This window comes from Uranotaenia lowii, chromosome 2, assembly GCF_029784155.1.
Source record: "Uranotaenia lowii strain MFRU-FL chromosome 2, ASM2978415v1, whole genome shotgun sequence".
Lineage (NCBI taxonomy): Eukaryota > Metazoa > Arthropoda > Insecta > Diptera > Culicidae > Uranotaenia > Uranotaenia lowii.
Window position 1 is genome coordinate 16,804,126 of NC_073692.1, and position 141,012 is coordinate 16,945,137.

Genomic DNA, 141,012 nt, shown 5'->3' on the forward strand with positions numbered 1-141,012 from the left:
TTATGCCCACACAGTTTTATTGAATTCCGAGATGGTCATGCCATTTTCGTGTCGATTTGACGTGAAATCCGTCAATGGCAAATTGTCAACGTAGCTTTTATCTTTGGATTTTGCTTTTTGCCAAGGGTTAGGGCTCCTTGAATAAAAGATCAAGTCTTTTTCAGTAAAGGATCAAGTCTCTTTTAACTTAAAAAAATCACAATTTTTTTCCTCTCACGCAAATGCTTCTAATAGTTCATCTATGGGTTCATCTATTGTTCTAACTTTTGAAGCATATAAACGTGAAATATGCTATTTGAAAATGCAAAAGACGATGAGTTACTAAATTTTCCCAAAAAGATATGATGAAAATAAGAAAAGGGAATCAAGTATCCCCATCCTCCTACATATATAGATTTAAAAACAGCTACAAAAACCATCTAAGACTATTTTGATATTTCATTATTTTCTTTGAAATTTTTTAGAAGGATTTTATAAGAGCCGTGAAATTACAACAATTTTAAAACCTAAAATATATAATAGGATGTGAAAATACCGTAAACTGGGGGAACTTTGATCACCGGGTTAACTTACATCAACATAAAATTTTTGCAGATAATCATCATTAACTAAGCAAAAAGTTAAAATATCTGAAAACTGTTAACTACGATTGAAAGCTTATAAATTGAGTTACAAATAAAAAATGAAAATGGTTTTTATTCGAAGATTTTTGGTATTACTAAAAATGTAATTTTGAAATCTTAAAATATCTGGTTTTTCGAAGGCTCACAAACAAACATCTCTCCTGGTCAAATTTAAGCATATAGGAGCAAACGGGTTGTTTTATGTGAAAGTTCAACTTTTTTCTTTGTTTAAGTGTTATTTTTATGGTCATTTGATGAAAATTTTTGGATATTGAAAAAAAGGTGATTTTCCATGAGAAAGCCCGTATAGTAAAAATGGCTAAAACGCTATCAAATGTCTTTTCAAATGGTCTTTTCTGTATCCGTACCAAATCAAGAGGAGAGCATTTCCAAATTGAAACTTTCTTGGACTAACCCGAATTAAGTTTAGCTTTCCCTACCACAGACATCTATGTTTAGGGACTTTCAGTGAAGGAATTTGAGTTGTTCTTTTAATCTGACAAGAATCTGAATCTGAGTACTGAATTGGAAGTCTTAGTCCGGAAGATTAAAAAACACGAATAGGCACTTGATCAAATCCTCAATATTCCTGTTAGGTGAATAGAGAGCAAATTTTTCCACTGCTCACAACTCTTAGGAGAAAAATTTTAGGCTCGTCATAAATATTCCACGTCCCGGATGTACAGGACCGGGAAGGCCTTATTCGATTTTTAAACGCGTATGTTAGGCGCATCAGGCCTCCCACACCATACATAGTTCTGCTTGGCTCCGATTCCCGGTAGAAACCGTATTTGGAGAGCGAAACCATCGGATCCACAACACACTAGGTTGGTATACATATATAAAACTGCAAAAAACCTGTCTGTCCTCCGCACAATTGTTGCCTGCCCGTGCTCAGTCTCGCTCACTTTTTCTCTGTTGCTGCCTGATGCACGCAGGAAAAATGAACCGTCCCTGGCCCCTATTCCGGAACCCGGATGATACCGATGCACCACCACGGACTGTTTTGAAAACTCACAAAGTCCGGAGGCTTTTTGAAAAACGTAAAATAATTGATTTTTCTTCCCCACCCCCTTCAAACTCCCACGTGCTCAGTGCTGGTTCTTCCAAGAATTGCATTTGCAGCTATCAGAGGATGGCACCACCATCAAAGCCAGGATTTTTCCGAAACCCAACCGACAGAAACGTAGAGATAGCCTTTTTTCCCCGGAAATCCCAAACAGGGACGGGTGCGTGTGGTGAGCAAACGAGAGAGCCCACGAAAAAAGCGTTGCCAGTCAGCCATCGCCGCCGTCGTCGTCGTCGTCGTCATCTACTAATAGCAGTAGCAGCAAGTGCGTGAGTGCCGTAGGGAGGCTTGTAGAGCATTCGGGGACCCCTCGGCGCGCCTCGATCACGCACATCCACGCACCAGAACGCTGTGGCAGATCAGACAGGGAAAAATTCGGTACCCATGCATCGGCCTCGTCGCCATCAGCCACACACTTTTTAAAACGGGGAGGAGCAGCTCCAGTGAAAAAGCGGGAGTTTTTCTCATTTTCTCGAAGCGATACGTCAGTAGTGTATAGAGGGAACGTACCTACATATTCGACTTTGGTGGCTGCTTGGTCACGATTTTATGTAATTTTTGTTTTTCGCCGTCGTTGTTGCGTTTTTCCAATGAAAAATCATCGTCATCGCCATCATTTGATGCTGATGATGCCATCATTGGCAGCCATCGTTTGTTGTTTGGAGTGAGCATTTTAGGAACAAGGACCCTCCATATCGGGCTGCCTGAGGGAGGTGGACACACTCCAGTGCACACAAATAAACGCATTCGGGAGAAAAGTATACGCACTTTTCAGAGTTTTCCCGGACGCGTATTGACAGGCCCCTGGTTCCCTTTTTTCGGGTTCTATCAAATCGTTCTATTGCAGATGCAGTCGTATGTCCTGATTGGGACGAAGAGAGCACCCACGTCGTCCTACGCACTTTTGGCCGGAAACTCACGCAATAAATCTACCCTCTATCCCGTTGTTGTGTTTTTCGTTTTATATGCAGTTTGTAGCATGTCAGAACAAGACTTTTCCTTTTTGAAACGGAACAGCTTTGGCGCATCAAACCAAACGGTGCGTATACGCACTTTATAGGAAAAAATACTTTTAAAAAACTATCAGAAAATAACAAAGCAATTGGAAACTTTGCAACAATACATTGACAGGTGCGTTTGCCGATGCAACCATTTTTTATTGATGAAATTTAATGTTGGTTCCAAATTACAGTTTCCGGTAGATATAAAGACAGTAGTAATAAGTAAGTATAGTATACTATACAAATTCAAATTTTCCCTCCCACCTAAAAAACATTTTGATTGACAACTGTTTTGAAAGCTAAACCCTCGAGACTATCAAAAATGTATGAAAACAAAACTGATGAATCTTGCGTGTGTCAGAAACAAATTGTTCTTTTACTTAAACAAAAACTCATACCCATATATGATCACGGAAAGGGTTGAACAAAAAAAAAACTTGAAGTTTTATGACCTTTTTGAACATATTGTTTAGGAGGAAGCGAAAATCCGCAAGTCGTATTTATTTGAATATCTGTGTGAAAATTCCGCTGCCAATTTTTTTTTTCTTTAAAACTCCAGAATAAATTAATTAGAAAAATATCTATCTATATAGGGGAACAAGCTCTATTGTGCCCCACTTAAGCAAATTGCTGATTTGCTATGTATTCCTCGTGAATTTTGAGTTAAAACCGAGTGTACTTGTTGAAGAAAAGTGTTTTCTACAAATGCTTATAATTTTTTATTACTCAAATTCATTTATTTGCTTAAAAAACTTGATTTTTAAAAACCATATTCAAAACCACAGAACAAAACAGTGTTGCAAATACGCGCCGCTGTATATTCAATACGCGCCTAGCAGCCGAACACACATTCAAAATCAGCCGAAGATCGTAAACATACTAATACTTACAGACACTTTGACTGAAAATAAAACCAAAATGGACTAATCAAAATATTGAAAAAAAGTAGATTTTTTGAACACTAATGTTTAAAACGTGGTTTTTATCTTTTCATTCACTGTTAATGGAAATAGACCGTTTTGAAAAACTCATGCTATTTTCAGCATATTACGAATGGCGCGTTATAACGAGCGTATGGGTCCTTCTTCTAATAATGAGATAAATAGAGGGAAAGGAGGCTCCCTGACGATTTTTCCCATAGCTCAAGTATTAATCAAGCAAGTGGAACCAAATTTGTCATGGGAGGGTATTTGGGTACGAGAAATGCTTCTATAAATATGTGATACTAGACTGAGTCGATTTGGGGTCATTTTTGAATTTCTCAAGCCCTGGGGTCTAAAACACTTTGTTCTGGTCCAAAACTCATCCATGATTTTTCGCAGAATTTTTAAGTAACGTTTACATGAGAAAATTTGAACTTTTATATTTGTATGGGAAAATTGAATATGTTGTACTGAAAAATCAACATCATTTTTGTTTCTTCTGTGGAATCGAGGCAGCTGATGGTTTTTGTGCCAATTTATAAAATTCCTAAAAGAATTTTTTCGCTCAACAACTTTGTCGAAGACCGTAACTTCGTGTCTTATTGAACGAAAAAGTTATCAGCTATTTAACAGGGGTATGTCTTTTCGCATTGATAAACAATAAACGCAATTGACATCACTCAGTCATTTTTGTCATTTTTGCCATTTTTATTATTTTTTGTCATTTTTGTAATTTTTTTAATTTTTTTATTTTTGTATTTTTTGTCATTTCTGTCATTTTTGTCATTTTTGTCATTTTTGTCATTTTTGTCATTTTTGTCATTTTTGTCATTTTTACCATTTTTGTCATTTTTGTCATTTTTGTCATTTTTACCATTTTTGTCATTTTTGTCATTTTTGTCATTTTTGTCATTTTTGTCATTTTTGTCATTTTTGTCATTTTTGTCATTTTTGTCATTTTTGTCATTTTTGTCATTTTTGTCATTTTTGTCATTTTTGTCATTTTTGTCATTTTTGTCATTTTTGTCATTTTTGTCATTTTGACATACAGTTTTGTCATTTTTGTTAGTTGTGTCATTTTGATATTTTTTGGTTTTGCATATGTTTGTCGTTTCTATTGTTGAAATTTTTAATTTTTTTTTTTGTTAAAAATATTTTGCATCCTTGTTACATTTTTTGTCATTTTTGTCATGTTTGTCATTTTTGTCATTTTTGTCATTTTTGTCATTTTTGTCATTTTTGTCATTTTTGTCATTTTTGTCATTTTTGTCATTTTTGTCGTTTTTGTCATTTTTGTCATTTTTGTCATTTTTGTCATTTTTGTCATTTTTGTCATTTTTGTCATTTTTGTCATTTTTGTCATTTTTGTCATATTTGTTATTTTTGTCATTTTTGTCAGTTTTGTCATTTTTGTCATTTTTGTCATTTTTGTCATTTTTGTCATTTTTGTCATTTTTGTCATTTTTGTCATTTTTGTCATTTTTGTCATTTTTGTCATTTTTGTCATTTTTGTCATTTTTGTCATTTTTGTCATTTTTGTCATTTTTGTCATTTTTGTCATTTTTGTCATTTTTGTCATTTTTGTCATTTTTGTCATTTTTGTCATTTTTGTCATTTTTGTCATTTTTGTCATTTTTGTCATTTTTGTCATTTTTGTCATTTTTGTCATTTTTGTCATTTTTAAATACAGTTTTGTCATTTTTGTTAGTTTTGTCATTTTGATATTTTTTGGTTTTGCATATGTTTGTCGTTTCTATTGTTGAAATTTTTAATTTTTTTTTTTTTTTGTTAAAAATATTTTGCATCCTTGTTACATTTTTTGTCATTTTTGTCATTTTTGTCATTTTTGTCATTTTTGTCATTTTTGTCATTTTTGTCATTTTTGTCATTTTTGTCATTTTTGTCATTTTTGTCATTTTTGTCATTTTTGTCATTTTTGTCATTTTTGTCATTTTTGTCATTTTTGACATTTTTGTCATTTTTGTCATTTTTGTCATTTTTGTCATTTTTGTCATTTTTGTCATTTTTGTCATTTTTGTCATTTTTGTCATTTTTGTCATTTTTGTCATTTTTGTCATTTTTGTCATTTTTGTCATTTTTGTCATTTTTGTCATTTTTGTCATTTTTGTCATTTTTGTCATTTTTGTCATTTTTGTCATTTTTGTCATTTTTGTCATTTTTGTCATTTTTGTCATTTTTGTCATTTTTGTCATTTTTGTCATTTTTTTCATTTTTGTCATTTTTGTCATTTTTGTCATTTTTGTCATTTTTGTCATTTTTGTCATTTTTGTCATTTTTGTCATTTTTGTCATTTTTGTCATTTTTGTCATTTTTGTCATTTTTGTCATTTTTGTCATTTTTGTCATTTTTGTCATTTTTGTCATTTTTGTCATTTTTGTCATTTTTGTCATTTTTGTCATTTTTGTCATTTTTGTCGATATAGTCATTTTTGTCATTTTTGTCTTTTTTGTCTCTTTTGACTTTTTTGTCTTTTTTGTCTTTTTTGTCATTTTTGTCTTTTTGTCTCTTTTGACTTTTTTGTCATTTTTGTCATTTTTGTCATTTTTGTCATTTTTGTCATTTTTGTCATTTTTGTCATTTTTGTCATTTTTGTCATTTTTGTCATTTTTGTCATTTTTGTCATTTTTGTCATTTTTGTCATTTTTGTCATTTTTGTCATTTTTGTCATTTTTGTCATTTTTGTCATTTTTGTCATTTTTGTCATTTTTGTCATTTTTGTCATTTTTGTCATTTTTGTCATTTTTGTCACTTTTGTCATTTTTGTCATTTTTGCACTTTTTGTCATTTTTGTCATTTTTGTCATTTTTGTCATTTTTGTCATTTTTGTCATTTTTGTCATTTTTGTCTTTTTGTCTCTTTTGACTTTTTTGTCATTTTTGTCATTTTTGTCATTTTTGTCATTTTTGTCATTTTTGTCATTTTTGTCATTTTTGTCATTTTTGTCATTTTTGTCATTTTTGTCATTTTTGTCATTTTTGTCATTTTTGTCATTTTTGTCATTTTTGTCATTTTTGTCATTTTTGTCATTTATGTCATTTTTGTCATTTTTGTCATTTTTGTCATTTTTGTCATTATTGTCATTTTTGTCATTTTTGTCATTTTTGTCATTTTTTTCATTTTTGTCATTTTTGTCATTTTTGTAATTTTTGTCATTTTTGTCATTTTTGTCATTTTTGTCATTTTTGTCATTTTTGTCATTTTTGTCATTTTTGTCATTTTTGTCATTTTTGTCATTTTTGTCATTTTTGTCATTTTTGTCATTTTGACATACAGTTTTGTCATTTTTGTTAGTTTTGTCATTTTGATATTTTTTGGTTTTGCATATGTTTGTCGTTTCTATTGTTGAAATTTTTAATTTTTTTTTTTTTTTGTTAAAAATATTTTGCATCCTTGTTACATTTTTTGTCATTTTTGTCATTTTTGTCATTTTTGTCATTTTTGTCATTTTTGTCATTTTTGTCATTTTTGTCATTTTTGTCATTTTTGTCATTTTTGTCATTTTTGTCATTTTTGTCATTTTTGTCATTTTTGTCATTTTTGTCATTTTTGTCATTTTTGTCATTTTGACATACAGTTTTGTCATTTTTGTTAGTTTTGTCATTTTGATATTTTTTGGTTTTGCATATGTTTGTCGTTTCTATTGTTGAAATTTTTAATTTTTTTTTTTTTGTTAAAAATATTTTGCATCCTTGTTACATTTTTTGTCATTTTTGTCATTTTTGTCATTTTTGTCATTTTTGTCATTTTTGTCATTTTTGTCATTTTTGTCATTTTTGTCATTTTTGTCATTTTTGTCATTTTTGTCATTTTTGTCATTTTTGTCATTTTTGTCATTTTTGTCATTTTTGTCGTTTTTGTCATTTTTGTCATTTTTGTCATTTTTGTCATTTTTGTCATTTTTGTCATTTTTGTCATTTTTGTCATTTTTGTCATTTTTGTCATTTTTGTCATTTTTGTCATTTTTGTCATTTTTGTCATTTTTGTCATTTTTGTCATTTTTGTCATTTTTGTCATATTTGTTATTTTTGTCATTTTTGTCAGTTTTGTCATTTTTGTCATTTTTGTCATTTTTGTCATTTTTGTCATTTTTGTCATTTTTGTCATTTTTGTCATTTTTGTCATTTTTGTCATTTTTGTCATTTTTGTCATTTTTGTCATTTTTGTCATTTTTGTCATTTTTGTCATTTTTGTCATTTTTGTCATTTTTGTCATTTTTGTCATTTTTGTCATTTTTGTCATTTTTGTCATTTTTGTCATTTTTGTCATTTTTGTCATTTTTGTCATTTTTGTCATTTTTGTCATTTTGACATACAGTTTTGTCATTTTTGTTAGTTTTGTCATTTTGATATTTTTTGGTTTTGCATATGTTTGTCGTTTCTATTGTTGAAATTTTTAATTTTTTTTTTTTTTTGTTAAAAATATTTTGCATCCTTGTTACATTTTTTGTCATTTTTGTCATTTTTGTCATTTTTGTCATTTTTGTCATTTTTGTCATTTTTGTCATTTTTGTCATTTTTGTCATTTTTGTCATTTTTGTCATTTTTGTCATTTTTGTCATTTTTGTCATTTTTGTCATTTTTGTCATTTTTGTCATTTTTGTCATTTTTGACATTTTTGTCATTTTTGTCATTTTTGTCATTTTTGTCATTTTTGTCATTTTTGTCATTTTTGTCATTTTTGTCATTTTTGTCATTTTTGTCATTTTTGTCATTTTTGTCATTTTTGTCATTTTTGTCATTTTTGTCATTTTTGTCATTTTTGTCATTTTTGTCATTTTTGTCATTTTTGTCATTTTTGTCATTTTTGTCATTTTTGTCATTTTTGTCATTTTTGTCATTTTTGTCATTTTTGTCATTTTTTTCATTTTTGTCATTTTTGTCATTTTTGTCATTTTTGTCATTTTTGTCATTTTTGTCATTTTTGTCATTTTTGTCATTTTTGTCATTTTTGTCATTTTTGTCATTTTTGTCATTTTTGTCATTTTTGTCATTTTTGTCATTTTTGTCATTTTTGTCATTTTTGTCATTTTTGTCATTTTTGTCATTTTTGTCATTTTTGTCATTTTTGTCATTTTTGTCATTTTTGTCATTTTTGTCATTTTTGTCATTTTTGTCATTTTTGTCGATATAGTCATTTTTGTCATTTTTGTCTTTTTTGTCTCTTTTGACTTTTTTGTCTTTTTTGTCTTTTTTGTCATTTTTGTCTTTTTGTCTCTTTTGACTTTTTTGTCATTTTTGTCATTTTTGTCATTTTTGTCATTTTTGTCATTTTTGTCATTTTTGTCATTTTTGTCATTTTTGTCATTTTTGTCATTTTTGTCATTTTTGTCATTTTTGTCATTTTTGTCATTTTTGTCATTTTTGTCATTTTTGTCATTTTTGTCATTTTTGTCACTTTTGTCATTTTTGTCATTTTTGCACTTTTTGTCATTTTTGTCATTTTTGTCATTTTTGTCATTTTTGTCATTTTTGTCATTTTTGTCATTTTTGTCATTTTTGTCTTTTTGTCTCTTTTGACTTTTTTGTCATTTTTGTCATTTTTGTCATTTTTGTCATTTTTGTCATTTTTGTCATTTTTGTCATTTTTGTCATTTTTGTCATTTTTGTCATTTTTGTCATTTTTGTCATTTTTGTCATTTTTGTCATTTTTGTCATTTTTGTCATTTTTGTCATTTTTGTCATTTATGTCATTTTTGTCATTTTTGTCATTTTTGTCATTTTTGTCATTTTTGTCATTTTTGTCATTTTTGTCATTTTTGTCATTTTTTTCATTTTTGTCATTTTTGTCATTTTTGTAATTTTTGTCATTTTTGTCATTTTTGTCATTTTTGTCATTTTTGTCATTTTTGTCATTTTTGTCATTTTTGTCATTTTTGTCATTTTTGTCATTTTTGTCATTTTTGTCATTTTTGTCATTTTTGTCATTTTTTTCATTTTTGTCATTTTTGTCACTTTTGTCATTTTTGTCATTTTTGTCTTTTTTGTCATTTTTGTCATTTTTGTCATTTTTGTCATTTTTCTCATTTTTCTCATTTTTGTCATTTTTGTCATTTTTGTCATTTTGACATACAGTTTTGTCATTTTTGTTAGTTTTGTCATTTTGATATTTTTTGGTTTTGCATATGTTTGTCGTTTCTATTGTTGAAATTTTAAATTATTTTTTTTTTTTAAATATTTTGCATCCATGTTACATTTTTTGCATGTTAATTAAATCTTTTACGGGTCAGTCTTTTGAAGTCCCACCAATCATTCGAAAAAATATTATCCTTATCTTTCACCATACGTTGGAATCAAAATAAAAATATTTCCCCAGAAGCTTATTAAAAACCCATTAACATGATTCATTCCAATCTCATGTCATATCATAACTCGCGGGTGGTTGTCATGACGCGACAAGAAATTTCAAAAAAAAAATCTGTACCATCCGGCCTATATCACACCTCGAAATCATACAACGGAAACGTACACATTTCATGCTCCATATTATTTTTATTTTCGGTTCTAGCCATGAAGTCATATCACAGTTTCATTTTTTTATCGCCAATTCCCCCGGTCCAGCCCAACCGAATGATGGCACCGGTTGTTCCCCAAATCCCACCGAAAGGCGCTCTTCAGCTCAAACAGTAGCTGTTGATTCTCACACGTTTTTTTCCTTCATTTTTTTTCGGAGGCCCATTCCCTTCCACAGTTGTTTTCCCCCAAAAAATCATCTCCAGTGCTCGCTGGTTCGGGGCCGTGCCGTACTTGTTTGTTAAACAAACTGTTTTCACTTTTTTGCGCAACATTCCCTTTCATTTGAAAAAGCACGACGATTGAGCGTCCAGAAGAAATGTTGTTGTTGAAATAAAAAAAAAAAACTAGAAAAAACGATTGTCCAACTTCGCGGACAGATTGAAGCAAATTAAATTAAAAATGTGTTTATCACGTTGGTTTATTTTTTGTTCTCTTGTATTTTCTCTTTGCAGAAGTCCATGGACGATGGCCACCGGTATGATCCGGCTACGATTTCGGTGAAGACCACGACGACGACGACGACAGTGAGTGGCAGCGATTATGTAAAACAGACGGATATGTCCCATCAGGTGGTGGTCGCACTCGGTTCGGAACCACCCAAAGCCATCATCCCCCAGATCGGGCAACAGCAACAGCAGCAGTCTCAGCAATCCTGCCAGTGTGAATTTTGCGAATACCTGCAGGCTAATCGGAACAGCTTAAGTGGTTCTGGAAGTGGATTTGGGGGATCAAACTCGACGACGGTGGGATCGAATGTGGGGGTCGGGGGTGACCACGTGTTTCAGTGCGAGTTTTGTGGGGAGGGATTTGCCAACCAAGGAAGCTACAATCGGCACCGATGCGGGAGTACCGACATTCAGGTGTACCGATGTCAATCCTGTCGGCAGGAGTACGGGACATCCCGGACGGAATCTAGCCTTAATGGGTTGGACGGAAGGGGAAAATGTGATATCTGTAACAAAAACTATGTGCAATCAACGACAAATACTCCAGCATTAGTAAACGTTAGCGTAGCAGAAGAAGAGGGAGGAATGGTGGTAGATGGAACGACCGTGTACGGACAAGTCGGACCACCTGCCTTGGCCGAGGCCAATAGTTATAGTAATAGTAAGATATCCACCGTGGACAGTCCAATGGAACACGACCTCAGCCACATCGAGCCGTTCAGCTCGGATAGTGAATGTTTAAGTGAGCTCCTTACGAGGGTTCCTCCGGTAATGCCGGAACCCATTCAACAAACCAATCTCCCCGGGAAGACCTATTTCATCCTGGGGAACGTCGAAATGCAGCAGATGCCATCCGGGGGAATCGCTGGATCCTACATCCAGAATGCCAAAATCACCAGCGAGTCCAACGTTACCAGCTTGCATCAGTACGACCAATACGAAGACGAAGACTACTCGTCCATGTCTGAAGATGAAGCTATTGTTCCAATAGTAAATATAACAATGCCCCATAAGAACTCCGTACTAATTCGTGACTTTCTATTACAGGAACCCTATGCAAAATCACCGAACCAGGAGCAAGCCAAAACCGAATTGCCAATTCAAGAAACCGTCATCGACACCAGCAGCAACGTAGCATCTTCACCCTCCCTAAGCACTCCATCGATCAGTAGCAGTACCAGCACAGGATCACAACACCGCACAGAAGAGGAAGGCAAGTGTGATTCGTCGTCGACCCACCCGAACAAAGCGGATCGACCCTTCAAGTGTCACATCTGTGATCGAGCCTATCGAAATCATAAAAACCTGAAGGCTCACATCAAGGGTGCTCACGAGGGTATTCGGGCGAATCAGTGCGAGATTTGTGGGAAGAACTTCTCCGGCAGCAGCTATCTGGTGATTCATCGGCGAAGGCACACCGGAGAAAGGCCGTTCAAGTGCACTACTTGTGGGAAAGCGTTCGTCGATAGCCGGGCGCTATCGGTGCATGCCCGGCTGCACACGCCGGGTAACCGACTCAAATGTGAGTAGATTTAACGTCTTTCAGTGGTTTTTATTTGCGGATTTTTGGGCTGAATTCGTCATCCCAATAAAACTATGTTACAAAATTTTGTAAGAGGGGGTTTCAAGTACGATGGTATGATATCCAGAGAAACTGGCGTTGTCGGAGTGTCCTCGTGGATACGTATAAATTGACACGCTGAGTATGTAAGAGAGTCACACGATAAGTCAGGGTGTCAAAAATAAAAGTTTGCTGAAGTTCGGTACGACGTTTTGCAAGCGTGGCCAAATTAACCATGGTACATCTTTGTTCGTAAGAAGGAAGTCTTACCGCAGTCTGTGGCGTAGAGGATAACCTTCAAGTGTTTCTAAACCAACGGTCATGAGATCAAATCCCGGCCATGACATACATAGTACACTTTCTGTAGGTTGGTGGTTTTAGCATTTGTAGGATGCCAGCTATCATATCTTCGGAAGATGTACGCTTAGAGTTAAGCAAAAGAAATGGAAAATAAGTCAAAAAAGACAATTTTATCATGTTTTTTTAATTTTTTTTTTTTTTACAAGGAAAGCAACAACACAGAGCTTAATAGTGATCTTCAAAGTTAATAATGATCTTCAAAGTTGATGTGAAAAATATAATTAACAACCTTGTAGAACAAACCATGCCTGTATCTTGCTTCTGTAAAATGTTAGATTGCCACCTTGCTGAGTAGAAGAGAACTGACCAAAATTCATCAATAGTTAGAGCATATATTGTCGAGTAACTTCGTCGAAGACACCGATGAGCTACTGCCAACTCAGTCAATTTTGAGTAATTATGACCACAAAATTGTGATTTCTGATGCACTGTGCGTCGTAGAGCATACCTCCGTTGAAGTCCTTCTAGGTGGTAACACTGTGTGCCCTAAAAATGGGCCCATACCTGAGGTAATGTTTCGTACTGATGAGCTATAAACAGCTTTCAACGAATTGATGTCGTCTAAATCCTGAGTGTTTCGACGCAGCAGAAATCCTGATGCAGAAATACCCTTTGATTGCAATGTGTTCAGCAAATGTGAGCCTGTTATCAGTCGCCACTCCTAGATCCAAAATGAACTCCACATTTTCCACATACAGTTCAGATAGACGATAGTCGAAATTGACAATATTTCGTACCATGGTAAAATTTACTCCCTTGCATTTTTTTTTTTGTATTAGCCTTCATCCGGTTCAAGCGACACCAGCTTTCAAGCCTAACGATATCAGCTTACAGTGCAAGATAGTCTATGCTAATGTGAATCCTCCTAAAAAGCATCAGATCGTAAGCATAAAAGAGCTCGTCTAAGTGGAGTATTTCACGAAGATAGTTCACGAATGTAATGAAAAGTTGCGATCCGAGGTGGCTTCCTTGGAGCCTCGTCGTTTTGGAGGTTGCATTTTTGGAGAAAAAACCTCACACACCCACTGCGATTCTACATCATCAACCAAATCTACGTTACCTGCGAACAATCCCTAAAACCTCGATGGGAGCGTTATCTGGCGCTTAGAATTTCAAAATTAAATTAAATCACAAATCTCTGCTTCTTGGCAGTCAGAGAAAATTTTAAAAAGTACAGCAAGTGTGGGCAATCAATAACTTACTGACTAACTTGACTACTAACGTTTGTCAAGATGACGTACATGAAAATCCGTTGGAAGTACGTCCTCCTTCGGCTCAAAGACGTCAGTGACAGAAGACCACATCTCTCGGAATAAGGCGGTAAAGGTACAAAATTTCGCCAGGGAAATCTTCGCAATGCATAGCCGAGAATTTTTTTTCTGGACTCTCTCTATCCTTTCGATGTGAACGGATTGGTAAGCTGCCCAAACCTACCTACCAACCTAAGGGTCCGGCGCCGATTGACCGACGCAGAGGGCTGAGATAAAAGATCTACACTGCTGGCGATGCGGAGCCAGCGTCTTCACTTGCTGCCAGCCAAGGCTCTCGTCAACTGTGTGGATTTCAGCGGCTAGACTACGCCGTCACGAGCTTCTGATGTCACCGGCGATGAAGTTCCACGTTTGAGATCCAATTGCCAGGCCACCAAGCGCAGATGATGTTCCGCAGCAGCGATTCACAAAAACTTGCAGTTTTCGCGTCGTCACCGCATATGTGCACCAAGTTTCACACCCGTACAACAATAGGGATTTGACGTTTGAGTTGAAGATTCGGATCTTAGTTCGTAGAGAGATCTGACGTGAGCGCCAGATGTTTCGGAGACTCGCAAAAGCAAATCGGGCCTTTCTGATCCGGGTTAAGATGTCCTTCTTGGTACCACCATCAGGCGTTATCTGGCTACCAAGATACTGGAAGCACTCCACTTTCTCAACCTGTTGTCCAGCTACCACGAAGTTGGAACGATTTTCTGTGTTGATTTCCATCGACTTGGTCTTTCCGACATTGATTTTGAGACCTGCTGCCTTGCAGCCCAAACAGGTGCAACGTTTTCCAGTACACTTCGTACTAACGAGCAGAATACTGCTTTAAAGGCGTAGGGGTCTTCGAAGCTCAGTGTGTATTTCGACGAAGAAATCCGAATGAGGCAAACGCTTTTGCTGTGATTGTCAAGATATGCTGTTCGAACGAGTGCTTTTGATCGAAAGTCAATCCGGATCTTTTACCGTTAATGATCTAGTCCTGAAAAAACTTAGGTATACATTTACACTTTCCAACGTTCACTTTTATCCCATGCGTATCACACCATAACAATAGTTTGTTCATGTCCTCCTGAAGCTACATGCAGTCCACTATCGAGTCAGTGACTCTGTAAATTTTTAGGGTCATCGGCGTACAGTAGTTTAGTCGTGTTGAGGTAGGTAGCTACATATGTCGTTTATAGAAAGCATAAAGATAAGCGGCCCTAAGTGACTACCTTGTGGAACAGCAGATGGCATGTCGAATACTGCAGAATGTGTTCCTTGGATGTTTATGTAGCCTTGGCGCTTTACGAGGTAGAAACCCCGTACTGTTCAAGCTTTGTTATTGCTATGCTGTGGTTTACTTTGTCGAAAGCTTTGGCAAAATCGATATATATTGAACCCACTTGCATTTCTTTATTTTTTGCGGTGTGCAATGCAATTACCCAGCACATCAGGTTTATCAGCGTCAATATTTGCTTTTCAAATCCGTGCTGATATTCATATATAAGAGACCCTAGCACTTTGGAAAAGCACAGGATTGATATGTGCCGGTAGTTCTCTACACGGTAAGAGTAAGAGATTTAGAGATTGGATATCCTGAAGCAGTTTTTCAGCATCTGGGAAAAGCACATTCAGAAATAGATCTGTTGAAAGTTATACGTAGCGGTACGGCAAGAGATACTGCGATTTTTGATACCAAGGACGATGTAATCCCATCAAAACAGGTCAGGTCAGGTCCTTTCGACGGATCGAGCTTACTCAAAGCAATAAAAATCTCCTCAATAGTGAAATCAGGATGTGACAGCCTAATGTTGTAGGTAAGATTCGAAGTAGGCGTCGTCACAGTTTAAGATTTGTGAACTCTACACGCTGCTGAAAAATTCGGCAAATAAATCAACTGACTTTCTAGTAGTACCCGATGTGTGTTTTCGGTAGTAGCGTTTGCAAGCTTTTCGGATCAAATTGAGGTTTATTCGAAGTTCAGAGTTCAACTTAGGAAGTTTATAAGGCTCGGTGGGTGGATCGTCCAGTGAGCGTGTGCTCGCCTAGTACGCTCCAAAGCTGACCGTAGAAAGTAGATACCGCATCATCGACATTCAGATCTTCCAAAGCTGATTGCCAGTTTGTCTCATAATTAATAATAATAATTGATGATAATTCAGTAACCTGTTCGAAGCGTTCACTGCAAAAATCCATTAGCGTCCTCGTCGTAGCTCCAATTTAAATTCGGTGGATTATAATCCCAAGCTACATCAACGTAGTCTTGGCAGGTTGCAGTATTCAGGATATAGTCAAGAGCGGACATGTGCGTGCAATGCATGAAAGTATATACGGAACGAGGTTGAAGGTTTATACGCACAATAATTTGTTCTAGACTGTCGCAATCAGGTGCTGTTACTGACACTGCATCGATGCCGTGTCGGACCGCAATCAATACACCACCACCACGTCCAAGATGACTATTACTAAAATTTCTATCACAGCGGTAAATGTTATTGGCCGCACTACAAAATCTAACCTCGATCTCGTACAGGCTTTGGTGGTGTACGGATTGTCCACTTCCCCGGCAAAAGGGCCGTGCTATTCCAAAAAGAGAAAGTCCGTTGGAAATCAAGTTATTGATGTAGACTCTAAAGTTCAGACCTGCATCCAGAGTGATGCTCAAGTCCTGATGAATGTTGGTTACTGTTGCAATATCCTCCCCTTCGAGGAAATACCAGAGCTGTATCGACGTATAACTGCTTGTGAACAATATTGTTGAGCGTTTAGAACTGTTCAGTTTCAGTTTGTCTCTGGACACAATAACAGAAAAAGCATCCACATTTCTTTGCAGTTTCTTACAATATTCGATCCTTCTAAGAGAAGAAAGCGAAGAGGTCTCAAATGGCTGCATTGACTCACTCCTGAGAACTCTATAAAGAATTTACACGAAGGTACTGCAGTCTTTCCACTAGATGTAACTTGATCCAAACGAGGATATTACCTCCTATACCAATTTTCAAAACCAGCAAACATAATCTCGCAAAAGAAATAATAACTCGAGTAGTTAACAACGTTACTTCGAATCGTAATTCTTACCAAATAAATTCTAAAGATCCTAAAAATGGTTATTTAAATTCGGTTTAAATCGGATATAATAAAAAGTTCGCAATGTTTTCTGAGATTCTTAAGACGATTTTGCTCAATTATTTCTCCCGCGCGTGCTTCAAGTGAGAAAACAGCCTTGTTGTTCTCTCTGCGACCTGCAGTTCAACCAGATTGCTGAAAATCAGATGGTGTATTTGAAAGAATTGGCCAATGAGGGAAGCAGCAATAATTGTCACTGGCAGGGTTGCCAACATTTTTTTTTAAATCATCAGATCATCAATCAGAGACTAGTGCAATAAAAATCAGGATCCCTATTTTTCATCGAATTCGCATTATGTTCAAAAATTAGGGAAATCCAATGGCTTATATCAGATTGTCAGGATAAGCCTCGAAAAATCAGACAAATCCTGAAAAATCAGGCACATTGGCATCTCTGGTCACTGGCAACAGTTTGCTCGCGTTGTGAGCGAAAACTTGCGCTCTCTTGCATTCTTTCAGTATGTACAAATAAGGTTTCGAATATCGTCCAAACCGTGTAGTTTTTATCGTTTCAACCAGAAGTTAAAAATATGTATATCCTCCATTTTGGAAGGTAAATGCTGTTTTTGTGAGTTTTATACGATCCTTCCATAATGTATATAAAACGTATAACAAAGTTGTTGAGAAATATACCTACAAAAATGTTTGCTGGGAGATTTCTTCAATATCTTCAACGTCAAATGCTTTCCGTCAACCAATCCTTAATACGGCCAGTAACCTCAAAAGAAACTCAATTATCTAACGTACATCAATCAAGAAAAATGTCTAAAAGAATGTTTTTCATCTTCCGATAAACAGGTATGAAATGCGAGAAAACCTTCTCTAGCGCATCAGCCCTCACCGTTCACAATCGGCTACATACCGGAGTCCACCCCTATAAGTGTGAAGTTTGTAAGTAAAAACCGATCATTTCAGTTGGAGCTCTCTCTAAACTTTTCGTTTTCTACAGGTGACAAAACATTCCCGCAGTACAACAACCTGAAGCACCACATGAAGAAACACGAAATGCCAACCGATCCGCAGCAATCATCGACAACTTCCCCATTGCTCCTAATGATGGACCCTTCGTCGGATGGTTCCAGTCCGAGCAGTATCAGCACCTCCTGTAGCAGCAGTAGTAGTAGCAGTAGTAGTAGCGGAATCGGAAGTTCCGGTTCCACGGCGTTGGAGTACAAGTGTAACGTGTGCAGCAAACCGTTCCCAACTTCTGAAGAACTGCAGTCCCATCTGAACCAACACTGCAAGGATCGACCGAATCAGTGCGAGTTCTGCTCCAAGGTTTTCCCGCGATCGTCACATTTGATCATCCACCGACGAAGGCATACGGGTAGGTTGCTTAGAATGGTATTTTTTTAAGAGATTTCACTGATGGTTTTTATTGTTGTTTTTGTTTTTAGGAGAACGTCCTTTCAAGTGTAAATATTGTGAGAAAGCGTTTGTAGATTCTAGAGCCTTGTCGGTGCACACACGACTTCATACCGGTGAAAGGGTAAGATTAAAGTCTTCGATAATAGTGGTCGCTTCGTGTTTTACGAATGTTTTGTATTACAGGTAACCTGTGACATCTGTCTGAAGACGTTCGCTAGCAGTTCGGGGTTGATCGTTCACCGGAGAATCCACCTGGGGATACATCCCTACAAATGTGACTACTGTCCGAAGTCTTTCGCACAATCGACGGCACTGAAGTATCATCTGAAGAAGCACGATACAGCTAACCTTCCTACCACGACATCCATATCGGACGACAATTCCAATCAACAACAGGAGACAGGCCACCTATCGGAGACGTTTTCGTCTGGTCAATCGAGTCCATCAACTGGTAGTCCGGAACCATCTTCTCAATCTGCCGGTGCAGTTCAAGTCCAGTGTCCAGAGTGTAACAAATCTTTCCGATCAGTCGAATACCTCGCCCGACACCGGAGAACCCACTCTGGTGAGAGGCCCTTCCAGGTGAGCGCTTCGACGGCTTCTCTGTGACCACTGATCTCCCCTCCCTGAAAATCCCCACCCACCAAGAAATCAGTAATATAGAGCAATTGTGAACCCCTTTTTTAGTGTGAGATCTGCGGCAAAAATTTCAGCACCATGAGCTACCTGGTCATCCACAGGAGACGGCACACTTCCGAGCGACCCTACAAATGTCCCCACGAGGAATGTCCCAAGGCCTTTGTAGACAGCCGAGCGCTGCAGGAGCACAGCCGTTCAGTACACTCCAAAATTCGGGTACCCTGCGAAACCTGCTCCAAAACGTACTCCAGCGTTAGCAACCTGATTGTCCATCGGAGAATCCACAGCGGAGTTCATCCGTTCGAATGCGATACCTGCGGAAGATCCTTTGCTCAGAAAAATGCCCTCAAGTATCACGTGAAGCAACACTCCAACAACAAGCAGAACGATCTCGCCATTCCCAATCCAATAATTGTACAGTGAGCGTCCATATTGTAACCACGCAAAGTTCGAAGTTTTACATGATTACATTCCTATGCACAGAGACAAGGAGAAACGAAAACTCCAAAAACCTACCAGAGCAGTATTGATTTAATTAGTAATGTAACCAAGATTCCTATAAAAAAAAACACAAAATATCCATCGGTGTAGAGACCAGAAAACTGAAAACGACTTAGGCTTATCGATTAAGTAATACCAAAAGAAAATTGTATGAATGTGAGCGACAGTGATAGGTTCTGTAACTAAAACAAATTTTAGACATCAAATCGAATGTTTTGAAGTGACCAGCAAGTGAGAGGAATCTTATTTAAAGAGATTTATATGAATTAATTTAACAAAAACCAAAACCAAACGACAACCAACCAGAAAGCCACTTACTAAAGAATCGTTCCTTATTTGAAGACTTTTAAATTAATTTTAGAGAATTAAGTGATGTAAAAACAAACTAAGGTGAACGAAACCAAAGTTCGAGTGTAGTAAAAATAACAATGAATAAAACTTTAATTTATTATGATAAAGAGTAAAAAAAGAAAACCAATCGAACTCAGGCGATCAAACCGCCTCGCCGATGATTTGTTTGTTGCCGAAAACGCCCTCTTTCAACTGTGGGGTTTGGGGATGAATCCAGGATAAACGGGATGGTGATAAATGTCGGATTACAATCGCAATCGCCTCAAGCCATCGTTTGTCTAATATGCGAACAAGTACTTTTGGGAGAAAAAACTTAAGCTGCATCTGCCACCTGCTCAGTTGCTTTTTTTCTTTTCCAATCCACCCGATTTCGAGTACTCACTTCTAAAAGGTGGGTAAGTACGTTTTACTTGCAGTTGAATTATTTTCCATATTTTTTTCTTTACATCCACCTTCGTTGATCTGATCCTGATGCAGTTGCGTAGGCCTACATATTCATATTCGTGGCAATTTTCGGCAAGGCTCTTCTGCTTCCCATATATCAATCAATTATCACGTCCACCTTTTGGCGTTTTTTTCCTTCATCATTCGTTTGTTCAGTTAAACTGTTGAAAATGTTGATTGTGATCGGTGTGTGCTGTTTGTAGGTAAGAACAAATATATTTATTATGGCAGGCACTGGAAAGGTGCTTCCGGGCGGCTTGTAAGTTAAACATATTTGTTGCAATGCTTTTTTCACTGGATTTTGCTGGACCATTGAAAATTGTTTAAGTTAAGAGGCTAAGAAAGATATTCACTTTATTCTTTTCGAAATCTTAATCCTGTAGCCAAGTTCTAATTCTAAATGCTGAATGGTTATTAGGCCAAAGCAAATAACAAATTCTTTTTTTTTTACAGCCGCACACCCTTCCCCCTCCTCCCATCGCATTTTCCAAAATTCCCGAAAGGGAAAATAAATGAAGTTTAAGGTATTTTATTGTAAAAAAAAATCTTCGAATTTCCAAACATGAAAGAGCAAAAGTCAAACTGTAGAAGTTGGGAATTGTATATCTTTTTGAATTCTATATTTATTCAAAATTTCGATCTAAAATACTCGATTTTTCAATTTAGCACTTTTGTACAATGTAGATTGAACGCAAGTTTGTTGTGGGCAAGCTTTTGCCAATTCGTTCAAATTTATTGAAAAGTTTGGTTTTTTTATATTATCCCCCCTCTCGTTTAATATTTGAAATTTGTTCCAGTCTTAACATAGTCATATTTTGAAGAAAAAAACATAGTCATTTGAATGTTTGGAAGATAAATGCAAAGCTAGCACAGAGATAGCGTTCAGCAGCTGACTTAAAAAGGCAGAAATTCTGTCTGTAGGTAGGTACGCGTATTGATGCTTCATGGTCCCTTGAATAAAGCTACGAATGAAAAATATATAATCGTATTTAGAAGTAATTTTTCAACAATATATGTTGTCTCAAAAACCACATATTCTGTAACTTTTTAACTAACTATTTTTTAAACCCCAACTTTACAGTGTGTTTAGTTTTCGGGTAAAAAATTCAGTTGTTCGCCAAAAATTACTGAACATTCCGTAAACATTTACCGAAAATTCAGTGATGAAAACGCCAAATTGATGAACTTTTTAAAGTTTGTTCGGTAAGCATTGCGTATTTCGTTAGTCCAAAATTCAGCCTTTACTCCAATCATGAGTTCTTTATATTTCAACGTAATTGTCATAAGATGTGAACGTCAGCTGCGATGATTCGATTTAAACCGCCGGAATGAACCTTCCAGCGCAACCGCATTCCTTATGAATGAAGGAAAGTTGTTTAAAGGGTGATACGGTCAAAATTTGGTCAAGGGAAAACGCGTGTAAATCGGTGAAATCGTATATTTAAAAAATCAAATTAAATTTTTTTTTTCAAGTTGAATTATTATAAATTTCAGGAAAAATATTTAGTTAGGATTCCGCTTTTCCAAATCCGAATTGCCGGGCCTTACGCTTAACCCCTGCCATCAGATTTTGTACAGCCACCTTGTCCACCTTCTTCGCCGCAGAAAGCCAGTTTGCCTTGAACTGTGCTCGTCCTTAGCAGTTTTTTGGTCTTCTTTAGGTTCCGCTTGACAATAGCCCAGTATTTCTCAATTGGGCGGAGCTCTGGCGTGTTGGGAGGGTTCTTGTCCTTGGGAACCACCTACACGTTGTTGGCGGCGTACCACTCCATGGCCTTTTTACCGAAATGGCAAGATGCCAAATCCGGCCAAAACAGTACGGAACAACCGTGTTTCTTGATGAAAGGCAGCAGACGTTTATTCAAACACTTTTTCACGTAAATTTCTTGGTTGACAGTCCCGGAAGCTATGAAAATGCTGCTTTTCAAGCCACAGGTACAGATGGCTTGCCAAACCAGATATTTCTTCGCGAACTTAACAGTTTCATGTGCTTGAAAATATCTGCTACCTTTCCCCTTCCTTTTGTCGTATAAAACTCCTGTCCCGGAAGCTGCTTGTAGTCGGCTTTGACGTAGGTTTCGTCGTCCATTACCACGCAGTCAAACTTCGTCAGCATCGTCGTGTACAGCCTCCGGGATCGCGCTTTGGCCGTCGTATTTTGTTTATCATCGCGATTTGGAGTCACTACCTCCTTGTAAGTCGATAGTCCGGCACGTTTTTTGGCTCAATGCACGGTTGTAGACGATACACCCAGCTTATTTGCGGCATCTCGGAGAGAGAGGTTAGGGTTTCGCTTGAAACTACCGGCAACTCTTTTTGTTGTCTCAGCGGCTTCCGGTTTTCGATTTCCCCCCGATCCAGACTTCCTGGCTGTCGACAAACGTTCCCCAAACACTTTAATAACGTTTGTAACGGTAGATTTGGCAACTTTTAGCAATTTTGCCAGCTTTGCGTGCGAGTAGCTCGGATTTTCGCGATGCGCGAGCAAAATTTTGATACGCTGCTCTTCTTCCTTGGACGGCATTTTGACAACTGAAGAGTGAATTCCAAAATCAAAATAGGAGCAACATTCTACTTACACACACCTTTAAAATGAGGGGTGTTCAGGTTTTTTAATGCAAAATTGAAATAAATACGTCAAGTTGATATTGACCAAATTTTGACCGTAACATTATTTTTTGTAAAAGTTACAAGCCAAAGAAAAATGGCACATGCTCACACCTTAGAGGGGGTGACTATGGGCCACCTTTGTAGTAGTTGCCCGATTTAATTTAATGAAATATGTTACCATTAATTAAAAAAAAAATGAATCTATATGTTTTAGTGAGAATGATCCTGAAGAGTGTAAAAATTTCATCTGCCATGGATTTTGGCTTACAGTTATATTTCATGATGATAAAAAATATTAATCAGCAACACGGTCATTGATGCGGTCACAGTTATGGGACTTGTAAGTCGTTGATAATAGCCGGATGGTCCAGTGCGACGATTGTGATGGATGGAACCACTTTAGTTGTTTGGGTGTGAACCAAAGTGTGGAGAACAAAAAGTGGAATTGTTCACAGTGCCAGGCGAAGAAAAAGAAGAAGACGAGTGCTACGAAGGTTACCAGGAACACCGCTGCAGCGAAGAAGGTAGAAAAGTCGAAACCGGAGAAAACCAGAGACGGGAAGAAGAACAAGACTTCATCTGCGAGATGGAGATTCTCTGCCGAGGAAACCCGTGAGAAACCACGAAACCACCAAAGATAGTATCTGTAAAGTCAGCGGGATCGAGAAGGTAAGCGAAACCGCATCTAGAACTGCAATTGCAGAAACTTGAAGCAGAACAGAAGCTGGAGGACGAAAAAGAGGAAATTGTGGAAAATGGATTCTAGCGATGATTCCGAGGAGGAAACGGTGACAGACAGCAGCGATGACTCAGTGAGGACGAAAAAGGAGGAACTAACGATTCCAGCTTCAATCCCAAGGGTCGTTCAAAAGCAAAAGCAAGCAAAAAGACGCAACCAGTAACCCGTTAACCTGTAACCTGAGTGTTGTCCCTAAGGACTTGCCTTTGTTCTCAGGGAATCCCGAGGAATGGCCGAAGAATTTCACCACTTTTGAAAGCACAACCCGGATGTGCAGCTACACAGACGACGAAAACATGATACGACAGAGGAACTGCCTGAAGGGAGACGCGTTTGCAGCCTTTCGTGAACAGGGCGATGGATGCGCTCAAGTTGAAGTTTGGACAGCCGAGGTTTATCATCGAATCCTTGAAAGACAAGGTTCTTGCCATTCCACCGGTCGACCCTGAGTCTTAGAACGCGATGGTCGATTTCGCGCTGGACGTCCAAAACCTGACGGTGGCGATCGACGTCTGTGGTCGGAAGAAGCTCAAGCAGAATGCTTCGTTGCTGAACTTACTGGTTTCCAAGCTTCCGGGACCAATGCAACTATTTACAGTAGGCGAAACACTTCAGAAATATTCGGAAGGTCAACCTGAAGACTTTTGGCAAGTGGATCTACGAGATATGCGAAGACGCCTGTCTGGTTTCGAAGTCCGTCAAACCAAAGTATCGTCACACAAACAGGAGCCACGCAGGAGAGCTAAATCATACGTGAATGCCCACGTTAAGCACCAGGGGGAGTACCGCGCTCATTTGCCATGAGGTAATGCATCATCAGCCGGAGCCAGAAGAGCCTACCCCACAGCGTCTGCAGGGGATCTTATACATCTCTCGCAAACTGCCAAGAGAATCGAAGTTGTCATACGATGCACGGTGGACAATCACACGCGAAGCCTAAATGTGCCGGAAATGCCTGAAGCGCCACAGAGGAGGATGTGTGTCCAGGTACTGCGGATTCAACTGATGCACATGCAAACAACACCCATTGCTGCACAAGCAGCTAAATCCTGATTCCGCGCCCATACAGCCAAACGCAGCGTCAACTCCCAGGTATTCAGGTAAACTTCACCTTGCTGAGGTAACTTTAACCTTTTTTGCTATAGCTTGATTAGTTTCATCTGATTTAGCCTATTGGTAAGGTGTCGAAGAGATAATCAGAAGATTAGAATTCGATTACTGGTCGAGGTGATTTTTTTCATATATTATACATGCAGATATAAACCAAAATATGAGCGCTAATAATCATAGCAGCTTTGCTTACTAGCGACACGGCGCATACGTCGCGACGTTGAAAATCATAACGACGTATAGTGAGTTTCCAAGGAGACTTGGAGTATGCGATTGATGGCCTAAGGAAAATCAACAGTAAATAAAATAAACAAAGTTTATGCACTACATGAAAATCGCCTACTGGACTGAAAAAAAGAATAACAAGCCTTCGAGTGACAGGAATCTCGCTAGTAAAAAGTGTCGCTAGTAAAACTGTCGCTATTCGGTTTGGTGCTATACACATAATACCATTCATGATCGATTTTTTTGATTGTTGCCTTATACGACTTGTAGCACCATCCAGAAACATAATGTATGAGTGTATGTGAATTGTTTCTATTCTACAAACAGGCATACATTATTTTATTATTGCTTGCTTTGATGGACTTACCGTTTAGTGCAAAATGCATCGATCATAAATGGTAAAGAAAACAAAATTTCACCCCGACCAGGAATCGAACTCGTGTCTACTGATTACCTCTCCGACACCTTACCAATAGGCCAAATCGTCAGATGAAACAAGTCAAGCTGTAGCTTTAAAATTCAGTTGTTTCATTGAGTTGAATTCGCTGCTAGATTCTACGGCAGAAAACGCTCATCGTGCCCCGCTTAAACTTTTGCTTAAAACTGCCCCAGGGGGGGTTCTCATTATGTAACTGATATTCATATTTCAGCCAAAAAAAAATTAAAATGCATTTTAAAACGTTTTTATCTGCTTTTTCATGAGTGTATGTGAATTGTTTCTATTCTACAAACAGACATACATTATTTTATTATTGCTTGCTTTGATGGACTTACCGTTTAGTGCAAAATGCATCGATCATAAATGGTAAAGAAAACAAAATTTCACCCCGACCAGGAATCGAACTCGTGTCTACTGATTACCTCTCCGACACCTTACCAATAGGCCAAATCGTCAGATGAAACAAGTCAAGCTGTAGCTTTAAAATTCAGTTGTTTCATTGAGTTGAATTCGCTGCTAGATTCTACGGCAGAAAACGCTCATCGTGCCCCGCTTAAACTTTTGCTTAAAACTGCCCCAGGGGGGGTTCTCATTATGTAACTGATATTCATATTTCAGCCAAAAAAAAATTAAAATGCATTTTAAAACGTTTTTATCTGCTTTTTCAAATTTCAGCCAGTTAGGAAATAGACTTTTTTAGTGTCTGAACATCAAACAATGATGCAACTCACAAATTAAAGCTGTAAAAAATATTTAAATCACGCAACAATCGTCACAATATTAATCAGCTGATTTTCACACCTGTTCATCATTCTTTCTTAATCCGTTTTGAACAAGGCTCTTTCAATATTTCTTTTTTCTTCTTCCGAGATTTAAGCTTACGCAATATGGTTTTCTTTCTCTTTGTTCGGAAAATCTTCGGCCCGCAACCAAAACAGAAAACCAAAATCCATTGAGTTAAGATCAAAACAAAACACCACAGTAAAACCCCACCGCGTCGTCGTGGAGGAAGTAAACTCGTCGAATGAATGAACAAAGGGGATGCCCCCGCGCACAAAACAAAACAGATACCTAGCCTTCAATGCATGAATGAGATGAAAAAAAACATCTCGCGGCAGAAAAAAGGGCAGTGTACCGGTTAAGTGTGGAGCAAAAAGTCAAAATAAAAAAGCGCGAAAATCATTAACATACATACCACCACCATATGATTAGTGCTGGCGCTTTAATTAACCATTATGTTCGTCGGGAGTTTTTTTTAAACTTCTCGAATTGAAATTGGCGTTTAGGTGACCGCATAAAATGCGTTTTGTGAGCACGACAGCATAACCAAATTTTTATGAGCCGCAATTGTGAATAATTGAAGATAAACATTTTGCATTGAATTTTGAGTGGTTGGTGAAATTCGGGCTTTCGAAATTTAAAGATCCCCTTGTTTATTTTTGCTTCGAATTTAAAGCCCAGCTGGAGGAATAATAATGAGTCGTCTGTTTTTTTTTTCTTAGAATAACTTTCCCATGGTTAGGTTTAACAACAGTCGAATTGATCGATATCTCGCAAGATATCGGTTACATGGCTGAATAAGTCCGATGATGATCAAACAATATCCAGGTGATGACCAACTGTCCACTGCGTTGTTTCATTACGTTTTGTTTTCCGGAGGAACCTTTTTTTTGGTAGCATAAAACTATCCCAAACATTACCCATTTACCCTTCACGACTGTCGGCCGTTTGCATTTGTTTGATTACCTGATTGCGTCACCGAAAGAACGACAGCCAGCCAGAAAGGGTAAAGGTAGAAGAAATTGTCCTTAGCGTATGACCCCTTGTGTCTTGCTTTTACCGCGCGTCGTCAACCCCTTTCTTATGATTTAATTCTCCGGTTGTTTTTTTTTTTTTTTTGGAAGGATTTTGCCCTTTTCAAGACGACAGTTTCACCCTTTCACCGGAACCAGCGAAAATAAAACACCGCATTTGAATAAACAATTTTAATGATTTAAATTTACCTCCGGGCAATGGTCAGCTGGTCAATGGTCTAGTTGTGTTGTTTTTTGCCGGTGCTCCTATCCAGGAAACATTAGGAAGAAGGACCTTGACCGTTGTCCAATTTCTTTGTAGCCTTCATCAGAACAGTTACGAGGTTGAAAAAATGTTCATTATGGTCGTGGGAAAATTTGGAATCTTAGGAACTGGTTTGGTCAGTTTTTTTTCCATCCCGTGGTCCTATTTCTAGGGCCAAGGAAACGAGAAAAAAAAGTCCAAACAACTATTCTTGACCACTCAACGGTCCTTGGAAAGCTCGTTCTTGGAATAATAAAATCTTAATCATTCCATTTCGGGATTGTTTGCTCATATCGCTAATTTGCATTTTCTTAGGTCGAAATTCCGTCGATCTGCTGGACAACGGTCAGTTTTCTAGTCTCCGGAGATGGGAAAAACCGTTAGAAGCAGCCGTGAGAAAAGGGTTATGATTGTACAAAAAATCTTTTCAGGTACCTGATTAAAAGTTTAATTATTCAACGGGTTTATTTACCATCATTCAGCACATTTTCACAAATTTCGACCTTAAGGTGCATTTTTCAATGGTCCTGCAGTCTCAATTTTTTACTAGAAATGAAGCGTTTTTAAGCAAAGTTTTCAAATAAAAAAAATGTTTTCCTGATTTTATTTTATTAAATTGCTTTATCCAAACTGGCTGCTTTTTGTTTAAGCACCAATTTCTAGGAAAATGATATTCTCAAACTTTGCGATGCAAGTCACTTTAAAGCATTTCGATCAAGTGCTTGAAATACCTATGTTTCATCTTCAAATATCATGAAACTCCACGAGATTTTTTTTTTACAATTTCTCTATTTGAAACGGCTCGATACCTTTAGGCTTCAAGGAGCCAAAATCGATTTTGTTTGTTTACAATTGTTTGCTTAACTTAACACATTGTGAGAGAATAAAGGAAGATTGGACATGAGACGGGAAAATATACGAATAAAATCCCGACTCAGGTCCAACCTATTTAACCAGGGTTTAAAGCTTACCTTTGGGATAATCGAGTGGAGCCACCGACCCATCTCATCATCGTCCTATTTGCGCTGCCAGTTGACAAGAGCGTTCCCTCGTACCAAGAAGTAGAATTCGTTGAAGACGATTTCACGTGGATACGTGTCGCCTTCCGTCGCCCCCACCTTTGCCAGAGAGTCTGCCTTCTCATTACCCACTATCGAGCAATGCGATGGAAAAGCGACGTCTTGTTAAAGCACTCAAAATATCCCGTATCTTCTCTAGGAAGAACGGCGAATGCTTTCCCGGTCTTATTGAACGGATTGCTTCAACAGAGCTTAGACTATCCGTTACAATATAGTAGTGCCCAACAGGCTGTGAGACGATGCTATCCAAGGCCCAGTAAATAGCAGCTAATTCTGCCATAGATATATACCGAGCATGGTGACTGGAGATTATAAGAGGCGCTGTTTCGTTGAAAACTCCAAATCCCGTTTTATCCTCAATAAGAGACCCATCGGTAAAGTACATTTTATCAGCATCGACGTGTCTATATTTAGCTTCGAAAATTCTTGGGAACAGAAGTGGGCGATGTGGATCCGGGATTCCACGAATTTCCTGCTGCATAGACAAATCAAACTGGACAGATGAATTATCGTTATTTGGGCTGAAAACACGAGTTGGAGAGTACGAAGAAGGATTTACATGCATTGACATGAGGACATGGTATATAGACATAAATCTGGTTTGACGATTTTGCTCTAGTAACCTTTCAAAATTAACGATCACCAATGGGTTCATGACCTCACACCTGATGATGATGATGATGGCCCACCTCCACTCCCCCGTACATGGGATTTGGGCTAGTTATCTTATTAGATATTTTACAGTCTTTAGCCATATGTCAGTTCATTTTCCATCACTTTATTCACTTTTAACTACCCATGTACGTCCATCTTGATTTTTTTTACTGTTCGTGCTACTACTGTCTTTGTTTCAACTTTTGAACAGGGACCATCTGGGATAAGGGTTATTTTGGGAAAAGTCCCGCCCACACACATATGAGTCCAAGAAAGGGTTTTACCGCGCCCCAAATCGCGTTGCTTTTGTAAAGGTGTCATATGCGGCCCAGAGACGTATGTTCAGTTGATCATCATCACCAGGTAACTGAATTACACACATTTAGAACACGTACTTATAAACTTATTCTAGTTTTCACAAACGTCAAACACTTATTCTTAAATCTAGTTAGGACTTGTTCATTTTTAATTTCACTCGGTAAACTATTGAACATTTTCACACCACGGTAGAACAGAGAGTTTTGTGACGAAGCCAGGAGGAATGAGGCCGATCTTATTTCATTCGAAAAACGGGTTTCATAGCGATGCAGATCCGTACCTCTTATTATCCATTGTTGGAGATATTCGGGAGCGATGCCTTTGGTTATTTTGAATATAAGGAGCATTGTGAGGAATGTGACACGTTGTCGAACAGATAGCCATTGTAATGTATCTAACATGATGCGGACAGGAGTTCTTTTATTACAGCGCAGAATCAATCTCATCACTTTATTTTGCAGTTTTTGCAGTCTGATCATTTGTTTTTCATTGGCGAAACATATAATTGATGGACAAAACTCAAAATGAGGTGATATCAAGGCTTTGTACAAGTATATCAAGCTCCATTGCGACAAGTCTTTTCGCAGGCGGCAGAGGATTCCATATTTTTGAGCGATTTTTTTAACGGTATAGTCGATGTGTTTATCAAAATTGATTTTGTTGTCTACTATAACACCCAGGTACTTTATTTCAGCAACCATTTCTAGGCGAGTGCCATCAATTTGGACATTGAACGAATCACAGTTGACATTTCTGTTGGACACAACCATACATTTAGTCTTTGACACATTTAACTTAAGTCTTTTGAAGGATGAGGAACCGAAGTGATAGTAGGGTGATTTGCCAATCGTTGTCCCCTAACCCATTGTTGCACAGCATGACTTTAATTGTCCATATTTTAGCTGTTTTTCAACTTTTCCTCAAAAATAATACAGAATCATGTAATTCGGAATGTTTTCTGATGAAATGAGGCTTTTGTGATATTTTCTGCTGGTAAGTATGCATCTTACGACAGTTTTAATTTTTCTTGTTTTTTCGCGCGATTTTTGTGCTAATTGTTAACAAAAACCTTAACATTCCTTCTACGGCAAATAAGGTTTTACGTCAGAACAAAACATTTTTCGTATCAGTTTTCTATACGACACGATTGTTGGACAATTTTAGCACCATGATTTTGAAAAATAATTATGATCCATACTTAACCAGAAAAAATGTTGGATCGTGCAACAATTGGTCCGCTCAATCTCCTCCTGCCCCATTGTTGTACATAATTCCGCTGCAAAATTTGATTGGAAATTTCAAATTTATAAATTCGTATGCCTCCAATAACTTTGTTTGGTTGTTTTTAGAACAAAAAATAGCAATAAAGGTTTTGAAAGCGATTGATTAAGTCCTGAATTATAACGTGTTTTGAATTAGTATGGAGGCTTGTACGGAAAAATCCAAATATTCATTCAAAAACCATCAGAGATGTACTGAAAGTTCAAAAACATAATTTTGTATTTTTAAAATATTTCTTGGTTCTTGCAAAACATTGCATGTGAACAAAAACTAAACCTAACTTGTACTTCAGAAATGATAGTCGATGTCATACAAAAAATTCAAAAAAGGTAAATATTTTTTAATTTTAGTGTATTGACAGCTAATTTGAAAGCTGGTTAACCAGATGAAAATAAGAATCGCATTATACTGCTTTGCATAGCCAATAAGTGTGATGATTCAAAACTTTCGCAAAAAATCATTCGTCATGAAATTATTGAAAGCTTCAGAAAGCAAAACCTGCAATTTTACTATACTTTTCAATGGATTATGATTTTTTATTTCGAAATTGTTATAACTCTTTTCATGAAATACTTCTCATGCTCATGCTCATGCTAGCAAACAATTATTCTTAGGAATGGGCCAAATCAATAATTTAAAACAAAATTCATTTCTAACTTATTTGAATTTCTTGTATATGCGAAAAGTTCTTCTTGCATACAAATTGTCATACAACATTGAACACGTTCATTGACTACATGCAACTAAAACAACTCGAATTGTCTATTGATATGATATGTTTTTTTTCTGAATAAGTGGATATTTACGTTTAACTAGTAATTTTAGTAAATTCTGTTCTTTAATTAATTATTTTACACTCAGAATTTTCACATTTTTTGCACTCAATGTTGATTTTAATAATTAATTCAATAATTCAAAGACACTTTATATATCCATAAGTTTATTTTTTCTACCGTCAAATCTTAAAAATGTAGTTTTGAAATTATTAAACTCGTTGAAAAACTTATGTTTTCAAAATTTAGTTTTTTTTATTTTCTTTTATTTTTATAATTAATATTAGTTCTTTATATGAAAGTCGGGCAATTTGCGTTGTCTGAAAAATGTCAAAGTCAACTCAACTGCATTGGCTTTGAGAGACTACTTTTTTATCAGATTTATTTTTAAATCCTTTATCCCGACCATTTACTCAACATTTTATGCAAAGAATCTAAAAGCTGTTCTGAAAAAATCTATTTCTCTAATTTCGTGACGACAAATCAAAAAGAATTTTATTCCATGTCAACAGCGATCCCTTTGATATTGTTATTAATATTGTCAGAATATTGTACAGAAGGAAAACTTCGACCCTTAATTTCAGAAACTAGAAGTCGAATGTTGGAAGACCCGAAATATTACTTATCTAACGTGCAATTTTCTCAGGAATTCGAATCTGCCGTTGAGTTGCCGTCACTGGAGACATCTAAGTGAAGCTTCATTTGGCCCTTATCATCCAGAAAAATAAACAGTCATAGCTTTGTGAAACTTAATTGGATCCAAAACAGTTTTTCAGCCGGAAAACTGTCGGGAAGCATTTCTATGTGATGTGATTGTTTCCTGAAGATTGATGAAATGCTACAGAGGTTACATTAATTACAAATAAACCCACTTATATGAAAAAGATATTTAAATCAATTAACTTTTCGAAAAAAAAAATTCTTATACAAAATTGTATAGCATGAGCATAAATCAGTCAAACGATCTGAAACTTTGGGTGTGGTTGTGTCCATTTTCAAGTTTTAAATTGAGATTCATTATTTTAAAAATCGATCGACTTCCAAGTGAGTTCTAAATCATTTGTTTTGTAAAATCGGATCTTCTTCATAGGGGTAAAAGGGGGCAAAACAGATCATGATCTCTAATTTTTTCACCTGTTAATAGCCACTTAAAAATCAAGCATTAAATACCTTTCAGTTCATTCTATGGGATTTTGAAGACATAAAGATTTATGTTGGTAGGACATATAAAGAAAAAGGCTCAGCACTGGGCAAATTAGGTTAAATAACACTCCACTCAAATGGCTTCGGGTAAATTAAGAGGTGGATTTGAGTTTCTGAGGAAACTTCACGTGTGATAAATGCCATTCCAGACACTCAAACCGGCGGCTTTGTGTTTTTTTTTTAAGGCGGAATTGGAATTGGAAAGTGCATTGGACGGTTTATATGGAAGACCCCCTCCCCCCTCTCATAAGGGGCCGTCTAAAAATTAGATTGCATTTGAACTAGAAGATCTCTTTATAGCTTCCGTAACAAATATCAGCCTATTCGACCTCATGGTGACTGATTTTTAAAATGTGCAACCATTGGAAAAAATCGGACAACATTATGCACGACACAAAATTTGCCTGTGCAACTATTGGGCACAGACAAGCTGTTTTAAATGATTTTTTAAATTTGTATGTCACTTTTTTCAAACACTTGAACTTTTGGGTCTTGTTGACCAATCCTGTATTAGTGCATCGACAAAAAAAATCGAGTGAATTTGGTTAAAATCACTAAAATACAGCATAAACACCAAAATCAAGTGCTTAGCTGTGCAACGATTGGCAAATCACCCTAGATTGATCGATCTATCAAAGAGAGTATTCCTGCCAAAACTTCAAGACTCATGTTGTGCGTTGAGGGCATACAGCCCAAAGCGATGCGAAGACAACGGCATTGGATACGCTCGAGTTTGATGAGGTGAGTTTTTGCAGCTGACTGAAAACAGAAGCTACCATATTCCATCAATGAAAGAATAGTTGTTTGATGCAATTTTAAAAGATCTTACGGATGGGCTCCCCACCAGTGATTGATCGGAGAAAATTGATTCTCTGTTGGCATTTTCCTTTCAGATACTCAATGTGTGCTCTCCAGGTACATTTGGAATCAAACCAAACCCCAAGATACTTAAAACACCTCGATTGAGTGATCGTTCTGCCAAGAAGTTGGAGCTGTAGTTGAGCTGGTTTATGCTTTTAGAGAAAACCACCAACTCAGTTTTCTCTGGAGAGAACTCGATCCCAAGCCCAAAAGCCCAGGATGATAATCTGTTTAAAGTATCTTGTAAAGGTCTGTGCAGATGTGACTCAGTATTACCTGTTACAAATGCTACGCCATCATCTGCAAGTTATCTTAGCGTGCAGCCTTCAGAGAGACAACTGTCGATGTCACTTACGTAAAAGTTGTACAAAAGTGAACTCAAACATGAACCCTGCGGGAGGCCCATGTAGGAGGTTCTTCTAATTGCAATATCTCCGTGAGCAAACTTCAGATGTTTCTCACAAAGCAAGCTGTATAAGATGTTGTTCAATAGTGAAGGCAGACCCCGGGAGTGCAACTTGTCTAACAACACCTCTATTGAGACTGCATCAAAAGCTCCCTTTATGTCTAGAAACACTGAAGCCATTTGCTCACGTTTTGGAGATTTTATTTTGTATGAAATAATTATTCTTCAAGAATGCAACTTATCTTAACTATATATAACAGGAGATTGGGGTGTCAAATGAAATTGCATATCATTACATAATAAATCAAACTTAATGGGTCAAAATGTTGGTGTTAAGTTGTACGCAATACTGAATGTAATACAAAAAAAACCAAACTAATTATAAAACATTTCAAGCTTTTGGTTTTTGAGAATCTCCAATTTATGTGACACGCAATTTAACTTTTGTAGTTTTCCTATCAGTTTAAAAATCTTTTTCTTTATCTGACTATAATCGTTGATAAACAAGATTTTTATAAAGGGTTTGTTTCGAGAAGCACCTCGATGGCAACTTTCTAACTATAATTGCTGAATGGCGAAATTTTTAGCTTTTCAGTATACAAAAAAGTATTGCCAAAAGTTTTCACTTTGTGTAATGCTAATGGTAGACTGCTTAAATAATGGCCCACTGACTCTGCTGTCGTGATTTTATGATTCTTACGAATCTTAATTCAGAGATTCACTCAGACGCGTCTGTCGCTCACAAGAACAGATCAATGAATGGCTGTTTTGTTTGTTTTGCCAAAATAACAAACATGGCCATAGAATTTATTTTCATTTATCTTCAGTGTTGCCGAATACAAATATAATTTAATTTTATTATTATGAAATCTGATATATTTTTTGTGAATTCTTTATTTCATCTCTACATTCCATTTCACCTTCATTCTCAATAGAAACTTTTATTAACAGACTTTTGTTTTTTTCTAAAACAAAATTTTATTTTTTAAATATCCTTCGTCTCAATTCTACATTCCATTATTAGCCAAAAGCTTTCCAAATCTGTGTTTTCCTGTCGCTCTGTTTTTGTTTACCAGAGCTGAAACCATGCGAATACATTCCCAGACAACCATTTGGTGGGTATATCTAATTTGCAACACAAATATACGGGCAAATATACGTGTAAACATATCGCATATAATGCAGCAAAACCAGTATATACGTATCATTTTGGAGGCCATAGAGGTATATTAGCACACATATTCTTGATTTGGGTTGTTTTGTCGTAATAAAATCATGCAATGTATTTAAATACAATAAAGAATATGCAAGGGAAGCACATTGTAAGTGCATATATACGAATTGTCGTAATAAAAACATGCAATGCATTTAAATACGATAAAGGACATGCATGGGCCGCACATTTTAGGTGCAGATATACGAAAATGAGTTTAAATAACATTCATACGATATAATCTGAAAAATAATATACGACTTCTGGTTGTCGGGGTTCTAAGCAACAGTCTTCCCAAACTGTGTTTACCAGAGCCTGAACAATAAGAGAGTATTCTTAGCAACAACCTTCCCAACCAAGCTAAACCAAAGCAAAAAATCAGCAGCATCAGCCTTAAAAATCTGCGCTTCCTAAACCAATCCGCCTTTCTCACCGGGAGGCCGAAAAATGAATAAAAATTTGCACTTTGCGTATCCATCTTTATGCACAAGAAGGCCAAATCAAAACAAACAATCAGCAGAAGCTGACCTCAAATCTGCGCTTCCTGAGCAAATTCCCTTTTTTTTCCACCAGAAGACGAAATCATAACAAAGAATCAGAAGCAGCCGCCTAAAAAATCTGCACTTCCTAAGCCAATCCGGCTTTTGCCACCGGAAGGCCAAATCAAAGCAAACAATAGGCAGAAGCTTTAAAAACCTGCGCTTTTTAAGCCAATCCATCTTTTTCCATCAAAAGGCCAAATTAAAGCAAACAATCAGCAACAGCTTTAAAAATCTGCGCTTTCCAAGCTGCGCCTAAAAAATCTGCACTTCCTAAGCCAATCCGGCTTTTGCCACCGGAAGGCCAAATCAAAGCAAACAATAGGCAGAAGCTTTAAAAACCTGCGCTTTTTAAGCCAATCCATCTTTTTCCATCAAAAGGCCAAATTAAAGCAAACAATCAGCAACAGCTTTAAAAATCTGCGCTTTCCAAGCTGCGCCTAAAAAATCTGCACTTCCTAAGCCAATCCGGCTTTTGCCACCGGAAGGCCAAATCAAAGCAAACAATAGGCAGAAGCTTTAAAAACCTGCGCTTTTTAAGCCAATCCATCTTTTTCCATCAAAAGGCCAAATTAAAGCAAACAATCAGCAACAGCTTTAAAAATCTGCGCTTTCCAAGCTCATCCGTCTTTTTCCAACGGAAGCCTGAAACAATATGCGCTTCCTAAGCAAATCCATCATTTTTCACCGGAAGGCCAAATCAAAGCAAACAATCAGAGGCAGCTTTGAAAATCTTAGCTTTCTAAGCCATTTCGTGTTTTTCCACCAGAGAGCCAAATTAAAACAAACAATAGGCAGCAGCTTTAAAAATCTGCGCTTTCTGAGCCGTCTTTTTTTTTCCACCAGAAGGCAAAATCAAAGCAAACAATCAGTAACTGCTTTAAAAATCTTCGCTTTCTAAGCCAATCCACCTTTTTCCACCGGAAGGCCAAATCAAAGCAAACAATCAGCAACTGCTTTGAAAATCTGCGCTTTCCAAGTAAATTCGCCTTTTCCCACCGGAAGTCCAATCAAAGATCTGCGTTTCCTTAGCTAATCCGTATTTTTCCACCGGAAGGCCAAATCAAAACAAACAATTGGCAGCAGCTTTAAAAATCTGCGCTTTCTAAGCCAATCCACCTTTTTCCACCGGAAGGCCAAATCAAAGCAAACAATCAGCAACTGCTTTAAAAATCTGCGCTTTCCATGCCAATTCGCCTTTTTCCACCGGAAGGCCTCATCAAAAATCTATGCTTCCTAAGCCAATCCATCCTTTTCCACCGGAAAGCCAAATCAAAACAAACAATAGGCAGCAGCTTAAAAAATCTGCACTTTCTAAGCCAATCCATCTTTTTCCACCAGAAAGCCAAAGCAAACAATCTGCAAATGCCTTAATAATCTTCGCTTTCCAAGCCAATTCGCCTTTTTTCACCGGAAGGCCTTATCAAAATTCTGCGCTTCCTAAGCCAATCGGCCTTTTTCCACCGGAAGGTTAAACGAAAAGAAAACAATAGACAGCAGCTTGAAAAATCTGCGCTTTCTAAGCCAATCCGTCTTTTTCCACCAAAAAGACAAGCTTTAAAAATCTGCGTTTTCTAAGCCAATCCGTCTTTTTCCATCAGAAGGCCAAATAAAAGCAAACAGTCAGCAACTACTTTAAAAATCTGCCCTTTCCAAGCCAATCCGCCTTGTTCCACCTTGTTAAAAATCCACGCTTCCTAAGCCAATCCGTCTTTTTTCCACCGGAAGGCCAAATCAAAGCAAACAATAGGCAGCAGCTTTAAAAACCTGCGTATTCCAGGCCAATCCGTCTTTTTCCACCGGAAGGCCAATTAAAAAATCTGTGCTTTCCAAGCCAATTCTTACTTTTCCACCAGAAGGTCAAATCAAAGCAACAATAGGCAGTAGCTTTTAAAATCTGCGCTTTCTAAGCCAATTCGTCTTTTTCCTCCAGACAGCCAAATCAAAGCAAACAATCAGCAACTACTTTAAGAATCTGCGCTTTCCAAGCCAATTGGTCTATTTCAACCGGAAGGCCTAATAAAAAATATGCGCTACCTAAGCCAACTCGATGCTTTCCATCGGAAGGCCAAATCAAAACAAACGATAGGCAGCAGCTTTTAAAATATGCGCTCCCTGGGCCAATCCATTTTTCTAGCGGAGGCCAAATAGAAAAAAAAATCGTAGCAGCAGCCTCAAAAATCTGTGCTCCCTGTGCCAATCCGTCTTTCTACCGGAGACCGAATCATAAACCAATTTTTCGTAGCAACATTCACGACAATTCATTGTCGTGAATTTTACGATTCTTACGAATATTAATTCCCAAGTTCACTCGTAGATTCACTATGTTTGGTATATGAATTTCTATAATTTTGAGATGTTCTCAATCTTAAAACGAAACTTATGTGACTTTTACAGTGAAACAAATAATTCATGCTAACAAATGTTAAGAAAATGAAAATTTTATTCAAGCATTTGCCATATTTGTTCAATCAAGAGCAAATATGGTAAAAGTCAAAAAAACATCCTGAGGTTTTAAAAAAAAAATTGTAAAGCTGATCAGTTTTTTCATCAATAGTTTGATTTTTATGTTTCAATCTAAGTTGTTAGTCTTACAATTTTTATCCAACGAAAGCAGGTGTTTACCAACTGAGCTATGCTTCAGTTATCCGTTTAAAAATATTATATTAAAGTTTAAAAGCACCACCTTTTACACCCGCGGTATCTACCATAACATATCATGACTTTTTCTAACACATTTTAAAATGTCCCACTTTTTCAGCTTTGACCTGCTTTTTTTTCAAAATGTCCCGCTTTTTTTCGTTAACCAATTGGCAAGCCTAGTTTTCATTCATACACTGCCGGCCATAAATTTGGGGTCACCCCGTCAAATCGTACAAAAATTGTTTGGCCATTTCTCAGTCATCCTATGACATAAGGCATTTTTTTATATCATTCATGATTAGCAAAACCTTTTTCATATTTATTTGGCAAAATAAATATGTTTACTTTCTATGACTTGATCTAGACGTTAAGTTCGAACAGTATAAATAATTCGCACTTCAGATTCAAACCTGATAGCTCACTCTCATCAGGACCCAATTTTAAAATTCGAGTTGCATTCGCGAATTCTTTTTTATACTTATCAAAACACATTTGTTACATTTTGTGCAAAAAATGTGCATAGTTTTCTAAACAGATAAAACAGCTACTTAAGTTATTGACCTAAAGTTTGAGATCAGTCTTCCAAAACATGCAATTTTGTATCGTGGAAATTACAATAAATATAACATAACAGATTAGCGAAACGTTGTTTGATGAAAGACACGCACGAAACAAAATTACATGTTTTGGAAGACTGATCCCACACTTTTGGTCGATACACCATACTGCAGGGCGATCCCAAACTTGTGGTCGATAACTTGAGTAGCTTAATTTAACAAATGTGTGGCCCGTGCGAAGGACTCGTCCATGGGGGGTGTTTTCGAAATACAAATTAAGCCAAAAATAATAACAATACCAAAAATACACAAGAAATAGGGAAATTGATTTCTATACCATTTTCTTACTTAAAATTATTACACAAACTCAAAAAATAATAAATTCTACTTATAAAATTAATCAACATTTTCAAAATGGATCAGAATGAATGTTTCAAATCAATGCTATCTCCGGGAAGTCATTGATAAATCATTCAAAATGATTTTGCCTATTCCGAACTAGAAATTTGCTTGAAAATAAATTCTAAGCAGCCTATATTTCAAGTTTCAATTCAATATTTTCGAAACATCAGAAAAAGAATGCAAATCAAAATTTCGAATGAAGCTTCGAACAAAAGAATTAATGCACAGATATAGAATACACAAAATATAATACCACATTTAAAAAAAAATCGGAATTCTAAAATAAATGTTAGATCACGTTTAAAAATCACCATGATTAAAATTGTTAGAAAATTTTTAATGATTGTTATTTATTATTTATCTAATTTTACGTTTCATTTCTGCATTTTCAATGGAAGGATTGATTTAAAAAATCCGCTGAAGTATTTTGAATTTAAAGAAAAAATTATCACGATTAGAAATGTGAAATCTCAATAAGAAACAAAAACATTGAATTTGGGAAAATTTATTCAAAATGTTATAATTGAATTTTGTTTGGTAAAAAGAAAAAAAATAATTATTTTTATTCCAAGACTGCCAGTGCCAAAGATAAAACCCTTTTTTATATTAAAATTCGTCCAGTTATTAAAATAAAAGGCTGAAAAAGTTATGAAGTTCGAAATAAAAACTTTATATATTTATAACACACCATGTTCACATGATATGATAAATTACAGATTGGGAAATGTTCAACAAGAGTTTGATCAAATAAAAATAAAAATAATGAATTCCAAGTTTTGTTGTAAATATTGAAAGCACAAAGATAAAATAAGTTTAGTTAAAATTGCGCATTAAAATTCCACCTTAAAGTTGCTACTTCGAATCAAATCCATTATAGAAGGTAAATTAAAATCATGATCGATTAAAAAACAAGATTTAATACAATGAAAATTAGAGAAACTGTAGAGAAATGAATCCAACTGTGTTAGATGAAATTTCAGGGACTAGATAAGAGAAAATCGATATTGAAAAACATGCGAAAAAAATTCGCCTTGTCTCCCGGTAGGACTTGAACCCACATCTTGCGCCTCTCCGGGGCCCATCTACTACAGGAAACCAACCTGGCGTCAGGTTGGTCTCCTGTAGTAGAATGTTAATACATGGGCCCCGGAGAGGCGCAAGATGTGGGGTTCGCTTGGGGTCTAAATATTTTGCGCACGATTTGACTACCGCATTTTTTTTTTTTATCGGTGAGCAGCAGAGTGACGATATCTCACAAACTACTTGACAGATTGTCACAATGTATTTTCCACACCTAAACATTACATTACAAGGTAGCTTCACTGAAATTTTTATCAATCCATCCATCCATGCACTAAAAAGTTATTTAATAAACAAAGTGTTGCATTTTTCCTAATTCACTTCCTAAAATTGGATCCAAAAACGATTTTCAAGAGTTAATTGACAAATCAAAATATTTTTTTTATCTTTAGATACACTTAGATGAAAACTTGAAATTTCGAGTAATTTTCTTTCACTTTTCACTTGTATGTTTTGGAAAAATGCCTAGATTTTGTTCATATTTGCTAACAACTTTTTTGAAGATATCTCACTCAAGTAGTAAATATTGTAAGTGGTAAGTGTTTTGTAAGTGGTTAGTAAGTGTAAAATTTTGGAAATCATCCAATCTTTCAATGGAGTGCGGTGCAATGAAATTGAACTCTTAGAATCTTTTTTAGACGAGAGACCCATACTCGTAGAATATCTTTTGCATAACACATCTGATTGAAAAAAGGACACAAAAATATAAGGCGAATTAAGATAGAAAAAATGGATTGATCTTTCACCGAATAGTCGTTGGTTAAATACCACTATTTGGTACATCTTTAAAAAATACAATTCCTAAATTCATTTGTTACAAAAGAAAATGCATGAATCAATCCAAATTCTGAATGTCGAAATATTGATTATGCAAAACCACACTTTCATGATCGGTTCGGTGTATGTTTCCCTCGAATTCTCACAATAAGTCACCTCTATAGTGACGGAACGAACTATCGCCGTCATCAGATCATGACCGTGTCATTAGCACCGAATTCTCTTTCTTTTGTCGCACCTTTTCTTTCGGTCATGATCGCAAAAGGGCTACATCGCCGCCCGGGTGAGAAATGCCGTAGAAAAACCGCATTTACGCTCGATCAGACAGCTCGCTGAACACAGATCGGTGCTTTGGTTATGAATCGTTACCTATCTACATTTTTTACGGAACTTTACCACAAGAGCGGGATCTCAGTCCATTGAGTAGCAACGTTGTTACAATTGGTCTTGTCTAGAAGAAGTGACAAACCACCCTTTCTTGTCCAGAGGCGAGTTCATTTGTGGTTAGCTCCTATTTAATAACTGCGCAAAACTGCAATTCGAAGTCGTGTTGATGCCTATCGGTCAAAATGCTTCTTTTATTAGCGTGTTTGAACCTTGGCTTAGGGCCAAATGACTTATCACCTAGCTAGATAGTTGCCTGATGCACTTGATACGTTCGCAATGTCCCCAGACCATAGCTGAAGTGCTCTGGTTGATTGAACCGCAACTGTCATGGAAATTTATCGCACGCTTGCCCGCTAAACAGCAGCGCAAATAAAAAATGAAAGTGAAAGCTCTTTGGGGTTTTGATAACCTTACAGCACATTTTAAATGGATCTTAGTCACATTTGATCAGATTTTGACTGTTTTATTCTTTCAGAAAAAAGAAAATAATATTTGAAATATTTTTATTAATACTTACTTTTTACTTATTTCAGCCTATGGTTAAAGATAAAAGACAGGAAACTCAAATTTGAAACAATATGTATAAGATTCTATCATAATCTTAAAAAGAACAAACATTTTAAAAAAGAAATCGAGAATGCAATTTACGTTTGCTCCCGCGCATTACCAGAGGCAAGGGTTATCCCTGCATATATACAGACACAAACGAAAAAGGATATAAAAGTTTTATTTGTTTCCTTTTTCCGAAAAATAAAAAGTTCACACGCAACAGAAATAAACCAAAAAAAAAGCTCGGCGCATGACTTCCTACCGGCTGCTGCAGCCTAAATGCTAGCAGACCGATACCAAGAAATGCAACGGAAAAACGTACGCATAAAAAGTTGCGTGACTCCTCCCATAGAATGTTGCGCGGCATTGCAATGCTACGCGAAACAAAAACAAAAAAGGCTGAGTCACAGCACTCTATGTGATGCAACCGAGCATAAGCAACAAAAACAAACGCATCAACCCTCTGAATGTAGCACTCACATATCACATAGGAATCGGAAAGACTTCAACGATGCGATAAGCTACGAACTGGTTGAACTTGATTTTCTATCATAGGGTTTTTTCATTTTGGTTTACTTTGTTTGGACTTTTTTTTTTAATTTGTCTGTTTGATCTTGATTGATCTTTAACAATCCTTTCGCCAAATATTCTATGAGAGTGAATTTGGTTTTTAATTTAACAATTTGTTCAGTTAAGTCAATAATCGAATAAAATTTATCTTCACTGTAAATCTATACGGTATTGCCTGGCTTTGTTCCTCTATCTATTTTCAATTTTACATCATCTAACTAAAAGCTTTTATACAGCAGTTGCGGGCTGTGTGCATACCACCCATAATGAAATGAAAAACAAACAAATATTGAGACGATGTGTAATTATAAGCACCAACCTTCTTTCCTTGATCCACCCTCACCTGAGTTGCTCATGGCTGGGGCTTTGTTTGGAACAAAATTATCACTGGCGTCGGTGGACCCCGACTATCGGCCAGGTCTCGTTAAGACTTGAGTAATTACTTCCGACGTCTTGTCTTGACCACTGTCGGTAGATTACGGGGGGTGTTGACGTGGGCATGCGGATCAATTAACTACTCTTTTTCCTTATCGAGATGAGTCTGCTAGCAACCCTTTGAAGACTTGAATTACCTATAAGTTTAAGTTTTTTCAAAATTCAGCACTAAATCTTCAAATTTCCACAAAAACGTTGTCAATATTTTTCTCATGAAACCTACATTTCCCAGAAAACTAATAAACCCGCAAGGCGGAGGGTTAAGGGCAGTGATAGAATAATTACATGCAGTAACATCACATCAATCTCCAGCCCGTAGAGGTGATGCTTTATATGTTTACATCGCTGTTGATTTTTGTGTAAGTCGAACCGGTTCGAAAGTGACGCATTTGCTATGGAAACCAAGCTAGACGTTTTGTCTATGATTACATAGGAAATTCCTCGGCGGAGCTCTTTCGGACTTGCGACTTTTATAGGGTGATATAATTATGCCACTCGCTTTACGAGACGGACATTTGACTGGGACCTTTTGCGATGCGCGCTGCTCGTTTTTGCCGGTGGGAATCCATCGGAAGTGGTTAATTACCGGCCGAGTCTCTCGTTACCTTCTGCATGCATCCATCCGAAAGGCTAACCTTTGCGCGCGCATCCATTTCCGTCAAATGAGTAATTTTAGCACGGGTCCACGGGTGGCTGCTATTATGCTACCAACTCTAGGAAATTAACCATCCACAGGTTGCGCGCAGAGGATTAAAGCGCCATGTAAGTCGTAAATAGTAATCCAAATAGCGTATCCGCATGCTTGTAAAATGCCTTCACCACTTATGGTGAATGTCAAACTATTCATGCAGCGCCCAATATTCATCACATCGTAACATATGTGATTAATATGTATTGGTTTACGCAACTGCTCACAATATTATCACAATGAGCCCTAAATTATGTCAAACCTTCTATTACAGGCATGTTAAATTGTTACAGTGATTTCTTTCAATATCCAAATATACGTTTGCAACTGTGGAGATAATCAGCGCCTTCTCAATATTTGATAAATGCCCAATTTAACATTCACCCTGTTATGCGTACTAATGCACAATATGTAAGAATTTTGTAACCATACAATTAAACTTTTTCTTTCAACCGCTTTTGGAGTATAAAGGGTGGTACGGTCAAAATTTGGTCAAGGGAAAACGCGTGTAAATCGGTGGAATCGTTTATTTAAAAAATCAAATTAAATTTCTTTTTCAAGTTTAATTAGTATAAAATTCAGGAAAAATATTCAGTTAGGCTTCCGCTTTTCCAAATCCGAATTGCCGGGCCTTACGCTTAACCCCTGCCATCAGATTTTGTAAAGCCACCTTGTCCACCTTCTTCGCTGCAGAAAGCCAGTTTGCCTTGAACTGTGCTCGTCCTTAGCCGTTTTTTGGTCTTCTTTAGGTTCCGCTTGACAATAACACAGTATTTCTCAATTGGGCAGAGCTCTGGCGTGTTGGGAGGGTTCTTGTCCTTGGGAACCACCTGCACGTTGTTGGCGGCGTACCACTCCATGGCCTTTTTACCGTAATGGCAAGATGCCAAATCCGGCCAAAACAGTACGGAACAACCGTGTTTCTTCAGGAAAGGCAGCAGACGTTTATTTAAACACTCTTTCACGTAAATTTCTTGGATGACAGTCCCGGAAGCTATGAAAATGCTGCTTTTCAAGCCACAGGTACAGATACAGTGAAAACCCGATTTTGTCACACACCGATTTTGTCTGCCCCCGATTTTGTCTACCCCCGATTTTGTCTCATTTTTTCACCCGATTTTGTCATCATTTTTTATTCAATGCAAAAATACTAGATATCGCCTTTTTTCATTTTCGTTGAACATTTTATGGTTGAAATCATTCTGAAGGGACAAAACTGATGGATGATTACATTGATATTGAAAGTGAAGATGATTGATCAGGGACATATCAAGATTTTTTTACAAAAAAGTCATGTTTTAAACAGGTTTTTTGTTATTACAATTTTAAATAAATCAAAGTTGTTGAATACAATTATAACTAAATATTATGGTATTACAGAACATATTCAAGTAAACTTAAAGCTGTGTTTTATTTGTTTGGGCTTTCTTCAAAGCAATCTCTCTGATACGTTGCAAGAAGATGACATCATGTATAGAGAGATCTGAAGCATCAGCCCAATCAACTATGTTGTCCAACATACGTACAGCTTCAACATCATTTATGTTTCTTGAAGTTTCCCATGAATCATTTGGGGTAGATGCCGCTGATTTTGAGTGTGGTGCTACATCCGAAATTTTTATAGCTCCAATGTTTCGAGGGGCTCGTTTAATGCTGACTGATCATCCAGCGTCATGTTCAGAATTTCTTCATCCGTAAATGCTTTACTTGCATATCTCTCCTCAGGGTCCTGTGGCAAAATAGTTTCATCGCGGTTGTTTACATTAATCGAATGGATCAAGGGAACACCATCTTCGTTAACGAGTTTGTTATTTAAAATAATTCCAATTTTCTTCCATGACAGCAGGATTACTGTACGCTGTATTTCACTCCAAGCATCCGTGCATCCAGAAACATACATCCCTCAACGATATGCTCTCCAAGCTTTGACATATATCGATTTCGCGAGCCATGACATGTAGCAAAAGTTTTTGACGATATTTTAGTTTACAGTTCTGAATTACATTCTGGTCCATGGGTTGAATCACTGCAGTCACATTTGGAGGCATAAAAAACAGTTATCAAACCATCATCGCTTTTTAGCTCATCATTCTTATGATGTGCTGAGCAATTATCCAATAACAACACAGCTTAAGGAGGAATAGACATTTTGGCTGAAAATTTGCGTACTGCTGGTACGAAGTCCTGGAGAAACCAGTTTTTGAAAATCATTCAAGTCATCCAGGCAGTTTTGGAGGCGAAATGTGTGACGGGCACCCTAACTTTTGTATTTGATTTTGATTTAAACGGAAGCTTTGAATCTAATCTTCAGTAAATTATAATCAAAAGAAATAATTAGAGCATTAGGATTCGAACCATTTAAAATTATTTAATTTTCCGATAATACTGGTCGAAACAAGGTGTTTAAAGAAACGTTAAAACATTATTGTATGATGTTTTGATGTAAAAAGGACATATTACTAGTAATATGTCAAAAAAAGAGAATATCTACTACAAAACCCCTACACTGTTTTATTGGGATAACATACGTTTTTGTAGTAATTTATTAGATTATGACGGATGGAAATCATTTTTTCAAAATCTCCCGATTTTATCACTCTCCCCGATTTATCACTCTAAAATTCATCATGGGGGTGATAAAATCGGGTTTTCCCTGTATTTCAAACCAGATATTTCTTCGCGAACTTTGACAGTTTCATGTGCTTGAAAATATCTGCTACCTTTCCCCTTCCTTTTGCCGTATAAAACTCCTGTCCCGGAAGCTGCTTGTAAATAGTCGGCTTTGACGTAGGTTTCGTCGTCCATTACGACGCAGCCAAACTTCGTCAGCATCGTCGTGTACAGCCTCCGGGATCGCGCTTTGGCCGTCGTATTTTGTTTATCATTGCGATATGGAGTCACAACCTTCTTGTAAGTCGATAGTCCGGCTCGTTTTTTGGCTTATTTGCGGCATCTCGGAGAGAAAAGTTAGGGTTTCGCTTGAAACTACCGGCAACTCTCTTTGTCGTCTCAGCGGCTTCCGGTTTTTGATTTCCCCCCGATCCAGACTTCCTGGCTGTCGACAAACGTTCCCCAAACACTTTAATTACATTGGTAACGGTTGATTTGGCAACTTTTAGCGATTTTGCCAGCTTTGCGTGAGAGTAGCTCGGATTTTCGCGATGCGCGAGCAAAATTTTGATACGCTGCTCTTCTTCCTTGGACGGCATTTTGACAACTGAAGAGTGAATTCCAAAATCAAAATAGGAGCAACATTCTACACACACACACCTTCAAAATGAGGGGTGTTCAGGTATTTTAAATGCAAAATTGAAAAAAATACGTCAAGTTGATATTGATCAAATTTTGACCGTATCACCCTTTAGTAAATATGCAAACATTGTTAAAAATCTCCACAAACCTCAAATCATGCGTTGGAGTGAAGCTAAAAGTATTGCCTAGCTATGAGTCATTGAAACCCAACCTCAAACAACAAATTTTTGCTAGTTCCAGAGCTTGTAAGCTGTATAGTCCCGGTACCGAGGCAATGAGACAGATGATTTCTGTGGACGAAAAAGTTTGTAAAAATCATCAAGATAGTCAGGCTGTTGTTCTCTTGAACGAATCGTTGGCGAAGCCAAAACAATGTTTATGATGCTGCCGCTCTGCGGGATGGCATCTAAGCTTTGTAGCTTCCTTCTCAATCATTGCAGCTTTGCATTCAAGCTTTAACTAAAAGCACATCATCGCACTAAACGTTGAAAATCAAACGTCACTTCACTCACACCATGATTGTATTTACATTGTTTACGGTAATGTAAATTGCACTGGTGCATGAGTGTGCGTGAGAAGTGTTTAAACTAGAGGTTGAACCCTAACCCGTTAACCCTAAGATGGCGCTAGTGTGACGTCGCCAAAAGGAAAGCCGATAGGATCTGAAAAAACCCTATATCAAACAAATTCCAGCGGTTAATTTCTATAACATTTCTGCTCGTGGCAAGGTCCCTAGCAGGTTAAAGTATGTATTTGCTGATTGTTTCGTTAAAAATATTAGGTATAATATAAAAAATATAAATTTGCCAAGACTCTGCTCCTGTAGAAAAAAAACAAACTAATTTCAAAACAAAAACTTTGGTTTTCTCTGGTGCTACTTTGACCTGGTTGGCTTCCTGACCCTTCACTGGAGACGAACTTACTTCTGCACCCGGTGGTGTCGGTTGCAATGGCGACGATGTCGCTAGGACGATGTCGCTGGCACAGGCCTTTAGTTGCTTTTATCCGAAACCAAAGGGGTCCTGATACAAGGACAGACAAAGGTGAAAGCGTGCATTTTAAGGCGAGGGAGTTCGGCGGTCCACTAGCTTACCTGATGTCCTCACTTTATCACTCTTTTCTTAGACTTTTGGAGCAACGTGGTTGGAATTGGGTGTCCAGAATTTGATGTGCGCGACTTGATGGTTTTTTAAAAAGTGGAAGAAGATCAACCATTGTAATTTGACCGGCCTTGAAATCAGTATTCAGGTCGTTGCCTCCGCCTTGTTGCTCAAACGAAAGGCTTGTCGACGTCGCTATTACAGCGTCGCAACCAACAGTCAGCCACGGGTCTGGTTGCTGGCCATCTGGTGGTCAAGATCCTAAGCTAGGTCGGTTGGTCTGTCTGACAGTTGTCCAAGCCAAAGTTTAAAGGGTAATTACTTTCACTGTGGAGAATATGAACCAGACTACCTTTTTTTCCTAAAATAAATGAAAATTAATGGAAAACCCGGAAAATTTGTTAAGGGTCCAAATGTAGGAGACTTTGACTTTGATGTTCCATTTTTAGACCTAATATCACAAAAACTTTGTTTGAATACCAAACAAATCAACAAAGGTGCGAATTTTTAATTGGGGCATAATCCAGAACCAATACTGAACATTTCTAAAAAAATTTGTTAGCTTTACGTTTTCGTAGGTGATGGAAAGAATTAGAGAAACATGAGCTATCAAAGAACGAAAGATTATAAGCCGTAAATATCATGATTTTTTTGAAAAAGATACAACAACTCACCAGCAGGACTTGAACCTGCAATCTCCGCTTCAGTACAACGGCGCGTTAGCCAATTTCACCACGGTGAACATGATGAAACCGGCCAACAATAATTTTATTTATTTTTTCTAACTTTATTCGGTTTTATTTTAAATTTATTTCGTTTTTTTATGTGTTTTCATTATTAAATTTTTTTTATTGTTTTTATTTCTTTTTTCTAGTCTAAGAGTGAAATCTTTTCTCATTTATTTTCTTTTCCAAATCGGTTGTTATTGTATTTGTTTCATTTCATGCTGTATATTCTATTGATTGTATTTCATGCTGTTTTTTTTATATATTTTGAATTGTTAATATTTTGTTTTTTTTTTTCTTCATTTATTTTTTTTTTCTTTTTTATATCTTCTTCCACTTCTTGAATTTTTTTAAAATTGTCTTTGTTTAAATTGTTTTTTTGTTGTATTTTTTCTATTTTTACTCGTTTTATATTAATTTCTGATGTTTTACATTTTCGTTTAGATTTAGTTTTGGCTTTTCATTGAAACTTTTTGCTTCTTTTTTTCTTATTTCTAATATTTCTTTTTCAGTTTTGCCTTATTCGGATATTTTTCATCTTTTTTGTTTTTTTTTTCGAACATTTGTTAGTATTATTTATTTGTTAACTAATTATTTTTGTGTTTTTAATTTCTTCTGTTTCTTGCCTGTGTTTGTTGATATTTTTTTAATGATAAACTATTTTTTTTTTCAGATTTGATTTTTTAGTTTTTTTTTATTTTGCGTATTCGTTCTGTATGTTTGGACAAGTATAAGGTTTCCAATTTTCAAAGCTCATTTTTAATTTCATAGCGTCTGATCTGAAGGTCAGCGAAAAATTTTCAACAAACATTAAGGTAACCCACGAAAAAAAAACAGTGTTCAGTATCAATTTTCTAGAAATTTTTGTTTTAGACGAAAGTAAATAAAAATCCTCTATTTTTTATTGTTTCACAAAGTTTTTTCACGATAACAGGCAAACAAAATAATATGAAAACATCAATGAAGCAACATTTAATCGACTCTAACACTCTGATACTTTTGTTTTATTTTTCTGCAGTATTCATTCTTTTCTATATTCGATACAAAATCAAGCATGTTCGGACGTTTAAAAATAACCAAATCCAAACCTTGCTTCCTCCCACCACCCGTCTCCAAAATCGAAATAAAATTCTCTACAACCATCATGTATCTCTTCCGGATACTTGCGGAAAACCGGCCGCCACCGATGGATAGAAATGCTACTGTGCGTTGGAGTGATAAGAAATGAAAAAAAAAACATAACTGCTTATGAAATTTTTGTTTTCCGCTGCCTTGATATTACGTATTTACAACAGGGGGTTATTTACATCTTAGTGTCTTTCGGAACAATTCAATTCTTTTTTTAAATTTTTAATAAGTTAAAAGAAATAAAAAAAAATTAAATAAATAATGAAAAGACTTTTTCCTTTTATCATTTTCAAATGCTTTTTGCCTTCTCGAACAAGTGAGAAAAGTAAATTATCTCGTGGCTAGCAAGCTTAAACACAAATGAGCCTCTGCACAATTTTAAATCCGAAACCCCGCGAGGCGCCAGGCGATTGTTCGAAAATTTCACGATGATTGCGCGCGCTCCCCGATCGTTATCACTCGAGCCAGTTTTCTCGATCGAATGGAAATCGGATCTAAAATTTGATTGATCGCGCTAACTTGAACGTCAAACAAACAAAAAACTTTTCCCATCTTCCTCCCGAATAATATGCCACCAACATTAGCCATTGACGATCGATCAGCAAACACACGATGGCTGCTTTTGTTTGCAAAAGTTGAACAGCAGCAACAAAACTAATGATCACGACTCTGGCTTGACCACCACTCCACTCCATCCAGGTGACGATAAAGCCTCGCGCGGATCAAGCGGTTCGATGGCAACTTTGGAGGGAGCTTAGCGCAGGGGGCCAGTAGTGAAGTCAGTGGTAGGCATTTTGGAAATCTCCAACACGTTTGATCATTTCCATTCCGAACTCGACGCGCAACGGAAGCATTTCGCCAAGACGGCTTGCGCCAAACGCCATCGATCGACCCGCGAGGCTTCGTCCGAGTGAAATACGACTACGCGCGATCGACGGACAGAACGCAGGAAAAGAGGGATAATGCGCCGTATTTGATCCCGTGGGGCTTAAGCGTGATCCGGTTCAAACGATCCATAATTTTGATCCGTAACGGAATTGTTCCGACCCACGTAAAGCAGTGTCTGTCAGAAGGTGGCAAAAAGTGAATAATTGCCGCGCAGCTATCGAGAACATGCGCAAACGGACGCCAATCTACCGAGCGCAAAGTCCAGAGTGATTATGTTTAAGTGGTGATCGAGGAATTGTTTTCCTATTTTGAGAAAGAAAAACAGAGCAACGTTCCTCATTAGTGGAAGCGATTATTATCAACAAGTGTTCACCCGGTTGTGTTGTTGCCGCCTTAGGAATCGAATCCAAAATACAGATAATTATGAAATTCCCAAACGCACCGATCCCGTTGATCCGGTGGGGATTGCTACTGGAACTGGTGCTGCTGCTAGTGTTCATCAGTCATACGGCGGAAGCGGAATCTTGCCCGGAAATAAGTCGTCCTCACGCAACCCGCTGCGATCAGTACTTTCGCTGCGTGCTGTTGCCCTCGAAGACCCACGTCTGGGTGCCGACCCAGTGCGACAAAGGGCTAATCTATGAACCACAGCTTAAGACCTGTGTTTTGCCTGGTGAGTGTGAGCTTTGGGGGCGGGATCTTTGGTTCCGGTTGAGGTTGGTCGATACTAAAAAACTAATTTTAAAGTAGATGTTACTAAACTTATAAAATCTTCTAAGAATTTTTTTTCTATTAGTCCATTAACACATTGAGAACACATATTTACTCATTGAACGTCCTGAGCTCCAAGGACCCAGAGAGGCGTACCAGATTGGCGGGTCAATAAGGAATACTCCTTCAAAGACGGAGTAGAAGAAGAATAATTATTATGTTTCCTCAAAGAATCTTATTTTTTTGATGAATTGTAAACTAATATCAACTTCTTCCAGAGACGAACCAGCCAAAGGTGTTAAAAGTCTCTTAAAAAATGAAAAATACACATAATATCGAATGCAGGATTTTTATCTCGTATTCTGATTCAACTGATAAGAAAAAAAATTCAAAAAATATAAATTTCAGTTTGACCATTACAAAGCATTCTACAAAATAAAACACGAGGCATCGAGTAACTGAAAAATAACAGATTTGGTTCTACTTATGCGGAGATTGCAAAAAAAATACATTTCCTACAACAAACGAAAAATTAGAGCCAAAAATGCTTCTTTTGCGTAGAATCAGAACGCATACCGATGCTAGTTCTAGGAAAAACTTTCACACGGCTACACTTTTTCTATAATTTTGAAAGCTCGTATTTCTCGTAGTTTCTATTTTTCTTTAAAAAAAAAACCCATTTAAACCGTAATTTGAGACACACATACGTTGCTCTTTGCTTATAAAAATGTACAGTTGATATCGATCCAGTAAGTGGTGCCTATCGAGAAATTATGGTAAAAATTTCTCTGAATAAATCAGTGAAGTCCCCCCCCCCCCCTCCTCCCCCTCTCTCTATTTTAGTGTTCTTTTCAGTGAATAACATTATATTCAACATTTTAAGCTCATCTTAAGAGAATGCTGATTTTAAAACTCACATCAAATATTGGAAACTTAAAAATGTGTCAAATAGTTATTGTAAATGTGACAAAAATTAAATTTGTTAACATAAAATCACAATGTAGATTAGATGTTCAAAACACATAATCAATAATCATTTAAAAAATCAAATGAGTTTCGAGTTTCAACAAAGATCTCGAGTTCCCAATTTAGAAAACCATGGAACCTAAAAACAAGACTTGAAAATGTCAATTAATTGTAACTCTATTTATAATGCACAAAAATGGAAAATGATATGCTGAACTCAGGATATTTACTTCAATACAAAAAATTAAAAATAAAAGTTACTTCAGAATCAATAATAGAAACCTTCAGTTGAAAAAGTTTCAATTTGCATTTCTAATCTAAGATAGAAATAGGAATGAAAATTTGAAAAAAATAAAATCTCAATATAGCCGCTTGGACCAATTTAAGCCACTAAAGATTTTTTTTCAATTGAGTTTCGCAAATCTCAATAATGATCGAAAAGCTAACAATTATTTTACATTATTCTACTCATACTTATGCTTATAGAGTAAGCATTCTAGGTTGCCCGGTTTTATAAATTTAATTCCATTGTTTTTCAATGTTTCCTTTATAATTCTTATTTCAATTTTCAATTTTCAATATTTCAATAATTTCCGGCATTTGCTCTGATATTGTATTGGTCAATTTAGTTTCAAGACAAGAATGGAACACACGTGGTAAAATTTTTATAATTAGAAAAAAAAAAAGAAACAAAGGTCAATTTAGATAAACATGAATTAAAGATTCCTCACAAATAGCGGCAAAATTTAAATTTAAAGCAATATTCTCACTAAATTTAAATGGAAGATGTTTTTCTTTCCTTCATTCTACCTAATCTGTGCTGCACTAGACTGAATTAAAAATAATTCCAGTCGCCGTAAAGGCCTTAACATTTTTCACTGTTGAGAGAATATTCGCTGGGAACCCCTAAAATATATTATCTTTAATCAATAGAAAAGAGAACGAGAAGAGACATTCAAGTCTTTCCAGATTTCTTCGAACATACACGGGTTTTCAAAGTAAAGTGAAGAAGTAAAGCAAACTACGGTCTGGCTGGTTGCCATAATATTTTAAAAACCATTCCGTAATTTGTTGGATTTATACACAAGAAAAAACAGAAAACTCAATTTGGGCTAAGTGTTTTGAGCTAGCTTCATCTAAATTGGTTTTTATTAGGAAGTTTGGAAAACAATTTTAACGTTGCTGACGTTGATCGTTCTTGATTTTTTTTCCGAATAATCACTTAATTCTGCCTAGATTTTTCCGGATTTTGTTTTGAAAAAATTACAAATCATATGCTCAGATTTTACCAAGTTTTGGAAAAAATATGGTCCTGATTTACTCAGCCTTCATAAATGCGGAAAAAATTCTGCAATACTCACTCTAAGGGGGCCCCTTAGCTTAAGTTCGAGTGAATCTATTCAAGATATTATATCAAGGAGGCCCCCTTAGATAACTTATTTTACGTTTTAGTTTCGATTTTCTAGTTTCAATTTTCTTTTCTAGATTTCTAGTACTTGGTATGATTAAAGATATGTTAATTTTGTTTACTCGGAAGGCCCCCCTAGCTCGAGGAACCAGGGGCAATAAACCCCATAGTCTATTGCCTTATTGGATGAAACTTGACAAAGTAGATAAAAACGTTTAAAAATGCATTTTGAAATTTTTTGTTTGTTTTGTTTCTTCATCGCCCATCTCCCAAACTCAATCCTCTTCCTGGCTGTAACATAAAAATAGAAAATACTCAAATAGAATGGGCCGCTGAAGTTAAATACCTAGGCTTAACGCTGGACAGGAAACTAATTTTCCGCTCTCACATCGAGAATGTTCTGAACAAGTGCTGTGTTATAGTTAGATGCCTTTACCCTCTTATAAACAGACGCTCTCGACTCACCAGAACAAACAAACTGGCAACGTACAAACAAATAATATTACCAGTTATTGAATACGCATCAGTTGTATGGGATTCATGTGCAACCACCCACAAAAAGAAATTGCAAACATTTCAAAACCGTACCCTTCGAATGTTTATTAATCTACCATTTGACACCTCTACGACGAGAGTTCATCAATTAGCAGAACTAGAACTTTTGGACGAAAGATTCAGAAAAATTAAAAATAACCATCGAGTGAAATGCATCAATTCTCCTTATGAGCTCATTAGTACTTTGTATTAGATAGTTTAGCATAGTTTATTGTAGTTAGTAGTAGCCTCTAGTCATTAGTGTAAGGAATCAACGTGTATAAGCAGGATACTAAACCTGAGAATATCCTTAGAAAAATGATAAAACTTTGAATACCTACCCATTGAAATATCAAACAAAGATGTAAAGTTATAAACTGTATCACTTGAAACTTAAGAAACATTGTAAACACACCCAAAACGAATCTTAAATAAATAATGTTTTTCATCATCATCATTTTTGTCGAGACATGAAAACCAGTCATTGTAGGGCATAAAGAGAACCCCCCTGGGGCAGTATAAGCTCCATTAATCCATTTTCTGCCGGGGAATCTAGCAGCGAATTCGACTCGATGAAGTCAACTGAATAATAGAACTACAGCTTGACTTGTTTCATCTGTCTATTTAGTAAGGTGTCGGAGAGGTAATCAGTAGACTCGAGTTCGATTCCTGGTCAAGGTGATTTTTTTCATTCATGGTCGATGCATTTTGCACTAAACGGTGAGGCGTAGATTCATCAAACAAAGCACACAATCTAAAATAATCTAGGTCTGTTTGTAGAATTCAAGGAATTAACACATGCTCAAGGAATTAACACAAGCCATATAATGTAACAATAAAAAAAATCAATCATAAATGGAATTTAAAAAAAAAATCACCGTGAACAGGAATCGAACTCGAGTCTTTTGATTATCTCTCCGACACCTTACCAATACGCCAAATCGTCAGATGAAACAAGTCAAGCTGTAGCTCTATTATTCAGTTGACTTCATCGAGCTGAATTCGCTGCTAGATTATACGGCAGAAAACGCTCATCGTGCCCTGATTGATAGTGCTCTGTTCGCCCCGAGTCAACAAATTTAAGTTAAAACGCGTTTTAAAATTGATTAAAGTGAAAAATCAAAAATTTAATGATGGTGGAAATTGAGAAACAATGCGTAAACCATGTTGCAGTGCCTACATTTTAGATCAAAATGATTAGGTCATAAAAGCATATTTCGTGGTGCTCAAAAATTATAATATTTTCATCAATTGAGAACCTAGCTGGTTATTTTTTAATATTTCTGTAAAAATGATAAGGATATTTCTTTTTTGGTGAAAAATTAATACTATAGGTAGTACGAAACAAATCCTCATGAAAATTTGTTTAAGAAAATACGTACTTTTGTAGAAAAAAGGAGTGCTTATTGTGCCCTGGGTGCTCGTTATGTCCTTATTTCCCCTATTAGAAAAAAAAATACTTCTCTAATACTTTCCATCATCTTTGAATATTTGATAATTTTCAGGTACCAAGACGAACTCTAAACATTAATTTGATTACAAAAAAGACAACATGAAAAAAATGACATAAATTTGAATAAAAAATAAAAGTACCGTAATCCGGGGTAATATTGATCACTTTTTTCAATACATTGCGATTATTTTTTCTGTTAAGGGGAACGTGGCATGTTTTATATTTGATACAGAAATTTATTAGACCTCTTTAAATTTGATTCAAAAATCGTTTTCGTTTCTGTTCAGAATTTGATGCTTTGGGGTGACATTGATCAGTCTCTATTCTGACGGTTTTAACAAGTTTTCTTGATCGCAAAACACCTTCATAATATTTACAAATGCAAGTTTATAAATTGATAAACCTTGATTTTTATCGATTTATTTTAAAAATATTTATAATTGAGAAAAGAACTATAATGCTGCCTACATTTAAGGGCAAAAATAATTATAATTGCTAAATAGTTTAAGCTTCAAAATATAAATGAAATTTTACTCTTGGAAAATGTCCTTATTTTTAATATATTAAAAATTTATCATTAAATGACTCGAAAAATAGCACTATAACTGTTCATTTACAAATAAAAAAAGTTTTTTTTCACATTAAACAACCCGTTTGCCTCAAAATGCTTTTTGGTATCATCAGGAGAGCTGTTTGTTCGCGAGCCTTGTAAAAATTGATATTTCAAGATTTTGAAATTCGATTTTTTACTAACAGAAAAAAAAGTCAAATACAAACCAAATTTTTCTATTTGATACTCAAATAATAGGCTTTCAAATTAGAAACAGTTTTCAAAAATTCAAACTATAGACTGAGTTATTGATGATAATGTGGAAAAAATTATTGTTGGTCAAATTTACCCCGGTGATCAAAGTTACCCCGTTTTACGGTAACAATAAAATTGACAAATGAGCTTAATTTTATTAAATGTCATACTATGTCATATTTGGTAACTTTAAGTTCTTTTAAATTTTCTATTAATCCTTTGTTGTCCTTTGCCATTTTTTATATTATTGTGAAGTTTATTCTATTTTGTTATCTCAATACTCAATACTCTCAATTTTTGTATATTCATTTTGTCATTTGTATGAGTATAGACATTGCTGTATTGTAATCTTTTTTGTTTATGTTTATTATTATTTTTTAATTTTAGGATTTGTACAAAATAGTGATTTTTTATAAAAAAAAGATCTGTACCAACACGTGAAAAGGATCTATCTCCAAAAGTAAACAAAAACCATTTTCAGTACCTCGCGATAGGCCAACACTTGCACTACTTAACGGTAAAAACCTTTTGAGAAAATAATATTCCGTTACATTAAAAACTCAATTTGAGTAAAGGATCTATAAACATTCTTAAACCAGAACTGCTATTACATGGATATACACCCCTTACTCCGAAACCATTTTTCGCTACTACTCCGCCAAAAAAAATCTAAAATAATCAATTGAACTCTTTATTCAACATAAAAACATAGTTACAAATGAATGCGAGCTTGTAACTTAAGCTAAAAATAAGAAAATAGCAATGGGTGTATAAACATGTTAGACAAAATGTTACGTGAAGTAGGTTCTATCTACGATAGCGCGTTATTTTTTTCATGAAAATTGATATTCCTCTATTCCAACATATAGAGGATGCTCCTAAAAATCGTTTGTCTTTCATAAAAATAAAAAATTTCAAGTTATTTTTAATTAGCGATTTGAAATAGGTTGTATTTTTTTCAAACGCGTTTTTCTCAATACGCCATCATGGATATAAATCCTTTTTGTGTGTTGGTAAATATTTGACACTTTATTCAAAATAAAAACATAGTTGCAAATGAACGCGAGCTTAAAACTAAAGCTAGAAATAAGAAAATAGCAAAGGGTGTATAAACAAGGGAGATAAAATATTACGTGAGCTAGGGTCTATCTACGATAGCGCGTTGTTTTTTCATGAAAATTGATATTCTTCTATTCCAACATATAGAAGATGCTCCTAAAAATCGTTAAGCTATCATAAAAATAAAAAATTTCAAGTAATTTTTAATTAGCGATTTAAAATAGGTTGTATTTTTTTCAAACGCGTTTTTCTCGATTCGCCATATATGGAGATAGATCCTTTTCACGTGTTTGTACAGAGATGTTTAGATTGGCGCGAGTTACGAAAGCTCAAAGAGCTAAGCGTACTCTATAAAAAGATAGAAACGTTTTTCATTAACCCGTTCGAGACCAATTGCACATCGTGTGTGCAATGGAATTTTTGTGCGTTTGTCAGGACAATCATTCATTGTGAGTTCACTATTGCTCGTAAAAATAATATTCTTATACCAATGGTATCCGCAAATGCTAGGCAAAATGAATAGAGAAGTGGTTTTGATGAAAATCAAACGACATAAAAGTTATCTAAGAGAAAATTACTATGAGTTTGAATGTCGTGAAAAGACCTCCAACTCGAATGGGTAAGCGTTTTTAAGTCGATATTCAGAATCGTTTTTTTTTTTGGCTCCATGCACCTTCATCCAACTTATTAGCAATACTCTCTTATCCTAAAAACTTTTGTCTTCTTTAAACCATTCTTTTACTGTTACTATTTTTTAATTAGTTTTTTTTTAATTTTTTTTTTTTTGTTCTATTTTCTTTGAAATGTTGTTTAATTTTTATTTTATTTAATAAGTTCGTTTTTTTTATTTTGTTTGAAAATTTCTGAAAGTTCTATTCTTATTATCAGTTTTCTAATCATTTTTTTACAACAGTAAATTTAACACTAGGAACTCAAAGTCGTTGTATCAAATGATTAGTCAGATGGTGAATTCAAAATAATCATTGGGCTTTGCATTCATCAACAATAAAATCAATTAAACTTTTTCAAATAAGAAATTGTTTAGATTAAGAAACACTTTAGCTTTCAGTAGGAAAATATCTTCAATTACTGGAGAGCGTAAATCGGTCTCATTAATGTTGAAAAGGAAAACTAAGTTGAAAAACAAAATTTTACGTTGTTTTATAACATAGTTATCAATAGAAAGAAAAAAGAAAAAAAGAGTTATAAAAACTTAAACTTTAATTTGCAGGTTTTCCCCTGTCCAGGTACCACATTAATGATCGAGCTTACTTTAACCAAAGCAAAAAAAGCAAATCCACGATGGGAGTGGATAAAGAATTGGCATTAATTAAGAATTCCACATTTGTTTTATTTTTTTTACACACAGTTATCGAAATGTAATGCGATATCAATCTGTGAGTACAAAAAAAAAGATTAACCCAATTTTCAGGTAGCAATAGCTTTTATTATTTAACTCCAAACCGACGACCAGAGTACTTTCATTGATCAATCGAAACTTATTCGTTCCAACTTCACGGATCAGCAATTGTGGCCAGACTTTGTTTCTATGAAGGCTATTATGTATTATAGCAGTGCTCAGGTGGTGTTTTCAACGTATTTATAATCAAAACCAGAGCAAGACATCAAACAAAATATGTTATGTGATAGATATACTTTTTTCTCATCCATTTGGTAGGAAACCGCGCTCGAAAATTGTCACAACTGTAACCGAGCTTATAAGATTAACTTGACACTGGTACAACTGCCGGCAGTTTACGTCCAAGAGAATTAAGAGAAGTGGTCAAATTTTGAACTGTTGCGTTTCTTTTTCAGGTTAATTAACAATTGGGGTAAAAGTGGATGTAAATTTTATTTTAAAATTCTGTGGTAGTGAAGTAAGCATGTTATCACTTTTATCTCGAACTTTTACGATTTATTTAATAAAAACTAATTTATATTTAATCTAACAACAGTTAACCGCTCTAAATCTTATGCCCTTAACTAAGCTAAACACGTTTATAAAAAGAAATTTAAAACAAGGATTTGTCTTCCTTTATCATTTTAGGTGACGATTGGGAGTGCGATCTGTCGACCGAAGTCGGTAGCGAAAGTGGCGAAAACGTCTACGGTATCAACAATCTGCCAGCGGCAATCTATACCGGACCAACATCAAATCCAATAAAAGCCACATCAGCACTGGATGATGAGGATCAACCGGAAATAGCAACCGATCGCCAGGCACCAAGCGTCGTTCGAGGCGGACCCAGTGAGAGTTATTATCTAGTGTTGGAACGCGATGGAAACAACCGAACGATGACGACTTCGACAGCGACGACATACCAAGACGAAGACGCCGAATACAGTGGAGACGGACAAATCGCGGTGGATGCAGAGCTCACCACTGTTACCAATTCCGATCGCTTCACTGGCAAACAAGTTATTTCCGCTAAATCTGACGACAGTGCGGAGCTGTCGAGGACTGAGCTAGATGCATTTCTTGCTGATTATACTTTGAAATCGATAAGTGGGGAGATTACAACCCCAATTGCACAGACGACGTTGAAGCATCCACTACCAGCGGATGGTAAAATTCATCCGGACCATCTTAAGACAATTTTGAACCAACAGAAGAAGTTGAACAACTATGCGACTCGCGTGAAACAGAAAGAAGACCCTACAGGTGGTGTTGGAGATAAGTCACCCTTTGAAAATCAACCAGTTTTCACGAGTCGACCGGAAGGATCGGTTCTGTTCAATGTACCCCCAAGACTGCCTCAACAGCAAGAATCGAATACCAAAGCACCGTTGATGTCGGAGGACGTCATTCGAAGTATAATTGAGATTTCAAAACAAATGATGACCAACCAAAGGCCTCCGCTGCAAGAAATGTATGTTAAGCCGATCTTCGTACCGATATCATTCGCATCACCAACTCAAGACTACTCAAGGATACCGACTAGAACAAACCAGTACATGCTCCAGCAGGTGTTTCCATCGCTTTCCAACATGACCAGTCAATTTAGTTCCAAACCGATTGGTCTTACGATAACAAACCCTTACACCTTAGGTCAAGCCACGATTTACGACAATACGCGCGACCAGATGATGAACGATGCGCAATACTACGGCTACCAAACGACGCTCGTTGATTCGTACGGCAATCGCTATCCGACGAAGTCCGTAGTTCCGAATATATCGCCAATGTATTCCTACCCACCTTCGCCTCCGATGGTCTATCCGGTGTTCAATCAAAATTACCAGTACCAGAACTCCGACTACGATTCCGACACCATCATGAACCGTCTACGCAATACTGAACCATACTACAATGACGATTCATCGTCAAACGAGGAGAATGCGCTCTCAAGCGAAGATGACGAGGATTCTTCGGAAGCAAACGAATCGGAAAGCATCCCTTCGAGGGAAACTACTAGCAACACTAAGAACAGTGAGGAAGATTACGACAATATGGAGATGAAGAAGGTCTTCTCCGTCGGAGATGCTACACTCAACTACAAAGACTACAAAGATAGCATCCTTCCTCTGCTGGATGCCAACCCCCAAGACGTTCGCATCTCTGTACTCACTTGTACGTTGGGATCTCGGCAACCGAATAAAACTGATTGCACGAAATACTACGTCTGCAATCCTCACAATGGAGCGTTCCAATCATTCACGTGCCCATCCTTCACCGCTTTCAATCCCGAATCGCGTCTATGTGACTCGATGACTTATAAATCCTGTCAAAACAATAAAGTGGTCAATCCAAGCTCCGAATCCACCGCCCTTCAGAGGCTTGTTCAACTCAAGCAGAAAAACCAACAGAAGGACGAATCTTCGAAACTCAAAAGCGAACTAAAGACTGCTCAAAAATACGTGGACCTCATTAAAAAGGAAGCATTCAAGATATTCAGTAGAACGAAGGACGAAACCGTTTCCAATCCCAGTACCCTAGTAGCTTTACCCACCATGAGCAGCAGCAGAAATCCGATGATCGCTGTTCCGATCATCCAAAACATCCCACAAACGAAACAACAGATTCCTAAACCACCAAATCGAAAAACCCATCAAAAGAAGCGACCAGCTCACAACAAAACATCCAAACCTCATCAAATTCGATCGAAGCTAAGAATCTCTCCCTCAACCACAACAACGACTACGTCAACTACTCCGGAACCTACAACTCCAACGCCGAAAGCCCCGCGATGCAAACGCAACGGTAAAATGCCGGATCCGGCCGTCAAGAATAACTACTACGTCTGCTACCAGTCCAGCCCGAAGAAGTTCATCAAAACCCGGATGGCCTGTCCGGCGAAGCTGGTCTACTGTAAAGAGTTGGAGCTTTGTATGTTCGAAAAGGACTGTGCAAAGGCGCCGCCCGCCACCTAGGGAATGGACCCCAGGACACCAAGAGGAACTGTCGAAGCTCGCGAGTGTTTTTTTCTGTAATATAGTTTATGTTCTTAGTTTTTAAATGTTTTACTATTTAAAAAGCAATTATTTATTTAAATTATTGATGAATAAAAGAAACAATGTGATCGTATTCATTTTTCAATTTTGTAATTTAATTTACATCTCTGTATTTTTTGTATTTTTTGTCATTTTGTAGTTTTTGACTTTTTTTCCACTCTTGTAATTTTTCCATCTTTGCATTAAAGCCCTAAAGCTTAGTTCTTTTAGTTACGAATGCGCATATCTCGAAAACCATTCGTTTGATTTAAATACTTTCTATGAAGGAAATGAAGGTAATTTTATGATTATTCATGAAAAATTTTGAAAAAAAATATTTAACGTTTTTTGTAAGAAAAAAAAAATTATTCTTGATACCTCCCATCGACCAGCGCACACTTTTTTCATTCATGATATTGATCAGTTTTTCATACTTATACTTCGTCTAATCTGTGTTTTAGGTGGCTACAACCCCCTTCTTCAATTTCTGTTACTTTTTGGTCCAATACTTTTCATTTAAAAGAAACTGGGGGCAATTTAGAGGATATAACTGTTTCGAAATTAATAAAACTTGATTATTTTTGAGCCACTTAAAAGTGTTTTCAGTGGAATTTCGGCTGACAAAATCTGACAATAACGAAGTAAAACCATCATGAGATTGAACATAAAAAATAATCGATACGTATGGATCGTAGGTTGCGAAGGGTACGTACAAGATTACTGTTTTTAGGCTTTTAAAAACAGCAAAAACCAAAGTTTTCGTTTTGAAAATTGTTGTTTTCCCCACAGGAACAGAATTTTGACAAATCATTACATTTTATACAAAACAACCAGCAAAAACATACTTTAATATGCTCGGGACCTTGCCACGAGCAGACATGGTATAGGATTCAAACGCTGAAATTTGTTTGAAATAGGGCGTTTCATAAGTTTTGTCGTTCATCTGAAATCATCTGTTCCATTGCCTCAGTACCGACTATACAGCTTACGCGTTCTGGAACAAGCTAAAAACTGTTGTTTGAGGTTGGGTTTGAATGATTCATTACTAGGCAATACTTTCAGCTTATTGGGGAAAATTTTTTTTGGACATTTCAACCATCTACACTTAGTTTTTCGCTTATTCCAAATTTAAAAGGCTGGTATGAGACTTGACTTCCCAAATGACCCTTAACCGTAGTTTCCGATCATGTGCTTCACTCCAATGGTTGATTTGAAATTTGTGGACATTTTCGACAGTGTTTGCATACTTTTCCACCACTCAAACTTAGTAAATCTTTGAATAATCAACGGTTTTGTCAGCTATCAATTTGATAATGCTTGATTTTGAAGGAAACTGTGCAAAATTATTTTTTGCATTTTCTCTTGTATCTTGAATATCTTAAAAACGAGTAAATTTAAAATTTTGAAAAAAATAGACCGGATAGTACTTTTTACAGGCAGCAAAATGCATGAAAATCCAATTACTATTAAACGACTAAAAAGAAAGTGTCCCATTTCTAAAAGAACTAAGCTTTATACAGTAAAAGTGCGGCAGACTGAATTTCTCACCGATATGGCAGCACTGAAAAAGCTTCTGTAATCTTTCAACACTGCCAACAACGTAAACATATGCATGACTTCTTGTTGATGTGCAGCTGTGTCGCAGATTGTGAAGTTGATTTTCGTTTTATGAATATTTATTATTTAATTTGTTCCCCGTTGTGTCGATTCTTAAAATAAAAATGAAGTGCTTCTTTCCGTTTTGCTCCAATGAATTTTCTCTGCATTTTTGATTAATTCCAATTAAAAAATTGAAAGTCACACTCACACAGATTACAATACTTCCCACGAATTTGAAATGGTAAAAATGATTACGAACGAATGATTTACGAACAAAACGAAGAAGAAGAAGAAGATTGGAACTCCGCGGTGACAGTCTGCCGCACTTTTATTTTAGGGCATTACTTTGCATGCCCAAGGTTTAAAACACAAGGATCGCCGACTTTCACAGTAAGAAGGCGAGGGGTGCGCAGAGCGCTCAATGAGTTTGTTTACAAACAAAAGAATTTGCTCAGCTGTACATTGGTTTGATGGTAAAACCAAAATGGCCAAAATGGCTGAATCGAGATATTAACATACACCTTGGTAATGCCCGTAATGCCTTGTTTACTTGTATCCAGTTTGCCATTTATTGTCAAATTGAGTGCCATTTTTATATTTTTGGTGTGTTATTTTTGTCTTTTTAACGTTTTGTCAAATTTGTTCAAAAATCCGAATCTTCAACTCAAACGTCAAATCCGTATTGCTGTACGGGTGCGAAACTTGGTGCACATATGCGGTGACGACGCGAAAACTGCAAGTATTTGTAAACCGCTGCCTGCGGAATATCATCCGCGCTTGGTGGCCTGGCAACTGGATCTCGAATGAGGAACTACATCGCCGGTGTCATCAAAGGGCGCTAGAAATCGAGATTCGGGAACGTAAGTGGAGATGGATTGGGCACACGCTGCGGAAAGATGAAAACGAGATTTGCAGAGAGGCGCTAGATTGGAATCCAGAAGGTCATCGAAGAAGGCAGACCCAGAAACTCGTGGCGGCGAAGTCTAGCCGCTGAAATCCGAACTGTCGACGAGAATCTTGACTGGGACCAGGTGAAGACGCTGGCTCCGGATCGTCAACAGTGGAGGTCTTTTACAACGGCCCTATGCACCGGTGGATCGGCGCGGGATCATTAAGTAAGTAAGTAAGTAAGTTCATTTAGTCTTTTTTGTATTTTAGTCATTTGTGGTTATTTTTGCAATTTTTGTTATTTGTGTCATTTTTTTCGCGTTTGTTAATTTTGGTCAATGTTGTCACTTTGTACAGTTTTGTCATTTTTGTTATTTTTGGCATTTTGTCATTTTTGTAATTTTTTTAATTTTTGTAATTATTGTTTTCAATCATCTGCAACATTTTGCTGTACAAAGGTTACTATTTTTTTAGCATGATAAGCTTCTTGAAAAAAAAATTAAAAATTTTCATAATATTTTCATGAACCATTTTATTCTGTTTCGAGCTGCAGTGACTCACTGCCAGTGAGTCGAAATTCCTGTGGGAGTGAGATGAAAGTTGCACTGGTTCAGAACGTTAAAAAATGTAGAAGTTTACGTACCTACCTTGGAGCGTTTGAAGTAGCTGTAGCACCTGGATTAAATTTCCTGAATCTTGAAATCGTAATTAACACGAGTAAATTCATTTACACGATGATGATTTACAAAATTCACAACTCTATTCAATGCATTTTCGATTATATCACTTTTTCACATCCTACACGGAAAATAATAAAAAGGTAAAATTTACCGAGACAGCAAAGGTGAACGCTCGCAAAAGCCAAAAAGGTAACTTCTACCTATTCGAGGTGAAACTCACCTCACAGCGAGGTAAAATATACCTGAAACGAAGAATGAAAAAAGGTACAATTCACCGAGAAAAAATGTGAATCCAAAAAAGGTAAAACTTACCTCGGAGTGAGGTGAAGTTGACCTGGATTGAGCTAAACAAAACAGTACAAATCATCTCGAAAAAAAAGTAACTATTTGACGAATCCGTTTATTGAGGTTAAGCTGTTTTGCCGTTTAGGAACAAGTTTTGCTTCGTGCACAATATGTGAAAATCGGAACAAAATGATAAGTATTTTCTTAGATTTCATTTAGTTGTGCTGGTTCTCTTCATAATATTTTGCTTTTGTTTCAGATCGGCCCACGCAGAGCTTCGTGTTGTATTCCCGTCAGCCTTCAGATATTATTCCGGAAAAGCCGGACCTGACAAGCTTGGCGAACAAAAGACTTGCCTCAACAATTTTTAAAGAACACGATGATATATTTCAAAAATAAATATTAGGTAACAGTCCCTATTTATTTCAAATAAATACCAATTTTTTCATGAATTGTTTTTTTTTAATTAATTTTTATTGAAGAAACCAATCAAACAAACTAGCATTTTCCTTTTAAATCAGTGAATGGGAAAACGGTATTATTTACTATTTTGCTAGGTGAATGAGAAAATGGTAAAATCTACCTTTTTGCTAGCTGAATTGGAAAAAGGTAAAATTTACCTTTTTGCTAGGTGAATGAAAAAAAGGTAAAATTTACCTCGAAAGAGGGGTGGAAAAAATTCACCTCGCAAAAAGGTAAATTTTACCTTTTTTTATTTTCCGTGTATAATTCTCACATTCATTCTCGGAAAATAATAAAAAGGTAAAATTTACCGAGATAGCCAAGGTAAACGATCGTGAAAGCCAAAAAGGTAACTTCTACCTCTTCGAGGTGAATCTCACCTCACAGCACGGTAAAATTTACCTGAATCGAGGTTGGAAAAAAGGTACAATTCACCGAGGAAAAAGGTGAATCCAAAAAAGGTAAATCTTACCTCGTAGCGAGGTGAAGTTCACCTGAATTGAGCTGAATAAAAAAGTATAATTCACCTAGAAAAAAAAGGTAAAACCAAATAAGGTAAAACTTACCTCGTAGCGAGGTGAAGTTGACCTGGATTGAGCTAAACAAAACGGTACAATTCTTCTCGAAAAAAAGTGACTATTCGCCGAACCCGTTTATTGAGGTTAAGCTGTTTTGTCATTCAGAAACAAGTTTTGTTTTGTGCATAATATTTGAAAATCGGAATAGAATGGTAAGTGTTTTCTTAGATATCATTTTGTTGTGCTGGTTCTCGTCATAATACATTGCTTTTGTTTCAGATCGACCCATGGAGCTTATAGGTGTATTCCACGTCATCCTCCAGCCGGAAAAGCCGAACCTGACCGGATTAGCCGAACAGAGGAGGTCATGAATGTACGCAACGCAGGAGTATTCAGTGGCCATGGCGGCTCGAAAGAATGCGAAGCCGAATTATCAGTCCCTATTTATCTCCAATAAATATAATTTTTGATAGAATTTTGTATTTTTTTTAGTACTTATTGAAGAAACCAATCAAACCAACCAGCATTTACCTTTTAAATCAGTAAATGGGAAAACGGTATTATTTACTATTTTGCTAGGTGAATGCGAAAAAGGTAAAATATACCGTTTTGCTAGGTGAATTGAAAAAAGGTATAATTTACCTTTTTGCTAGGTGAATGAAAAAAAGGTAAAATTTACCTCGCAAGAGGGGTGGAAAAAAATCACCTCGCAAAAAGGTAAATTTTACCTTTTTTTATTTTCCGTGTTCAAGTCACTCTTTAGCCCGTGCTGCCAGATTTTCAGTCCTTTCATTAAACATTTCATATCCATTCTAGTACTTCTAATTTAAATTGCATCCCGCATACTAAAAAACTGTATCTAAAACAGTCTATACGATACATCTACTGCACCAGAAATGGTGATGGTTTCTCTTAGCGTAGCAAATCTATTGAACTTTACTTCGACAACGATAAGAACGTATCATGAACGTTCATGAGGAAAAGTGATGGTTTCTGAAAAGGTGAAAGAACGATATGGACGATATCTTCAATTTTTCTTTAATCGTAAAAATGATCTCAAACCGTTACCAATAGAGTTCATGTCTTATGTCTCAAGTAAAAAAATATCGAAACGTGGATCAGAGATGCCAGACGGTTTTGAAAAGAAAATTTTACGTATTCATGCAAATTCATTTATATTCCCAAAATCAATATATTTTTTAAAGTTTATAACGTATAGAAGTGAATAATAATACTTTAACAAATCATAGGAATCAGCATTTCTAAGTGAGTTGCAAGATTACATCAAGATTAAAAGAGCGTATTAACATGCAGAAAACTCAAGCATTTGTAAACATGATGTTTCGTTTAGTTTGATAGAAATATTTATTGTGTTAAAGATGTTTTTATTCTTTAAAAGTCGACAGGCTTCAAACGGAAAGGGCAATTACAAATTTTACATTTGAAATGTAAAATTTTATCAAACAGCTTACTTTTTATCTGAAACAGAAATTCTTAATTCGATTTAGATCCGATAGAATTAGAATTATTAATGGTGTTTCTTGCTGTTTTCGCCAGTAATCGTTTTTCAAAGAGATGTTGCGCAAGAGTAGATACAAAGTGTGGATCAGCAAAGGAGCAAACAGGTGGGCACAACAACATATCGATTTTTGTTAGCGTTAACATGGAGTATGGAACCCTTCAGATTTTCACGATAGTATAGCTGCTGTAACTTTGATTTGAATTGAACGAAATTCCAAGATTAAATTAATGGCAAATGAAAATTTAATAATATTTTCAAATTACAATCACTTAAAATATTGACAAACAACTTTCGTATTTCAATATCTTCACGAATATTGATAAAACATTGAACCTGGCACCACTGACACTAAAGGTCTTCATTTGTTTTGGTGCGCCGAGCGGATTGTGTTTTTGCAGCTGAAAACTCTTCCTGTTTCCCATAAACCGGCTGGATCAGCTGCATTCGGTAACACCAAGGCATTCCAAGTTTAAGGAATGAAAAAACTCGATAGTAACAGGTATGTAGAATTGGAAATCTTTGAAAAAAAAACCAAACCTAATGACCCCGTTTCTGAAATTTTAGATTGTGTACCCGGAACCTCCACATTTTTGTTCATACTGTGGAGTCATCTCAGCTACTTTTCGGCCACTTCATGTTTGGTGGAATGAGTTGGCCCATCGATGCAGACGAAAATCCTCATGGACCACACAGGGACATGCATGGTGCGTGCCATCCGGAACCATCTACAGGGCGTGCTGCTCAAAATGTTCGGCAAGAAAAAGCAGAATAAAAATGACCCGCTGGGATAACTTGTAGGGTAATATTCGTAATATAATTAAGTAATTTAATAAAATTTGTGAAATTTAAAAAAATTCTTATTCATATCCGAAATATTTCTAATAAATTTGGCGAAAAATTTGCATTTGTGTGCGTGATCTTTTCACGAATGGTTTCTCAAACGGTCCGCATAAAGTTGGAATAATGTAAAGTCAAATCGTTACTGAACGTATCCACGTAATGGTTGAGATATAGGAGCTTTTCAAAATAACTATTAAGACTACAGTCCGATGATCTAAATATGTTTTCCAGAATTGGTTTTTCAACCTTAACCGAACTGCTTGTAGAACAGTTCTCCCATACAAAAGTTTTAACGGTTTTTAACAATTACATAACCTAACGACATATTAAAAATACTGTGAATTTGAGATTCACGCTTCAGCCAATGTATTTCATGGTTTGAATAATCGTTTGTTAAACGTTTTTATACACTTTATCAAATCGTCGTTTGACTGTTTAAGAAATTGTTAGGTTACAATCCTCATTTATGCGGGATGGTTCATACGTAACATATTATTAAGAGTTTTTGATGCATTATTTATTATAAAGGAAAAAGTGAATTAACACTACAAGATGCATTAAGCTACTCAATATTCCAATCTTACCGTAATTAAATAATTTTTATTTTCTAAATAAAACGGCTTTCATTTATAAATTTAAAAGAAGTCTCACCAGTGCCGGAATTAAAGGTACATTGAAGCACGGAATCGTTTTAAATTTACCACATTTAAATAAGTTTATGGTACTTAACAACGCTGCTGCAACAACACAACGCAAATTTCATCCCTACAACATAATATCGTCTTCGAAATAATCGTAATCCTCCTCAATCATGTCCGTCCCGGTATCGAACTCCAATTTGTCATGTTTAGCTCTCACGTGTTTGGTCAGTTCTCCGTTTGACTTATACCGACTGGAGCATATTGAGCAAGCGAATGGTCGCTCTTCTGTGTGGGTCAGCATATGGGCCGCCAGATAGCGCGGTCGATTGAACTTCTTCCCGCATTGTTCACAGTCATATGTGTTCGAGTTCTGATGGATGGCCATATGTTCTTTGTAGCTGTACATCCGCCGGAAGCTTTTCATGCACAACTCACAGCGAAACGGTTTCTCGCCCGTATGAATCGTTCGATGCTGTTTCAGCTGGTTGGCAAAAGCGAATCTCTTCTCGCACAAATCGCAAGGAAACTGCTGCTGATGTTTGGCCCTCTTGTGAACATACATCGCCCCATAGGTATCAGCCCGATAGTCACAGCCCTCGTATGGACATTTGGTGTCCTTCTTGAATACGTACTTGTGCCGCTTTTTCTCGATCGGTCGATCACACTCTTCCAGTTTCTGGTGCGCTTCGAGAGCTTTTTTGGACGAAAAGGGAAACCCACACCGGACACACTTGAAGAGACCCTTCCGGTGGGAAAAGTCGTGCGCTTTGTACTGGTAGCCATTTTCGCTAACGTGACCACACTGTTGGCACGTTAGGTCACGTTCGTGGAGAGCATGGTGTCGGGTGAGACGTTCTTTCGTTGCAAACACCTGAGAAGAATTGAAAAGTTCCGATTCAGTTAGAATTTATACTTTAAAAAAATTGAAAGCGATTATTAGTTATGCTACAGTTTACCTTTGTACATTTTGGACATTGGAATGTTTTTTCCTTTACATTTTCGTGCATTCGCACATGATTCAAAAAGGTTTTGCGAACCGTGAAAACTTTCCCACACTCGTTGCAATCGAAATTTCCTTCCTCGTTCGATTCTCCCCGTGTTTTCCGTTTTCCCGTGGATCTGCCCGTCGATCCACGCTTCAGTGCGTTCACATCTACATACTCGATCAGATCTTCTACACTATCGTTCTCATCGGAGTCTTCATCGTCGTCTTCCTCTAAATCGTATTGAACAATTTCATCATCGTCTTCAGATTGCTTTCCACGAGTGCTCTGTGCTCTAACCAACTTTTGTCTCGCAGCTTCTTCCGCTGAAATTAATTCAACCCTGATAGTTCCGGGGGGAGTTGGACAGTCGCGGTCACTATCGATTTCCGGTTCCTCTTTGATATCCAATTTATCGACTTCCTCATTCCTGTCCTGATCTGTATCCGATTTCGAGATTTCTTCTTCCTCAACGATTAGGTCAAAATGGTCAGATGATTCATAGCTAGCTTCTTCAGCGACATCGTCCAGCCTTTCTACGAGAACTTCCGTTACATCATCATCCTTGTCTTTTGGACTTTGCTCTATAATCCTTGAAGCCTCATCTTCAGATTTTGCCTTTGCATGTTCTTCAGCCAACTGACGAAGGATCGTGTCGCTGTATTGTTTCTTGCCTACAAAATAAAAAAAAATGTTAAATGTTCTGCCACCTACAAACTTTGAGACACCTACTAGCGAGTTCGGACTGCTGATGGTTCTCAAGCTGCTCCACTAGAGCTCCTTTCCAGCAAAAACTGCGCAGAAGCTCCTCTTGTTTCTTGAACTCCAGGGCTATGTTGTACGAGAGATCCAGCTTGGTGAGGCATTGCTGGCAAATTACTCGTGGAAATTGCTCCAGCGCATTGAGCATCGTTCCACATACTTTCCAGAGCATTTCCGGGATCAGAACTCCGTTGAATTCGCTAGTTAGCGAAACTAACTGGTCCTTCCGGAGCAAACATATCCTACAGTAGTTGTCTAAATCGGATCGAACTGCTGAAAATGAGCAAAGAAGGGGATTATAGTTCGGAAATTTTGATTAAAAAGATTGACGTGAACCTTAAATTTTAAGATTAATTCTAATAGAGGTCAAGGAAAATACAGTTAATACCTTCGGCATCAGCGAGCCCGGCGTTCCGCGAGGAGGTTTCGGTTGTCATGATTAGAAACTTTGAAACTGATACATTTTCTGAAACATCTGGATAACGCACAGAAATCGTTGATAATTTTGCACCAAAACCACACATAAGCGATTGTTTACAAAACATTAAAACACGTTTATTTTTATAGCTGCTTTTAGTGTTTTTTCAGACTCTATTTACAGTACTCAGTACAGGACTCTCTACACGGACAAAAGCAAACAACCCACTGTACTACTCACTACTGGGTTGATTGGCATTTAGCCCAAAGTACGTAGTTTTGGGTGGGTGAAATTGATGTACTGAGCGGTTAATCCACATTAACCCAAAATAAGTTTAAAGTACCCACTACATTGTCCGACATTTTGTTTTAACTTTTTAGACGCGTGTGAATTATTTTGCGAAGGAAAAATTAATTTTTCTACGCGGTTCGTCGTCCTTCCTCGACTCCTTTGGCACAAGATGACGGCAAAACATCGGGAAAAAGATTTGGGTATGTTATTTCATTTTATTTTTTTCCCTGAAGTGTTACATATATAATTTTTTATTTTTCATCTGGTGAAGCTTCCTCAGCCGGAGGAGTGCCTGAATTTGCTGCCCGAAAAAAAGCCACCAACAGGAGCTGTTGCAGATTTCGCTGCTATCAATATCGGAATATTCGATAGGAAAACCAGATTTTAGTCATGTAGGCAGGTAAGTCATTTTTCATCATTAAATTTTTCCAACATTTTTCATGAAATGTTTTCTTTCCTCCCAGATCCATTCAAAACACCGAAAACCGTGCCGTCCGGGCATTTCTGACGTGGAATTGCTCAGGGTCAGGGTCAAAGAGGGACCGAGTCGTTTGGGACCATCATTATGCAACAGAAAGATAAGGTGTTCTATTACGGGAATTGTCCCAAGATAAGTGAAACAGTGAAAATTGTAACGAGAGCAAATAAAAAAGTTTATAAAATTTCAATATTTTACCGTGAAATTTCAACATTTCTCTCAATATCACCATCCAGAATTCATATTTGGGAATCCTTACCTAATTTCCCTGATTTAGTACTTAAACAATCATATCACTGCATTTTTATGATTTTTTTCCGATTTTTCCCAAAATTTGCCAAGTAGGTCATTTTCACCCACTGGTACCTTAAAGCGCAACTACCTACTTTTAGGTTGTTGTGTTTTAACCTACTAGTAAGTTCCTGCACTGAAGTGGCGATTTACGTCAAAAGTACCTAGAGTGGGTTGTTTTTTCTGTCCGTGTACAAAAAGTCTTTTCGACCAGTCGGCGTTCACGCTAGAAATTATTAAACCATTTATGTTTCAAAAATAACCATTTTTGACCTTTTCCCGGGAAATGTCATTTTATGAGTTCTCCATGAGAAGTCATAAAATGACTTCTAGGGGAGAAGTTCGAATATGGTTATTTTTCAACCGAATGGGATTCTGGAGGAGAAGTTGAAAAATGGTTATTTTTCAACCGAAATTCAAATGAGCTGCTTTTTTAGATTCATGAGGTTTTGTTATACATTTTTCGTTCAATCGCAAAAGCAAAGAAAAGATTGGTGATAGTATTTAGCATATTTTTATTCTAAATAACTTTTTGACGACAGGAATCCCTGAAGCTTGCTGTAGGGCCTAGACAAATGGAAGCCTTCAAACGGATTGGCTGACTGGAGGACGTTCTTTTTAGGTGCTTTCAGATTTATTTGGGCCGGATGATTGTTGGCACTGGTAGCTGGTACAGGATGTGAAGCCATCATCGGTGAACGTGGCGCAAGAGGAAGTAGCTTGTAGTTGATGAATCGGCTCCTGGAAGTAGCGTACGGGGTACCAAAACATGTTCATCTTATCAGAAGGTACGTTTACTGTTCCTGAGGCCAAATTTTTGTATCGCTGGCCAGCAGCGAAGTCAAAACAGGAAACGCTAACAGCTGCGTTGGATGCTTTTGATGACAATTGTACTAACACTAGAATTTCGACGTCCTAAAATTAAATGAAATATTTTTAAAGAAAATCATAAATACATATGTCAGAAAATATGTTACCGATTTTCGTTCCCAACGGGGCCACTTGTTTGATTGCCCTCGGAGTCTTCTTGGCAGGGACACATGATTTTGTTGTGCATTTGCGATTTTGCAATGCCAGTTTTTCTTTCTGACTTAACGCGGAGTTTACTTCCGTTAAAAGCGGAACTGCTGACGATCCACATATTGCCTGCCAGCGGTAGCCCGCTGTAGAATGTACCTGGGGGCATTTTTGTGATCCTAAACAGGATGGCCATAGCACCTGTTAGCTGACTATGAGAGGAAGAATGGTATTGAAGATCGGTCATAAGTTTCCTACAAATAAATTTTGTTACCTGTCGAATTCAAGGATAATATTAGCAATGAATTACCTTCCAGCAGCGGGTGTGCTATGTTATTTGATCCTACAATTGAAATAATTTTAACCCTTCCAGTGAAATCCATCCGATATCGAATAAAAAAAAAAAAAAAAAAAAAAAAAAAAAAAAAAAAAAAAAAAAAAAAAAAAAAAAAAAAAAAAAAAAAAAAATCTTGACTTCACCTCGAACCGTCGGCGCGATAAGTCGTGTATCGCTTCTATTAGCAGAGTTTTTTCTAGCGAAACCACGAGCACAGACGCCATCTTGTACCAGTCGCGAAGTTTTTAGTTTCTATTTTTTATTATTTGGTTTTGCTTGTTTGCACAAACCGAACCGGAGAAGATAGCTGCCATGGGGGAAAGTCCCCCACCGTGGGGCAAAACTCCACATTCCTTAAATCCAAACCGAAGGCAACTACCCCAATGGATGGACCCTAAAGGAGATCACGGAGAGATGCAATTTCTCCAAGTCAAACCTGTAGCTCCTGCCAAACTACCGATCTACCCCTTCATCATTGCCAAAACTGTCGAACAGGAAGCCGGAATCATCCATGGCGGAAACCCTACCGACAATGGAAGCACATATTTGCTCAAGGTTCGCTCACCTCGGCAGGTGGAAATACTGCTGAAGGTTAAACAGTTAATTGATTCTACCCCCGTTACCATCACGTACCACCCAACACTTAACACCTGTAAGTGTGTAGTAACGTGCAAAGAAGTAGAAGGTGCAACAAACGAACAACTGGCAAGCGATCTCGAGAGTCAAGGAGTCACCAGTGTTTACCGATTCCTTAGAAAAGAAAACGAAAAAGATATTCCCACCCACACAATGGTTTTGACTGTCCGCGGTACGGTGGTCCCCCGGTACATCCGCTTTGGATTTCTCCAAATTTCCACCCGTCCGTATTACTCTCGCCCGATGCCCTGCGTACAATGTGGGAAATATGGCCACACGCAAAAAAACTGCAAGTTTGACCCCATTTGTATCAATTGCGGAGACAAAGAGGTTCACCCTAACGAGCCTCTATAAACAAAAGAGACGAAATGTCACGATTGGAATTTTCGATTTCCTGTCAGTGTCATTCCAATCGAGCAAAAGACTTGTCAAACTGGAAAATTTGGAATTGCGAAAGCGGCGGTAGCGAAAGTATTATCATTCATATCTGTAAACAAAGGGTAATCAAAACACAGTTTTTGAATGCTCTATTTCAATTACAAGCTAAATTCTCAAGGACTTATTTCTTGGTACTTAATTGGTAAGTTATGATTTTATTTAATGACTAGCAGACCCGGTAAACTTCGTCTTACCATGTTCAACTTGGCGTCCATTTCCCTTCTTTCCCTTTACTCAAATCGTCCTGCCTCATTCTATCAACATTTTACCTAAGAATTTTAACTCAACGGGTCTTTTAAAATCCAATTTTGTAACTTGTTCCATAAATAACTGTATGTTGATAATATGTATGTTTCATTTGCTGTATTCCATTTAGTAGATTTATTCCGTTTTGTTCGAGTTCACATTAAGGTTTAAACCGAAATAAAAAGTTTCTCATTTATTGGAATATATTGCTTATGAATCTTTTTTAAAATAGAATTTTGAATATCGGGACAATTTTTAGAGTATTTTCCGAATATTTTGCCTAACGCAGCGCTTTAAGCTCCCAATTACACAGCAAGAAAAATTCGTGTAAATTTAGATCGAAAACGATGCACGAAAACGGAACATCGATTTCGATGTAAAATTCTATCACGGTTTATTTTTTTCCAGGATGTAATTTTTGAGGCGTGTAAATTTAGATTGAAACCAATGCACGAGATCGGATCACTAAAGCCGTCGTGTAAAAATACACAGGGATGTAAATTTTTAAATTTATTATCGTAAATATTGATATTTTTGCTAAATATTCAGGTTTTTGCTTTTTTCTTTGAATGAATACGCCCACATGTATTATTTTTAATTCACATTTATTTACAAAACTGAAAATTAAAACACCATCACGGAAAGCGTCAAGCTGGAATTGTTGTTGCATCCGATGATTCCCAGCACGCGGATGTTTTTACAGTTCAGCGTCATCAGTATCCTCGAATGGTTTCGGAACATCATGATCTTTCGGTCAGCACTTGGACACTTTAATTGATCTGACAAAAGTTTGTCCGGATAATAACTGTCCGGATAAATATCAGCCTTTGCGAAAATATCTGACCTTGCTGTAATGGAAAAAAAAACTAGTCAGTTTCAACCGCATTCTTCATTTCACGTATACTTACGACTTTAAAAGACTCTAGAAGTGCTGCTGTAGGTAGCTACGCCTTTGATCGACTCGTTTCCGAATAATTTTTCGACTTGTTTACTTTGTGCGCAAACTAACGAAATATAAAAAGGCAAAAGATAAATATTTGCATTCAATTTTAAATCAAACAGATCTAACTTTACACGGTTTGTGACATAAATTTCATTGACCGGTTGATTTTTACACGACGCAATGTAAAATTACATCAAAACAGTTTATTTCTATCCTATTTTTGAAAAAAGTCTAATATTACATCAAAAGGAGTTTAAAATTACATCTTTTTGCAATTACACACAAGAAAAAATAGATCACTCGTTTTTTAGATTCCGTGTACTTTTAGAAATTTTTTGCTGTGTAGCTTTGGATGGTGTATTTTTTAGAGCTGAAGAAATGAAACACATAAGAAAAGATTTTTTACTAACCCTTTTCAAACAGCTTTTTATTCACCATTCTCATGCTTCGAAGCAGTTTGAATTAAAATTCATATTTTCACCAAAATCATTTCCAAAATTTTTCGCCTGATGCTTAAGTTATAGACTTTACACATTTCAACTTAAAATGTTCCCAAACAGCACTTGTCATGGCATTAAATCTGACGATTTTGTATACTGCAAATTCCTTTTTTTATTCAAGCAAAAAATGCAAACTAATTCCTTTGAACTTTAACCCAATGAATCAAAGAAACGATTGGTTTTGAAAAGAGGAAAACATATATTCACTCATTATTTTAAAGATTCTAATTGAAGCATTGGGATGTTCTGAATTTAAAATTTCCTGAACATTGTTGGTGGTGATCTCCGATTTCATTTAGGATTATGTAATGTTTTGAGGATTTAATACAATTTAATTGAAAAGCAGATTTTTTAAAATTGAATAAATCGAAATGAAATAATCTGTTCAGGCTTCGATGGTTTCGTGAGTTCATTTAAAAAATGAAACACCGGGGCAAGTGCAAACGAATATCACCACAGTTCTACTTTCATATTTTCTGAAAAAAAAAATATTTCAAAAAAAATATTAGTTATGTTGACAAAAAGAAATATCGAAGTATACATTTATTAGTGCAACTGAAAAACATAGGTCTTTCAGATGCCTCAGCGAAAAGATTTTAAAATGAATTTAATACTTGTTCTTGTTTGTCTGTTTTATCAACTTTCATTGATATATCCGAAGTTTTTCTCCGGAATAAATTAATGCTTGGTACTTCAATTTCACTGAATACTGTTCAACCTAAAGACCTTGATTTACAAAGACCTTTATAATAATTTTGAATATCCGCTTCAGATTCAACACTCGGGATATCATTTCTGGCCATTTTGCAGATAAAATTCTTGAATTGTAGATGTTTCATTGCTAAATGGCGCGTTTTCACTTATTCCACCTAAGAAATTACAGGAATTAATATTACTTTTATCACTTTCAGGCCATATTAAAAGTTCATCATAAAAATCTGCAGCCCCTGGAATATCAATCACAAAAAAACTTTTCAACAAAAAATGAATCAAAAGTATCTTCTATGTAGCCAAAATATGAAAAACAAAAACATACTTTCCATGTTAAGTTCGTACTTGAATAGTGTGTAAACAAACAGTAAACGTGTAAACAGTTTTTTGATGAATGATTAAAAAAAAGAGTTGAGTTTAATTAATCAGATTGTTTTTTCTGCCCAACAATTTTTAGATGAAGAAATAATATTTTAATTTTTTTGTAAAAGTTGAAAGTTTGCACTTGCTCTAGTCTACTTTCTTAATTGAAAAATTCTTTCGGAAAATGCATATCTTCACTTTTTATTATTGAAAAGTAGATTATTTTATTGATAACTTCAACTTACGTTTGCAAAAAATCAAAAAGTTCGTTCGGCCTTTAAAAACTTCAATCCTATCTAATCTATTTCAAAGAACAGACCCTTGTGCGTCTTAATGTGTCTAGCATTCTAGGCGTATTGGATTATACGAAATTGAATGTAAAGCTCCCCAATTTCTTATTTTCAAACGTCCGCAAAGTGTCATTATTTCATATTTATCAATACCAAATTCATATTTTATGGACAACAATTTACTACTTAAATTAACACGAATCAAAAATGGTTAATATTTGAAATCGTTCATATGGTTTTGATTCGATCGATAAAATATCAAACCGGGTTACATCTAGGCGTCATTTATTACAATGTGCTGTGTACAAATACGCAAGGAAAAAAACATATCTAGGTTGCATATCGCCCTCACGTGCATAAGAAATATAGGTACCTAGTTGAGAAACAGGCGCCTAATTTTTAAATGTTTCCAGCGATCAATGAACAGTATGCTTTGGTTACTATTATCTTGCAACGACGTTTGCTAGCGACGCCTCGCCCATTGGGACGAAAAACAAACCCCCCAAACAAAAGAAAATTTCTAAAATAGATGCCTGATTTTTCAATTTAAAAATTTGGCAAAACAAAATTTATCTGTTTTATTCGATCGGCAAAATGTCAATCTGAGTCACATCTAGGCGTCATTCATCTGTGCTATGGAAATAAGCGAGGAATCAAGAAGAAAACATCAAGGCTTCATATCGCCACCACCTGCATTGAAAATATGCTTGGTTGAGAAATACGCGCCAAAATATTCTTACTGATCTGTATGCTGTGCCATGGTTACTATCCTCTCGCGACGTTTGGTCGCGACGCCTCGACCTTGGAGACGAAATACAAACCGCCAAAAGGAAACAAAAATCTCGAAAAAATGGATGCCATGACTTTTATTTGATTAAAAAAACTACAAATTTAATTATTACGGACAATTGATGCGACTTTTTGTTATTTTTATTCGATATAAACCGATTCGCATGCCTACAGAATATTCTAAAAATAATTTCATTTGAATCGTTTGGGCCATTTCGGAGGAGTAGTACTACAAACACCGTTACAAGAGAATTTTATATAATAGATAAATATGTGGGATATTTTTTTATTTTGAGTTTTCATTGAGTGCACAAGATGTTCCCGGATCAGCGGAGTCGAAATGGAAAGTTTACTAATGAAAGTTGCGGATTCCAGTGCAGAATACCCCGAAAGATGGAAGAAAAATATATTTTTAAATCCGGGGCAGGTTTTGTAAGAACTATTTTTTTGCCAAACACTCCATGGTTGCACTTTTTTTTAATTGATGACAATACCAAAAACAGCTTAGTAAAAACAGCAGACCACTTCCGAGAAAAAGTAATCGCAACAAAAATTGAAGCCATGTGAAGTTTGAAGCAAAGCAGTGCTGCGCTCAAATGAAAGCGGGGTTGCTAGATGATTTATTCTTAAAAGGATCAGATTGCGTCTCTTTTGTTTTTATTACAGGCTCTTTAGTTCACCCCAACTGTAAAAAAGAGCCACACTGCGTAAACTGCCGGAATAACCACCCCACGAACAGCCGAACCTGCTCATTCTTCAAGGAGGAACAAGAAATAATTAAACTAAAAACTGACACCGGAATCTCCCATAAAGAAGCAGTTAAGGAACTTCGTAGCCGCCTGATTCGATCCAGTAGTATTCAACAACGCCTAAACCCAGAACGCAACCCTACGAACCAAGAGACCGAAATTATACAACTCCGGAAGCAAGTAGCCATCCTAACTGCACAACTAGCCATGTTCACTCGCAAACCACAAGACAACCCGACCAATGACGAAAACGAATCCGAAAGTGACGGCAGCATGACAACCTCCTGCTCAACCGCCAGCCACCAAACCACCCCCAAACGCATTCGAAATGGCTCTTCCGAAGGAATGCAAACCAGCAGTGAATCCAGTTCTGGAACCACAACCCAACAGAAATTGAACCGCACAAAGAAAAAACGCCAACGGAATCCCGAAAACCAGATCAACACCGAAAATCAACCGACGTCCTCCAACCCAGGTAAAGACAACCGGCAGCTGTCCAATCACCCCTCTTCCTCACGGCGGTAAGTCGAAACCCAACTTCTTTTCCAATTTCAATTTTTATCATGGCTACCTCCATCCCAAACATTAACAATCACAACCTATCCCACCATAACCCAACACCCGCTAGGAAAAACAAAATAAGTTTCGCTATCCAATGGAATCTACGTGGACTGAGAGCCCGATTGCAAGAATTAGAAGTATTAACCTACACAGAAAAAAATAATGACTTTTACGTGTCATTGAAAATGGTTGCCTTTAAAATAAAGCAACCTGTAATTTAAAAAACATGTGATTTCAAAGTAATACATCTGAAATTTATAAGAAATGCATTTTATATTACAGCGAATGTCCTGTAACAAAAAGGAGCATGACATTTGCCGTATTTTTACAGGTCGGAAAAAGATTACGTGTAGTTGAATAACGTGTAGTCCAATAATTTTCAATTGCACATTGAAAAATTCAAGTGCGACTGGCATCCCAGTTACATTTGAAAAGGAGAAACGTCAACATGAGCGCGTTTTGTTTTGATTCAGTATTTGTTTACCTTTCGCGACCACTTCGTCAAATCAAGACAAGAAAAAATTGTGTCGCGAAACCGCAGCAGTAGAATACCATCGCGCAATTCTGAAACGTTGACGTGATCAGGATCTATTCTGCTGATTGTTGTGCCAATGGCTGGTCCGTTTCGTTCCGTTCTGTTACTTTCGGTCGGCGCATTATGCAGCGAACACCTAGTAACCTGGAACGGTCTGACAACATCGTTTTCAAGAAGACAATTGCGAAGATGGACCGGGACATGATAGTGCGAGTATCCCCACTTGCTGACTCTAACTAACCATCAGGTGAGCGCATTAATTATGTTGGTAATGCATGAAACATGAAACTTTCCCAACAGCACGAAAAATTGCAACGGAAGTTCGAGGATGACAAGTTTTGCATCGACAGCTGGCACTGGGCAAGCGGAGTGAACCTATTTTCAATCAGCAAACTCCAGCGGCGTGAAATTTCCCAGAATGCCTCGGGTGGGCACCGCGACCGCAAGTCTTCGAAATGGAACACCGGCTCGAAAATATATTTTCATTTACAAAAACCAATGTGCCCATACCTAGCTGCGTTTGTTAGGCAATTGTCTAGGAACGGTTAAGGTAAGTTTTCTTTTGAGTTCAAAAACGAAAAAATATTATTTACTATTCTTATTTATAGCTTCTGTTTAATCCACTATTCCGCCGTATAGCAGCGGTGCCAGCAAAAGACCCTCTCGGGGACCGCCCATAAAAAGTCGCAATAAAAAATCTACCACCCGTCAGACGGATAAGGAAAGGAAGAAGAGGAACATGAACGACTCTTTTGATTCAACCGATTCTGGTGAAGGATTCTAGCAAGCGAACGACTACGCATCTACAGTTAGTATTGAATACATCATTTGTAATTTTTGTGAAATCCTAGGTTGATATATTCACCAAATCCTAAATTATGCAGTTGATTTTCAACTTGAATTGAGGCCCTCAGGATCAGAGGGGTGCAAGTGCCAAAATCTTCAATTTTGAGTTAAGTATATCTAATGATTCTTTATGTTTTAACGTACATTTGATGCAAAACTAAGATTTTTTATAATTTTTTTGAACACCTTTTTGATTGAATTAAAACTGCTCGAATTCGAAAAAATATATGAAAAATCGAGCACCTTCACAACTTTGTAGCGCATTTTCTCGAAACTATCATTTAGGGTTAGGCACTTGCACCCCTCTGATCCCAAGCGCCTCAATTAGTGTGCATAATCCACGTTATGCATCCAATTAAAGAGTAGCAGCTTTATATTATCACCCCAATACAGTAAATATGTTACCCAGTTAATCTATTAATCGTTATACACAGATGCATCTAAGTTTTGAAAGGCGAGTTTATCAAAGCTTTAATGTATATTTTCAAAATTCTTAAGTACCATTTGATAATATTCAGGAAATAACAATACCAATTGTGGAGCTGGACTCATGTTAACAAGAATAGGCAATTTGTGCCACTAGTACCTGAGAAGGAAAAAACGACCAACAAATGTGAGTGGATCGATTCTCAGATTATGTTAATTTTTTTTTGTGCTCCATTCAAGCACGGTTCCAATAATCGTTTGCAACATTTTTTTTTGGTTTAATCGACAAACTTTCATTTGAGTAAATTATTTAAAAAAAAAAAGAAACAAGACGAAATCGGAAGTAGTTTTGTATTAACTTCCAAAATTTGCGCTTGTTTGCGCGAACAAACAAAATGTCGAAAAAAGGCGGAAAAATTATGAACCAAGTATTAACTTAATGAATTATTATGTTTAATATAATTATTCGCTCTTAATTTTGTTATTTTTATTTGATCCGAAAAAATCCAATTGGAAAAAAACTAAAAATACGATTTAAAAAAGCAGGCCTGTAATTTTTAACGAACCTGTATTAAAGCGGGACACTGAAAAATGCACAACACGTATTTTTTTTTCGACCTGTAAAATTACGGTAAATATCCTGCTCCTTTTTGTTACAGGACATTTGCCGTAATTATACAGAAAATAATTTTTTCTGTGTACAAATATCAACCCTTAATACTCTCCCTCCAAGAAACCCTCCTCTCAGCCAATCTACCCAATCTGATAAAAGGCTACACAACCCTTCTTGATCCCACCGGCCAAGGTTCTGGTATATCAATTAAATCTGGCCTACCCTTTAAACAGATCCCACTATCAGCACCCTTCAGCGTTGTTTGTATACGCCTTAAATCACCCATTGATATCACAGTTGTTTCCCTTTACTGCAGCCCCTCAGTTCGTTTTCAAGAATTTGTCCAAGGTCTTGAAGATATTTTACAACAACTGCCTCAACCCATAGTCATCATGGGGGACCTCAACGCACATTCTCCTCTCTGGGGGGGAGCCCACACATGCCGAAAGGGTTCCTTTCTTGAGAATTTCCTTATCCTGAAAAATTTAACTATCTTAAATGACTGCAGCCATACTCGCGTCGACCCATCAAATGGAAATACCTCTGCTCTTGACCTAACCCTAGTCTCCTGGTCCCTCGGTCCCAAATTTAGTTGGCACACAATCGAAGACGACTGCGGCAGTGACCATATTCCAATCCATATCTCAATAGAATCCTCCACACCGCAATCCACAACACGCCCTCGTTGGAAGCTCCATGAAGCTGACTGGGTTAAATATCAGACCCTTATTGATCAATATATTGATAATCACCCACCAATAACCGTTCAGTCTTTTACCGAAATGGTGCTAAATGCCGCACTTGAATCTATTCCACGAACAAATGGTATTCCACGATCATTTTGATATAACATTCGATACAAATGAACACCCAGACTACAACAGTGATTTCAGTTTGGGAGAATTTGAAACGGCCCTGAGGAAAACAAAAGGTTTGTCTGCCGGTCCAGATGGAATAAGTTATCCCCTTCTCAAAAACCTTACGAGGTTAGGAAAAATTCACCTACTCAATGTTTATAATAACATCTGGAGAACTGGCTCAATCCCCGATAGCTGGAAGCAAGGTCTAGTAATACCCATCCCAAAACCAAAACTGGATCCCCACTTGTTAGACAGCTATCGCCCCATAACCTTGCTCGATTGCATGGGAAATGTAGAGGATATAGATGAAAAAGAAGAAGAAAAGAAATTAAAAAAAGAACTGAGCATCCACATGCTACAAAACAGAAAAAGTTCTGAACGGAAAATCTTCTCTTTATCCAGAGAGTAAAAACTCATCGATTTGGCTCCGCCCATTTCTCTGAAGCTCGGGTATTTGACGCTATAAAAAGAGCGTACCCAGCGCAGTTGGGCTCATTCGTTTAGCTAATCTCAAAGTGAAAGCATCGGCTCCTGCAATATTCACCAAGAAGATGGTTCCTCCAAATCCTCCAAGATGACGGTCCACCCATTCTCTAAGAAGAAGGCAACCAATGGAGAAAAAAATTAGTCATGTTTGGTTCAGCAGTTTTCACTGCTGCCAACAATTTAAGAGTTAATCTTGAAGTTCATTTCAAAATAATCGTAAAATTACGACAATGGCACAGTCGGTACGGTGAAGTGACCGTGTGAATTATTTCTTTGAGGAAGAATACAGAAGTAGATGCGCTAGTCACCGATGAGAATGCGGTTGACTTGAATGCGCTGGTTGAACTTATGAGTTCATGTAGCCAAAGTTGCACTAGTCACCGATGGGAAGGCGGATGACTTGAAAGTGCTGGAAAAAGCTGGTTTCCGATGCGAAGGCGGATAACCTGATAGCAAAGAAGTAAAGAAATAGATGCGTTAGTCTCCGATAAGACGGCGGATGACTTGTATGCGCTGTTAAAAAAATGGATATTTTGAATGCGGATGGATCAAATGAAAGAAGGCCAAAAAGAATCATCAGGATTTGATTTAGTAGATCGATTCTATGAGCTGCCATGGTTAAATCTCTCTGCCGTTCGCCCGTTCGAAACTGGAGTGTATAATGGGAGTTGTGAGCACTGTAACACATAAAAACTAAAGGTCTTACCTCAGCAATAGAAATAAGTCGAATCTAATGGGAAATCTTAAGAAACATTTAAAAAAGCAACCTGCAGTGAAATTTTAGGAAACCAAGCAGGCATGCTTGCCTCCAAAGGAAACGCAGATGATTTGAAGCTGTGGAAGAGAACTGAAAAAAATGCTTGGTTTAAAGGTTCTGTAAATTAAAAGTTTCCGATGATAACGCGGATAACCTGAAATCTTTCGAAAGATTACTGTATTATAGACGCTCTATGAAGTCGTTCAAGCAAACCAAGTTGGTTTAAGTAAAGGTTCCTCAAAGTAATAAAATTCAAAGTATGAATTTTAATCTTCATTACCTCAAGCACGGAACAAAGATTTGAAGAAAATATTTTCCTATCGAGTTGAAATATGAAACACGGACCAGAAATTGCTAGGAATGCTAAAGATATAATTGAAAACAAGCGGTTTCTATGAATATATTCCATACCTGAATAAAGAGTAGAGGTAAATAGTAATGTAGAGGATATAGATGAAAAAGAATAAGAAAAGAAATTAAAAAAAGAACTGAGCATCCACATGCATGCAAAACAGAAAAAGTTCTGAACGGAAAATCTTCTCTTTATCCAGAGAGTAAAAACTCATCGATTTGGCTCCGCCCATTTCTCTGAAGCTCGGGTATTTGACGCTATAAAAAGAGCGTACCCAGCGCAGTTGGGCTCATTCGTTTAACTAATCTCAAAGTGAAAGCATCGGCTCCTGCAATATTCACCAAGAAGATGGTTCCTCCAAATCCTCCAAGATGACGGTCCACCCATTCTCTAAGAAGAAGGCAACCAATGGAGAAAAAAATTAGTCATGTTTGGTTCAGCAGTTTTCACTGCTGCCAACAATTTAAGAGTTAATCTTGAAGTTCATTTCAAAATAATCGTAAAATTACGACAGGAAAGTTGATGGAAAAAATGGTGAATCGACGACTTCTCTCTGTTCTAGAATCTAGAAATCTCCTCGACAACCGTCAATTCGCGTTTCGCCCTGGTTTTAGTACCGACGACCACCTTTCCACCCTTGAACTTATAATCGACGATGCCCTACAAAGAAACATGCATATTGAATGTCTCTCACTTGACCTTTCCAAAGCGTTTGACCGCGCCAAACGCAAACGAATCCTTGAAGCTTTGCTAGGTTGGGGCATTACTGGAAATCTAAGCTATTACATTAAAAGTTTCCTGGAAAACCGTTCTTTTCGAGTTTTCGTTGATGGGAAATATTCTGGGTTAAAAAATATCTATGAAGGTGTTCCACAGGGCTCAGTAATATCACCTACGTTATTCCTTATTGCTATGCAAAGCATCTTTGATTATATCCCAACTGATGTCAATATTTTAGTTTTTGCCGATGACATTGTCCTGACTTCCGAAGCCGCCTTCCCCCGAATAGCCCGCCGAAAACTTCAGACTGCTGTCAATTCAGTGTCTGAATGGGCACCAAATGCAGGTTTCTCCTTCTCAGCCCCCAAATCGAAATTACTCCATCTTGGCCCAAACCGAAAGAAACTCTCTAAGTTACCCCACCTCACAATGAACGGCCACTCAATCGAAATAGTCCGATCCACCCGCATCCTTGGGATACAAATCGACGATAAATTAAACTTTGTAGCCCACGCAAATATGGTACGCAAAAATTGTAGAAACAAGCTAAACATCCTTAAAATCATAAGTCGAAACTGCGGAACCGCATCTCGGGCTATACTTTTTCGCTTCCTTAACCAATGGCTCCTACCTTCTATTCTATATGGTATTAACATTTACAGTCGTGGAGGAAACAAAATCCTAAAAAGTCTCGAGCCGCTTTACAACCAAGCGGTCCGCACTATAAGCTCCGCCTTTAAATCTAGCCCTATCGAGTCATTAATGGTAGAAAGTGGCCTGCTCCCATTCGAACTAGTTTCTCTACAAAACCTATCCACCAAAGCAATTCGTTGGCTCTCATACCATCGTTCTCCTAGAGCCCCTTTCATTGTTAGATCCACCCAACTCCTAAGCACACAATTTCCCATCCCTATATCGCTCCCTCCTATCATCCTACGTCCTGAATCTGACATCCTTCGCTGGAACCCCCCTTTACCTAAAGTCGACCTAAGCCTGCTGCGAAAAATCCGGGCTGGCGATTCAAGATCCAAGATTCTGCCTGAATTTCACCAACTAGTAAACCGAAAATATCCCACACACCGCAAAGTTTACACAGACGGATCAAGGAGCTCAAACGGCCAGGTCGGTAGCGGGATTTATGACGGAAACTACAAGGGGAGTCTACCTCTCCCGTCTCACTGCTCTGTGTACAGCTCCGAAGCTTATGCAATATATACTGCTCTGGAAAAACGCTGTCATTCATCCAATCAAATTGTCATTTTTTCCGATTCTGCGAGCGTTCTAACGGCGGTTGCTTCAAACAACAGAAGCCACCCTTGGATAGATGGTATCATCACAGAGAACAGAGTTCGAGCTGGAGCTCAACACGTGTGTTTGAATACCAACCTAAGTTTCAAACCAAATTCGTAAGTGGACTAACATCCATAAGATGTCGCTACCGGTACACCTATTTTTATTTTCATTTTTTCGACACGCTTAGAAATTAATACTCATAGCTTATCTCAAATGAGGCCAGTGCCATGTATGACAGTAACACAAATTTTGGTGTAATAAATTTTAAAACATCATGATTTAAAAAAAATGCAAATCATATTTCAATCCACTTGAACGCTGTCATATGCACCAATCAAACAATTTTGGCGCTGAATTGAAAGTTGAATTCCAAGTGTTAAAGTATGTGTTGGAATTTTACTATCAGTTAACAGTTTACTAGAACAGAAAATGTGAACATAAATGTTATAATTGTAAATTATGGCTCGATATTCTGGTTGTTGTTACGTGAAATCGATACATGAGGACTTGTAACTCAGGGTTTGTAATCAGTAGAAATGAATAAATAATAACTGAGTTACCCACCCACAACCGGAATACCGACCCATAATTAACAATTATAACATTTATGTTACCATTCTCTGTTCTAGAAAACTATTTACTGACAGACATACTTCAAAACTTGGAATTCAACTTTCAATTCAGCGTCATTATTGATTGAACAATATGGGGCATATGTTGGAACATATGACAGCGATTAAAGTGTGATTGAAATATGATTTGCATTTTTTTTTAAATCAAGATGTTTTAAAATTTATTACACAAAAAGTTGCGTTACTCTCATATATTGCAATGGCTGTGCAATCGCTAATGATGTACTGGAAATCACCCGAATCACGAGACAACAACTTACCAATCATTAGCGATTGCACAATGGCCTCATTTGAGATAAGCTATGAATATTAATTTCTAAGCGTGTCCAAAAAATGAAAAAATTATTGTACTGGTAGCGACATCTTATGGATGTTAGTCCACTTACGAATTTGGTTTGAAACTTAGGTTGGTATTCTCACACACGTTTTCGACACATTTTTGTTCGGGGCTCGATGTCTGTTCTCTGTGGTATCATCAAGCTAGCGCTGGAAAAAGACGTCATACTCTGCTGGATCCCAGGACACGCAGGAATTCCCGGCAACGAAATTGCTGACGTTCTCGCATCCGAAGGAACCCAGATCCCCTCTCCTGACATGCCTGTCCCACACATTGACGCAACCAAGTGGTTAAAAAACATCATACGACAACAATGGGAGATCTCATGGTACCGAAATACCTCATTCAAATTGCGAGAAATAAAAAGCTCCACCCTGTCTTGGACCGACAGGAAACAACATCTTGAAAGGAGAGCCTTAACACGCCTCAGGATTGGACACACCAGACTGACTCACGGTCATCTTATGAGCAAAGAAGAGCCCGACTGCCCATCATGCAACGGCATCATATCTGTGAAGCACCTGCTGATCAATTGCCCCAGTTACCACCAAGCAAGACAATCTAGCGGAATCAACCAGAGTCTACGAGTTGCACTATCGAACAACCCTACAGAAGAAACAAAAATGTTAAAGTTCTTAAAAACTGCGAAATTACTTGATAAGTTGTAAAATTCTATCTTACCTTATTTCAAAAAAGGGATGAATGACTTTTAGAAGTTAAAATCCATCCAAATAAAAAAAAAAAAAAAAAAAGAATAAAAACTTCCGAACAACGCGTACAACTTTGCCATTATACAATGTTTTTTTTTTCGATTGAGGTTAAATTTTCATTCTTTTTTTGGTTAATAATCCAAAAGTCAGAATATGGTTAAAATTGTAACATGAAATATTTATGAAAAATAACCATATTGGAAGTTCTGCAGAAAAAACTAAATAATGGATATTTTTCATTCGAAAATGGTTAAATGAAAATGAGCGTGTTACCGATTTATTTATACACTCAGAATCAAAACAACCCAAAAATAAGAACGCCAGCGCATCAAAACAAAGTTCGGATGGCGTTCTTGATTTTGGGCTGCTGTCAATGCACCAAAATCAAAGTTCGAAGCTTGAACTGACCACCCCAAAAAATTTCCCTTTATTTTCAGTTGGTTTCGTTTTGCAAACAAAAAAAGTCAGTTGTATCGAATTCAATTTCTGGTAAAATGCTTTTAGTTAGCTACAATTTTATCATGCTACATTAATTTTATTTGATATATTTCCAGAAAACGTTTATTTACCTTCTTCAGAAACCATATCCACCAGAAAATTCTTCACATCATGACTCCAGGAGACTTCCGGCAGAAAGAAAAACCAAAGGAAAACCGAAAGAAGAGGAGGACGATCTGGAACAACCGCAGCATTTGCCATTCACGATCTTCGGATAGCACTATAATGCTAGGTAGTCTCAAAGTTGTTCACGTGACGTTCCTAAACGGTGCCAATCGCCAGGAGTTTCCGGTATGACATGGATTCGGCTGTTCCGCACATCAATCGTATTGATTTTGATAGCAAAATGTAAGCTAGGTTCCTTTCTTTATGATGGCAACAGCACCCTGCAATTCCAGACCGCATCCATTGAAAATTGCTCTGGGATAAATCAAGCCCGAATTTCTTAAACTGCCTTTTTCGAAAACTTCTGCCAAGGTCAGTCAATTGTGAAAATAATAATTTAGAAAATAAAATTTCAAAAGGAATATGAAAAAAATATTGTCTTTACTAAATTTTTATAATCCCTTTTGATAATTAGGGCATCAAAGGAAAAAATCCCAAAAAAAATCCCTGCCGGATGACATGCCCCAAAATTAAGTTACAAGAATGACATTTATTCTCAAGTTTGGGAAAACCCCCTCAAACTTAATTTCGTCGGGAGCCAGTTCCATCCGATTTTGCGGCATTTCAACTTGGTTTTGGGTTGTACCGGCTTAGAGTGTATAAAAATTAGACACGCACATTATTACTTACACGCTCTTTTTTTTAAACTCAAAATTAAGTAGTTTTGGTTCAAAACAGCACCTCGGTGGCTTCCCTCAACTTTGAGTTTGACTGGGCAATAGCAAAACTAAGTTCTGATAGGCATACTCAATACTAAGTTCGACAGCCGAACTCGAATTTATCCTTTTTTTTCGAGGGTAGCTTATTTTCAGGGAATTGAAGGATGATTTAAATTTGTTGTACCCGGATGTTGCTGTTCCGGTACATTGCATTGCAATTACAGAGCGGTGGAAAGTTTTTACATTAACGTCAAAGAAAACTTCCGGATGTTACTTCCCACGGGAAGTAAACAACATCCGGAAGTTTCCGGACATTCCAAGCCGCTCACCATATGATGTCAATGACGGACAGAATTTTACGCTGACACGGTGAACATGCATTTCATTATGAAGTTCTTTCATAGTCTTCCGGTAATTGTTGCTGTTCCGGTTCGGACTGAACTCGCTAAGTGTTTTCAGTCCAACAAAGAGAGTTCAATTTTTAGTTCATAAGGTCGAACTCAGCTTTGATCCCTCGCCGAAGGAAAAAAAGGGATCAATTTTGAGTTCGCAGTACGAACTCCGTTTTGATCCATCGCAAGGAGGAAAAATGGTACTTAACTTTAAGTTCATAGAATCGAACTATGTTTTGAACCTCGGTCATACTTAATTTTGAGTTAAAAAAAAAGAGCGTGTAGTCATTAAGTTCTTATACTGTATTTGTTTTCTCCACTCGTGGAGTGTTCCACCGTACCCGATAAAAACAAACACAAATCCTCGCCAGTGTATTGCTACCTCGCTCACTCACATGCTCTCTCGCAACACTGGCAAAATTATCGGTGGGCCACCGTCCGTAAGCAGAACTCCGACAGGTCAAAACCAGTGCAACACCGTCCGAATAAACAAACAGTTGTAACAGGAGGTTTCTTATGGTCGTCGCCACAATAAAAAAACGAAAACATTAATTAAATTTAACAATTGGCCACTTTTATCTTCACCCACCCAAGCTCCCGACTATTCTGGTTAATTTTGTTTTGGAGTGTGATTTTTTGCACGTCGTTCAACTTACGGTTCTTGTTCGACGGGCACCTTCCTGGGAACCATGCATGGTCCCACTGTCGGCTTCGTACCTGCCTCCGAAACACTCGACGGCCAGGCCATGCTGCTGCTGGAGTTGTTGTTGTTCTGCTGCTGGTGCAAAACTTCCCAAGTAGCCGGAGGTGTGGCTGGTGTTTCACCGATGGCGAGCACCACATGGCAGCGCCGGACGTTGTTTTCGTTCTGCTGCTGGCGTTGTTGCTGTTCTGCTGCTGGTGCAGCACGGAGCAGTCCGAGGTGTGGTTGATATTGCCTCGATGCTGACGCATAACATTGCCGTGCGGATGTTGTTGCTGGAGTTGATGTTGTTCTGCTGCTGGCGCCGCCCGGAGCAGTCGGAGGTGTCGCTTGCATCACACCGATGGAGACGCACGACATTGCCGTGCCGAATGTTGTTGCTGGAATTGTTGATTTCCATGGGCCGACATCTCACGGCACTGTACTGCCTCCGAAGTCGGCGATGATGGAGTGGCCATCTGTGCCACGATCGCCGCTTCTGTCCTCCGTGGGGATGTGGAGCAGAAGCCCCGAACCTTCTCCAGACCCGCAGGCCCAAAAGCCTCCGCACTCGCTCGAGCACCACACTTTTTCTTTCCAATTCTTCTCCAAAACTGACGTCCGGAAATATTGATGACAGTACCTGACAGCACCAGTTTTTTTTCGTTTTTTGGGAACTATGGGCTGTCGGGTTTTTTCAAAAATAAGTTCGATACAGTGGGCCAAATCTGGTCGAACAAGTTGGTTTATTTTTGATTAGGGTTGGGTTTTTTAACTGCATTTTTGCTCAAATCACACCATAATAAAAGTTCTAAAAATCAACTGTAACACAGTTTGACAGCACCTAGTGGTGCACCAGTGCAACACTCGGCATAAACAAATACGGTATTAGTATAACTTGAAGGTTCCCGTAAATTAATTACACTGAAAATCGAAAATACCCAAACTTGAGAACTGCCACCCGCCAAACCAAAGTTCAAGATTGACAACTTAAGTTTGTGAAAAAATCACAGCTTGCCAATAGAGTATTTCCTGAGACAGACTGTGGTAGGGTAGCTTTTTGTTTTTGTTTTGAAAAAATGTAAACACCTACTGGTCGCCATTTTGATCTTTGATGATAAGCACTGTTCAATGCTTTCTTTTAAAAACTTCTTTAATTAAAAGCATCAACAAACTTCCTTGTCTTAAATTGTTATGAGTTTACAAATCATTAAATAAAGAATTTATACGCTCCTCACCAAGGTGTGCTTGCAAAACCACTACAATTGCATTGCCAATTTCATATCGTCACTATCTGGTTAATGAACATACGTAATGTTGTTGTTATGCTTACCCTACCACGATATGCCGAGAAAATGTAAACATGAGAAATCAGCTGTTCGTCTGACAAGTGGGGAAATGCCTTATACGCCAAACTTGTCCTTCAAGCGAAGAACTGTTTTTTTGGGGGGTTTTTGTTGTAAGCGCATCTTATTCTGTTACCTCCATCGTGGCAGATTATTGAAGAGGCTTTTCGTGGGCGATGCCACATGAATAAAAATGATGGCTACAAAGGATTATGGCAAGACACACCCACACTTCCCCAAACCAGCGTGTACTCACCGCATTTTCGCCGAATGGATCCCACTGTACGGCACCTCGCCTGCCCGGCATGCGTCCGCCGCCTTTCGACCGAGCGCCGATCGGGTGGCACCTCGTGCCTCTTCCGCTATTCGGCCGCCCTACGCCTGGGGCCGATGGGTGGCGCTGTTGCTGCTGGTCGGCCGCCCTACGCCTGGGACCGATTGGTGGCGCTGTTGCTGCTGGTCGGCCGCCCTACGCCTGGGGCCGATTGGTGGCGCTGTTGCTGTTGCTTTCCCTTGTGGACCCTCTCTGCCGGAAGACCTCCACTTTTCTTCACGGCAGAGTCCCGGGGCCTCCGAGTTTTGTTGTGCTGCTCGGCGATTCGGAGTGCCGATTGGCAGCACTGCGGGAACTGTGGCCCTACGCCTGTGGCGCCTCCTGGGGTCTACCAGGGGGCTGCTGGTCTTGGTTGATTCGTGCCTCCGTCCTACACTTGTGGCGCCTCCTGGGGTCTACCAGGGGGCTGCTGGTCTTGGTTGATTCGTGCCTCCGTCCTACACTTGTGGCGCCTCCTGGGGTCTACCAGGGGGCTGCTGCTTTTCGTTGATTTGTTCCTACACTTGTGGCGCCTCCTGGGGTCTACCAGGGGGCTGCTGATTTTCTTCGGCTCGCCCGAGATTGCCGCGCCGGAAGGCAGTTGAGGTGAGGGGGGAAAAAAGAGCCCTGAGGAAGCAAAACGTGTCAATGGTTTGTCGGCGTATTCTTTCACGTGATACTTACACACGTGGATGTGTGGCTCTGTCTCGCTCTTCCGACTGATGCCTTTGCCTACCGACGATTTGGATTCGTGGCCTGCCGTGGAGAAGAGCGTTGTTATTCTTTCGGAAAGTTTGCTTTAGAAGTTGGTCGCTTACCTTGTAAGTGCTAGGGTTCGCACCGTCTTCTCACTAGCTCCTTTTGTAGGCGGATTTTGTGGCGAGGAAATGTTGATATTATTGGCTCCTCGAGCCTTCACTTCAGCCGTCTTTACCAGCCGAGATACCGGTTCCGAGCCTCCTTTCTTTGGCCTTCGCCAGACCACGTTTTGGAACGGTTTCCTGACCGATGGGGAAAAGAACTTAAGTTCAAAGTGCTCGGTGCACTACCGGAAAGTTTTTTACCTGCTTTTCCACGGCAAATCCTGGAGCACGCGGTTTGCGTGTTGCTGGATGCTCCAACGGCTCTCCGGATATCCAAAAAGGCACTTTTTGCGGTCCAATTTGGTGCTCGCACACTGCCGCGTCTATTTGCGCCGGCACTTCTATACAAAATGGCGTTTCTTTTTTCCACGTCGAATTTTGACATGTTCGGCTGCACGCTTTATTTGCTTTCCTCACTCTTGGGTGCTCTTAACACAAAATCTCACGCTTGGCACATTTAAACCAATTTTGGTTTAATAATAACAACACGCTGATTTTTACTCAGTATGGGGATGGGTTTTAATGTGTTCATTTTGCCAATCGCTCGTATCGTAAACTATTTTAGGACTAATAACTTAAGTGTAAATTTCAATGCAACACAACATTGCTGCTTTGGTAGAATTTTTCATGGATCATGACAAGGATCCATGAAAAATTCATAATCACGCCACTAGGAGTTCGAAGGAGATAATAAAATCGACGCTATTCCGAGAAAACCTCGTACTGATGTCACCCTGCAGTGGTGATTATCTTGAAAGACTAAATACAGAAAGATAAACTAGATCTCTACGCCAACGATTCTTGGCAAAACCCAAATACAAAATCTAAGCCAACAATTATGGCAAATGTTGTCGATGTTTACCAGTATGTCTGGAAAAAGAAACTCCTTCGAATCCTTAAAACAATCTACTTAATAAGATCCACCTCAGCAGCATACGGAAATCCAAAATCAAATGGTTATTGATAGCGATAATAACCTAGATCTTACAAATAGAACTTAACAAACGAAATTTAGGTGGGAACTTAACTGGTTTATACTAAAAGCGACAGAAGTCTAAGGAAAAGAGGGATTTAATCCTCTTAATTACCAAGGGCCCGGAATAGAGGTTATACCGCGCCTCCAGATCGCGTTCCTTTTGATATTTCCTTGGCAACCCCTGTAATGGGGAAAAACTAGGCTTTCGGTTGCCCATAATAATGAAAAAACGTAAAATTTAGCTCATCGTGTTTTAATTTTTGGCAACAAATTTACCCAACCTTCCTCTCACAATTTATGGTTCGAATACGGCAAGAAATCGACTTACAGCTTTCTCCGGCATCGGCGCGTTCCGGTTCATGACGGTGGAGGTCCAAATCGCAATTTTATCCATCTTCTGGCGAATGTTCACGACGGCACCGCAAATTTCTTCAGGATTATCGACAACCTTGCCGATCAGCCACAATGTCATATCCAGCCAATGTTTGTCCAATTCGTGGCGCTGCTGCCGGAGCACGTTGATCACCCACCGGCTGCCGCGGAAATTCTTCTCGTCTTCCCACATGTTCTTATCCGGTTCCTGATACCCGAGCGTCCACTGGAATTGCAGCGGATTCTTGATGATGCGATCCGGATCGACGATGCCGTACTGCTTGGTATGATTTTGCTCGGCGCTCTCCGGTCGTCGCTCAACCTCCTCATCGGTTTCGCCAGCCATGATTGCCCATCGGCTTAGCTCGAGAAGTGTCTCCCCAGACATGTTGATAGAGACAGGGGACAGGGAAATTTGCTTCTCGGGGGCTTTTCACTGGAAATCCGCTACACTTCCATCGAACTCTGCAATAACCGGTTGCCGTTCGCTACTTTACCGCACAATTTCTCACTGGTAGCGCTCTCAATCCTCCTTTAGCCAGAAAATCACTCCTTTTTGTGGCAGCTTAGACCGACGTCATCTCCCTTTTTTTTTTTTTTTTTCCACAGGTTCCACGTCACCTGACGCACACTTTTCCGCAAACTTTTTGTTTTTGTTTTTCAGTTTTGCGGGAGCTGTGGGCTGTCGGGTTTATTTAAAATAAACTCGATACAGTGGGCCAAATCTGGTCGAACAAAGTCACTCTTAATTTGTTTTTGATTAGGGTTGGGTTTTTTCTAACAAAATGTTGCCAATTTTTTGCTCGAATCATATCGAATTATAGTCAACTCAAACATTTAAAAAACCAAATGTAACACAACATTGCTGCTTTGGTAGAAATTTTCATGGGTTGTAACAGCAATCCATGAAAATTTCATAACCACGCCACAAGGAGTTCGAAGGAAAGAAATGATCGACTACATTCCGAGCATACCTCGGAAGCGTAACACCTACTGCAGAGGTGTCTAAAACTTAATACATAAATACATAATACATAAACACATCATAATAAACTCAAAGCCAACGAATCTTGGCAAAAATATCTTAACGCCATCGAATTATGGCAAAGATTATATTAAAACTAAAGACGAAACTCAACGCCAACATATCTTGGCAAATGATGTCGATCTATACCAGCAAACCTGGCAAAAATTTCCTCGAATCCTGAACCAAACGACTGAAAAACTTTCACCCAAGCAGCAAACAAGCAACTAAAATCATGTAGCCATTGAAGAAAATAATGACTGTGATTTTACATTGAGGACTGAACAGAAGCAACAGATGTCTTGGGTAAAGAAGGATTTAGTCTTCTTAATTACCAAGGGCCCGGAATAGAGGTTATACCGCGCCTCCAGATCGCGTTCCTTTTGATGTTTCCTTGACAACCCCCTTAACATCTGTGCACGAATGAATTAAATATGAAAGGTAGTATCGAAGGAGCAATACGATACTTCTAAAGATACAACGATATGATATGATTTACTAATGAGCAATAATGAAATAATCACAAGTATAATTATCGAATTCTTACAAAAATAATAATTGTAGCTGGACGCTAAGTCCTTAAAATGTGCTCGAACAAATAATCAAAAGTGGTTCGATTTAGTTGGGCGCCATTTGTAATGGGGAAAAACTAGGCTTTCGGTTGCCCATAATAATGAAAAAACGTAAAATTTAGCTCATCGTGTTTTAATTTTTGGCAACAAATTTACCCAACCTTCCTCTCACAATTTATTGTTCGAATACGGCAAGAAATCGACTTACAGCTTTCTCCGGCATCGGCGCGTTCCGGTTCATGACGGTGGAGGTCCAAATCGCAATTTTATCCATCTTCTGGCGAATGTTCACGACGGCACCGCAAATTTCTTCAGGATTATCGACAACCTTGCCGATCAGCCACAATGTCATATCCAGCCAATGTTTGTCCAATTCGTGGCGCTGCTGCCGGAGCACGTTGATCACCCACCGGCTGCCGCGGAAATTCTTCTCGTCTTCCCACATGTTCTTATCCGGTTCCTGATACCCGAGCGTCCACTGGAATTGCAGCGGATTCTTGATGATGCGATCCGGATCGACGATGCCGTACTGCTTGGTATGATTTTGCTCGGCGCTCTCCGGTCGTCGCTCAACCTCCTCATCGGTTTCGCCAGCCATGATTGCCCATCGGCTTAGCTCGAGAAGTGTCTCCCCAGACATGTTGATAGAGACAGAGGACAGGGAAATTTGCTTCTCGGGGGCTTTTCACTGGAAATCCGCTACACTTCCATCGAACTCTGCAATAACCGGTTGCCGTTCGCTACTTTACCGCACAATTTCTCACTGGTAGCGCTCTCAATCCTCCTTTAGCCAGAAAATCACTCCTTTTTGTGGCAGCTTAGACCGACGTCATCTCCCTTTTTTTTTTTTTTTTTCCACAGGTTCCACGTCACCTGACGCACACTTTTCCGCAAACTTTTTGTTTTTGTTTTTCAGTTTTGCGGGAGCTGTGGGCTGTCGGGTTTATTTAAAATAAACTCGATACAGTGGGCCAAATCTGGTCGAACAAAGTCACTCTTAATTTGTTTTTGATTAGGGTTGGGTTTTTTCTAACAAAATGTTGCCAATTTTTTGCTCGAATCATATCGAATTATAGTCAACTCAAACATTTAAAAAACCAAATGTAACACCCCCTTGACAACTGTGCATGATCCATTATGTATCATTTTGTGAGGTTGGTGATTTGTGGTCAAGTCTGAATCGGACAGTTGAACTGTCGACACCATTTCAGGCGAGGGTAATTTGTGGTTCCGCTGCGCGTATTTTGGGGTGTGGACCATGGTAGATGGTGTTCTCATAGCTTGTGGTTTTGACAAAGTTGGTAGATAACTTTTGAGAATTTCGTCTTGATCGGGAGGTCGTAATCGGAAGTTGACATGGTTGGTTGAAGATATTCTTGATCGGGAAGTCTTAATCGGGAGTTGACATGGTTGATTGAAGATGGTCTTGATCTGGTAGTCTTGATCGGGTAGTCTTAATCAGGTAGTCTTAATCGGGAGGTCTTAATCGGGAGTTCCTTGTGGATGTATTTGTTCGGTTTTCTTATTTCTGGGAAGCCTGGTCAGCTATGGTCCTCCGGACTAGGAGAAAGTCAGCAGGAATCTTGCAACCTCTTTCAAGCTACCCTGGGCGTTGTCCTGATTCGTCCTGTTGATACTGTGCTGAATAAGCAGGGTTCGTGTTAGCGGGACAAAATCGGATATTGCTGCTGCTGCGAATGAGCTCCCTCAGACGGGCCCTTCTTCCGGAGTCGTCGAGCAAAGCAGATGGTTGTGGTGCTGACGATGAACGTGTTTTTCGCATCGGCGATGCTTTTGTTGGCAACCTTGGGTAGCGGACATAGCTAGACTTGTTACTGTACTCACGAGGAGGTAGATAAGAGATATTGCTCACTGCGTTTTCCAGATGCAAGATTTTTCCCGATCGGCCTAACGGTATTTCCTGCGCTGTTGCGCTTGGTTGACAGGCTTTGGCTGTGGTCATAGCTGAAGGGTTTTTGTATTGATTCGGAGATTTTTGGGGTTGGTGGATGATCTCCTGTTTGTGGTAGTAATGACTGGCGTGTTTTGACCTCGTTAGGCTCTTGTTGACTACCTTGGGTAGCGGTCATAGCTGGATTGTTTGCGTGTGGCTTTCGATAGTTAGCGAGAGAAAGTCGATATGGTAGTAGCGGCCGTCATGATGTCTACTCCTCACAACTTCTTCGCATAACTGTGTTCTCTGGTGCTGAATCCTCTTCTTGATGTCCTGACAATCCTTTCAATTGCAGCGACATGGTGTTTGGAGCTGCTGTACTTGACTTTCCGAACATTCCAATATCCCGAACCTGGATGGGTTCTCTGCGATGGTGTGTAGCGCCTGGCTACGGTGGCTCACCAGTGCTACTATCCCCAGCGCTGCTACGCTGCTTCAAGATGACAGGATTGCATTCTGGACAATGAGTGGCGGCAATCCCACGCAAGGTTGCCAGCCCTCTCCAAATTCTGACGAACTTCCTGGCAGAGTTCTCAGAGTCCATTCAGCCGACGCTGGTCCTACGCAAGGCCGTTGTCTCCTTCATAAACGCCTACTTCGTTGTGTTCGTCGGTGTCCTAGCGACGAATAAGCATCAGCTGTGCTTCATTGAGTTGTTCGAATGGAAGAGTTCTGCATAATTTACTCCGAGTTGTTGGGGGCGAGGTTTCAAAGATGATGTTGTTGGTCCTACAGCCTTCTCCATTTCGTGTTTTGTGCTCCGAGTGAGCTTGTGGTCAGCGTTGTTGCTTACATAGCTTGAATTCCTTAGTCTGGTTTGATGTCCTTCACGTGGTAGCGACTTCGCTTTCCGGTGACGACATCCTCCAGAGTGTAGAGATTGGCTCCCAGCTTTTCTTTAACGATAGCCGGAATAAATTTGGGGTCCAGTTTCTTGTTGATATGGTCCGCCTTCGAAGAAAGAACAAACGAGCGGCGCCATACTAGCTCGCCCGGTTGAAAGGACACAGTCCGCTTCTGTAGATCGTAGCGCTGCTTTGTCTTCTCGTGAGTCTTCTTGATCCGCTGTTGGATGAATTTGTGAATCCTGTTGATCGTGGACAACCGCATCTCCTGCGCGACCTTTGGATCGTCTGACACGTTTAAGTCCTGCAGAGTGTAGAGGTCCGTATGCAACAGAAGTTCCCTTCCGAAGTTGGCGAAGTGCGGGCTGACTCCGGTTGATTCGTGCTTCGCACTGTTGATGGCTGCGGTGATGGCGGCCAGGTTCTTGTCCCACTCTCGATGATCTTCCTCCAACAACGATCGAACACAAGTGATAAGAACTCTGTTCACTCGCTCGGCGTTGTTGACCTGCGGTGCGTAAAAAGCGGTCTTCATGTGGATAATGTTGTGACGGCTTAGCAGTGCTCGAAACACCTGCGACTCGAACTGCTTGCCGTTATCTGATAGAATAATCCTCGGTCTGGAGAACTTGAGGAACACCTTTTCTTCCAAAAACTCGACCATCTTGCTCGAATCGGCGGCCCGCATCGGGTGAGCGATGACGTATTTCGTGATCCAGTCGACGATTACTAGCAGCACAGTGTTGCCTTTCTTGGATCTGGTTAACGGTCCGACGAAATCGATAGAAATTAGCTCCCATGGGACCTTCGCTGGCTTGAGCTTCCCCATCTGCGGCATCATTCTTATATTGGGCGCTTTACTAGCCTTGCACGTAGTGCATGCTTTGACGTAACGGGCGACGTTGTCCTGCATCTTCGGCCAGTAATAGTGCTGCTGTAGTTTGTGCCACGTCTTCTGGAAGCCTAGATGCGCTGCTGATGGTGCGTCGTGGTATCGACGAATGAGTTCTGCTCGGTGGTTTTCCGGAACTACTTTCTTCCATCGATGCGTGATTAAACCAGCCTCATCCTTACAATGACAATTTTTGTAGAGCTCGTTGTTTGCGATACGAAAGTCGGGATATTTGTCGCCTTTCCTTTCTACCTGCTTGACGATGTTCTTGTACCATGGATCATTCTTCTCGGAAATCGAAAACACTAGCGAACAGACTACTCTGGATAGCGCATCTGGTACGGTGTTGCAGCTGCCCTTCCGGTACCTGATTTCGAAGTCGAACGCGTTGAGTCTCAAGAGCCATCTGCTCATCAAGGCTGTGGGGTTTTTCAAAGTTTTCAGGTAGCTGAGTGCGGAATGGTCACAGTAAACGACGAAACGTACTCCTTCTACATACCCACGGAACTTTTCTATCGCACGAATAACTGCTAAGCACTCTTTTTCTGTGACTGTGTATTTTCGCTCCGACGAAGATAGCTTCTGGGAAAAATAACTGATCGGGTGTTCTTCTCCCTCGATGTCCTGCGTCAATACAGCACCAATCGCGACATCGCTAGCGTCGCATGCTATTGAGAACGGTTTTGTGTAGTCCGGCATCGCAAGTACTGGCGCGGTGACTAGAGCTGACTTGAGTTTGAGAAAAGCTTCTTCTGCTGCTGTTGTCCATCGGAATTTGATCTTGGCTTTCGTGAGCTCCGTGATTGGTGCGGCGATTCGTGAGAACTCTGGAATGAAGCGTCGATACCATCCGCATAAGCCTAAGAATCTTTGAACTTCCTTTCGTGTACTTGGAACTGGAAATTTGACGATGCTCTCCACCTTTTCCTCGTCGACCCTCCATCCTCCTTCACTGAGAACGTAGCCCAAATATTTTATGCGTTGGCGACAGAACTTGGATTTTTCCGGAGAAATGGTGAGATTCGCCTGACGTAGCCTGGTTGCCACTTCCTGAAGAACTGCTACGTGTTCGTCAAACGTTTTAGAGCAGATAATAATGTCGTCCAAATAATGAAAGACGAATGGCTCCATGTCCGCGAAAAGATGTGTCATTAGTCTTGCGAGTCCTTGACTTGCCGTACAGATACCAAAAGGAACAACCTTAAATTGGTAGTGACCACGGGATGGTACAGTGAATGCTGTTAAGGGTCGTGACTTTTGTTGGAGCGGCATTTGCCAGAAGGCATCCTTCAAGTCAATTGAAGATATGTACGAGCATCCTCCGAGGTTATTGATGATTGCGGAGATCTGCGGTATCGGATAACCTTCGTTCACCATGATTGAGTTCAGGTGTCTTGCGTCTAAACATACCCGGTATCTGCCATCCTTCTTCTTCACCGCTACCAGTGGATTGTTCCACGGTGAGAACACTGCTTCTTCGATCACGTCCAGGGATAGCATCCGGTCGACTTCCTTGTTGACTTCCGCTAGGACGTACTGTGACATTGGGTAGTACCGTTGTTTCCTTGGCGGCGCATTTCCGACGTCGATTTGATGTTCGTAGATCTGCGTCCTGCCAAGCTTACCATCTTCTGCCTTCGGAAATATGCGTACCACTTGGTCTAGTCGCTTTTGCTGTTCTGGTGAAAGCTCCTTCAGCGGTTCTGCATCTTGTTCAATTTCATTGTTCATTATCGAGAAGCACACTGCCTTGACGCCAAACGTTTGCCAGAAGTTCATGCCCATGATAGCGCAATCTGGCAAGCTAGGCACGAGTAGAACCGGCAAAATTTCGCTTCGATTGTTGTACGATATTGGCAGACGTGTGAAGTGATTGATCTGGTGTGGCGTTCCATCCGCTGTCTTGATCCCACCGTTCAGTGTTTCTTTCCGCAGTCCAAGCTCTTCTACGATCTGTGCTTTACTGCCACCTAACAAAGAACAGTTTGCACCACTGTCCAACAAAGCTGTAACTTTCTTTCCAAGAACGTCCAGAACGGCGTGCGGACGATTGTCATGTCCGGGATTGATAATGATAGAGTTGATGTCTTGTAAATCGGGAGGTATTGAAGGTTGATAGCTGTGTTGCGAAGAATCTGGCCCTTCATCTACCACCTCCTCGCTGCGGCGTTTTCCGCTTCGCTGTTACAAACAAGACAGCTGCGTAACGTGTAACCTTTTCGACCGCATCTGTAGCAAAAGAGAATTGCCTGTGCCTTCGTGCAATCCGGAAACCTATGCCCCTCCTCATCACAGTTCCAGCAAAGCGCTGGGCGGTACGCTGTATGCTGAACAGGATCTAGATCGTACATGTTGCTGCCTGCTTGCTGAAGCTGCTGGTTCTGGAGCTGTGGTTGATAGTGCTGTTGGAATTGCCGTTGAGGCTGCTGTTGTTGAAGCTGCTGCTGTTGAGGCTGCTGCTGTTGTTGAAGCTGCTGCCGCGGCGCCCATTTAGCTTGCTGTTGCAACGGATGTTGTATTCGATAGTTCTCCGCTTGACTGCCTTGCCGATTCACCAAATTGTTCTGAGCTGCCGAAATTGTAGGCGGTTGCTGACGCTGTTCCGGTCGTTGTTCAGAGTGTTGCTGCTGTAGTCCTGTATTGAAACGATTCGATCTGCGCTCCAGTTGAAGCTTCATGGCACAAACTTGCTCGTACAGCTGGTTGAAGTCCCCTTGCAAACCGTCTGCATCTTCTGGATCCACTAGATCTGCTTCAGTTTGGATAGCTGACGTTGAAGCCGCACCTTGCTGGGCCTCGTTCTCCACCGCATGTACTCTGTTGAAGCGTGGCTGTTGTATTGGAAGCCGATGCGATGGTGCTGAGTATGATGTGGCTCCGTACAACTGCTCGTCCGCCTCCACTGCTTGCAATCTCCCGAAACGCTGCTGCTGGTGTTGCTGAGACCGACTTGTTGTTGCTGGTGTTGCGAAGTTCGGTTCTAGTAAGTGGTTGTGCGGAATTGGAATTCTGCGCTGCTGGTTCAGCAATAGCCTTGTTTCGTCGAAGTTGCTGCAGACGTTGACCAGGTCCATCAGTGTCTTTGGCTGAGCGGCTGTTACTATTGTTGCATAGTCCATGTTCATATTTTTCTTGACTATGAACAACTTCTCCTCTTCCGTAAGTGGTGGATCGATGAAGCGGAATAGTGTAGAGATGTCACGGAAGAACTTATCGAACGTTTCGTTGGCACCTTGAAAACGGAAGCTGGCTTCCAACCTCAGGATCTGAGCATACCCGCTAGGCAGGAATTCCCGTCGAATTTCTTGCTTGAATGCTTGCCAGGAATACAGGCGACGTTGGGCAAGTGCTCTTGAGTACCAGTCGAGGGCGTCTTCAAGCAACAGGTGTTTGATAGAAGCCAGAAGTGTCTGATCGTCGATTCCCTCTGATCTGGCGAACGTCTCCACTCGGTCTAGGAAAATATTGAGGGACGTGGTGTCCTTTTCACCTCGGAACTTGAAAGGCCAATTGTGAATCGCCTTCTGCATCCGCCTGTCGTAGTTGCTACCACTCCGGTTTGTAAAGCTGTCGTTCAACTGCTGCTGCCTCCTTTGTCGTTGTTGAATGTCGAACCGCAGTTCGTCCAGAACGTTCACAGCAGCCAGACCAGCCGAACTACCCGACCTCCGGATGATTACTTCCTCCAAGTCCCTCTGTCCTTGTCTGCCTTCTTGGAATGGAAGAGAAGACGGCTCGACATCCGCTTCTTGCATCCGTGCTCGTGCTCCTTCATCATTTCCGACTGCTTGTGGCCTCGGTGGAATCGTCAACGCATCGCAGGCATCCCTACTGCTACTGTTCTCTGCCTGGATGGTTGGGACACTAGTTGAAAGGCTAGTGTTTTCTGTTTCACTTAACACCATATTGACTGCACTGTTCACGCACTCTATCTGAGCTAGCAGCGTCTCTACAAGCTCGCACACGACCCTACGCGTTTCCTCTAAACTCGCGACCACTGGAATCAGTGATAATCTTTGCCGGTAATGAAGCAATCTCGATTTCGCGCAAGCCATTTGATCGGCATTTCTATTCTGCGTGGCTAAATCAACATGATTTCTCAATTCTACCACTGCCCTCTGGCAGACCTCGATGTTCAACTCCGGCGACATTACGTGTTCTGAATTAACATAGATGGTGTCTCTAAGGGTGTCCTCTTGGACAAGAGCTTTTAACTTGACAACCCTAGCTCTTCTAGAGCATGGGGCTAGATTTGAAACATGGCGCAAGGCCAATTCATATTCCATCTCCTCATCATTAAGATGATACAAATCAATTTGTTTATTCATCATTCTTTATTAGGTTTATTAGGATCAAAAAACCAGACAAATGTGGACTTACAGATTACAAAATTACGATACGATACAAAAATTGAGCGATAATAATAATAACATAACAGTAGGTTTAACTAAATTACTGTTACAATCAAAAACATACTAATATCATCACAAATACAAATGATATTTTATTTTTCCCGAACAAAACTTAAGCGGTTCGTTTTTGTTGGGCGCCATTTATTGAAGAGGCTTTTCGTGGGCGATGCCACATGAATAAAAATGATGGCTACAAAGGATTATGGCAAGACACACCCACACTTCCCCAAACCAGCGTGTACTCACCGCATTTTCGCCGAATGGATCCCACTGTACGGCACCTCGCCTGCCCGGCATGCGTCCGCCGCCTTTCGACCGAGCGCCGATCGGGTGGCACCTCGTGCCTCTTCCGCTATTCGGCCGCCCTACGCCTGGGGCCGATGGGTGGCGCTGTTGCTGCTGGTCGGCCGCCCTACGCCTGGGACCGATTGGTGGCGCTGTTGCTGCTGGTCGGCCGCCCTACGCCTGGGGCCGATTGGTGGCGCTGTTGCTGTTGCTTTCCCTTGTGGACCCTCTCTGCCGGAAGACCTCCACTTTTCTTCACGGCAGAGTCCCGGGGCCTCCGAGTTTTGTTGTGCTGCTCGGCGATTCGGAGTGCCGATTGGCAGCACTGCGGGAACTGTGGCCCTACGCCTGTGGCGCCTCCTGGGGTCTACCAGGGGGCTGCTGGTCTTGGTTGATTCGTGCCTCCGTCCTACACTTGTGGCGCCTCCTGGGGTCTACCAGGGGGCTGCTGCTTTTCGTTGATTTGTTCCTACACTTGTGGCGCCTCCTGGGGTCTACCAGGGGGCTGCTGATTTTCTTCGGCTCGCCCGAGATTGCCGCGCCGGAAGGCAGTTGAGGTGAGGGGGGAAAAAAGAGCCCTGAGGAAGCAAAACGTGTCAATGGTTTGTCGGCGTATTCTTTCACGTGATACTTACACACGTGGATGTGTGGCTCTGTCTCGCTCTTCCGACTGATGCCTTTGCCTACCGACGATTTGGATTCGTGGCCTGCCGTGGAGAAGAGCGTTGTTATTCTTTCGGAAAGTTTGCTTTAGAAGTTGGTCGCTTACCTTGTAAGTGCTAGGGTTCGCACCGTCTTCTCACTAGCTCCTTTTGTAGGCGGATTTTGTGGCGAGGAAATGTTGATATTATTGGCTCCTCGAGCCTTCACTTCAGCCGTCTTTACCAGCCGAGATACCGGTTCCGAGCCTCCTTTCTTTGGCCTTCGCCAGACCACGTTTTGGAACGGTTTCCTGACCGATGGGGAAAAGAACTTAAGTTCAAAGTGCTCGGTGCACTACCGGAAAGTTTTTTACCTGCTTTTCCACGGCAAATCCTGGAGCACGCGGTTTGCGTGTTGCTGGATGCTCCAACGGCTCTCCGGATATCCAAAAAGGCACTTTTTGCGGTCCAATTTGGTGCTCGCACACTGCCGCGTCTATTTGCGCCGGCACTTCTATACAAAATGGCGTTTCTTTTTTCCACGTCGAATTTTGACATGTTCGGCTGCACGCTTTATTTGCTTTCCTCACTCTTGGGTGCTCTTAACACAAAATCTCACGCTTGGCACATTTAAACCAATTTTGGTTTAATAATAACAACACGCTGATTTTTACTCAGTATGGGGATGGGTTTTAATGTGTTCATTTTGCCAATCGCTCGTATCGTAAACTATTTTAGGACTAATAACTTAAGTGTAAATTTCAATGCAACAAGATTTAGGTTTGGGGGGTAAGTTCAAAGCGAAGAACTGTTTTTTTTGGGGGGATAACTTTTATTCCCGCTTCATTCGCAGAAAGTTTCGCATATACGATGATGTAGCTGCCTCTCTCAACAACCTTTCGGTGGTCGAGCGGTTAGCATCCTGAGATGGTAATCGCAGTGCCATTGCATGTATGGGTGTGATTCCCGTACCTGTAGTAATTTTTTTATTTTGATTTCCATTTTATTGCGGTATCAGATTTTGGGGGATGAGTTCTCCTTTAAAAGCTTAACTTTGGTTTATGCCACCAATAGCCAAACCTGTAGGGAGGGAGTTTCATTCGTGTTGGCGGGGAAAGTTCTCAAGTTTGGGTATTTTTGAGGTTCAGTGTACAAAAACAATAGCTTATTGTATTAAATTTTGTTTTAATTTGAGCAAAGAATTTTTATTTTTTCAGCCAAAAATTTGTACCTCGATTATTATGATCATTTTAAGCTCTGAGCGAATATAAGTTTTGAAATAACAGTAAATATGTTAAACAAGCAAAAACATTTTTTTTTAACTTTTCGTTCTGAAATTTCGCAAGGAAATTAGGAGTTTGAAAATTAGTTTTTGTATAAAATGTACACATTGTTGTGTTAAGTATTCATACAAACCTAGTTTTCACACATAATAAGTATAAATACTGATTGCGTTAAACTCTCCCAAAACTTATTTTTCTTCCAGCAGAGTGTAACCTTTTTTGTTTGAAAAAAATAAATAAAAGAAAAATATAAAAATTTTATAATATTTACATTCGCACAAAATTAGGACAGTCCGAGGTGGTAAAATTATGAATTAAAAGCATATTTCTCAGAAAATGGAATCTTCAATTAAGGATAATGAAGAGGTAGCTTACGTCGAATTCGAAGAAGATGTGAACTCTGACCGTAAGTTACAGGATAAACTATTGTGGTATGTTTTCGTATTTTGTTTTAAACAATTTTGTATCTTTCCTCAAAATGTCCTAGTTATGTCTTCGGAAGGTTCCCAGAACTATCCCGAATCGGCCCTACAGTCTCGGAATCGCTTCTGCCGGTTGTGTCTCCGGAAGTCGGAAAATTTTCTGCTTCCGCTAATGGCAAAAATGGAGGCAGTTTCGGTCATGGAAATGTTGATTGATGTCACTGGATTGGAGATCGAGTTCAGCCCGCTGTATCCGACCAAGGTTTGCAGCAACTGTATGACTAAGCTAGACTTTGCATATAACGTTCGGCAAGAATTTCTTAGCAGCGCTGAACTGTTGCTGAAAATGGCCGTCGAGAACCGACTTACTAGCTATTATGAACAATTTAAGGAAACCGGTGAGAAGAGGGTTTGCTATTCGGATGAAATTCTGGAGTCGAGTAGAAACATTCTTGAATCAAAGATCAAAGTGGAAGGAAATAAAATTGTTCCGGCCCAAGAAGGCCCTATAATAGAAACAGTCGAAAACGTGGAGGGTTCAGATCATTCTGATATCGAGATGTTGGATGGATTGGTAGACGAAGGGTTGTCCGATCATGAGCTAGATAATGCATTACCGGCAAACGAATCTAAAGAAGAAAAACAAGAAAAGTTTGTCTATTCATGGAGAGAATTGGTCAAACCGAAGAAAATCAAAAAGTCAAAGGTCGATATCAAAAACTCAGCAGCGGATAAAGAAATCCACGATCAATTTCCACCAACAACTTGTTACATTTGCAATACTCTTCACGATACATTGGAACAGAGGGACGAGCATTTGAACAGCCACATCAACATGGTGCCGCATCGGTGTGAAACCTGCAGCACCGAACAGGAACAGGTGGTGTCGAAAAGCGTTCTTACGTTGAATCGTCACCGGTTGATGCATTTGTTGCCCCATAAGTGTGACAAGTGCCATCGGAGGTTTATCTCAACTGGCAGTTTGTACGCACATTCCTGGAATACTCATAAAAGCAACCCCGATGGCATGACCTGCGATTATTGCGGCAAAATTTTCACCCAAAAGCGATCTTTTCAGGTTTAATTTGTTATCTTAATGTTGGCATTTTTTTAAAATTTGAATCTATATCAATTTTAGGCTCACGTTCGTCGTCATCGACATAAGGCTAATGGTAGATATAAATGCGACGTTTGTAGCGAAACTTGTGGGTCTAATTTGCTGTTAGCCCGTCATATGAGGAAACATACCGGCGAGAAAAATTTCACGTGCCCATACTGCGATAAATCGTTTAGCCGTGCTTGTAATCTGCTTACTCACAAACGAATACACACTAACGAAAGATGTCACAAGTGTTCGGACTGTGGGAGCACTTTTCGGGATAGCGTAACCCTGCGGAAGCACCAAGAACGTTTCCATCTCGGCAAGGAACCCAACTTACGGACGGATCGAAATCCGTTTTTAATAGATGAACATGGTCGAAAGCTGTATATCTGCAAAGAAGATGATTGCGATTACAGGACCTATAATGGCACAGCTATATCGAGACATAAGGCACGACACACCAAACGGTACGTGTGTTCCGATTGTGGAAAACGGTTTGCCGAACCGAATCTCGTTCGAAGGCATCAGGCGTCGATGCACAGTGGAAAAGTTCGAAGCAAGAAAGCGGCAACAAATGTCATCAGCACATCCATCGAAACGGAATGTGCCATGGGGATTCCGGCCGAGGTGGACGAACTTATTGCCGATTATGGCTTCGAATCAACCGATGCTCAAGCTTACGCGATAGAAGTGATGGCCAATATTGAGGAGATCATTGACGTAGTTTGAACTACTTTCTGATGATATTAGGTGAAATTTTAATAGACGGAATAAACAATGCATGCTTGAATTCTCTACATTGGTTAAATTTGCCAGAGAACTCTTTCCCACATTCACAATAAATCGACATTTGTCCAACGGGAAACATATTTGGAAAAATTCGAAGCAATCAAGACAATCACCTGTAACATTATTCGGTTTAATTTTCCTCTTGAAGTTCATCCTCACTCTGAAGATACTCCTCTTCGCCAAGTGGAAAATGTGGCGGACTTTCAACTTCAAATTTGAGCTGAAGCTGGTTTTCAATAGTGCACGACCGTTCATGTTTCGAAAGATCCCCTGGATATCTATACTTCTTGTGGCAATATCGACATCTGAAAAAAATCGAAGTTATTACGGTAATTATCTAGCTTGCAAACTTCCTCATTGAACACGATAGTTACGCGTAGTTTAACGTATCCTGGTGCTTCAAAAGGTGCATAGCGAGAGTGTTTTTCCTAACAAAAGCCATGCCACAAATGTCGCACTTATGTTTCCGAATGTTCTTATGATCCGCCATGTGGTAGACGAGACTTTGCTGTATGAACACAAAATATAAAACTTAAAATCTACTACCTATTAAAGGAAAAACCGATTTTGAATAGCATACCAAGACGCGAAACTTTTTCCCGCACAGCTCGCAACAGTAGTGCTTTTCGCCGGTGTGTACGAACATGTGATGGTCCAACGCCTGTCTGGTGGGGTACCGTTTCGGGCATTCGGAACATTGGAATTTGGGTTCGTGTTTGGCCTTGTGATGGTAGAAGTTTCCGTAGCCGGTTCGCGCATAGTCGCAACCCTCGATTGGGCAGATGTAGATCTTCGTTTTATTAACTTGGGCAGTAATTCTTGGACGACCCGGTGCAGCGTGGTTAGCGATCATATGATCGTCCAAACGCTGCTTGGTGGAAAAGCATGTCGAACACTCAGCACACTGATAACCTTTCTCGCCGGTGTGAATTCGTTCATGTATTGACACACAGGTTTTGGTTTTGAAAGTCTGAAAAACATTACAAATGAGTTCACACAACTTTTGAAGATTTCTAATTATTATTTCTCTTACTTTTTCGCAGTATCTGCATTGGAAAGGCCGTTCTCCGGTGTGCTGCCGCATGTGCCGTACCAACCGTTGACCAGTCGTAAACTTTTTCTCACATATCGAGCACCGATTGCGTTCCTGATTGAGCGCCCGGTGATCCCGCATGTGCTTCAACATGATCTTCTTCGGCAAAACCTTTCCGCAAACTTCACACGTGAATTCTCCTTGGAGTTTTTCGTTGTGATAGCGAGATTTGTGATTGGCCAACGCGTTCCCATTCAGAGCGCGAAACGGACACTTGGGACATTTGATGAGAGCAGCATGCATTCGCATATGCTTGTGCAGACTCGCAACCGTTTTCGGAGCCTGATAGTAAGGCAATCCAATCGAACATTCTTCGCAATTGTACGGTACCATATCCTTATGCTCAACTAAATGTTGCTCGACATCGCTTGGCTTTTCGAAGAACTCACCGCAAATGTAACATTTGTTACGTTCTATTTTTGTTTCCAGATGTTTATAACCTTCCGGTTTCGCTTTTGGTAATTTTATTCTTCGGCGTGACTTCGTCGACTTCACATTTTTTTCCTCATCGTTGTTAGATTCATTTTCTGGCAAATCTTCCTCGTCATCGGATTTAGGTACTTTATCATCCTGTCGCTTAGTAGTGAGCGAATCAGGTTCCTGTTCTTCTGATTTGACGTCAGTAGTTTTGAACTTGAGAGTATTTTCTTTTATTTCAATTGTCTGCAATTTTTCATACTTTAACAAATTCTCTATCATTGATCCTTCATGAAAGCTATTCAACGCGTCATAGGCCTTTAATAAATCCTTCCGGAATTTGTAGCAGTAATCCACCTTCCTTAAACATGACATGCAAAGCACCTGTGGACAGTCATCTCCGAGTTGAACGAGTTCTCTTCCGGTTATCGAGGCTATCATTTCCGGCAGGGCTACGTTCCGCACTGTGGAATCCAGGGGAACTAGCTGCAGTTTGTTGTCGCTGGTACCGTTAGTGTTACAGAGACACAACCGACAAAATTTGTTGATCGGAGAATCTTCACACGGTTTTGACGCCACCAACGGTGGATATTCTTAAATATTCGAAAAATAATTATTTGGTTATTTTAAAAATAAAGTTTGGCTCATTTCTTTAAAACTATAGGGTAAGAACACTATATATTGAACACCATCTTTGGGATTCAACACATTTGTTGACAAAAAATAATAACGAAAGGTTTTTCTGATAAAATTTTGATAGCGTAACTTAAGCTTATTTCTCTGCTTCGAATCGATATATTTTTTTCGTGGAAATATGTTTTGAAATTATTATTTAAGCCTTTTTATTCAAAATTACTTTTGTCCCAATGATTAAACACAATGATTCAAATATTGAACAGGCAATGTTCTAATTATTGAACACGTAAACATTGAATTTTAGGGAAATATTTAGGGGTATTTCGCTTGATAGTATGCCTTGCAGGGGCGATTTTGGTTGAGTTAGCAACCAAGAAACAGTTTGTTTATATTTCCAAACACCAACTGATGTTTGTTCAATAACTGGTACATGCATTTCTTTATGAAATGAGTACTGCAAGATTGAACGTTTAATAATTGAAACATTGGCGTTTTCTGTGATTCAATGATTGAACACTTTAATTTGTTAAATTTTAAGAAAATAAGGATAATAAAGGCTGCCACTCTTCCAGAAATCATTCAAAAAGACTTAGTTGAAAAAACTTATATCATTATCTTAGACGTTTATTTGTCTTTTACCCAATTTTTCCCCCAATCAAAAATAGGCTGTTTTCTTCATCCAGTTGAAAAACCAAGCCAAAATTTGAACACATATTCAAGTTTCGGGGATCGTGGCTTTAAGAGTCCGAGATTCTTGATAAAAATTTGAACATAGGTAGAAAATGCTTCAACAGTGGCTCAACGAATTTTGATTCATTTTTCTACTGTATATTATTGTTTTAATCGGTAAATGTTTTACTAGTGTTCAATATCTGGTACCTGTTCAATAACTAGTGCTTCTACCCTACGAGAAAGTTGTAAAATTGTTATCTTACCTTCAGACGTGTGCTCCATACTGAAACCACTTCAGTTACTGAAACAAACTTATTCTTATTATTATAACATTAAAACTAGCAAAGTTATAGTAAAATTAAAGATTGTTGCGAAAATTTCTGTGCCGACTTTTGGAAACTTTTACCGTATTTGTTTATGCCGAGTGTTGCACTAGTGTTGCACTCTGGGTTGCCAGGTGCCCAGATTTGTCTGTAAAACCAAGACTTTTGACCCTTCGTCCAGATATTGGTCAGACACAGATTTTGCCCAGATTTTTGCTTAGAGTGCCCAGATTTTACAGACTTTCAAAATTTAGTGATGAAATCGATATTCATGTATCGAATTTGATCCGTAAGTGCCAGATTAGACTGTAAATCTCGCTTGTATTCATGGGTATTCGACCAATCATTCATTAAATTTTTTTTTAAATAAGACTGGCATGGTACGTGGGAGGAAACAGTGTTAGTTATATAGTTCTCAACTCAAAAATAACCCGAATACAAGCACCCCCCCCCCCCCCCTCCCCCGCTCACACGCATCGGCAAAACTCTTGTTCAGTACCAAATTTGTGATATCTTCCTTGTGCACAGACACGCACAGACTTTTTTTCAAAATTGCCCAGATTTTTTATCCTCAACACCTGGCATCCCTGGTTGCACTGGTGCACCACTAGGTGCTGTCAAACTGTTTGTTTATTCGGACGGTGTTGCACTGGTTTTGACCTGTCGTAGTTCTGCTTACACTGAACCTCGAAAATACCCAAACTTGAGAACTTGTTATGGAGGCAGATTGTGGTCGGTGCCACATAAATAAACAATTCAAAATTTGAGCTAAATTTTCTATTTTGGCAACATTTTTTAACCCCTTTTCCCAGCTAGAACATGTGTGTCATTAGGCTTTCACTTACGCTTCGTTGGGGTTATCACCCGGGACCTGTCGCTCGTCTCGCAGCGTCGCCTCATGCTTGCGTGATCCTCCACTAGTGCTGCTCTTCCGTAGGAGGCGGAGGCCGCCACACGCGACCCTGTCGCGCCTCGTTGGAGCGCAACCGAAATGGCTGAGCCCAGCGTTCGATGGTGTTGATTCCGATGGTGCCTCTTCTGACACTGTTTCGCCTCACGCGACCCTGTCGGGTCTTGCTCGAGTGCAAGCGAAGCTGCTGGCCCCCACACTTGATCCTGAAGCGCGCCTTGTTGCTGATAGCGCCTCTTCCGGACGCTTCGTCGCCTCTCACCTGAGAGTAGCTGGTGCTGCCGGTCGCAGCGCACAATTTTGGCGCACCTGTCGTGCTGCTGGCGCCTCTTCCGACAATGCCTTGCCTCACGCGACTGCCGCGTCTGCTTGCCGAGCGTAATCGGCGCTGCCGAGCACCACGCTCGATTTTGGCGCACCTGTTGTGCTGCTGGCTCCTCTTCCGGACAATGCCTCGCCTCAGGCAACCTTGTCGCGTCTGCTTGCCGAGCGTAACCGATCCTACCGGTTGCCACGTTCGATTTTGGCGCACCTCTCGCACCGCTAGCGCCTCTTTCGGATGATATTTTTTGCTTTCCGCGACCCTGTCGCGTCTCACGCCGATGCTGCTGGTCGCCACACTCCTTTTCGGAGCACCTGCTATGCCGATGGCGCCTCAGCCGGACAATAGTTTGCCTCCCGCGACCCTGTCGCGTCTCTCGTTGAGCGTAACCGGTGCTGCCGGTCACCACGCTCGTTTTTAGAGCACCTGCCGTGCCGATGGAGCCTCTGCCGGGCGATATTTTGCCTCTCACGACCCTGTCGCGTCTCTCGCCGATGCTGCCGGTTGCCACACTCCTTTTCGGAACACCTGTTGCGCTGCTAGCGCCTTCCCGGACACCGTGTTGGCTCACGCGACTCCGTCGCGTCTCGCTGGCCGTAGCTGGTACTGTCGGTCGTCGCACTTGTTGATGAAAGGCCTGTGGTGCTGATGGTGCCAGCACAGATAGCGGAAGAAAAAAAAGGGCCCTGTAGGGAATTCAAAGGATTAGTCCTCCTCGCCCCTTCAATAAATGCCGGGAACTTACGCTAAGCGACCCTTTTGCTTTTGCTTCCTTCCACCCGTTCTGGTGGTCTTCCGACTGAAGTTGCCTGAGGGGGGGAGAAAGACAATCAGTTTCACACTTCCAGAAGCTGTAGCGAATTGTTGGCCTACCTGTGGTACTTGGTGGCTTTGCTGCTTCGTTTTAGGAGCAAGCTTTTCTTCCTTCGCTGGCCTTCCGACAGAGGTGTTCCGTGGTGCCACGTTGCTTGCGAGATGCTTGGAGTTCGACTCTCTGCACCTGAGTCGAAGTTCCGTCCTCCTGTGGCAATTGTTTATGGGATTAGGTGGCGGCTTAATGATGGCTTTTATTTTTCCACCTACCTGAACGGAATTCCCGATCTCCCTTTGATCGATTCGGATCAGGCGGAATTCGTTTCCCCGGAGAAGTCGGAACAATACACTGCGCGCGCTTTCAACGTGGTCACTCCGCGGTTAGTTTTTTCCTCGTTGTGCCGCCACGCGGGAATCCTCGTTGACAGTTCTTTCCATACACGCTTACTTTTTTCCATCCATAAGTGGCATTCTTTCTACCCATTTTCCGCTAAATATTTTCTGCATGGGTTTCTTTCTTGCGTAAGCCTGTTCAATGTTCTTACACGGTAGTGTTGCTTTAGTGTGGGATGGGTTATTTAAAAGAAGTTGTTGCCTTGTTGCTCGTATCATATCAGTTTAGGGACTATTAAAGTAAAATATAAATTCAATTGCAACACAACATTGCTGCTTTGGTAGAATTTTTCATGGATCATGATCAGGATCCATGAAAAATTCATAATCACGCCACTAGGAGTTCGAAGGAGATATGAAAATCGACAGCTGTGTCGAGAAAACCTCGTACTGATGTCACCCTGCAGTGGTGAGTTTCTTCAAAACTAAAGACAATAAACTATATCTCTACGCCAACGGGTCTTGGCAAAATCCAAATCAAATCTAAGCCAACGAGTTATGGCAAATGTGTCGATAATTACCAGTATATCTGGCAGAAAGAAACTCCTTCGAAACCTTAAAACAATCCACTTAATAACATCCACCTCAGCAGCATACGAAAATCCAAAATCAAATGGTTATTGATAGAGATAATAACCTAGATCTTACAAATAGAACTTAACAAACGAAATTTAGGTGGGAGCTTAACTGGTTTATACTAAAAGCAACAGAAGTCTAAGGAAAAGAGGGATTTAATCCTCTTAATTACCAAGGGCCCGGAATAGAGGTTATACCGCGCCTCCAGATCGCGTTCCTTTTGATGTTTCCTTGGCAACCCCCTTGACAACTGTGCATGATCCATTATGTATCATTCTATGAGGTTGGTGATTTGTGGTCAAGTCTGAATCGGACAGTTGAACTGTCGACACCATTTCAGGCGAGGGTAATTTGTGGTTCCGCTGCGCGTATTTTGGGGTGTGGACCGTGGTAGATGGTGTTCTCATAGCTTGTGGTCTTGACAAAGTTGGTAGATAGCTTTTGATAATTTCGTCTAGATCGGGAAGTCGTAATCGGAAGTTGACATGGTTGGTTGAAGATGTTCTTGATCGGGAAGTCTTAATCGGGAGTTGACATGGCTGGTTGAAGATAGTCTTGATCGGGAAGTCTTAATCGGGAGTTGTCATGGTTGATTGAAGATGGTCTTGATCTGGTAGTCATGATCGGGTAGTCTTTATCGGGTAGTCTTTATCGGGAGGTCTTAATCGGGTAGTCTTAATCGGGAGGTCCTTGTGGATGTACTTGTTCGGTTTTCTTATTTCTGGGAAGCCTGGTCAGCTATGGTCCTCCGGACTAGGAGAAAGTCAGCAGGAATCTTGCAACCTCTTTCAAGCTACCCTGGGCGTTGTCCTGATTCGTCCTGTTGATACTGTGCTGAATAAGCAGGGTTCGTGTTAGCGGGACAAAATCGGATATTGCTGCTGCTGCGAATGAGCTCCCTCAGACGGGCCCTTCTTCCGGAGTCGTCGAGCAAAGCAGATGGTTGTGGTGCTGACGATGAACGTGTTTTTCGCATCGGCGATGCTTTTGTTGGCAACCTTGGGTAGCGGACATAGCTAGACTTGTTACTGTACTCACGAGGAGGTAGATAAGAGATATTGCTCACTGCGTTTTCCAGATGCACGATTTTTCCCGATCGGCCTAACGGTATTTCCTGCGCTGTTGCGCTTGGTTGACAGGCTTTGGCTGTGGTCCTAGCTGAAGGGTTTTTGTATTGATTCGGAGATTTTTGGGGTTGGTGGATGATCTCCTGTTTGTGGTAGTAACGACTGGCGTGTTTTGACCTCGTTAGGCTCTTGTTGACTACCTTGGGTAGCGGTCATAGCTGGATTATGGGCGTGTGGCTTTTGACAGTTAGCGAGAGAGAGTCGATATGGTAGTAGCGGCCGTCATGATGTCTACTCCTCACAACTTCTTCGCTTAACTGTATTCTATGGTGCTGAATCCTCTTCTTGATGTCCTGACAATCCTTTCAATTGCAGCGACGTGGTGTTTGGAGCTGCTGTACTTGACTTTCCGAACATTCCAATATCCCGAACCTGGATGGGTTCTCTGCGATGGTGTGTAGCGCCTGGCTACGGTGGCTCACCAGTACTACTATCCCCAGCGCTGCTACGCTACTTCAGATGACAGGATTGCATTCTGGACAATGAGTGGCGGCAATCCCACGCAAGGTTGCCAGCCCTCTCCAAATTCTGACGAACTACCTGGCAGAGTTCTCAGAGTCCATTCAGCCGACGCTGGTCCCGCGCAAGGCCGTTGTCTCCTTCATACACGCCTGCTTAGTTGTGTTCGTCGGTGTCCTAGCGACGAATTTGCATCAGCTGTGCTCCATCGAGTTGTTCGAATAGAAGAGTTCTGCATAATTTATTCCGAGTTGTTGGGGGCGAGGTTTCAAAGATGATGTTGGTCCTTCAGCCTTCTCCATTTCGTGTTTTGTGCTCCGAGTGAGCTTGTGGTCAGCGTTGTTGCTTACATAGCTTGAATACTAATCAGGTTTGATGTCCTTCGCATGGTAGCGCCCACGCTTTCCTGTGACGACATCCTCTAGAACATACAAATTCGCTCCCAGTTTCTCCTTCACGATGGCAGCGATGAACTTCGGATCCAGCTTCTTGTTTATGTGGTCCGCCTTCGACGATAGTACAAACGAACGACGCCATACTAGCTCGCCCGGTTGGAACGAGACCGTGCGCTTCCGTAGATCGTAGCGTTCCTTCGTTCTCTCATGGTTCTTCTTGATTCGCTGCTGGATGAACTTGTGAATCCTGTTGATCGTGGATAACCTCATCTCCTGCGCGACCTTTGGATCATCTGACACGTTTAAGTCTTGCTGAGTGTAGAGATCCGTGTGCAGCAAAAGTTCCCGACCGAAGTTGGCGAAGTGTGGACTGACCCCGGTGGATTCGTGCTTTGCACTGTTAATAGCGGCGGTAATGGCTGCCAGATTCTTGTCCCATTCGCGGTGATCTTCTTCCAGTAAAGAACGAATACATGTAATGAGAACTCTGTTCACCCGCTCGGCGTTGTTGACCTGCGGTGCGTAGAATGCTGTCTTCATATGGATGATGTTGTGACGGCTAAGCAGCGCTCGAAAGACTTGTGACTCGAACTGCTTCCCGTTATCTGACAATACTATCCTCGGCCTGGAGAATTTCAGGAATACCTTTTCCTCGAGAAACTCGACCATCTTTGTTGAATCGGCTGCCCGCATCGGGTGGGCAATGACGTATTTGGTGACCCAGTCGACGATGACCAGAAGAACTGTGTTGCCCTTCTTGGATCTGGTGAGCGGTCCGACGAAGTCGATGGATATTAACTCCCATGGTACCCTTGCTGGCTTGAGTTTCCCCATCTGAGGCATCATTTGTTTGTTGGGAGCTTTGCTGGCTTTGCACGTAGCGCAAGCCTTCACGTAACGAGCGACCATGTCCTGCATTTTCGGCCAATAATAGTGTTGTTGAAGTTTGTGCCATGTTTTGTAGAAACCTAAGTGCGCGGCTGAAGGCGAATCGTGAAAACGACGGATCAATTCTGCTCGCTCTTCCTCTGGAACGACCTTCTTCCATCGATGACTGATAACGCCCGTCTCGTCTTTGACCTGGCAATTTTTGTAGAGTTCTTCATTCGCTATTCGGAAGTCCGGATATTTTCCGCCTTGATTCTGCACCTGCCTGATGAGGTTTCTATACCACGGATCGTGTACCTGCGTGATTGAGAAGACCAATGAACAAACTATCCTGGACAGTGCGTCTGGAACGATATTACAGCTGCCTTTCCTGTATCGTATCTCAAAATCGAACGCGTTGAGCCTCAACAACCACCTGCTCATGAGGGCCGTTGGATTCTTCAAGGTCTTCAGGTAACTGAGGGCTGAATGGTCACAGTAGACCACAAAGCGTACTCCTTCGACGTAGCCACGGAACTTTTCAATTGCTCGTATTACGGCCAGGCATTCCTTTTCAGTTACGGTGTATTTCCTTTCCGCTGAAGAAAGTTTTTGTGAAAAGTAGCAGATTGGGTGCTCGTCACCGTCGATTGTCTGCGTCAACACGGCTCCAATTGCCATATCGCTGGCATCGCAAGAAATAGAAAATGGCTTCGTGTAGTCTGGCATGGCTAAGACTGGAGCTGTTACAAGGGCCGACTTAAGTTTGAGAAAAGCTTCCTCGGCTGCTGTTGTCCAACGAAACTTCGTTTTGGTCTTCGTAAGCTCGGTGATGGGAGCTGCAATACGGGAGAAATCGGAGATGAAACGACGGTACCACCCACACATTCCCAGAAACCGTTGGACTTCCTTCCTGGTTGTTGGTACGGGGAATTTTACAATACACTCTACTTTCTCGTCATCCACCTTCCAACCTCCTTCGCTGAGAATGTAGCCCAGATATTTGATTTGCTGCCGACAAAACTTGGACTTTTCGGCCGAGATAGTGAGCTTAGCTCGATGTAGTCTTGCCGCAACTTCTCTAAGAACTGTAATGTGTTCCTCAAACGATTTAGAACATATGATGATGTCGTCCAAATAATGGAAAACGTACGGCTCCATATCCGCAAACAAGTGAGTCATAATCCTCGCCAGTCCTTGGCTGGCTGTGCACAGCCCAAAAGGGACCACTTTGAATTGAAAGTGCCCTCGGGAAGGTACTGTAAATGCCGTCAGTGGCCTTGATTCCTCATGAAGGGGCATTTGCCAAAAGGCATCTTTGAGATCTATCGACGATATGAATGAACAGCCTCCCAGATTATTGATAATCGATGAAATTTGTGGGATTGGGTAGCCCTCGTTGACCATAATGGAGTTAAGATGCCTTGCATCCAAGCAGACGCGGTAACTCCCGTTTTTCTTCTTGACTGCCACAAGAGGGTTGTTCCACGGCGAAAAAACTGCCTCCTCGATCACATCCAACGAGATCATTCTGTCTACTTCGCGGTTGACCTCCTCCAGGACATATTGGGACATTGGGTAATATCGCTGCTTCCGTGGCATGGCTTTGCCCACATCTATACGGTGTTCATAAAGCTCCGTTCTTCCCAATTTCCCTTCCTCGGCTTTCGGAAATAGCTTGATTGTCTCCTTCAGTATCTGGCGTTGTTCTACCGATAGTTCCTTCATCGGCTCTGCTTCAAGTTCTTGCTCAGTAATCATTGAACAGCATACTGCTTTGACTCCGAACGTTTGCCAGAAGTTCATGCCCATGATAGCGCAATCTGGCAGGCTAGGCACGAGTAGAACCGGCAAAATTTCGCTTCGGTTGTTGTACGATATTGGCAGACGTGTGAAGTGATTGATCTGGTGTGGCGTTCCGTCCGCTGTCTTGATCCCACCGCTCAGTGCTTCTTTTCGTAGTCCAAGCTCTTCTACAATCTGTGCTTTACTGCCACCTAGCAAAGAACAGTTTGCACCACTGTCCAACAAAGCTGTAACTTTCTTTCCAAGAACGTCCAGAACGGCGTGCGGACGATTGTCATGTCCGGGATTGATAATGATAGAGTTGATGTCTTGTAAATCGGGAGGTATTGAAGGTTGATAGCTGTGTTGCGAAGAATCTGGCCCTTCATCTACCACCTCCTCGCTGCGGCGTTTTCCGCTTCACTGTTACAAACAAGACAGCTGCGTAACGTGTAACCTTTTCGACCGCATCTGTAGCAAAAAAGAATTGCTTGTGCCTTTGTGCAATCCGGAAACCTATGCCCCTCCTCATCGCAGTTCCAGCAAAGCGCTGGACGGTACGCTGCATGCTGAACAGGATCTAGATCGTACATATTGCTGCCTGCTTGCTGAAGCTGCTGGTTCTGGAGCTGTGGTTGATAGTGCTGTTGGAATTGCCGTTGAGGCTGCTGTTGTTGAAGCTGCTGCTCTTGAGGCTGCTGTTGAGGCTGCTGCTGTTGTTGAAGCTGCTGCCGCGGCGCCCATTTAGCTTGCTGTTGCAACGGATGTTGTATTCGATAGTTCTCCGCTTGACTGCCTTGCCGATTCACCAAATTGCTCTGACCTGCCGAAGTTGTAGGCGGTTGTTGACGCTGTTCCGGTCGTTGTACAGAGTGCTGCTGCTGTAGTCCTGTATTGAAACGATTCGATCTGCGCTCCAGTTGAAGCTTCATGGCACAAACTTGCTCGTACAGCTGGTTAAAGTCCCCTTGCAAACCGTTTGCTTCTTCTGGATCCACTAGATCTGCTTCAGTTTGGATAGCTGACGTTGAAGCCGCACCTTGCTGGCTCTCGTTCTCCACCGTATAGACTCTGTTGAGGCGTGGCTGTTGTATTGGAAGCCGATGCGATGGTGCTGAGTATGATGTGGCTCCGTACCACTGCTCGTCCGCCTCCACTGCTTGCAATCTCCCGAAACGCTGCTGCTGATGTGGCTGAGATCGACTTGTTGTTGCTGGTGTTGCGAAATTCGGTTCTAGTAAGCTGTTGTGCGGAATCGGAATCCTACGCTGCTGGTTCAGTAATAGCCTTGTCTCGTCGAAGTTGCTGCAGACGTTGACCAGGTCCATCAGTGTCTTAGGCTGAGCTGCTGTTACTATTGTTGCATAGTCCATGTTCATATTTTTCTTGACTATGAACAACTTCTCCTCTTCCGTAAGTGGTGGATCGATGAAGCGGAATAGGGTAGAGATGTCACGGAAGAACTTATCGAACGTTTCGTTGGCACCTTGAAAGCGGAAGCTGGCTTCCAGCCTCAGGATCTGCGCATACCCGCTTGGCAGAAACTCCCGTCGAATTTCTTGCTTGAATGCTTGCCAGGAATACAGGCGACGTTGGGCAAGTGCTCTTGAGTACCAGTCGAGGGCGTCTTCAAGCAACAGGTGCTTGATAGAAGCCAGAAGTGTCTGATCGTCGATTCCCTCTGATCTGGCAAACGTCTCCACTCGGTCTAGGAAAATGTTGAGAGACGTGGTATCCTTTTCGCCTCGGAACTTGAAAGGCCAATTGTGAATCGCCTTCTGCATCCGCCTGTCGTAGTTGCTACCACTTCGGTTTGTAAAGCTGTCGTTCAACTGCTGCTGCCTCCTTTGTCGTTGTTGAATGTCGAACCGCAGTTCGTCCAGAACGTTCACAGTAGCCAGACCAGCCGAACTACCCGACCTCCGGATGATTACTTCCTCCGAGTCCCTCTGTCCTTGTCTGCCTCCTTGGAATGGAAGAGAAGACGGCTCGACATCCGCTTCTTGCATCCGTGCTCGTGCTCCTTCATCATTTCCGGCTGCTTGTGGCCTCGGTGGAATCGTCAACGCATCGCAGGCATCCCTACTGCTACTGTTCTCTGCCTGGATGGTTGGGACACTAGTTGAAAGGCTAGTGTTTTCTGTTTCACTTTGCACCATGTTGACTGCACTGTTCACGCACTCTATCTGAGCTAGCAGCGTCTCTACAAGCTCGCACACGACCCTACGCGTTTCCTCTAAACTCGCGACCACTGGAATCAGTGATAATCTTTGCCGGTAATGAAGCAATCTCGATTTCGCGCAAGCCATTTGATCGGCGTTTCTATTCTGCGTGGCTGAATCAACATGATTCCTCAATTCTACAACTGCCCTCTGGCAGACCTCGATGTTCAACTCCGGCGACATTACGTGTTCTGAATTAACATAAATGGTGTCTCTAAGGGTGTCCTCTTGGACAAGGGCTTTTAACTTGACCACCCTAGCTCTTCTAGAGCATGGGGCTAGATTCGTAACATGGCGCAAGGCCAATTCATATTCCATCTCCTCATCATTAAGATGATACAACTCAATTTGTTTATTCATCATCATTTGTTTGGATCAAAAACCAGATATTTTCAGTGGACTTACAGATCAAAATAACAACTTGATACGATACAAAAACTTGAGCAAAAATCAAAATAAACCTAACAGTTGCTTTTACAATTCAACTGTAATAATAATCATCACAATATCATCATAACATTTAATGATATTTATTAAATTAAACGAACAAAATAATACGGTTCGTTTTTAGTTGGGCGCCATTTGTTATGGAGGCAGATTGTGGTCGGTGCCACATAAATAAACAATTCAAAATTTGAGCTAAATTTTCTATTTTGGCAACATTTTTTAACCCCTTTTCCCAGCTAGAACATGTGTGTCATTAGGCTTTCACTTACGCTTCGTTGGGGTTATCACCCGGGACCTGTCGCTCGTCTCGCAGCGTCGCCTCATGCTTGCGTGATCCTCCACTAGTGCTGCTCTTCCGTAGGAGGCGGAGGCCGCCACACGCGACCCTGTCGCGCCTCGTTGGAGCGCAACCGAAATGGCTGAGCCCAGCGTTCGATGGTGTTGATTCCGATGGTGCCTCTTCTGACACTGTTTCGCCTCACGCGACCCTGTCGGGTCTTGCTCGAGTGCAAGCGAAGCTGCTGGCCCCCACACTTGATCCTGAAGCGCGCCTTGTTGCTGATAGCGCCTCTTCCGGACGCTTCGTCGCCTCTCACCTGAGAGTAGCTGGTGCTGCCGGTCGCAGCGCACAATTTTGGCGCACCTGTCGTGCTGCTGGCGCCTCTTCCGACAATGCCTTGCCTCACGCGACTGCCGCGTCTGCTTGCCGAGCGTAATCGGCGCTGCCGAGCACCACGCTCGATTTTGGCGCACCTGTTGTGCTGCTGGCTCCTCTTCCGGACAATGCCTCGCCTCAGGCAACCTTGTCGCGTCTGCTTGCCGAGCGTAACCGATCCTACCGGTTGCCACGTTCGATTTTGGCGCACCTCTCGCACCGCTAGCGCCTCTTTCGGATGATATTTTTTGCTTTCCGCGACCCTGTCGCGTCTCACGCCGATGCTGCTGGTCGCCACACTCCTTTTCGGAGCACCTGCTATGCCGATGGCGCCTCAGCCGGACAATAGTTTGCCTCCCGCGACCCTGTCGCGTCTCTCGTTGAGCGTAACCGGTGCTGCCGGTCACCACGCTCGTTTTTAGAGCACCTGCCGTGCCGATGGAGCCTCTGCCGGGCGATATTTTGCCTCTCACGACCCTGTCGCGTCTCTCGCCGATGCTGCCGGTTGCCACACTCCTTTTCGGAACACCTGTTGCGCTGCTAGCGCCTTCCCGGACACCGTGTTGGCTCACGCGACTCCGTCGCGTCTCGCTGGCCGTAGCTGGTACTGTCGGTCGTCGCACTTGTTGATGAAAGGCCTGTGGTGCTGATGGTGCCAGCACAGATAGCGGAAGAAAAAAAAGGGCCCTGTAGGGAATTCAAAGGATTAGTCCTCCTCGCCCCTTCAATAAATGCCGGGAACTTACGCTAAGCGACCCTTTTGCTTTTGCTTCCTTCCACCCGTTCTGGTGGTCTTCCGACTGAAGTTGCCTGAGGGGGGGAGAAAGACAATCAGTTTCACACTTCCAGAAGCTGTAGCGAATTGTTGGCCTACCTGTGGTACTTGGTGGCTTTGCTGCTTCGTTTTAGGAGCAAGCTTTTCTTCCTTCGCTGGCCTTCCGACAGAGGTGTTCCGTGGTGCCACGTTGCTTGCGAGATGCTTGGAGTTCGACTCTCTGCACCTGAGTCGAAGTTCCGTCCTCCTGTGGCAATTGTTTATGGGATTAGGTGGCGGCTTAATGATGGCTTTTATTTTTCCACCTACCTGAACGGAATTCCCGATCTCCCTTTGATCGATTCGGATCAGGCGGAATTCGTTTCCCCGGAGAAGTCGGAACAATACACTGCGCGCGCTTTCAACGTGGTCACTCCGCGGTTAGTTTTTTCCTCGTTGTGCCGCCACGCGGGAATCCTCGTTGACAGTTCTTTCCATACACGCTTACTTTTTTCCATCCATAAGTGGCATTCTTTCTACCCATTTTCCGCTAAATATTTTCTGCATGGGTTTCTTTCTTGCGTAAGCCTGTTCAATGTTCTTACACGGTAGTGTTGCTTTAGTGTGGGATGGGTTATTTAAAAGAAGTTGTTGCCTTGTTGCTCGTATCATATCAGTTTAGGGACTATTAAAGTAAAATATAAATTCAATTGCAACAAACTTTCCCCGCCAACCCGAATGAAACTCCCTCCCTACAGGTTTGGCTTATGGTGGCTTAGCCCAAAGTTAAGCTCTTAAAGGAGAACTCATCCCCCAAAATCTGAAACCGCAATAAAATGGAAATCAAAAAAAAAATTACTGCAGGTACAGGAATCACACCCATACATGCAATGGCACTGCGATTACCATCACAGGATGCTAACCGCTCGGCCATCGAAGATTTGTTGAGAGAGGCAGTTACATTATCGTATATGCGAGACTTTCTGCGAACGAAGCGGGAATAAAAGTAATCCCCCAAAAAAACAGTTCTCCGCTTTGAACTGACCCCCAAACCTTAATCTGCCACGATGGAGGTAATAGAATCAGATTCGCCTACAACTAAAACCCCCCAAAAAAACAGTTCTCCGCTTGAAGGACAAGTTTGGCTTATTTTCAAGCTGTGATTTTTTCACAAACTTGAGTTGTCAATATCGAACTCAGGTTTGGCGGGTGGCAGTTCTCAAGTTTGGGTATTTTTGATTTTCAGTGTACGGACGGTGGCCCACCGATAATTTTGCCAGTGTTGCGAGAGAGCGTGTGAGTGAGTGAGATAGCAATACACTGGCGACGATTTGTGTTTGTTTTTATCGGGTACGGTGGAACACTCCACCAGAGATGCCAATATGCCTGATTTTTCAGGGATTGCCTGATTTTTCGAGGCTCTGCCTGACAACCTGAAAAGCCATTGAATTTCCCTGATTTTTCAAAAAATGCCTGATTTTGCCTGATTTTCGCGAATCTGATGAAAAATGGGTAGAAAGGAACTAAATTAGGTACCATTGCTGAAGTTAAAAAGCGAAAATGTGGCTGAATGAAACCAATCGAAAGATTCCCATTAATGCATATCTTAAAAAGGGAATGAAAAGAGGAATCTTTCGGCTTTGATTCAGTATTATTTTGCAACAAAGTAGGCCCACAACACTGTAAAAATGTAGAGTGATGACCAAAAAAAAAAAAAAAAGGTCATCACTTTTAGAGGAATTTCCGTTACTTATGTAGCCTGATTTTTATTGCACCAGTTCCCTGATTTTTGAAAATATATGTTGGCAACCCTGCACTCCACGAGTGGAGAAAACAAATACAGTATAGTCCTATTTGCCGCTGATAGTGTTCGTGATATTATGAACGTTGTTTCACCAACACTTTTCAACTTTGGGACAATTAACCTCAAAAACGACCATGTGTGTCGACCGGCTGCACGTTTTTTGTACCGAGAGTTTTTGAGGTTAATTGTCCCGTCTCATCTGTACATGCTCAGCAAGTGTGCGTAAGAAATGTCAAAAACAACTCTATTTGTTGTTGTTTAAAAAGGGTTCAGCCAGCAAGACCGAAAATTGCTTTTTGTATAAAAACTCCGACATGAATTTGACATCCCGACAAGTCGGAGTTAGCCACCTGCACCACCTGTCTTTCAAATATGGAAGCGAGTGACAAACGATACACACGGAAAATAATGAAAAGGTGAAATTTACTGAGACAAAAAAGGTGAATTCTCGTGAAATCCAAAATGGTATTTACTTCTTCACTTAGAGAAAAGGTAAATCCAAAAAAGATTTGTTTGTTGTTTGTTTTGTTGGTTTTTTTGGGATTTTAAGCCTCTTGGGTTTATTCATCCCATATCCAAAAAAGGTAAACCTCGTAGCAAGGTGAAGTTTTCCTGAATTAAGCAAAATAAAAAGGTACAATTCACCGGGGAAAAAAGTACTTTAGCGGTATGTAGCTAGGTGACCTGGATTGAGCATAACATCATTTAGAGAAAAGGTAACTATTTTCTGAAACCGTTGATTGAGGATGAGCTGTTATTTCAATGAGGATGAAGTTTTGCATTCGTGCGCAAAATGTGGAAATCGGCTACGAAGCTCGGCTAGTTTTTTCCACCTCCTTCTCGAGGAAAATGTCACCTTTTTTTAATTCACCTAGCAAAATGGTGAATTGTGATGATGATTTCGGAAACACTTCGAAGCTTATCGTGGCTTATCTGAGCAATCTCTAAAAGCAAAGTGTTATCATAAGGAATTACCAAAACTAAATGAAATTTATGGCTACATTTACCGTTCTGTTTCGTGTTTCCAATTTGCATGCATGGAAGCATGCAAACTTATTCTGATTTAATAAACTATGCTTAACCTCACTTAACAGCTCCGGCAAATATTTCACCTCGAAATAGGGGTGCAAAAAATTACTTGTTATCTTACCTTCAGACGTGTGCTCCATACTGAAACCACTTCAGTTACTGAAACAAACTTATTCTTATTATTATAACATTAAAACTAGCAAAGTTATAGTAAAATTAAAGATTGTTGCGAAAATTTCTGTGCCGACTTTTGGAAACTTGTTGTTGTTGTGTTTTGACATATTGGCCTGAGGGACGGTGCCTCATATCGCCAGTTCGATCTTATTTTTTGTCATTTGACGCCTTTCGGTTGCGTTTTTGTGACGATTAAATGTCACATACGCAAATTTGCCATTTTTATGAATTTTAAAATTTGCTTTAGTTTTTCCACGCAACAAGATTCTTTATCGTTTTTGACGATTTCAGTTAATTTATTGTAGTTTTCCCAGTGGAAGTGGTTTCGGACGTGGTTGTACTTCACACATTTGAGAAGGCAGTGTTCGGTAGTGTTCTTTTCTTGGCACATTTCGCAATCTTCATTAACTACTAATTTCATTTTAGCCAGCCAGTATTCTGAGTAGTCATGGCCAGCCAAAACACGGTTCAGCGTGCGGATTTCTTCTCCATCTAAATCAGCGGTCCAAAACCAAGGTTTGATGGGAAAGCTTGAGAACATTTCGAAGAATTTCAGTCCTTTGCTTTCTAGCAGGGCAATGTTCCGATACCATTGGTTTGTAGCAGATGATAGTTCCTGTTTATAATTCCTGATTGCGTCAACCCAAAGTAATTTGTTGACTACGACAGCATTTGCTTGAACTCCTGTTTTAGCTAGGCGATCAGCGTGCTCATTTCCGTTGAGGCCAACATGCCCTGGAATCCACTGGAGTACCGTATTTGGCCCTTATTCTGCGCCGCGAGTGACGTGACAGTTGGCGAGTCACCCCACCGTCACTCGACTCTTGTCACCTTATTCCGACAGTCGGTTTAAGTGAGGTGACAGCAAGGTGAGAGCAAGTGACAGATACTCATTCCGAGCTGAGTGACTGGATGAACCCATCTAGAAAAATGGCGAAATTTGCTCTGATTGTGTTGTGCCGGTGTTTACGAGTCGGGTTTTGAAAATTGAATTTAAAATAAACGAGTGAAAATTGTGCCCCGTCCTGGACAATTATCGGATTGTACGGTGTTAGCAAGCTGGTCAATAAGAAAAAAAAGGGCGAATTTGGCTACAAAAGTGTAAATTTCAGACACAGCATCAAACTGGAGCAACAAAAACTTGAACAGCATGCAGGGCGACTGCTGTCTCACAAACCGGTGTGCAAAAAGGCTTCCGGTGTATCTGCGACAACCTTAGCAGCTATTTCAGGTAGGAAAAATAAGTTGCTGCTTTTAACCTCACCATTTCTAACTTCTGTCTACCTATTTTAGGTTTTAGGTTTAGGTGTTTCGGCCAGCTTGGGGCGAAAATCAGCGAGGACAAGTGCTGATGGAATAAATCGACGCGGTCCTAGAGTCGGTGGTGTCGATTATCGTTTCCAATCCGCTGAAACGGGGCGAAGCAATGCGACCAGGTAAAGGAAGTCTTCCGCGGAGTCGATCAGCTAAAGGGTAATGTACAAGCTGTACGGTCTGTTGCACGACGTCCTCCAGGATACAAACAGTGAGCTGCTCGGAACGTACACGGACGAAAATACCAGCTACGCCCGGGAGGATGCCATGAAGTGTATCGTGATGGCCCTCGCCGATCCGAACACATTCCTGCTGGATCCGTTGCTGTCGCTGAAGCCGGTCCGGTTCCTCGAGCCGATTCAAAATCTGCTATCGGCGTTTGTGTTCGAGAAGCTATTTACAGTTTCTTCTAAATTTTTGTTTTATTTTACACCAAATTCAAAAAAGTTTTGAGATACGTGTTAAAAAAGTTACGGCTACTAAATAAAAAGCAGGGTATCGACTTTTCGAAAGTGTTCACAATTTCAAACTATTAAAAGTTTATAAATTGTATACAAAATCATAAAAACTAATAAATTTATTTTTCCCTAAAGATTTTTCAAAATTTCAATCTCAATCCGGGCCCGGATGGACCTGAAAACTCGCACCGTGTACATCTCCTCAGTGTACATCCCCTCAGTGGCAACAGTTAAGATTGCATGCCAAGGAAGATTTGGTAGCCAAAATCCCTTAGATAAAACCAACTCTTTTAAACTCCAACCCTTCTCGTAAAAAGAAATCATCGTTGTGTTTACAAATTTATTAATAAATTAAGCAAAAAACATGCTAGGTAAAATATTTTGATGGATTTTTAACAACTAACAACTCCGCTTTCTGTAATTTTTGTAATTTTTCATTCCATTTTTATCTCGTCACCACCTGAAAAGGTACCGACAATTGTCACCTAAAATCGTCACCCGAATGCGACGATTCTCACCCACGGTGACTACCAGAATAGGGTAAGAACTCACAAAGTTCATCCGAAGTGACGTTCCTCACCTAAACCGACTACTGGAATAGTGTGACTTGGGTGAGTCGACTATCGTCACGTCACTCGCGGCGCAGAATAAGGGCCTTTGTTTTATACAAATTTGTACAAATTTCACCGGTCAAATGATCCCAGCATTTTTCAAACTGGCACGATAATAGTAATTGGCAGGCAGCTTGAGAGTCGGTGAGTATAACATTTCTATAAAATTGATCTGTTTCTAAGCATGGGATTTCTCTCAAAGCTATCTGGATAGCAATCAATTCTGCTGTCATAATACTTGTCGGGTGTTCAAGACGTAAACTAATCTCTGTTTCTGAATTTGATTCATATACTCCGATACCACAGCCTTCCGTTGACTTAGAGGCATCGGTATAGATTTGTCTCCAAAATAAGTATTCCGTATTAATATGTTCCTTGGCGATTTGTAGCATTGTAGATGTGGACATTTTCTTTTTGTTTATAGGTATTTTCTCTATTTGCGGGCGTACATCTATTTTCGGTATTTCTTCCATTTCGTAGTTTTCGTATACGTTTTGAACCGTTTCCGAATTTTCCAAATACACCTTTTCCATAAATGTGAAACATTTGGATTTCTGAAAATTTGGCATAGGTTGAAGTCTTCTTAGTTGTTCAGCAATTTCGTCATTCTTTTTGAAGTGTTGCGTTATTTTTTTCATTGCGTAATAATGGCGTTTCAAAGAAAGTGGTTCTTCATTTGATAGCGCTGCTAGGGTGTTAATAGGAGTGGTTCTTGTGCATCCTGTGGCTATCCGCTGACATTGTCGGCTTGATACAGCCAACATTTCCTTGTAGGTTTTCGGTGTATCACCGTAGATGGCGCTGCCATATGCTAGGTAGCTCCCGTACAATGCTTTATGGAAAAGTATCATAACTTTGGGGTTGGCCCCCTTTTTTATGCTCCCTATTATCTTTAGCATGTTTTGCCGGTCTTTAATTTTCTTTTTCAGTTCTCTAACATGGCAACCAAATCTGAGATTTTGGTCTACGTAGACTCCCAAATATTTGTAGTAACGGACGCTTTCTATTGGAGATCCCCTAACAGTAAGCGCCAAGTCAGTATGTTTTGCTGTGAAGACAATCGCCTTAGTCTTACTTGCGTTAAGTTGGAGGTTTAGTTCAGAGCTGTGCTCAGTAAATCTGTCTATAGCAAGTTGTGCTTTACTTCTTGCTTCTGCCAAAGATTTGCCTCTGACAATCTTAACGAAGTCATCGGCAAATTGAACGGTGACAGTATTTATCTTCTTCGGTATCAGTATCATGTAGCTTAGCTGTATACAGGTTGAACAGTGTCGGCGACATGACGTCACCTTGTGGTAAACCCACTGACACTGTTGACGTGACTGAACCTAGATCTGTTGTAACAATTAGTTGTCGATTGCATAGTAAAATTTTTATCCAATTCTTCACATCTGTGGGAAAGCCCATTTCAGTGAGTATTGTTCCCAATTTATCCACCTCAATAGCATTGAATGCATTACTAAAGTCGAAAAATATTGCTATGTTTATCATTCCTTTTCTTTTTCCGTCCATGATGTGGTTAGTAACGAATGCTAAGCAATCTTCTGTAGATTTGCCAGATCTAAAGCCGAATGAAAGATTAGAAAGTAGTTTGTTTTCCTCGGCATATTTTTGTATCAAGTATAATACAGCTGTATTTGCTGTCTTAGTCACAGTCGACAGGCACGATATTGGTCTATAAGATTCTGGCAACCTGGGGTCTTTTCCTGGTTTGAGTATAGGAACTACTTTAATGTTCTTCAAATGATCTGGCAAGGTACCGTTGTTGAAATGTACATTTAGTTCTTCGATGACTTTTTCTTTAACTTTCCAATCCAAATTACGCAGCAACTCGTAAGTAATTTTGTCTGTTCCTGGAGCTGAACGAGCCTTTTTCCTGTGTATAATTTTATTGAATAGCTCCAAAGTAAGGAGTTGTCTTTTCTCTAGTATGTGTATGGCAGGTTCAGCTGGTACAGGGCTTATTTGTGTAGGGCCGAAATTATGATTAAGGAATTCCAAAGTCTTTTCTTTAGAAATCAAGATTTCGCTATTTTTGGAGTTAGCGTTATGATGGTATTTCAAATTTTTTATGAGCTTCCAATTTGCTCTCGAATTTCTAGGATCGATATTTTTGGTTATCTCACATAACTTTTCTCTTACAAGTAGCTTTTTTGTTCGGAGGAATATTGCATTAGCCTTCAACATCGCCAAGAGGTTTGTTTCGTTTGCACAAGCATTATATGTTTTTCTACACAACTGCTTCTTCTTATAAAGTTCATCCAGTTCAGAGTTCCAATAATATTTAGGAACCAGAGAACTCGTGTGGCTATTTTGTTTAACCGATGTTGTGACTAATGACTCTAATGCTTTCAGATTCTGGAAGTCATCTGGCGTGATAGTTGCAATGGCTTTATTTAAGTTTTTATAGTTTATTATTTTTCTATGGTTTTTAGAAGAAATTTGAGGAATTTCTATTTCCAAAATCATGTGTGCAGATCCTCCTAAGCTATGATCTAAAACATTCCATACTATTCCATTGAATATGTCTGGGGTACAAAATGTCAGGTCTATTGCACTTGGTGAGAAGCTTAAAGAAGCTGGTCTGTAGGTCATAGAACCGTCGATTAAAATTAATAAATTTGTACTATTTATGAGATCATAGACGATTTTGCCCTTGTTATTGGTGTTATTACAGCCCCAGCATGTGTTATGTGCCTTAAAGTCACCTCCGATTACAAGTCCTTTAATATTTCTAGACTCGTTGATCAACCTATTCAATTTATCCTCTAACTCCGTGTTTGAAATTCTTGGGTTTATGTAGGTAGATACAAGACTCAGTCCTTTACTGGGGATTTCAATACCTATAGTTTCGAACAGTTCATCAGAAGTTAGTTCTAGCTTTTTATAATTGTAAGCTTCTCTAAGGTAAATGCCAACTCCTCCTCCCACTGTGGTTAGTCTAGGTTGTAAGATTTTGTGATATCCCGATATATGTAGGGAATTCAAACTTTCTGGACTTGCCCAAATTTCAGAGAGCAAGACCGCATCATATTTATTAATATTAAGTTCATGTGCTAGTTCAAGTTTATTTTTAGGAAGGCTCTGAATATTGTGTTGTATTAGTTTAAATGCCATTTTGATTTGTAGGTTGATGTACGACTTCTTGGTCACAGTGCCCTAGTACCTTACTCATTTCCTTTAGGACTTCGCTCACCACCAGGTGTCCGTCCTCTATATTTGATGATAGTGCATTCGAAAGAACAGCAAAACACTTACTTATTACTGACTTATAATTTTCCTTCTGACTCGCTAGTACCTGCATTCTAACGTCCCATCGTTTACGTAGCTCTAAATGTTTTTGCACTGAAATTTGTTGTTGATCCTCTCCATCGTTACTCTCCTGTTCCGTAATGGTCTTCCTTTTTTTTGGTTGAGTCTGAGAAAAATCTTCCTCCTCCACATTATTTAGATTAAGATTTGTTCTTTGACTTACCATTTTCTGACTGTCTTCCAGGTTTCCATTTGTTGATGCCATCAGTTTTCTTGGTTGCGTTTTTGGTTTTGGGATTGTCTTCACATTTTTAGCAGCTACACTGGCAAAACTTTGATAGATACTTGGGAATTCTCTAATGTTCGATAGTAAATCGTATCCGTTCCTTGTTTCTACTCTAAACTCGTCGCGGGCCTCTTGATAGGTTAGGTTCTGGACTGCCATCAATTTCTTGATTGTTTCCTGTTTTGAACGTTCCGGGCATTTTGGGTCGGATGACTTATGTGTTTCTTTACAATGAACACATTTCGTTGGGTTACCGCAGTTCTCAATATTATGGTTCTCTCCTTCTGCCTCGCCACAATTATTACATCTTTTCCTTCCCTTACAATTTCCCGCGATGTGTCCGTAGCGTAAGCAAGCGAAACACATTACGGCTCGGTTGACGTATGCCTCTACTTTCGTGTTTACGGAATATATTGACATATTCTGGGAGCTTATTACTACGGAATATTACACCTACCTTGCGGGTCTTGACCTTTTTTCCGTTTACCTTCCGGAACATGCGGAACATCTCCACGATTTCCTTATCTGTTTCGATTTCACCTCTCAATTCAATTTCATCTATATCCTCAGGGATGCCACTAATAACACCCTTAACTGATATAAAGCCCTTCGGTATATAAGCTAAGAAATTCTTCAACGCCAGGTTACGACAATTTATTAACTTATTCGCTTCTTTCCATTCAGAAAAATAAACCAACACCTTCGATCGGCCAATCTTCCTAATATCCATCACTTCTTTTGCGAAACCATTTTGCTTCAAAAGCATTCCAACTGCGATTTTATTTATTCCCGTTTGCATTTCCACTTCCTTTGATTGTTTCTCCACATCTTTTGTTTCGATAACCACTTCCTTCTCTTTTTCAGCTTTTTTTTCAACAATTACTTTGTATGGACCACTATCGCTTTGCTTGTAAAAGCACTTTTCAAATGGTTTTCTTCCGCCATTTTGTTCTCCAGATTTCAATGAACGACCGCCATTTTGTTCTGCATAGTGCGTCGAGCTTCCCGCTTTATTAAAATCTGCATCCATCGGTGCCCCCATTGGGGCACCAGCTCCAACACTCATCACTATGCAACACTCACAACGAGTTTTTTACTTTTTACAATGAAACGAAACAACCTGTTCAATTTTCGGAATACTTTGAAACCACGCTTCAACTAGTTATACTCAAGCACGTCTGTTTCCAACGAAGGATCACACGCGAATGTTTTGGAAACTTTGTTGTTGTTTAAAAAGGGTTCAGCCAGCAAGACCGAAAATTGCTTTTTGTATAAAAACTCCGACATGAATTTGACATCCCGACAAGTCGGAGTTAGCCACCTGCACCACCTGTCTTTCAAATATGGAAGCGAGTGACAAACGATACACACGGAAAATAATGAAAAGGTGAAATTTACTGAGATAAAAAAGGTGAATTCTCGTGAAATCCAAAATGGTACCTTTTACTTCTTCACTTAGAGAAAAGGTAAATCCAAAAAAGGTTTGTTTGTTGTTTATTTTGTTGTTTTTTTGGGATTTTAAGCCTCTTGGGTTTATTCATCCCATATCCAAAAAAGGTAAACCTCGTAGCAAGGTGAAGTTTTCCTGAATTAAGCAAAATAAAAAGGTACAATTCACCGGGGAAAAAAGTACTTTAGCGGTATGTAGCTAGGTGACCTGGATTGAGCATAACATCATTTAGAGAAAAGGTAACTATTTTCTGAAACCGTTGATTGAGGATGAGCTGTTATTTCAATGAGGATGAAGTTTTGCATTCGTGCGCAAAATGTGGAAATCGGCTACGAAGCTCGGCTAGTTTTTTCCACCTCCTTCTCGAGGTAAATGTCACCTTTTTTTAATTCACCTAGCAAAATGGTGAATTGTGATGATGATTTCGGAAACACTTCGAAGCTTATCGTGGCTTATCTGAGCAATCTCTAAAAGCAAAGTGTTATCATAAGGAATTACCAAAACTAAATGAAATTTATGGCTACATTTACCGTTCTGTTTCGTGTTTCCAATTTGCATGCATGGAAGCATGCAAACTTATTCTGATTTAATAAACTATGCTTAACCTCACTTAACAGCTCCCGCAAATATTTCACCTCGAAATAGGGGTGCAAAAAATTACCACAGATACTCGGTAAATTTTACCTTTGTTTTTATTCTCCGTGTGTGAATGTCGACAGAACGCGTAAAATAAAATCGATATTGACTATTGTTCACAAAACGTGTATACAGTTGCTACATTTGAGATACAGATCGCGTGCCAGTCCATATGTCACTTTTGTAAACAAGCCGCGGTCTCTCGCACTCGCGCACGTTGTTGATTAAAATGGCCAAATTTAAACGGAAACTTCCAAAACCGGTAAATAAACCCACGGCAACCATAGATGACAACGACAGCGGATCCGACTACGAAGTGGAGAGAGTGCTTAAACCCAGCCAGCCAGTGAAAACGGTTCAAGAAGAATTTCCGCTGCCAAAAAAGCTTCGCCAGCAGGTAGTCCATCCAAAACATTTGGACCCAAACGAAGAGCAGGATTCGTCCTCTGAAGAGGAATCATCCGAAGATGACGACGATGGCCGGGGGCTACCTACACTTACTAAAGCACAAATCTCGGAAATTCTGAAAACCATCAAAAATAACAAGCGGCTGGTACTGAACGTGTCGAATGTAAACTTTTCGACAGCCAAAGAAGAGATCGAAGAACACTTCCGGCAAGCTGGACGGGTGCGAGGAGTTCGGATACCGAAACGACGTGCCTCCGGTTTTGCCTTTGTCGAAATGTTAGATCCAGATGGTTTCCAGGTAAGAAGCGCAAAATTAATTTTTTAAATAATCAAATAAAGTTGAACTTTTTTTTTTCAGCGCGCCTTCCTGCTAGACAACAGCTTCCTAGACGGTCGGCAGATTCGAGTTCGGCTATCGGAGAGTGGTCACAAAAAGTCGCATAACAAAATTCTGGAACTGGAACGGAAAAATGCCGAAATACGTAAGATGCGCAAGAAGAATCGGGTTAAACCGGAGGCCACCAAGGTGTCCCTGGCTCCGGAAATGCCACAGACCAGCAAGGTCGTCGAACGGGATCCGATTCTGGACAAACCGAAAACCAAACCACCCACCAAGAAGCAAATCAAGGAACATAACAAACGGGTTTCGATGAAGGCCAAATTTAGAAACTGGGAAAAGAAGGGAATAAAGGTTTAGTTGTTGGTCTGAACAAATGTTGTTTCAATCGTTAATTAGAGAAGCCTCGGGAAATTGTGTTTTTTTTTTCATTTTCGGGCTTTATATTGGGAAGGCAAAATCTCGGAATTATAAAAAGCAAAAATCATGTGGGCATCTGAAACTTTGGAATAACAAAGACCACAGCGAAATATAGAACCTGAATCTTGGATTCTGTGTAATTCGTAAGTTGATTCCGAATTTTCTACACATCCAGTTTTCGTTGTCTGGTAATAAGATTTTGTTTAATGGCAAAATAACTTCACATTTATCGATAAGATCATTCAAATTTAAAAAATCTTCCTGAAAATGTAGTAACATTTAAAACATTGCATAGTGTATACAAATCATTGATTTAAAAAAAATGGATCAGTCCTAGTATTAGTTTGATACTGATATTATGTATGTATAATTAATTCCGCCTCAAAAATATCAAATATCTAAAACTGTAACAACTAGTTTTGAATTTCTCGATGAAATAGTCGGAGTTTATCTTAAGTTTTTGCTGAAATTATGCGTTAGGGCGTTCTTAATTGGCATACTCTGACTACTTGTAGCGCAATAAACGTAAAGAGGAGTCAAAAAAACCTATCAGGCCTACCATATTCTTCAGTCGCGCTGAGGAGTAGTTACCTTTTAATCCCGAGCCAAAGTTCATGGTTGCATCCCCCCTTGCCGGCGATCCTGATAGTTGCTGAACTGGGAAGCGCGCTGAGTAGTGTACGAAAGCCAAGGAAGAAGAAACAGATCAAACGGCGTGCGACTTCAGCAATCCATCCATCCCAGCAAGCGAGCCAGCTTGCCAGCAAAGTTCTTTTTCTATGCGGGCATTTTTTTCTGATATTCTTCTTCCATCCAAACCGAATGAGCGAAGCGACCCGTTTTTGCACCCTCCTCACTACCCCTGCCGAATCACCTCTACACACCCGCTCATACATTGCTTTGCTTGTCTCTTGTCTTCCAACTTCCAATCCAACTCTCGTCGACTCCCTGTGCTTGGTGCTGCTGCTACTACTTGCAGACGACTTGGATGGAGGTATACTCACCCCCGCAACCCAAGCCTTCTCGCTCTACCACTCCCACACTTACACACTGCATGATGATCCACAAGCAACCACCTTCCACCGATCCGACGATTTGCTGTTGCTTGCTTCTGCTGGGTCGCTTGGCCGTTCGCTAGGCTTCCATCCATCCAATCCAATCCACCCTGTCGCATCGCATCGTTTTGTGCTGTGCTGTGTGTCTTGCCCGTCTCGCCTTGCCTTTTTCCAATCCCCTCGTTCGACCCATAAACACCACACCGCACAAGCTTTGCTCGTTTCTCTCTCTCTCTCGGTCGGTACTCTTGCTTGGCTGCCTGCCTGTGTGTTGAATTCACATTCATTTCGTGCGATGTGAAAAATAAAAATGGCTGTAAATATCTTGATATCCAACCAATATCGATAAAAAGTAATCGTTTAGCAGTGTTTTCCGGGAAATTCTACCCCAAAATTTGGTGCCGGAGTTGGACCTTGGTGCCCCGGACAGCTGAATGCCGGATTTGACCGGTTTCGAGTGTTGGAAAGTGCATTTTGAGAGGGTTTTCAAATTTGCTGAATGAAATTCCCTGAACTTCTTTTTGTCTGCCTCGAGTGACAATTATTGCGTCGAGATCGGAATCGCGTTTTATTGGGTGAAAAATTTGGAATTTCCGGCAAGTGCCGTGTGTTGAATGATCCGAAAAAAGGTGTGCCTCGGTTTTAAATGGTGAGTGTCAATAATTTCCGTGGATGAGGAAGTGAGGTTTTTATTTTTTTTAATTGCCAAATTCTGTGATCGATTCGATCGGAAGTTGAAATCATCATAGGACGCTGCGATTGCAAAAACCTCCAGAGCCACATTTATCCGCAAGCAGGAGACATATTTCAAAGGTAAGCATTTTAAATGTTTCATATTTTTATGACGACATCACCTTTTGGGTTGTTTTTCTTCCATTTTTCTTAAAAGAAGATTATCTTTCATCGGAAAGAGGTGACTCCGACGAAGTAAAGTAAAACATGCTTTGTCTTTTATTGCTAGAAGAAGAGAGCCATTCGTTCAAGCCACGCAGGGTGTGGAGGGTGGATGGAGAGGACATGTGTCGGTTGGACAAGTGAACGTTTCGGTCGTTCGACCCTGTCCCCGTCACTCTCAACGCCGTTGTTGATCCATTTCCTCCTCTGCGGTGTTTGGCCGAGATAGCAGGCTTGCTTTGCTGGCTGGCTGGCTTGCTGGATGTGTTCAGCGGCGTACAGAGGCAGAGTTCTCCTCTGTGCTTGTGAGAAGCATTTCCATCCGAGCTTTACTAAACACAGCGCACAGTGAGGCAAATCATGAATTAACATTTAAAAGCCCAGCCTAGTCCTCAAAAATCAAACAGCTATAACTTGCCAAAAATTTACTGATCTGAATTTTACAAATATGGTGTTGTTGTTTTTGATAGTGGAAATTTGTTTCATTCTGAGTTCAAAGGTTACTCTGTTTGTTAAATTCTCGAAAAAAAAAAGTTGAAATAAAGTTACCCCTAGTTTACCCTTGCTTGAAGCCAATAATTTAACTAAAATATGTCGGTTAGATAAAAAAAAAAAGTCTGAATGCTAGGTGTGTCTCGAGTTTTCAAATTTTTGGTAGTGTGATAGGTATTGTCGATTTCACGAATTTTAATACTTTTGCGAGGATCGATTTGATAGATACACGCTCCTTTATTTTAACTCAAAATTAAGTACGACCGAGGTTCAAAACATAATTCGATTCTATGAACTTAAAGTTAAGTACCCTTTTTCCTCCTTGCGATGGTTCAAAACGGAGTTCGAACTGCGAACTCAATCTATCCCTTTTTTTTTCTTTCGTCATTGTCACAATTGGTGAGCGGCTTGGAATGTCCGGAAACTTCCGGATGTTATTTGAACCAAAACTATTTAATTTTCAGTTTAAAAAAGGCGCGTGTATGAATCTCGTATTCACTAATACTAACGAGCCTACACGGAAAATAAAAAAAAAGGTTAAATTTACCTTTTGCGAGGTGATTTTTTTCCACCCTTATTCCGAGGTAAATTTTACCTTTCATTCACCAAGCGAAAAGGTAAATTCTACCTTTTTTGAATTCACCTAGCAAAAATGTAAATTTTACCTTTTTCGCATTCACCTAGCAAAATAGTAAACAATACCCTTTTCCCATTCACTGATTTAAAAGGTAAATGCCAGTTCGTTTGATTGGTTTCCTCAATAAAAAATAAAACAAAATTCATTCAAAATCTGATATTTATTTTAAATAAATTGAGACTTTCACCTTATATTAATATTTGGAACGTATCCCCGTTTTTAAAAAATTGTTGAGGCAAGTCCTTTCTTTGGCAGGCTCGTGACAATTCGGCTTTCGCGTTCTCCCGAGCCACCGTGGCCGCTGAATCCTTCTGCATTGGGTTAACACGGTTGTATACTGTTTACCGGAATACCATTTACCGGACTGTACTATATACCGGAATTCCATTTACCGGACTATACCATTTACCGGAAAACCATTTACCGGACTATACCATTTACCGGAAAATCACTTACCGGAAGTCCCATTTACCGGAATTTCTTTGATACGTATAAATTTGGGTTGTACCCCAATTCCCCGAAAATTTACCATTTCTAAAAAAAAAAATTCGCCTGAAGGACCATTTCCCAGAGTATTGAATATTTCTATACAAACTGGAATCCAAAAAAAAAGAACTTGTTTCTAAAAAAGAAGGATTTAAAAATATTATTCTTTGCGGCAAAGCCGCAACCAACGAGGATGAAGGGGCAGAGGCGGCACAAAGCCGCCGAGGCTCCCAAATCCGAGGTGGCCGCCGACCCGCCGTCGGAAGCGGCGGCCCTATTACATTGGTCTAGGTCTGTCGGGGCTTCCTAGGTCTGCGTGAAAGCTAGGGGTGATCCCTTAGCCCCGTCCGCCACGCGACAGCGTGAAGGACAGTATGTCTTTCAAGTTCGAACGCGCAGCGTGAGGAGTCGAATACCAAAAACAAAAACGGTTTTAAAAGCCACACTCACTGGTTATCATGAAATCAATTAAAGTACCCAAATCTCGACCAAAAATCATTCTGGACAAAAGTTCACGGGTAAACGGGATGCAATAATAGATTTGTTCTTAAAAATTCTTATTCCGGTAAATGGCATTCCGGTAAATAGTACATTCCGGTTAATGTCAGTCCGGTAAATGGTTCATTCCGGTAAATAGCAGTCCGGTAAACGGTTCATTCCGGTAAATGAATTTCCGGTAAATAGCATTCCGGTAAATGGTTTTCCGGTAAATGGAATTCCGGTAAACAGTATACAACCGGTTAACACATCCATGTCCTTCTTCGCTTCGCTCGCTTCGTGGGCCGGTCTGAAACATAAGCAAAGTTTTCAACGAGAACCATCACAACTAAATGATATCTAAGAAAACACCATTTTGTTCCGATATTCAC

The 141,012-nt window shown here is 39.6% G+C and overlaps 10 protein-coding genes across 16 annotated transcripts in view; 5 read left to right on the forward strand and 5 right to left on the reverse strand.

The window, feature by feature from the left end:
- The window catches only part of LOC129745778 (zinc finger protein 135-like), a 146,282-nt gene extending 126,469 nt beyond the window's left edge, over nucleotides 1–19,813 (forward strand). Inside the window, exons 4-10 of one of the 3 annotated variants that reach the window (XM_055739119.1) lie at nucleotides 10,602–11,571; nucleotides 11,647–12,117; nucleotides 17,682–17,774; nucleotides 17,833–18,210; nucleotides 18,281–18,372; nucleotides 18,435–18,833; nucleotides 18,939–19,813. In XM_055739119.1, the coding sequence (XP_055595094.1) occupies nucleotides 10,602–11,571; nucleotides 11,647–12,117; nucleotides 17,682–17,774; nucleotides 17,833–18,210; nucleotides 18,281–18,372; nucleotides 18,435–18,833; nucleotides 18,939–19,313 (2,778 nt within the window). In that variant the 3' untranslated portion in view covers nucleotides 19,314–19,813. Of the gene's footprint in view, nucleotides 1–10,601; nucleotides 11,586–11,642; nucleotides 12,118–17,681; nucleotides 17,775–17,832; nucleotides 18,211–18,280; nucleotides 18,373–18,434; nucleotides 18,834–18,938 lie in introns of all 3 variants that reach the window. The other 2 variants (XM_055739120.1, XM_055739118.1) reach the window with 2 other exon arrangements.
- A 30,896-nt stretch (nucleotides 19,814–50,709) lies between these two features.
- LOC129746623 (uncharacterized) lies at nucleotides 50,710–62,224 on the forward strand. Of its 2 annotated transcripts, XM_055740395.1 has the most exons (3): nucleotides 50,710–51,548; nucleotides 59,859–60,059; nucleotides 60,861–62,224. In XM_055740395.1, exons 1-3 carry the CDS (start codon nucleotides 51,299–51,301, stop codon nucleotides 62,180–62,182), a joined length of 1,773 nt encoding a protein of 590 aa, XP_055596370.1. In that variant the 5' UTR covers nucleotides 50,710–51,298; the 3' UTR covers nucleotides 62,183–62,224. The 2 variants fall into 2 exon arrangements, with proteins under 2 accessions (XP_055596370.1, XP_055596369.1); XM_055740394.1 differs by having other exon boundaries at nucleotides 59,859–62,224.
- A 7,384-nt stretch (nucleotides 62,225–69,608) lies between these two features.
- LOC129740897 (zinc finger protein 543-like) lies at nucleotides 69,609–93,719 on the reverse strand. 3 transcript variants are annotated; one of them, XM_055732543.1, is made up of 4 exons: nucleotides 93,046–93,719; nucleotides 71,393–71,695; nucleotides 70,634–71,334; nucleotides 69,609–70,548 (listed from the first exon to the last, which is right to left on the reverse strand). In XM_055732543.1, the coding sequence occupies exons 2-4, from the start codon at nucleotides 71,592–71,594 to the stop codon at nucleotides 69,802–69,804; spliced, it is 1,650 nt and encodes a 549-aa protein (XP_055588518.1). In that variant the 5' UTR covers nucleotides 71,595–71,695; nucleotides 93,046–93,719; the 3' UTR covers nucleotides 69,609–69,801. The 3 variants fall into 3 exon arrangements, with proteins under 3 accessions (XP_055588518.1, XP_055588517.1, XP_055588516.1); XM_055732542.1 differs by lacking the exon at nucleotides 93,046–93,719 and adding an exon at nucleotides 71,811–72,768 and having other exon boundaries at nucleotides 71,393–71,692; XM_055732541.1 differs by lacking the exon at nucleotides 93,046–93,719 and adding an exon at nucleotides 71,811–72,759.
- Nucleotides 75,226–90,062, forward strand: LOC129740900 (uncharacterized). The gene is made up of 3 exons (XM_055732548.1): nucleotides 75,226–75,470; nucleotides 89,485–89,536; nucleotides 89,602–90,062. Exons 1-3 carry the CDS (start codon nucleotides 75,259–75,261, stop codon nucleotides 89,761–89,763), a joined length of 426 nt encoding a protein of 141 aa, XP_055588523.1. The 5' UTR covers nucleotides 75,226–75,258; the 3' UTR covers nucleotides 89,764–90,062.
- Nucleotides 93,621–95,659, reverse strand: LOC129741105 (uncharacterized). Its single transcript, XM_055732808.1, has 5 exons — nucleotides 95,270–95,659; nucleotides 94,167–94,288; nucleotides 93,921–94,103; nucleotides 93,787–93,858; nucleotides 93,621–93,729 (listed from the first exon to the last, which is right to left on the reverse strand). Exons 1-5 carry the CDS (start codon nucleotides 95,657–95,659, stop codon nucleotides 93,621–93,623), a joined length of 876 nt encoding a protein of 291 aa, XP_055588783.1.
- A 1,425-nt stretch (nucleotides 95,660–97,084) lies between these two features.
- On the reverse strand, nucleotides 97,085–97,507 carry LOC129741106 (eukaryotic translation initiation factor 4E-like). Its single transcript, XM_055732809.1, has one exon. The coding sequence runs from the start codon at nucleotides 97,505–97,507 to the stop codon at nucleotides 97,085–97,087; it is 423 nt and encodes a 140-aa protein (XP_055588784.1).
- A 5,239-nt stretch (nucleotides 97,508–102,746) lies between these two features.
- Nucleotides 102,747–106,697, reverse strand: LOC129740895 (uncharacterized). The gene is made up of 4 exons (XM_055732540.1): nucleotides 106,313–106,697; nucleotides 106,067–106,249; nucleotides 105,933–106,004; nucleotides 102,747–105,875 (listed from the first exon to the last, which is right to left on the reverse strand). Exon 4 carries the CDS (start codon nucleotides 104,929–104,931, stop codon nucleotides 102,748–102,750), a length of 2,184 nt encoding a protein of 727 aa, XP_055588515.1. The 5' UTR covers nucleotides 104,932–105,875; nucleotides 105,933–106,004; nucleotides 106,067–106,249; nucleotides 106,313–106,697; the 3' UTR covers nucleotide 102,747.
- A 764-nt stretch (nucleotides 106,698–107,461) lies between these two features.
- On the forward strand, nucleotides 107,462–109,535 carry LOC129740899 (zinc finger protein 678-like). Of its 2 annotated transcripts, none has more exons than XM_055732546.1 (3): nucleotides 107,462–107,627; nucleotides 107,709–108,721; nucleotides 108,782–109,535. In XM_055732546.1, the coding sequence occupies exons 1-3, from the start codon at nucleotides 107,558–107,560 to the stop codon at nucleotides 109,472–109,474; spliced, it is 1,776 nt and encodes a 591-aa protein (XP_055588521.1). In that variant the 5' UTR covers nucleotides 107,462–107,557; the 3' UTR covers nucleotides 109,475–109,535. The 2 variants fall into 2 exon arrangements, with proteins under 2 accessions (XP_055588521.1, XP_055588522.1); XM_055732547.1 differs by having other exon boundaries at nucleotides 107,570–107,652.
- Nucleotides 109,480–113,057, reverse strand: LOC129740898 (zinc finger protein 62 homolog). The gene is made up of 5 exons (XM_055732545.1): nucleotides 112,616–113,057; nucleotides 110,568–111,637; nucleotides 110,115–110,504; nucleotides 109,909–110,042; nucleotides 109,480–109,839 (listed from the first exon to the last, which is right to left on the reverse strand). Exons 1-5 carry the CDS (start codon nucleotides 112,632–112,634, stop codon nucleotides 109,665–109,667), a joined length of 1,788 nt encoding a protein of 595 aa, XP_055588520.1. The 5' UTR covers nucleotides 112,635–113,057; the 3' UTR covers nucleotides 109,480–109,664.
- A 22,523-nt stretch (nucleotides 113,058–135,580) lies between these two features.
- LOC129747829 (uncharacterized) lies at nucleotides 135,581–136,536 on the forward strand. The gene is made up of 2 exons (XM_055742189.1): nucleotides 135,581–136,120; nucleotides 136,181–136,536. Exons 1-2 carry the CDS (start codon nucleotides 135,644–135,646, stop codon nucleotides 136,517–136,519), a joined length of 816 nt encoding a protein of 271 aa, XP_055598164.1. The 5' UTR covers nucleotides 135,581–135,643; the 3' UTR covers nucleotides 136,520–136,536.
- Nucleotides 136,537–141,012: the final 4,476 nt, after the last annotated feature.

Excerpts from the sequence above, each read along its gene's own strand:
- LOC129741106 (XM_055732809.1), bottom strand. The coding sequence starts at position 97,507 with ATGGCTGGCGAAACCGATGAGGAGGTTGAGCGACGACCGGAGAGCGCC.
- LOC129740895 (XM_055732540.1), bottom strand. The coding sequence starts at position 104,931 with ATGATGAATAAACAAATTGATTTGTATCATCTTAATGATGAGGAGATG.
- LOC129741105 (XM_055732808.1), bottom strand. The coding sequence starts at position 95,659 with ATGGCTGGCGAAACCGATGAGGAGGTTGAGCGACGACCGGAGAGCGCC. Across the intron at positions 94,289-95,269 it reads CGCCGATGCCGGAGAAAGCT|ACGCGGCAGTGTGCGAGCAC; the intron begins GTAAGTCGATTT and ends CGGCGCAAATAG. Across the intron at positions 94,104-94,166 it reads GATTTGCCGTGGAAAAGCAG|GAAACCGTTCCAAAACGTGG; the intron begins GTAAAAAACTTT and ends CCCATCGGTCAG.
- LOC129740898 (XM_055732545.1), bottom strand. Across the intron at positions 110,505-110,567 it reads AATGCAGATACTGCGAAAAA|ACTTTCAAAACCAAAACCTG; the intron begins GTAAGAGAAATA and ends AATGTTTTTCAG. Across the intron at positions 110,043-110,114 it reads GGAAAAAGTTTCGCGTCTTG|CAAAGTCTCGTCTACCACAT; the intron begins GTATGCTATTCA and ends GTGTTCATACAG.
- LOC129747829 (XM_055742189.1), top strand. The coding sequence starts at position 135,644 with ATGGCCAAATTTAAACGGAAACTTCCAAAACCGGTAAATAAACCCACG. Across the intron at positions 136,121-136,180 it reads TAGATCCAGATGGTTTCCAG|CGCGCCTTCCTGCTAGACAA; the intron begins GTAAGAAGCGCA and ends TTTTTTTTTCAG.
- LOC129740897 (XM_055732541.1), bottom strand. The coding sequence starts at position 71,967 with ATGTTTTGTAAACAATCGCTTATGTGTGGTTTTGGTGCAAAATTATCA. Across the intron at positions 71,696-71,810 it reads CGGGCTCGCTGATGCCGAAG|CAGTTCGATCCGATTTAGAC; the intron begins GTATTAACTGTA and ends GCTCATTTTCAG. Across the intron at positions 71,335-71,392 it reads TCAGCAGTCCGAACTCGCTA|GCAAGAAACAATACAGCGAC; the intron begins GTAGGTGTCTCA and ends TTTATTTTGTAG.
- LOC129740900 (XM_055732548.1), top strand. The coding sequence starts at position 75,259 with ATGTCACGATTGGAATTTTCGATTTCCTGTCAGTGTCATTCCAATCGA. Across the intron at positions 75,471-89,484 it reads TATTTCTTGGTACTTAATTG|TTGGTTTCGTTTTGCAAACA; the intron begins GTAAGTTATGAT and ends CTTTATTTTCAG. Across the intron at positions 89,537-89,601 it reads TGTATCGAATTCAATTTCTG|AAAACGTTTATTTACCTTCT; the intron begins GTAAAATGCTTT and ends ATATATTTCCAG.
- LOC129746623 (XM_055740394.1), top strand. The coding sequence starts at position 51,299 with ATGAAATTCCCAAACGCACCGATCCCGTTGATCCGGTGGGGATTGCTA. Across the intron at positions 51,549-59,858 it reads TAAGACCTGTGTTTTGCCTG|GTGACGATTGGGAGTGCGAT; the intron begins GTGAGTGTGAGC and ends TTATCATTTTAG.
- LOC129740899 (XM_055732546.1), top strand. The coding sequence starts at position 107,558 with ATGGAATCTTCAATTAAGGATAATGAAGAGGTAGCTTACGTCGAATTC. Across the intron at positions 107,628-107,708 it reads AGAAGATGTGAACTCTGACC|TTATGTCTTCGGAAGGTTCC; the intron begins GTAAGTTACAGG and ends AAAATGTCCTAG. Across the intron at positions 108,722-108,781 it reads CCCAAAAGCGATCTTTTCAG|GCTCACGTTCGTCGTCATCG; the intron begins GTTTAATTTGTT and ends TATCAATTTTAG.